At 42.9% G+C, this 144,179-nt stretch overlaps 1 protein-coding gene across 2 annotated transcripts; it reads right to left on the bottom strand.

Moving 5' to 3' along the window:
* Positions 1 to 44,031: 44,031 nt before the first annotated feature.
* Positions 44,032 to 122,838, bottom strand: SKI (SKI proto-oncogene). Of its 2 annotated transcripts, none has more exons than XM_073656896.1 (7): positions 121,558 to 122,838; positions 57,443 to 57,562; positions 56,261 to 56,364; positions 55,859 to 56,130; positions 54,658 to 54,959; positions 52,587 to 52,817; positions 44,032 to 50,784 (listed from the first exon to the last, which is right to left on the bottom strand). In XM_073656896.1, the coding sequence occupies exons 1-7, from the start codon at positions 122,467 to 122,469 to the stop codon at positions 50,596 to 50,598; spliced, it is 2,130 nt and encodes a 709-aa protein (XP_073512997.1). In that variant the 5' UTR covers positions 122,470 to 122,838; the 3' UTR covers positions 44,032 to 50,595. The 2 variants fall into 2 exon arrangements, with proteins under 2 accessions (XP_073512997.1, XP_073512998.1); XM_073656897.1 differs by having other exon boundaries at positions 55,865 to 56,130.
* Positions 122,839 to 144,179: the final 21,341 nt, after the last annotated feature.

The raw sequence follows: 144,179 nt of genomic DNA, 5'->3' as shown, positions 1-144,179 counted from the left end.
AGAGACTGGGGTATCACCCCCGACTGTGAGCAACAATAGAAGACACTTGTCGAAGATGCCGGAGCTGTGAGCTGGTTAAGCCCCTGGAGCAGCGGGTCCCCATACAAACCATTGTGACTTCCGCCTCCTTGGAGGTGCTGATGATCGACTATTTGACTGTTGGACCGGCTTATCTCGGGTATAACCATTGCCTGGTAATGACAGACCACTTCACAAAGTTTGTGGTGGTGACTCCGACCAGAGATCAGACTGCCGAATCAGCTGGGCAGGTCATCTGCCGAGACTTCTTTCGGGTGTACGGCTGTCCAAAGAGGATCCATTCCAATCAAGGCGACTGCTTCCAGGGCCGGGTGATGGAAGAGCTGCACCGGTTGTACAGGATTGAGAAGTCACGGACTACTCCTTATCACCCTCAATGAAATGGGGCCTGTGAACGCTTTAATCGGACACTGATCCAAATGCTCCGCACGTTGGAGGAAGATCGGAAGGTGCGATGGCCTGAGTTTGTAGCCGAGCTGGTGTGGGTCTACAACAACCGAGTGAATAGTACGACCGGGTTCACTCCTTATACCTTACTGTTCAGGAGAAGAAGGCGAGAGATTACCGAGTTAGAGCTGGACCCCGAGGAGGACTACCCACGGACGGGGATGTTTTCCTGGGTCCGAGAACACTGGCATCGACTGCAGACCCTCCGACAGTTGGTACAACAAAAGTTTCGGGAGCTCAAACATCATGAGACATTGCCTCTTCGAGGGACAGCTCTGAGGCCCGGGGAGTGAGTGTTGGTTCGAGACAGGCGGCCCCGTGGCAAATTGAATAGGCGGTGGGAACGGACCCCGCACCAAGTGAAGCGCAGGTTTGGCGCTGAAGGACCTGTGTATGAAGTTCAACCCGAGGGGGCTGAAGGAGCCCCTATCAGAGTGGTTCATTGTAGTATGCCCTGTCTGTCTAAAGATGACGAGGATGAAGAAGAATCACCTGCTTCTAGAGAGGGTCCTGTCACAGTTGCTCCAAGCCACGATGTGGATGAAGAAGAATTGTTGATTCTACCTCCGAGCAACAGCACTCGATTACCTGCAGTCCCCAGGGCAGGCAGCGAGGGAACACCATCGGTTGAGGCCACCGGGCAGGCGGAGATTGGGAATCCAAGTGACCCTACACCCCCCATCGGTCAAACTGAGTTACGCCGGTCAGAACGGACAACAGCAGGAGTGCCTCCTCACCGTTACGAGCAAGATCAATTTATATGGCAACGTATCGTCCAGGAAGTCCAAGAATGTGAACATTTGGTGAAGGAACTCTCGCCCGTGGAATGGCGAGTTAAAGGAGAGCGGAAGTGAAAGGGGGAAGACCGGGGTGTAAGTACTTTCAGAACAAGGGATCCGGAACTTACGGGGCCGTGCCTCTTGTTGCAGGGGGAAGACAGACTGCGAGACAGGAGTCAGGTGACCGGGAAGCTGGGGTGTGTCCAGAGAGAGAGCTGAGGAGTCAGGTAACCAGGGAGCTGAGCTTGTGTCTAGGAAAAGAGTGGAAAAGGAGTTTTTGAGCGGGAAAAGCGGCAGTGGACAGTGGGAGTCAAGCCCGACTAGAGTGAGAAGAGAAGCAGGATCCCTGGAGCCGAGCAAGTGAGGTGTACTGTTATGGACTAGGGGCTCAGCGGGTCAAACTGGAGACCGCCCGCTGCCGCCAGAAGACGGAGCATTGTTTAGGCGGGGAAGCCGGAAGAAAGCAACAACGGCACCAGCTGGCAACTGGCTTGTGAGGAGCAAGAGTCAGCTAAGTGTAAAACTGCCGAATACAACCGTGTCGACTCTGCTACATCTAGCCCAACTGTGGATTGTCAGTTATAGCATATTACCTGCTACTTCCTTGTTGTCCTCATATTTCCCCTGTTACTCCCTGCGCGGAGATTGACCCTGCTACAGTAAATCCCCCTTGTTTATTAACCCTGTACTGGCTGCTCTGTGTTTCTGTGTCACTGCATCTAAAGTACCTGTGTTACACATACATCCCCTGGCAAAAATTATGGAATCACCGGGCTCGGAGGATGTTCATTCAGTTGTTTAATGTTGTTGAAAAAAAGCAGATCACAGACATGGCACAAAACTAAATTCATTTCAAATGGCAACTTTAGGGCTTTAAGAAACACTAAAAGAAATCAAGATTAAAAATGTGGTACTCAGTAAAGGTAATTTTTTTCAGACCAAGCAGAGGGAAAAAATTATGAAATCACTCAATTCTGAGGAAAAAATTATGGAATCATGAAAAACAAACACACAAAAGAACACTCCAATACATCACTCGTATTTTGTTGCACCACCTCTGGCTTTAATAACAGCTTGCAGTCTCTGAGGCATGGACTTAATGAGTGACAAACAGTACTCTTCATCAATCTGACTCCAACTTTCTCTGATTGCTGTTGCCAGATCAGCCTTGCAGGTTGGAGCCTTGTCATGGACCATTTTCCTCAACTTCCACCAAAGATTTTCAATTGGATTGAGATCCGGACTATTTGCAGGCCATGACATTGACCTTATGTGTCTTCTTTCAAGGAATGTTTTCACAGTTTTTGCTCTATGACAGGATGCATTATCATCTTGAAAAATTATGTCATCATCCCCAAACATCCTTTCAATTGATGGGATAAGAAAACTGTCCAAAATATCAATGTAAACTTGGGCATTTATTGAAGATGTAATGACAGCCATCTCCCTAGTGCCTTTACCTGACATGCAGCCCCATATCATCAATGACTGTGGAAATTTGCATGTTCTCTTCATGCAGTCATCTTTATAAATCTCATTGGAACGGCACCAAACAAAAGTTCCAGCATCATCACCTTGCCCAATGCAGATTCGCGATTCATCACTGAATATGACTTTCATCCAGTCATCCACAGTCCACGATTGCTTTTCCTTAGCCCATTGTAACCTTGTTTTTTTCTGTTTAGGTGTTAATGATGGCTTATGCTTAGCTTTTCAGTATGTAAATCCCATTTCCTTTAGGCGGTTTCTTACAGTTCGGTCACAGACATTGACTCCAGTTTCCTCCCATTCGTTCCTCATTTGTTTTGTTGTGCATTTCCTGTTTTGGAGACATATTGCTTTAAGTTTCCAGTCTTGACGCTTTGATGTCTTCCTTGGTCTACCAGTATGTTTGCCTTTAACAACCTTCCCATGTTGTTTGTATTTGGTCCAGATTTTAGACACAGCTGACTGTGAACAACCAACATCTTTTGCAACATTGCGTGATGATTTACCTTCTTTTAAGAGTTTGGATAATCCTCTCCTTTGTTTCAATTGACATCTGTCGTGTTGGACCCATGATTCATGTCAGTCCACTTGGTGCAACAGCTCTCCAAAGTGTGATCACTCCTTTTTAGATGCAGACTAACAAGCAGATCTAATTTGATGCAGGTGTTAGTTTTGGAAATGAAAATTTACAGGGTGATTCCATAATTTTTTCCTCAGAATTGAGTGATTCCATAATTTTTTCTCTCTGCTTGGTCTGAAAAAAATTACCCTTACTGAGTACCACATTTTTAATCTTGATTTATTATAGTGTTTCTTAAAGCCCAAAAGTTGCCATTTGAAATGACTTTAGTTTTGTGCCATGTCTGTGATCTGCTTTTTTTCAACAACATTAAACAACTGAATGAACATCCACCGAGCCCGGTGATTCCATCATTTTTGCCAGGGGTTGTATATGCATGTTCATGTGTATACACCAGTGGGGCATGACAGAGGGGACCCAGATACAAGCCGTGGATAGGGGCTGTCAATGCCCGCCCCTGTGTATACATTCTATTTGTAGTCTAGAGAGACTTATACAGTTATTCCAGCCAGAAGCATTTACCACCTAACCACTGGGACACCAATGGATTGCCAAAATGGCAGACTCCAGAATCCCTTTCCCCATCTGCACATTTTAATGGAGCAGCAGTCGAGTATGTGATCTGCTCTTCCATTCAAAATCTATGACACTGATGGAACAAACCATGGTGATAGGTGATAAATACTTCTGGCCGGAATACCCCTTTAATCCATTTGTACATATTTTCTATGATGTCATAATCTATGCACAACCCATACAACATATTATGACTTAATCAGATCTGTAAATACAGTTCTCACTTTCTTAAAGCTGTCTTGCTGACATACTTGTTGGTAGGTGGGTGTCCAACAACTGGGTGAGGGTCCCAGTGGTCAGATCCCCAACGATTACCCCATGGCTAGGTGATAACTTGTTTGTAATTTGCAGCATGCCTTTTCACAAAAAAAAAACAACTAAAAACAAGTGATAAATGTGGCCAGGGTCAAGTTTTAAATGTATTTTTAGGGTATGTCCTCACGGGATATATACTGCAGATTTAACTCTTTGCATTGAAACCTGTGGTGAAAATCTGCATCTTAAATTGAAAATTGACCGCAGCAACGCTCAATTTACACTATGGATTGTTTATGCAGCATGTGGATGACAGTTTATTAAATTGCATCCAGAATTCTGCTACGGTAATATGCAGCAGATTTTTTTCTTCAAAAAATGTAAAAGAATATTTATCATTCTGAAGAAATAGAAGAAATTCTAATTTATCCTGAAAAAAAAATAATAATTTCATTGAAAATATTAATAATATTAATAGTAATAAAAATATTATAAACCAAAATTAGTCAGGGGTTAATTACTCCAAGATATTGAACCAGGTTGGTATAAAAATGGGCATCTGTAAAACCTTCATACTTACTCGGGAACTGAACAAAACTGTCACTTTGTCTCAAAAGCATGGACAGATGGTGGCTTGTCTAGCAGCTTTTGTTAAGATAAATTGGAAATGTAGACATCTGAAATAACATGTAGAAGAAATAAAGTTTGGTGCAGTTATTCTAGACTGTGTTAAGTTGGATATGCAAATAACAAGTCAGGGGGGCGTAGTTTTCCACATGGGCATTTCAAATAAACAGGATCTGTCGTTTCTCCGGACTTGTCTGGTTTAGAATATGCTTCTATTTTCCATTAGGTTACAATTCCAAAGCACATTTTCTTAGTTCTTCCTCCTGGAAATGCATAAGTCAGTTATAAACTTGGCATTATTACTTTCCTCCTCTCCAGGTTGTGTCCCTACTAAATCTAACACTGTCAAATCAATATCCACTATTTTGAAAAAAGTATTGGGACATAAAAGCATTGCACCTGCAGGAACATTTATGACTTCCCATACTAAATCCATTGCAGTAATGTGGATTTGTTTCCTCCTTTGCAGCTATAACAGCTTACACTATTCTGGGAAGACTTTCTACAGGATTTTGGAGGTGTCTGTAAGACGTTTTACCCATTAATCCAGAAGAGCATTTGTGATGTTGGAGGAGAGGGCCAGGTTTGCAGTCTATGTTCTAATTCATCCCAATCATGTCGCAAGGGGTTGCAATCAGGGCATTGTACGGCCGGTCACCAAACTCCCCAACCATTTCTTTATGGACCTTGTGCGCTGGGCACAGTCATGGGGAACAGAAAAGGGCGTCCACAAAGCTGAAAGCTCCAATTGTCCAAAATGTCTTGTGCTGAATAGTGATGAGTGAGCATGCTCATTACTCGAGATTTACGAGCATGCTCGGGTGTTTTCCAAGTATCTTCAGCGTGCTCGGGTGTTATGTTTCAGTCACTCCCTGTGCATGATTTGCGACTGTTTGACCGCTTTAATACATGTGAGGAATGCTTGTTTCTTAGGTATTCCTCACATGTATTAAAGCTGTCAAACAGTCGCAAATCATGCACACGGAGTAACTCAAACATAACACCCGAGCACGCTGAAGATACTCGGCGAGCAAATGAGCATGGTTGCCGAAAGGGTTAACAGAACATACTCGCTCATCACTAGTGCTGAAGCATTAAGAGTTCTCTTCACTGGAATTAAAGGGTCAAGGTCGATCAGTGAAGAACAAGCCATAGCATTATCACTCCTCCACCAATCTTTACAGCTGGCACAATGCAGACAGGCAGGTAACGTTCTCCTGACATTCACCAAACCCAGACTCGTCCATCAGATGCTAGAGACGTGTGATCCATCACTGCACAGAACACGTTTCCTCCAGAGTCCAGTGGTGGCTGCTTTACACCACTCCGTCCGACGCTCGGCATTGTGCTTGGTGATGTAAGGCTACATACAGCTGTTCAGCTATGAAGCTCCTGGCGGGGGTGCAGTGTTTGTGCTGATGTTGTCTGGACTCTGCAGTTATGGAGTCAGCAGTACTTTGGTGATTCTTCTGCCATCTGTTCCTCAGTACTCTGTGACCCTGCTCCATAACTTTACATGGTCTCCAATTTGTGGTTGAGTTGCTGTTATTCATAAACGCTTCCACTTTTCAATAATATCACTCACAGTTGAACTCTAAAACATTATAGCAAAATAGTTAAATGCTTCATTTATTTATACTTTCTTACCACCATATGCCAAGTACTTTGGAACATGTCAACGCTGATATGTGAATTATAAAGTTTCAGTAAAGATTCAGATTTACCATATGGCTGTCAAATAAAACAGGTCACTTTTGCTATAATATTATGCATTTATCATAAGCATCTTATTTTGAGGTCGGGGTAAATTTGACTTTAGAAGAGCAAGTAGCAGATTTATAGGCAGATGGTAGTAGAAGATTGTGTAAAGATGTTACAGCGTTATCTGTAGGTGCATTGCTTGGCCATACCTCCATAATGTATACTTTCAATATTCTGTACAGGTAACGTGCTCTGGTCTCTGTTATGCTACATTCAGATGGTGACAAATTTTTGGGCCGAATCTGCACTAAAATCCACAAGGCCACATTTCCCTGTTTTTCAGGTTTTAAGCTCAATGCATAGGCCTCCATGTCTGAATTTAGATCCTAAAAAAAAGACGCCCTTTGGCATGAATAGGGCCTTTAGAGCCCTATGAATATGTTTGGCACATGTGAAGTCGTGCCTGACCGGCTAATCAAAAGAAGATCCACCGATGCCGTGAAAAGGCCATAGGTTACTGACGTGGCCACAGCACCGGGTCCTGAGAACCAATTTGCACCAACACTATTCCTAACGATGGATATTAGTTGACTGCGCTGATAATTTAAAGGGATAGTCCCATCTCCAAGATCCTATCCCAATATGTTGTAGGTGTTATAATAATATTAGCAAATACCTAGTATAGTTCTTCTGATTAGCAAATGTCACTTACTCCATGTGCAGGGCATTACACTAGCTTAGATATCCATGGTTAAGACCTCTCTCTCTCTCTACCTATCTATATACAGTGGTGGCCAAAAGTATTGGCACCCCTGCAATTCTGTCAGATAATACTCAGTTTCTTCCTGAAAATGATTGCAATCACAAATTCTTTGGTATTATTATCTTCATTTAATTTGTCTTCAATGAAAAAACACAAAAAGAATTGTCCTAAAGCCAAATTGGATATAATTCCACACCAAACCTAAAAAAGGGGGTGGACAAAAGTATTGGCACTGTTTGAAAAATCATGTGATACTTCTCTAATTCGTGTAATTAACAGCACCTGTAACTTACCTGTGGCACCTAACAGGTGTTGGCAATAACTAAATCACACTTGCAGCCAGTTAACATGGATTAAAGTTGACTCAACCTCTGTCCTGTGTCCTTGTGTGTACCACATTGAGCATGGAGAAAAGAAAGAAGACCAAAGAACTGTCTGAGGACTTGAGAAACCAAATTGTGAGGAAGCATGAGCAATCTCAAGGCTACAAGTCCATCTCCAAAGACCTGAATGTTCCTGTGTCTTCCGTGCGCAGTGTCATCAAGAAGTTTAAAGCCCATGGCACTGTGGCTAACCTCCCTAGATGTGGATGGAAAAGAAAAATTAACGAGAGATTTCAACGCAAGATTGTGCAGATGGTGGATAAAGAACCTCGACTACCATCCAAACAAGTTCAAGCTGCCCTGCAGTCCGAGGGTACAACAGTGTCAACCCGTACTATCCGTCAGCGTCTCAATGAAAAGGGACTGTATGGTAGGATACCCAGGAAGACACCACTTCTTACCCCGAGATATAAAAAAGCCAGGCTGGAGTTTGCCAAAACTTACCTGAGAAAGCCTAAAACGTTTTGGAAGAATGTTCTCTGGTCAGATGAGACTAAAGTAGAGCTTTTTGGGAAAAAGCATCAACATAGAGTGTACAGGAAAAAAAAGAGGCATTCAAAGAAAAGAACACGGTCCCTACAGTCAAACATGGCGGAGGTTCCCTGATGCTTTGGGGTTTCTTTGCTGCCTCTGGTACTGGACTGCTTGACTGTGTGCATGGCATTATGAAGTCTGAAGACTACCAACAAATTTTGCAGCAAAATGTAGGGCCCAGTGTGAGAAAGCTGGGTTTCCCTCAGAGGTCATGGGTGTTCCAGCAGGACAATGACCCAAAACACACTTCCAAAAGCACTATAAAATGGTTTGAGAGAAAGCATTGGAGACTTCTAAGGTGGCCAGCAATGAGTCCAGACCTGAATCCCATAGAACACCTGTGGAGAGATCTCAAAATGGCAGTTTGGAGAAGGCACCCTTCAAATATCAGGGACCTGGAGCAGTTTGCCAAAGAAGAATGGTCTACAATTCCAGTAGAGCATTGTAAGAAACTCATTAATGGTTACCGGAAGTGGTTGTTCGCAGTTATTTTGGCTAAAGGTTGTGCAACCAAGTATTAGGCTGAGGGTGCCAATACTTTTGTCTGGCCCATTTTTAGAGTTTTGTGTGAAATGATTTGATTTTTGCTTCATTCTCTTTTGTGTTTTTTCCTTGCAAGCAAATTAAATGAAGATAATAATACCAAAGAATTTGTGATTGCAATCATTTTCAGGAAGAAACTGAGTATTATCTGACAGAATTGCAGGGGTGCCATTACTTTTGGCCACCACTGTATATATATATATATATACAGTACAGACCAAAAGTTTGGACACACCTTCTCATTTAAAGATTTTTCTGTATTTTCATGACTATGAAAATTGTACATTCACACTGAAGGCATCAAAACTATGAATTAACACATGTGGAATTATATACTTAACAAAAAAGTGTGAAACAACTGAAAATATGTCTTATATTCTAGGTTCTTCAAAGTAGCCACCTTTTGGTTTGATGACTGCTTTGCACACTCTTGGCATTCTCTTGATGAGCTTCAAGAGGTAGTCACCGGAAATGGTCTTCCAACAATCTTGAAGGAGTTCCCAGAGATGCTTAGCACTTGTTGGCCCTTTTGTCTTCACTCTGCGGTCCAGGTCACCCCAAACCATCTCGATTGGTTTCAGGTCTGGTGACTGTGGAGGCCAGGTCATCTGGCGTAGCACCCCATCACTCTCCTTCTTGGTCAAATAGCCCTTACACAGCCTGGAGGTGTGTTTGGGGTCATTGTCCTGTTGAAAAATAAATGATGGTCCAACTAAATGCAAACCGGATGGAATAGCATGCCGCTGCAAGATGCTGTGGTAGCCATGTTGGTTCAGTACGCCTTCAATTTTGAAAAAATCCCTAACAGTGTCACCAGCAAAGCACCCCCACACCATCACACCTCCTCCTCCATGCTTCACGGTGGGAACCAGGCATGTAGAGTCCATCCGTTCACCTTTTCTGCGTCGCACAAAGACATTGTGGTTGGAACCAAAGATCTCAAATTTGGACTCATCAGACCAAAGCACAGATTTCCACTGGTCTAATGGCCATTCCTTGTGTTCTTTAGCCCAAACAAGTCTCTTCAGCTTGTTGTCTGTCCTTAGCAGTGGTTTCCTAGCAGCTATTTTACCATGAAGGCCTGCTGCACAAAGTCTCCTCTTAACAGTTGTTGTAGAGATGTGTCTGCTGCTAGAACTCTGTGCGGCATTGACCTGGTCTCTAATCTGAGCTGCTGTTAACCTGCGATTTCTGAGGCTGGTGACTCGAATAAACTTATCCTCAGAAGCAGAGGTGACTCTTGGTCTTCCTTTCCTGGGGCGGTCCTCATGTGAGCCAGTTTCTTTGTAGCGCTTGATGATTTTTGCAACTGCACTTGGGGACACATTCAAAGTTTGCCCAATTTTTCGACTGACTGACCTTCATTTCTTAAAGTAATGATGGCCACTCGTTTTTCTTTACTTAGCTGCTTTTTTCTTGCCATAATACAAATTCTAACAGTCTATTCAGTAGGACTATCAGCTGTGTATCCACCTGATTTCTGCACAACACAACTGATGGTCCCAACCCCATTTATAAGGCAAGAAATCCCACTTATTAAACCTGACAGGGCACACCTGTGAAGTGAAAACCATTTCTGGTGACTACCTCTTGAAGCTCATCAAGTGAATGCCAAGAACACAAGGAATGGACATTAGACCTGTGGAAATCTGTGCTTTGGTCTGATGTGTCCAAATTTGAGATCTTTGGTTCTAACCACCGTGTCTTTGTGCGACGCAGAAAAGGTGACCGGATGGACTCTACATGCCTGGTTCCCACCGTGAAGCATGGAGGAGGAGGTGTGATGGTGTGGGGGTGATTTGCTGGTGACACTGTTGGGTATTTATTCCAAATTGAAGGCATACTGTACCAGCATGGCTACCACAGCATCTTGCAGCGGCATGCTATTCCATCCAGTTTGCATTTAGTTGGACCATCATTTATTTTTCAACAGAACAATGACCCCAAACACACCTTCAGGCTGTGTAAGGGCTATTTGACCAAGAAGAAGAGTGATGGGGTGCTACGCCAGATGACCTGGCCTCCACAGTCACCAGATCTGAACCCAATCGAGATGGTTTGGGGTGAGCTGGACCGCAGAGTGAAGGCAAAAGGGTCAACAAGTGCTAAGCATCTCTGGGATCTCCTTCAAGATTGTTGGAAGACCATTTCCGGTGACTACCTCTTGAAGCTCATCAAGAGAATGCAAAGAGTGTGCAAAGCAGTCATCAAAGCAAAAGGTGGCTACTTTGAAGAACCTAGAATATAAGACATATTTTCAGTTGTTTCACACTTTTTTGTTAAGTATATAATTCCACATGTGTTAATTCATAGTTTAATGCCTTCAGTGTGAATGTACAATTTTCAAAGCCATGAAAATACAGAAAAATCTTTAAATGAGAAGGTGTGTCCAAACTTTTGGTCTGTACTGTATATATATATATATATATATATATATATATATATATATATATATATATATACACTGCTCAAAAAAATAAAAGGAACACTCAAATAACACATCCTAGATCTGAATGAATGAAATATTCTCATTGAATACTTTGTTCTGTACAAAGTTGAATGTGCTGACAACAAAATCACACAAAAATCATCAATGGAAATCAAATTTATTAACCAATGGAGGCCTGGATTTGGAGTCACCCCCAAAATTAAAGTGGAAAAACACACTGCAGGCTGATCCAACTTTGATGTAATGTCCTTAAAACAAGTCAAGATGAGGCTCAGTATTGTGTGTGGCCTCCACGAGTCTGTATGACCTCCCTACAACGCCTGGGCATGCTCCTGATGAGGTTGCGGATGGTCTCCTGTGGGATCTCCTCCCAGACCTGGACTAAAGCATCCGCTAACTCCTGGACAGTCTGTGGTGCAACGTGACGTTGGTGGATGGAGCGAGACATGATGTCCCAGATGTGCTCAATCGGATTCAGTTCTGGGGAACGGGCAGGCCAATCCATAGCTTCAATATGTAAAGAGAGGAGAGAACAAGGCGCAATGGGTGACTCAGTATTGCAATTGTTAGAAGGGTGTGGGAATGGCTACTAACCTTATGAAGTTGTGCACCTCTGCACAACCCCAGTGTAAAGCTCCACAAGCTCCGCTCTGTTGGTGGCTGTCATCTATTTCCAGCGGCGTTCACAGATACTGATCTCTCGGTGGTGGATCACGTGGTCAGGTTAGTTGCATGTAACGCCGAGATGGATGCCCAGCTTCACCAACACCCCCGGCAGCGCTCCGGAGGGGTTAGGGCAGCGCAGCTTGGAAAACCAGGGTAGTAATTCTAATAAGTAATTCTAATTCTAATTTGCCCGCAGTTATGCAAATCTATATATGGGGGCATTCGAGTCTATCCACATCGCGCAATCCCTCGGCGCCGATAAACCCATCGTTATGTACCGCCGCTTTATAGATGATCTGTTTATCATATGGAGGGGAAATACTGTGGAGGCTGCCAAATGTATTAATGAACTAAATTCTAACGACTGGGGTGTTTCCTTTACCTCTACCATATCTGAGAGTAATATTCAATATCTTGACCTTCAGATAAATATAGACAATTCGGGCAAAATATCCACATCTACCCACTTTAAGGAAGTGGATGTAAATAGCTATCTTGAATTTGACAGTGGCCATCTACCCAGCTGGATTAGAAATATTCCATACGGTCAATATTGGCGTGTCAGAAAAAATTGTACACATGATTCGGATTTTTTTCTGGAATCTAAGGTTTTACAAAAACGTTTTAGAGCTAAGGGATACCCCCAGAAATGATTAAAGGATGCGTTCTCCAAAACTAGATCCCTATCACAGAACTTGTGTATCAACAATCCCAAGAATACCAGCCAAGAGGCAAACAACGATTTCAGTTTAAATCTGATTACTACCTATGGTAAACCTGCGCAAATGTTATCCAGTTTATTAAAAAAATACTGGTTCATTTTAAGGAACGATCCAATATTAACTGGTCATTTACCGGAATTTCCTCATGTCGTATATTGGAGGAGTAAAAATCTAGGAAACTATATAGCCCCTAGCAATACAACAATTAGTAGAAGACCGAACCATTTAAATTCAGCTCCTATCAGCAATAAAGGATGTTATAAATGCAACGTCCCTAAATGCTTATGCTGTCAATCCATTGATAACGGAGCTAAAACATTCGTCTCTGTGGTCACTGGAGAGATATATCCCATTCGCTTTAGACTTACATGTCAGTCCTCATATGTGATATATTTGCTCCAGTGCACCTGCGGCCTGCAATACATTGGCCGCACTATCCAGGAGATGCACTCCAGATTAAATAAACATCGCCAAAATATTAGAAACGGCTTTCCCCTACATAGTGTTTCTAATCATTTCTTAAAAGAACATAAAAAAAATCCTAATAACCTAAAACTAACTATCATTGATCATATAGTTGATACACATCATGATAGACTAAATCGTCTTATTACACGTGAAAATTATTGGATTATCAAAATGGGAACCTTGTCTCCTGAAGGTTTGAACCTTAATATAGAGAAGACAACTTTTTAAATAATTGTTTTTATATTTTAGCAAATTTATTATATATATCTTTTATATGGGGGAGGAGGGGGTAGGAGAGAGAGAAGGAGGGAAGAGGGGAAAGGAGAGAGGGAGGGGAGGAGGGAGGAGAGAAAGAAAAGAGAAAAAAATTATAATTTTTTTTGGGGGGGGGGGATTTTTTTTTTATTTTTTTGGGAAATTTTTTTTTAATTTGTTTTTATTTTATTTTTTTTTCTTCTCTTTCCTTTCTTAATCTACTATATTTCCCTAATTATAAAGATAGAAACTGATTGTAATTTTATAACTTTATATTTATACATTGTTTTATGTTGTATGTAAAAATTATCATTATTTTTTTTTTATAATATAAAATATAGGGTAGTAGATAACAATATATCCTATTAAGTATTATGATTATAGGATTCACAAGTTTTTATACTGCAAATCCTTTTTATAAGAACCCTATATGTTTCATTAGGTATTCATTTATAACAATCCTTTTTACTCTATTGAGCATATATGAACTCAAGGGGTTAATATAGAGGTATTACTCTGTATCTGGCCCCGCCCCTTTGAAGTAATTGTATACCTAGTCAAATGTATATAAGGATCAATTGTTTGCTGCTTGTCACACCTGATGAAGGTGGCTGTGTCCACCGAAACGCGTTGTGTGTATTAATAAATCAGTCCTTTTAATATTTTTGCCCTGTTATTGGCGCTCTGGTACCGCTATTCACATTCACTGATAATCCATAGCTTCAATGCCTTCATCTTGCAGGAACTGCTGACACACTCCAGCCACATGAGGTCTGGCATTGTCCTGCATTAGGAGAACCCAGGGCCAACCGCACCAGCATATGGTCTCACAAGGGGTCTAAGAATCTCATCTCGGTACCTAATGGCAGTCAGGCTACCTCTGGCGAGCACATGGAGGGCTGTGCGGCCCTCCAAAGAAATGCCACCCCACACCATTACTGACCCACTGCCAAACCGGTCATGTTGAAGGATGTTGCAGGCAGCAGATCGCTCTCCACGGCGTCTCCAGACTCTGTCACGTCTGTCACATGTGCTCAATGTGAACCTGCTTTCATCTGTGAAGAGCACAGGGTGCCAGTAGCGACTTTGCCAATCATGGTGTTCTGTGGCAAATGCCAAGCGTCTTGCACGGTGTTAGGCTGTGAGCACAACCCCCATCTGTGGACGTCGGGCCCTCATACTACCCTCATGGAGTCGGTTTCTAACCGTTTGTGCAGAAACATGCACATGTGTGGCCTGCTGGAGGTCATTTTGCAGGGCTCTGGCAGTGCTCCTCCTTTTCCTCCTTGCACAAAGGCGGAGGTAGCGGTCCTGCAACTGGGTTGTTGCCCTCCTACGGCCTCCTCCATGTGTCCTGGTGTACTGGCCTATCTCCTGGTAGAGCCTCCAGCCTCTGGAAATTATGCTGACAGACACAGCAAACCTTCTTGCCACAGCTCGCATTGATGTGCCATCCTGGATGAGCTGCACTACCTGAGCAACTTCTGTGGGTTGTAGAGTCCGTCTTATGCTACCAACGAGTGTGAAAGCACAACCAACATTTAAAAGTGACCAAAACATCAGCCAGAAAGCATTGGTACTGAGATGTGGTCTGTGGTCCCCACTTGCAGAACCACTCCTTTATTGAGTGTGTCTTGATAATTGCCAATCATTTCCATCTATTGTCTATTCCATTTGCACAACAGCATGTGAAATTGATTGTCAATCAGTGTTGCTTCCTAAGTGGACAGTTTGATTTCACAAAAGTTTGATCTACTTGGAGTTATATTCTGTTGTTTAAGTGTTCCCTTTATTTTTTTGAGCAGCGTATATTGTAGTAAAGCGACTTGCTCGGCTCTCCGGAGGCAGATACAGGACAAACGGTTCGGGTAAAACTTCCTGCGGGTTTATTATGCAGCATAAACTCCAGCAGCGTCCCATAAAAAATAAACAGGCTCTCTTGGGGTTAACAACGGAAAAACAAAAGAGACCACCTACTCACTGAGGAAGCGGATAAGACGTCTGTGAAAAGCGTTTGAATGTGGCTTATATTTAATAAAATTTTTACATCTATCCATCGGACACGAGATCATCATTGTATGCGTAGGAGCGCGGACATTTAGACACCTTTCTTCTCCTACATCGGTTCGTTGATACAAGCCACACACTACACAGAGCAAACTACTGACTGAGTATTTAACCCTGCTCAGCCACACCCTGAGTGGAGGTAGGGGGAATGTCCTCCCACCCTCTGCCATTCCCATAAAACCACAAGTGAGTTAACCCCCAGCATATAACATGCTGGCAGAAAATGTATTGGTTTCAGTTCACACAGACTAGCAACCTGTGTGACACATACCTCCCCTCATATATCATACCAGTGACTCTGTCACAATATATATATTAGTACTAGCTATTGAACCCGTTCTAAGCCCGGGTGGCGAGCATTTTTATTGGTATATGGTTTCCCATGCTGGCATGTGCTGCCCCCCTCCTGGTATTTCTGCTGCCCCCATCCTGTCCCCACCATCCTATCCTGGTATGCATGGCATCCCTCACCCCCAATCCTGGTATGCATGGCACCCCTCATCCCTATCTTGGTATGCATGGCACCCCTCATCCCTATCCTGGAATGCATGGTACCCCTCATTCCCATCCTGGTAAGCATGGCACCCCTCATCCCTATCCTGGTATGCATGGCACCCCTCATCCCCAATCCTGGTATGCATGGCACCCTTCACCCCCAATCCTGGAATGCATGTCACTCCTCACCCCCAATCCTGGTATGCATGGCACCCCTCACTCCCAATCCTGGTATGCATGGCACCCCTCAACCCCAATCTTGGTAAGCATGGAACCCCTCACCCCCAATCCTGGTATTCATGGCACCCCTCATCCCTCATCCTGGTATGCATGGGCCCCTCACCCCTATCCTGGTATGCATGGCACTCCTCATCCCTATCCTGGTATGCATGGTACACCATCCGTCATCCCTATCCTGGTATGTATGGTACCCCTTATCCTGGTATGGATGGTACCCCTCATACCTATCCTGATATGCATGGCACCCCATCCCTCATCCTGGTATACATGGTACCACTCATCCCCAATCTTGGTATGCATGGCTCCCTCATACCCAATCCTGGTATGCATGGGCCCCTCACCCCCATCCTGGTATGCATGGCACTCCTCATCCCTATCCTGGTATGCATGGTACCCCATCGCTCATCCCTATTCTGGTATGGATGGTACCCCTCATCCTGGTTTGGATGGTACCCCTCATACCTATCCTGGTATGCATGGCACCCCATCCCTCATCCTGGTATACATGGTACCCCTCATCCCCAATCCTGGTATGCATGGGGCACCCCTCATCCCCAATCCTGGTATGCATAGCACCCCTCATCCCCAATCCTGGTATGCATGGCCCCTCATCCGAATCCTGGTATGCATGCCCCCCACATCTCTATCCTGGTATGTATGGCACCCCTCACCCCCAATCCTGGTATGCATGGCACCCCTCATCCCCAATCCTGGTATGCATGGCACCCCTCATCCCCAATCCTGGTATGCATGGGGCACCCCTCATCCCCAACCCTGGTATGCATAGCACCCCTCATCCCCAATCCTGGTATGCATGGCACCCCTCATCCCCAATCCTGGTATGCATGGCACCCCTCATCCCCAATCCTGGTATGCATGGCACCCCTTATCCCCAATCCTGGTATGCATGGTCCCCTCACCCCCCAATCCTGGTATGCATGGTCCCCTCACTCCCCAATCCTGGTATGTGTGGTACCCCTAATCCTGGTATGTATGGTCCCATCACCCCCCCAATCCTGGTATGTGTGGTACCCCTCATCCTGGTATGCATGGTCCCCTCACCCCCCAATCCTGGTATGCATGGTCCCCTCACCTCCCAATCCTGGTATGTGTGGTACACCTCATTCTGGTATGCATGGTCCCCTAACCCCCCAATCCTGGTATGTGTGGTATCCCTCATCCTGGTATGCATGGCACCCCATTCCTCATCCTGGTATGCATGGTCCCCTCACCCCCAATCCTGATATGCATGGTCCCCTCACCCCACAATCCTGGTATGCATGGTACCTCTAATCTCCCCAATCCTGGTATACTTGGTACCCCTCATCCCCCAATCCTAGTATGTATGGTACCCCTTACCCCCCATTCCTGGTATGCATGGCACCCCTCATCCCTCATTCCGGGTATGTATGGCACCCCTCATCCCTTTCACGCAGCACACATACACAAAAATAAACACTTATACTCACCTTTCTTCCCTGTGCTCCAGCGCTGCTGTGTCCTGTTCTGCCGGCGAAGAGGTGCGGCGCCAGAGTATGCGCATGCCTATACTGCGCTGTCCGGCACCATTTTGCTGAAGACACACTGCAAATGTGTCTTCAGTAAAATGGCGCCGGATAGCGCTATGCGCATGCGCCAATTCCGACGCCTTCACTCCTGCCCCGGTCTCTGGCGAAGAGAGGCGCCGTGGCAACGCTCCTCCTGGTCAGGTAAGTATGGCGCCGGAGATCGCGGTATGCATTCAGTGTCTACGTATACCGCGATCTCTGGTGCCATACACTCCTCTTACCTGTAACGGCTCCATGCGTACTTCTGTCTGGAGCCAGACTGCGCAGGCGTGTCGCGCTTGAGCAGTCTATAGAGGCTTCAGACAGAGACACGCATCCCCGGTTATATTATAGATATCTATAGGAACAGTTAGTTAGTTGTTAGTGGTCTTAAACATGGAGATCTAAGCTACTGCAATGTCCTGCACATGGGGTAAGCAACATTGTGAATCAGAAGAACTATACTACATTTCTAATTGGACGTATTTGCTATTATTATTACACCTATTAAATATTCGGATATTATATTGGCGATGGGATATCCCTTTAATGTATGAAGTTTGTGTTAAAAACTTTTTTTTTCATGCTACTTTTTTCTTTTCTAAGCACAGATCATGACATAGTGATGGTATACTGACACATTCTGTGTGCTAAAATAATTGATGTTCCTGTGCACTGAATGGAGGAGCTTTATGAACTGTATTTGTAGCCCATAGCAGCCAATCACAGCGCAGCTTTCATGTTTTATTCTGCTCTTGAAATATAAAAGGTGTGATGTGATTGGTTGCTATGGGCAGCAAAGACAGTTCTTTCTTTTAAACAGTTTTGGCAATTCTGCCCATTTATCTATATTTTTGACTACAAGTTATTACTACTAGGTGAAAATTACTGAAACTGTCTAAAAGAAAATGTGCCTTTGTTGCCCATAGCAACCAATTAAAGACCAGCTTTCATGTCTCATTCTGCTCTTGAAAAATGAAAGCTGCACTGTGATTGGTTGATATCGGTAATAAAAGCAAGATTTTCTTTGACATTTTTATCAATTTTCGTAGTAGTAGTAGTACCTAGTAGTCCAAGATAAATGGGAAGATTAGTCAAAACTGTGTAAAAGAAAGAACTGACTTTGTTGCCTATAGCAACCAATCACAGTGCAGCTTTCATTCTAAGAGAGATGTGCAAAAAATGAAAGCTGCTCTTTGATTGGTTGCTATGGACAATAAAGACAAAGATTGATAAATGAGACCCATAATGATAGGTGTCATGTCACTGGCTGCAACTAATGGTTGTGATATAATGGTTGTTCTTTTGTAACCTTGGCCATAATTCTGTCTCTGAGCTCCTTGGGCAGTTCCTTTGAGCTCATGATTCTCATTTGGTCTGACATGCATTGTGAGCTGTGAGGTCTTATATAGACAGGTGTGTGCCTTTCCAAATCAAGTCCTATCAGTTTAATTAAACACAGCTGGACTCCAATGAAGGAGTAGAACCATCTCAAGGAGGATCACAAGGAAATGGACAGCATGTGACTTAAATATGAGTGTCTGAGCAAAGGGTCTGAATACTTATGACCATGTGATATTTCAGTTTTTCTTTTTTTAATAAATTTGCAAAAATTTCTACATTTGTTTTTTTTTCAGTCAAGATGGGGTGCAGAGTGTACTTTAATGAGAAAAAAATGTACCTTTTAGAATTCACCAATGGCTGCAATGAAACAAAGAGTGAAAATTTTAAAGGGGTCTGAATATTTTCCGTACCCAATTTATAAAAACATGGCCACTAAAGGCCCCCAAACACATTAAATAACTATTACCTGTACGTTCACTCGGCCAACAGCAATCTCTCCCAGTGGCATAAATAAAGTCTGATGGGCCCCTGTGCAAAATTTGGACCTGGGCTTCCATCTGCATGTTGGTCAGATGTATGGGCCCTTGTAGCATTCTAGATCCTATAGGGACATGCGTGTTTGCCACCCATGTAATAATGTCTCCCTTCCTGGCTCCTTCCTGTAATAATCTCCCCAATACTAAGCCTTGTCCCCCATCCGGAACTCCTTCCAGTTATAATGCTTCTCGTCCTGGGCCCTTGCAGTAATAAAATAATGTTCTCCATCCTGGGTCCCATGCTATAACAAGGTCCCCTATCCTGGGCCTCTTCCTGGTATAATGTCCCCCATCAGGGCCCATTATCTTCCTGCTATAATGTTCTCCATCATGTAATAACGTCTTCCGTCCTGTGCCCTTTATTTAATAATGTCCCCCGTCCTGGACCCCTTCCAGTAATAATGCCTCTCGTCCTGGGCCCTTCCAGTAATAATGCCCCCAATCCTGTGCCCCTTACTGATATAATGTCCCTCATCAGGGCCCATCCTCTTCCCCTATCCTGGGCCTCTTCCTGGTATAATGTCCCCCATCAGGGCCCATTATCTTCCTGCTATAATGTTCTCCATCATGTAATAATGTCTCCCGTCCTGGGCCCTTTATTTAATAATGTCCCCCATCCTGGGCCCCTTCCAGTAATAATACCTTTCATCCTGGACCCTTCCAGTAATAATGCCCCCTATCCTGGGCCCCATGCTATAACAATCTCCTCCATCCAGGGCCCCTTCCAGTAATAATGCCCCCAATCCTGGGCCCCATGCTATAACAATGTCCCCATCCTGGGCCCCTTTCTGGTATAATGTCCCCCATCAGGTCCCATCCTCTTCTTTGTATAATGTTCTTCATCATGTAATAATGTCCCCATCCTGGACCCTTTATTTAATAATATCCTCCATCCTGGGAAACTTCCAGTAATAATGTCCCCCGTCCTGGCCTCTTCCAAGCAATTATTCTTGCCTTCTCCCACTCCCATGACGTGCGGCGTCCTCCTCTGATGTCATGTGGTGTTTTGGCACAGGCAGTGCATGATGTCACTGCCATATGTCACCCATCATGGGCAAGACGATATTTGCATCTGATTGGTTGGCAGCGTGTATTGCAGTGAAGAGCCGGCGGGTCTCTGCACCGCAATACATTTCAGCTGAATGTGCTTCTGAAGACGCACATCCATATGAAATTGGTGCTGGCATCAGCGGGTCTCCCCTACCGCATGGACCTGGTCACAGTCACACCCTCTGCGATCGCGATTGTTACGCCCATGATCACTCCTATAAACAGGAACTCCTTGCTCCACTGGGATCTGATGTGTTCTCTATGTCAGGGCCACTATCAGACTGTTCTGCCAGATGGTTATCTTATTGGAAATCCAGCAGACCTGATTCTTCTCTCTCCTGATATCATATTTCAGGAAAAAGTTGGAAATCCCCCATACACATTGGATTGTCGGATGATCCTTCGGTTATTGGTGTGTTCGGCCAACTTTAGTCTAATGTGTATGGTGACCTTTATGAGTTACGACAAAAGAAAACACTAAAAGGGGTTGTTCGGCACCACTTCCGAATCAGAAGGTCAGTGATGTCAATGATGTCACGTCAACACATACCTGTTGGGATGAGTGCACAATTGTCAGGTATTATACACCTGTCCTATTCACTACAACAGGACATGCGCACGATATCTGCCGATCAACGGAGTCGCTCAACTCCAGATGCAGAAGTGAGTGGTGCTGGACAACCCCACAAAGAAGGCCATAGACATTATGTATCTAATGCCCGATGATCTATATGGGTCTAGTGTTCCAGTGACTACATGTCCTAGAGTAAAGGAGAATTGGAAATTTTGGATTTTAACAAAGTTAAAGTGGCTGCCATGGAGTGCACATTCATGGTGGAGTCTGGAGAGATAGCCATTTAGCTGAACAGGCTTTTGACCAGCCTCACAGACATGCATATGTCTCACTCAGGGGGATATAGAAGACTCGGTACCCGGGCCTTTTACCTTGTTTAGGATGTCACGGCAGTCGGCTCCCGGGCCCGTACTCTGTGGTCTCTCTTGAAAAAGGGGTTTTTAGTGTACAGTTTGTCTCGTGACGCCACCTGTGGTTTCCGGTAATGGTTACCGGCGCTGCTGCAGACCTCCGGGGGTGATGGGATGGCAGCTGGGATGTTTCTGCTCCCCACAGGCGGAGCGAGCCCCCGGGGCAGTGTAGGTGCAGATGGTGATGCTGGGCATTGTAGTGCAGAAGAGAGAGATGGCGCAGCGGAAATAACTGACGGAGGCAGGGGAGTGCAGTCATCCGAGTTTACTCACAATTCTGTTCAAGTTTTTCAGGTACACTGTACGGGTGTCAGCCTCCCACGTTGCACTGCGTCTACCAGACAAGGGGTTCAGCACTTTCTCAAGTATATCAGGGGCGCTTGACGGAAACCCGCTTTCTTTATGTTCCTTACTAGGCCGCCTTCTCGCGCCGGGTCTTCTCCCTCCTGCCCTGCGCTTCCCCACACAAAGTCCCGATTGGGTACTCTGAAGTCCCTCTGTGTAACGTGGAGTTCCCGGACCTATTTGGTGCCCTTCACGGCGGCTAGGGTGAGGTTGTGGCAGCTGCACCATGGAAGTGCAGAAGCCTCCGGTTTTTCCAGCCGAGACCTGGAGTAACACGGCTGGACCAGGGACCAGTTCCCTTCTTGCGGCCTGATCCCTCTGACACTTGGCAGACTCGGGCGTACGGGTGGCTTCCTGCTCCTTCCGTACCCCTGGGATCCCTTATGTTACCAGAGCCTTTCTCCTCTGCTCCCCTCCTGGGCCTGTCTTACTAGGCTCCAGTCAAGGAGCAGAGCTCCTGAAGAGACTCTGCTCCCCTCCTCTCCTTACTACTCACCGACTGAACTAAAACTCCCTCTAACTAAGATGGCTTCCCTATATATATACCTCCTATAAAAGTGCTCCCATGTTCTGCGTCCTCCACCCACACCCACTACTGGTTCCCCCTCTCTTTGGTTCCCCCCAATCCAGCCAGGGACAGGGCAGCAGAAGAAGTGCATAATGCCCTTCCAGCCGGCCTGGAATAGTGTAGTATTGAATGTGGATGTTGGGGTTCCGGGCAGCACTCCTTCCTTACCTGAGAGAAGGAGACACCACACCTCTGGGTGAGGTGCAGTACCTCTGTGGAGACTGAACCCCAGGGGCACCACACATACTTTTTACCATCAGATACTGAAGCTATTATGATTTTGTATCCCTCTATAATGTGCTAAAATGATGGATTTTCCAGATGGTAACATTGCACTTTTCAGGAGTTCAGAATGTCTTGAGATGAATTAATAAAGTATTATGTTTCCATTACGAGACACCCACTATAAATCAGATTTTTCTCTTTAACCTGTTCATTGTAAAGCTGAGGCCCGACTTACATGTAATAAATTACAGATTCCACTGGCAGCTAAGGATTTAGTAAAAAAAAAAAATGTGTCTGGTAACAAGCAGTGTAACATCTCAGGTATTCGGAACTGACCCCTCGGTGACTTTATTAAGGATGTGTTGCTATGGGAATGCTCAGAAAAACACTCATATATACTGTATATTTTTTGCATGTTCTTTATGCAATCCTTAGATTCATCCACAGATATGACATATTAGAAGGCTGGCCTTATTAACCTGTGATTTCAGGAGGTCTTTACTGCCTCACTTGAAACATGAGCATCAACACTGAAAGAAAAATAAGCAGAGTTGGAGAGAATATGCTCCAATTAGTGCATGAATCAATGCACATTTCTGTAAGGTATACACGTTTGTGCAACATGGGGTTACCTGTGGTTTAGTGCCTTAACATTTATCCAGAAGATAGAGGATAAGTGCATGATCACGAGAACCAGGATCCTGTGTCACCTCCTTAAATGGAGCAAGGTCCGTGCATAGAGTTGCTGTGAATTGATTCGCAATGTCTGGTCCATTGGCCGAATCATTAATCTGTGGACGCTAGATGGGAGCCCTGAGAACTGCCTCCTACGTCCGAGCATCTGTGACTCTTCTTTGGATTGGCGCAACGTCATCATTGTGGAGTGACACACATTTGACGTCGCATCAGGAAGGGCTGCGGGTGCCAGCAGATAAGAGGTGGTTCTCAGAGCTTGAGTCCAGTGGCCACAGGTTATCCAGGTCCTGCGAATCAATATGCATCATCTAGTTGTCTATGCACGTTACCTGTGGATAGGTGATTAATGTTTTTTTTGGGGGGCCAACTCCTTTCACTCCATTGCCATGTGAAGGAAAGCAGGGAAACTGGAGATGATTAGTGATGATTGAGAACCCCATCAATCATAAGAACATGTGTTCCACAGTTCCCTTTGAAAAGGGAGCAGTATTCAGCATTTGCAACAACTGCTCCATTCATAGGGGCAGTGATTGCACATGCTCACTAACACTCCAGATCCATCTATACAGGGTCTTTTGGCTCCATGTTCTAAGGATCCTGGGAGACTCAGCAGTCAGACTCTCAGGGATTATACACTTATAATTTATCCTGAGAATAAGTGAGAAGTGTTGTTTATAATCATGACGCGCCCCCTGGGCCGTGGGGTACTCGGTAGCCGGGCCAGTCGGTGCTGGGGATGTCACGGTGGCAGCAGTGACCCAGTCCATGACCCATGGCGGTCAATTAAAGGAAAAGGTAAAAGGGGAATAAAGTTTTTATAGAGATAAAGTTCGTGACGCCACCTGTGGTATGCGGATATATGGTGCAGATCCTCTGGAGCTGATAGTGACGCAGCAGAGTTGGTTCAGCTCTCCACAGGCAGAGCTTAGCTCCAGGGCCAAATATAGTGATGCTATGGGGTAGATGTTGTTGGTGCGGTGTAGAGCAGGTGATGGTGCAAATAATGACCTGTCCACAGCTTAATGGCGGTTTCCTCTTATCTTTACTTGCAGTTTGTTAAGCAGACCAGGGCACAGGTACTAGCTGGTAGTATAGGTCCGGGCGGCCTGGAAGCAAGTTGGGAATCCACTTCACCAGGTGAAGTTGTAGGCCTTCCCTCTGCGCTAATCTCTTTGGCCCTGCTGCTTGTAGCTATGCTGCGGCCCTCGTCCCTGAGTACAACGTCTTTGTTCCCACCGGTATGGCAGGCAGGTCGGGCCTTCCTGGAGTGTCGCTCCCACGTGGCGGTGCTGGGCCCTATGTGCTGCTGAGCCTCCGGCCGTCTGATGAGGCCAAGAGACCTGTAGTCTCCTGCCCTCCGGTTTCTACTGCTGGGTCTTCAGTGCCCCACAACCACGGACTCCAGTGTCCGGTTCTTCTGCGCCCCTCTCTGGGGTGAGCTGGCTTACAACTCCACTCACCAAGTCCGTCCTCGTTGCTGTCCTGTCTTCAACTCCTCTCAACTAACTCTAAATAACCCCGCCTCCAGATTCCAGTTTCTAAGGGAAGGAGCTCCCCTTTCTGGTCTGGAGCCAGGAAAGTGTATGCTGGTAAACCTGATTAGGGGACCCCTCCTTGCAGGGGTGGATTAAGAGTAGCAAGGGCCCCGGGCAGTTTAGAAGGCGCGGGCCCCCCCCCACACACCTGATTTATCACTTGACATGTCACATGATCCCCTGTGATAGATCATGTGATAGTTCACGTGAAATTAATTAGGCACAATATTAATTATAATATTTTTTTTTAGGCTGTGTGCCCACTATGCGTTTTTTAAGCGTTTCCGCAGCGACAATTCCGCTGCAGAAACGCTTAAAAAACGCTTGGTAGAAGGTCTGCCATGTTCCCCAATGATAATCCCCATGTGCTGTGTACATGCTGCGGAAATTTCCGCTGCGGAAAAATCCGCAGCATTACCAATTATTTTGCGGAAGCGCAGCGTTTTCGCCGCCATTGACTTGCATTAGAACGCATGGAATCCGCATCCCTGCATCTGTAGTTGCGGAATCCATGCGTTTCAATGTGCGGATGGTACCCAGGTCTAGAGGAGAGGAGACTCTCCTCCGGACCCGGGTACCATAGAACCTGTGAAAAAAGAATAAAATAAAAAATATACATTATACTTACCTTCTGATGGCCCCCGGTGTCTTTATCCGATGTGTCCTGGCTTGCCGGCAGCTCGCGATGGTCTGAAAAGGACCTGCCGTGACGTCATTTAGTCATGTGACGGGTCACGTGACCGCTGACGTCGGTAGGCCATCAGAAGGTAAGTATATATTTATTTTTTTTTTACCATTCTTTTACGGTCACACTATATAAATCCATGCCTGCTGCATGGATTTATATAGTGTAACCAAGTTGTCAAGCAGTTTCCAAGTGATGCTAAAATCGCTTGGAAAGCGCTTGTCAACCCGCATGCGGAAATGCAAGTAAAGAATGCTTCACATTCGCATGTCCCTGGCAGGAAAACACATGTAAAATCCGCATGTACAATCCGCATGTAAAATCCACATGCGTTCTTTCTGCCAGGGAGATGCAGAAACGCTAAAAAAAAATCCGGAACATTTCTGTATCGTGGGCACATAGCCTTACATTAATTGTATGACTCAATTAATTGTATTGTATTAATTGTATGACTCAATATTGAGCACACGTAGCCATCTATACACAGCGGGAGGCTGCACGGTGCCATCTATACACAGCGGGAGGCTGCACGCAGCCATCTATACACAGTGGGAGGCCGCACGTAGCCATCTATACACAACGGGAGGCCGCACGTAGCCATCTATACACAGCGGGAGGCCGCACGGCGCCATCTATACACAGCGGGAGGCCGCAGGGCGCCCCCCCAGAGTCAGCAGGAGGCCGCACGGTGCCATCTATACTCAGCAGGAGGCCGCACGTAGCCATCTATACACAGCAGGAGGCCGCACGGCGCCATCTATACACAGCGGGAGGCCGCACGGCACCCCCCCAGAGACAGCAGGAGGCCGCACGGCGCCATCTATACTCAGCAGGAGGCCGCACGTAGCCATCTATACACAGCAGGAGGCCGCACGGCGCCATCTATACACAGCGGGAGGCCGCACAGCGCCCCCCCAGAGACAGCAGGAGGCCGCACGGCGCCATCTATACACAGCAGGAGGCCGCACGGCGCCATCTATACACAGCACGAGGACGCACGGCGCCATCTATACACAGCAGGAGGCCGCACGGCGCCATCTATACACAGCAGTAGGCCGCACGGCGCCATCTATACACAGCAGGAGGCCGCACGGCGCCATCTATACACAGCAGGAGGCCGCACGGCGCCATCAATACACAGCAGGAGGCCACACGGCGCAATCTATATACAGCAGAGGGCCGCATGGCGCCATCTATACATAGTGGGAGGCCGCATGGCGCCATCTATACATAGTGGGAGGCCGCACGGCGACCCCCCCCAGAGACAGCAGGAGGCCGCACGGCACCAACTATACTCAGCAGGAGGCCGCACGCAGTCACGCATGCAGTCACGCACACACACAAACATATACAGACATATACATACACGCATAAACACATTTGAAACACAAAAATACATATAAACAGACATCACACAATGATATCTGCCTGCACACACACACACACACACACACACATACAGTACAGACCAAAAGTTTGGACACACCTTCTCATTTAAAGATTTTTCTGTATTTTCATGACTATGACGATTGTACATTCACACTGAAGGCATCAAAACTATGAATTAACACATGTGGAATTATATACTTAACAAACAAGTGTGAAACAACTGAAAATATGTCTTATATTCTTGGTTCTTCAAAGTAGCCACCTTTTGCTTTGATGACTGCTTTGCACACTCTTGGCATTCTCTTGATGAGCTTCAAGAGGTCGTCACCAGAAATGGTCTTCCAACAATCTTGGATGAGTTCCCAGAGATACTTAGCACTTGTTGGCCCTTTTGCCTTCACTCTGCGGTCCAGCTCACCCCAAACCATCTCGATTGGGTTCAGGTCTGGTGACTGTGGAGGCCAGGTCATCTGGGTATCATAGAATCATAGAATGGTAGAGTTGGAAGGGACCTCCTGGGTCATCTGGTCCAACCCCCTGCTCAAAGCAGGATTCACTAGATCATCTCAGACAGATGTCTGTCCAGCCTCTGTTTGAAGACGTCCATTGAAGGGGAACTCACCACCTCTCGTGGCAGCCTGTTCCACTCATTAATCACCCTAACTGTCAAAAAGTTTTTTCTAATATCTAATCTGTGTCTCCTCCCATTTAGTTTCATCCCATTGCTTCTAGTCTTTACTTGTGCAAATGAGAATAAAGATGATCCTTCTACAATGTGACAGCTCTTGACATATTTGTAGACAGCTATTAAGTCTCCTCTCAGTCTTCTTTTTTGCAAGCTAAACATTCCCAAATCCTGCAACCGTTCCTCATAGGACATGGTTTGCAGACCAGTCACCATTCTGGTCGCTCTTCTCTGAACTTGCTCCAGTTTGTCTATGTCTTTTTTAAAATGTGGTGCCCAAAACTGTACACAGTATTCCAGATGAGGTCTGACCAAAGAGGAGTAAAGACCGATAATGACTTCACGTGATCTAGACTGTATGCTTCTGTTAATACATCCCAGAATTGTATTTGCCTTTTTTGCTGCTGCATCACACTGTTGACTCATGTTCAGTCTATGATCTATTAGTATACCTAAGTCTTTTTCACATGTACTGTTGCTTAGCTCTATTCCTCCCATTCTGTATATGCTTTTTTCATTTTTATTGCCCAGATGTAGTACTTTGCATTTTTCCCTGTTAAAAACCATTCTGTTGGTTGCTGCCCACTGCTCCAGTTTATTTAGGTCTTTTTGAATCCTCTCTCTCTCTTCTCTAGTATTAGCTATCCCTCCTAGCTTTGTGTCATCAGCAAATTTAATCAGTTTACCCTCAATTCCTTCATCTAAATCATTGATAAAGATGTTGAACAATACAGGTCCCAGGACGGAGCCCTGTGGTACCCCACTTGAGACATTCATCCAGCTGGATGTGAAGCCATTTACAACCACCCTTTGAGTCCGATCACTAAGCCAGTTATGAATCCACCTAACAGTTGCCTGGTCCATTGCATACTTGGTCATTTTTTCAATAAGGATGGTAGCACCCTATCACTCTCCTTCTTGGTCAAATAGCCCTTACACAGCCTGGAGGTGTGTTTGAGGTCATTGTCCTGCTGAAAAATAAATGATGGTCCAACTAAACGCAAACCGGATGGAATAGCATGCCGCTGCAAGATGCTGCGGTACCCATGCTGGTTCAGTATGCCTTCAATTTTGATTAAATCCCCAACAGTGTCACCAGCAAAGCACCCCCACACCATCACACCTCCTTCTCCATGCTTCACGGTGGGAACCAGGCATGTAGAGTCCATCCGTTCACCTTTTCTGCGTCGCACAAAGACACGGTGGTTGGAACCAAAGATCTCAAATTTGGACTCGTCAGACCAAAGCACAGATTTCCACTGGTCTAATGTCCATTCCTTGTTTTCTTTAGCCCAAACAAGTCTCTTCTGCTTGTTGCCTGACCTTAGCAGTGGTTTCCTAGCAGCTATTTTACCATGAAGGCCTGCTGCACAAAGTCTCCTCTTAACAGTTGTTGAAGAGATCTGTCTGCTGCTAGAACTCTGTGTGGCATTGACCTGGTCTCTAATCTGAGCTGCTGTTAACCTGCGATTTCTGAGGCTGGTGACTCGGATAAACTTATCCTCAGAAGCAGAGGTGACTCTTGGTCTTCCTTTCCAGGGGCGGTCCTCATGTGAGCCAGTTTCTTTGTAGCGCTTGATGGTTTTTGCAACTGCACTTGGGGACACTTTCAAAGTTTTCCCAATTTTTCGCACTGACTGACCTTCATTTCTTAAAGTAATGATGGCCACTCGTTTTTCTTTACTTAGCTGCTTTTTTCTTGCCATAATACAAATTCTAACAGTCTATTCAGTAGGACTATCAGCTGTGTATCCACCTGACTTCTGCACAACGCAACTGATGGTCCCAACCCCATTTATAAGGCAAGAAATCCCACTTATTAAACCTGACAGGGCACACCTGTGAAGTGAAGACCATTTCCGGTGACTACCTCTTGAAGCTCATCAAGAGAATGCCAAGAGTGTGCAAAGCAATCATCAAAGTAAAAGGTGGCTACTTTGAAGAACCTAGAATATAAGACATATTTTCAGTTGTTTCACACTTTTTTGTTAAGTATATAATTCCACATGTGTTACTTCATAGTTTTGATGCCTTCAGTGTGAATGTACAATTTTCATAGTCATGAAAATACAGAAAAATCTTTAAATGAGTAGGTGTGTCCAAACTTTTGGTCTGTACTGTACATACATACACACACATACATACACATACATACACATACATACACACACATACACCCACACACACATATACACACATATATGCTCTCTCTTCTCCGTTGCAGCAGTGCAGGCCGGGCGCGCACTGCGTGATGTCACAGCTAGGAGACACGGCCGCGCACAGGGCCGTGTCTCCTAGCAGTGACCAGGCCGGGCCAGCACAGGGAAGTTAACTGCTGCAGTGCTGGCCCGGCCGATGAAGAAGTAGCGGCGGCCGCTGCTGGGGGAGCGGTCCGGGCCCCCCCCCCTCCTGCCACTGCTACCAGTATGTGCCGCGGCGGCCCGCACATATAATGAGGGCAATCCGGCATTAGACACCCCGCCTGGAGCCGCGGGCCCCCTGTAGGCTCGGGGCCCCGGGCGGTAGCCCGGATTGCCCTCATTATAATCCGCATATGCCTCCTTGCTTCCAGTCATGGCATCACCCCTTGTGAGGGAGGCAATGTCACTGTGGCAACCAGACTCCTGGGGTGCCACATTTCCCCCTAGTTAAATTCAGTATTCCCGGACTGAGGATACCTTTTTGAATTACCAATTAACAACAATAACAATTCTCATTACAAATAGTTTACAAAGTCAAAAATTACAATAACCCAACAAAAATTGGTAGCAGTCACTGCGGCGCTTAGTCTTTACGCCGCTATCCAGGAATTGTCTTTTTCCGGATAACTGAAGTTTGGTTGGTGGGAATCGCCTCAACCCACTTTGTGTATCGTCCCTGGGCGTGACTTCAGGGCACTCTGTTGGTGGGCCTGGTTTTCGGCTACGCCTGCGGTTTATTTTCAAGGCCAATTATTAACTGTATTCAACATTGTCCTGACCATACCTAGTCCTGTGGTCCAATTATCCATAAATTTAACAACTATATATTTTACATTTTTATTCTCTTACACTATAGTTCCTCCAGCGGGCAGGGAGCTGACCTTTAGTACTACGGGTTGATCTACGCAGTACATTTGTTGCCAATGACCTACCCGGGTCTCTAGTGTCTACCGCTGGTGTGGTGGGCTCAGTGTGGACTACACTACGGCTAGTCTGAGGTAACACTGGTAGGCTTGGTAGTCTTCTACGAACTCTTTGACTCACCATGGGTATGACCGATTCACCGCTAGCAGAAGGTAAATTCTCCTGATCCGCTGCTGATGAAGCATCTGTGTCTGGTGAGTGCTAGACAGGAGCCCCTTAATAAACTGTTCAGTTAGCAATCTGAACCTGTTTAATGGCCCGCAGCGCCTCCTGCAGGTTTAGAGCATAGTCCCGCACACTGTCCTGCACCCTTATTTGCACCCGTAGAACGTCATCTTAATTTCTGCTGCTGTGCGGGTATCAAAGGTATCCTTCAACTGGGCCAGTATTTCCTTAACAGTGCCTTTGTCCCTGCCGGGCCAGGACTTCACCTCTCTCTAGGCTGCACCGATTAACTGGCCTATGAGGATTCTGACTTTTTGCTCCTCAGACAGGGGGTACACTTTAAACAAACTGCCCAGTCTCTCCTCAAAGTCATTCAGGGTGTGCGACTCCCCTGAGTACTGGGGCAAAAAAGCCGCCCCTGGTATATATGGCATTGATAACGGCATTACAGTGGCGGCGGCCGTGCCCACGGCTGAATCCTCTCCCAGGTTGGGCATCTTCCTCCCCCCTAGTGAACCTCAGCCAGGTCCTGGGTTCCTGCTGACGTACCAGTATGCTGCTCTGCCTGCGAGAGGGATCGCTTACCCAGCGGTTCCGGATTGGGGCCTCCTGCTTCCCCTCGGCTGACGGCAAATGACGTGAAGACACAGTTCAGTAAAGTCTATGGCACACAGTACCCGGTTATACAGAGCTTCGTGAATTCTGTTTGTGACGCCAAGTTCACGCGCCCCCTGGGCCAGGGGGTACTCGGTAGCTGGGCCGGTCGATGCTGGGGGATGTCACGGTGGCAGTGACCCGGTCCGTGACCCAGGGCGGTCAATTAAGGGAAAAGGTAAAAGGGGAATAAAATTTTTATAGAGATAAAGTTCATGACGCCACCTGTGGTATGTGGCTATATGGGGCCACCGTTGCGGTGCAGATCCTCTGGAGCTGATAGTGACGCAGCAGAGTTAGTTCAGTTCTTCACAGGCAGAGCTTAGTTCCAGGGCCGGATATAGTGATGCTATGGGGTAGATGTTGTTGGTGTGGTGTAGTGCAGGTGATGGCGCAGATAATGACCTGTCCACAGCTTAATGGCGGTTTCCTCTTATCTTTACTTGCGGTTTGTTAAGCAGACCGGGGACAGGTACTAGCTGGTAGTATAGGTCCGGGCGGCCTGGAAGCAAGTTGGGAATCCACCTCACCAGGTGAAGTTGTAGGCCTTCCCTCTGCGCTAATCTCTTTGGCCCTGCTGCTTATAGCTATGCTGCGGCCCTCGTCCCTGAGTACAACCTCTTTGTTCTCACCCGTATGGCAGGCAGCTCGGGCCTTCCTGGAGTGTCACTCCCACGTGGCGGTGTTGGGCCCTATGTGCTGCTGAGCCTCCGGGCATCTGGTGGGGCAAGGAGACCTGCAGTCTCCTGCCTTCCGGTTTCTGCTGCTGGTTCTTCAGTGTCCCACAGCCTCGGACTCCAGTGTCCAGTTTTTCTTCGCTCCTCTCTGGGTGAGCTGGCTTACAGCTCCACTCCCCAAGTCCATCCTCGTTGCTGTCCTGTCTTCAACTCCTCTCAACTAACTCTAACTAACCCCGCCTCCAGATTCCAGTTGTCAAGGGGAGGAGCTCCCCTTTTTTGTCTGGAACCAGGAAAGTGTTGCATGCTGGTAAACCTGATTAGGGGATCCGTCCTTGCTTCCAGGCATGGCATCACCCCATGTGAGGGAGGCAATGCCACTGTGGCAACCAGACCCCTGGGGTGCCACAATCAAATTTAGATAAACAGATAGACACACTTTAACATTCCATGAACTTCATTCATCCTAACTCACTGTGAATAATACATGTTAGCTTTTAACATATTAAACTTTAGGTATTACCCCCTGAACAATTTATCAGGATTACTATCACTAACTACTAAAAAAGCAAATGTAAAAATAAACATAGTCCATATAGAAAGTTAGTCTCGCAATAATCACCCAACTCACTTATAAACTTCCCCTTTAAAAATTATTTATTATTATAGCGCCATTTATTTCCATATGTGAAAAGGGGTATACATAATAAAAACAGTTACAATAATCTTTGAACAATACAAGTCACTGACTGGTACAAAAGGAGAGAGGACCCTGCCAGCGAGGGCTCACAATCTACAAGGGATGGGTGAGGATATACAGTAGGTGAGGGTAGAGCTGGTCGTGCAGCGGTGTGGTGGAGCGGTGGTTACTGCAGGTTGTAGGCTTGTCGGAAGAGATGGGTCTTCAGGCTCTTCTTGAAGGTTTCCATGGTAGGAGAGAGTCTGATATTTTGGGATAGAGAGTTCCAGAGTAGGGGGGATGCACGGGAGAAAATGTTGAATTTCCCCTTTACTTGTTTCCATTAGCCTATACAAGTGACGCGCCCCCTGGGCCATGTGTGGGGGGATTACCCGGAGCCGGGTCTCTGTGTAATGTCAGGGGTTGTAGTCTCCGTGGCGGCGACCCAGTACCGTGGCTCAGGGTGGTCAAACCAGTGGCGGATCTGTTTACTTGGTTTTTAATGTTGAAATGTCCGACTACGCCACCCGTGGATTGCGGTCACTGAGAACCGCCGCTGCGGGGCAGACCGCTGAGGCTGATGTTGTGTGCGCAGCAGAGGGTAGTATAACTCCCCACGGGAGGAGTATAGCCTCAGGGCAGTGAGTGCAGATGGTGGGGGTGATGGTGCGCGGGAGCAACAGTGCAGTCCAGGGTCTTTACTCACAGTTTTACACTCCAAGCCACTTCTGCAGGTAATGGCTGCCCACGTCGTACTGTGCTCACCAGGTGAGGGGCTCGGCCAACTCCCAGGTACCTTTGGAATGCTTTTCAGGACCCCCTTCGTGTGTCCTTTCTCTGGCCCGTCGTACCCCACAATTGGCCACGTTTCTGTCCAGCTGCCTCGGGCCTTGGCGGGCAAACGTATGTTCCGTTTCCCTGGGCTCTATATGGTGTCTTCCTAACGGGTGTAGTGAGGGGCCGTAACACGTGCAATGCCACGGCCTCCGGTTACTAGCTGAGGGTAGTTGCTCTCCTCCACTAGATGAGGGATCCGTTTCCCTTTCTTGGCCTGACCCCCCTACTCTGGTAGCGGCGGGCGTACGGTGGCGACTGGCCGGTCCGCACCCCTGGGGTACCTTCACTCCACTCCTGGAGCCTCCTCCGTTCCTCTCCTCTCTGACTGAACTCAGCAGTTCTTCTCTTCTCCAGGCTCAAGCCTAGAAACTTGGCCTCCCTACAGAGCAGAGCCCGTACCGAGCCCCTGCTCCCAGCCTCCTTCTGTCTCTGCTCTCTCACCTCTCTCTGACTCCAAGATGGTGCCCACCTTATATACTCCCCTTTTTCAGTGCACCCTGGATCTACTCTCCCCACCCAAACACTACCGGGTTCCCCCTTTCTAGGTGTTCCCTCCCCCCACTCCAGCCAGGGACAGGGGCAGTTGTGCTCACTCTTGGGAGCATTGTCGCCCTGCCCCCCGGAAATGTGGTGTAGTGCATGCGGGTGTTAGGGTTCTGAGGCACACTCCATCCTTACCTGGAAGTGAGATATCACACCTCTGGGTGAGATGCAATACCTCTGTAGCGACCGAACCCTCGGGATGCTACACAAGCAGGTGAGATTTGGATAAATCAGCTATGCCCTCCAAGGTGTGCCAGTGAGCAGAGTAGCCATGGTGCTATTTGTCACCATATTGTAACCGTGTTTCCCCTCTCTCCAACCAGGCAAGTGGTATACACAATGTCTGACGCTGTTGAGATTAGCTCCGTATATTCTAAAAGTGGACTAAACTTTTAAGTACATCAACACTTTATTGCACTCAGTTCCTTATGCTGGACATGAGATAAAGTAGGTCAAATCAGCCAAGAATAAGGGGATCCACCAAATGTCCCCCCGATAGTAGATTGGGGTTTAAAGGAGGGGAAATCGAACATATTGAAATCCATTCTTTGTGTTTATGTGTGGGGGTCCTTCTGTTGTAATTTTTTACATTTTTTTAAGGAGGAAGCATAAGCAAAACTTCTGCCTCTTATTCAAGCCTATACGTTGCGTCTACGTTGCAAAGAATATTCCTTTCAAAAATAAGATTCTCTTTTGGCTACATTTCTGACTAAAAGCTGCTTCAGACATCGGTGCAAATCGGTCAAAGCATGGACCGCAATGCATGGGTTGGCCGCAGGTTTCCCTACCTGAGCACAGGGTCGCTATCAGAGCATTACTGCCCTTATTGGCGTATGGGATCCGGTGAGCAAAGGGGTCCGGTCGGGCCCCCGTTCTTCTGCTCACCGGGCCCCAGCGGCAGGATTCTGCCGGGTCAATAACGGTGATCCTGCATCCTCGGACATAAGTTCACTTTAAATCTATTGCCGTGCGGGAACAGATTTAAACAGTCTCCAGCCAATCACAGGCCGGCAGCTGACGTCAGTGCACACGTCGCTGGCGTATGACGTCACTGTCATGCGCCAGCGACCGTGCTTCGGTGATGGGACAGCCCTGCGCCACTGGAGCGTGGCAAGGTAAGGAGAAAGTTTTTGGTTTTTTTTAACTTTTTGTTGTAAAGGAGCACCATGGGGGCAGGCTGGAGATACTATGGGGGCAGGCTGGAGACACTATGGTAGCAAGCTGGAGACACTATGGGGGCAGGCTGGAGACACTATGGGGGCAGTCTGGAGGCACAATGGAGACAGAATGGAGAGACATGGGAGGCAGAATGGAGAGACATAGGAGCAGAATGGAGACATGGGGGCAGAATGGAGATATTGGGGCAGAATGGAGACAAATGGAGACATGGGGCAGAATGGAGACATGGGACAGAATGGAGACAAATGGAGACATGGGGCAGAATGGACACAAATGGAGAAATGTGGGCAGAATGGAGACAAATGGGGACATGGTGCAGAATGGAGACAAATGGGGACATGGAGCAGAATGGAGACAAATGGAGACATGGGGGCAGAATGGAGACAAATGGAGACATGGGGGCAGAATGGAGACAAATGAAGACATGGGGCAGAATGGAGACAAATGGAGACAAGAGGGCAGAATGGAGACAAATGGAGACATGGGGCAGAATGGAGACAAATGGAGACATGGGGGCAGAATGGAGACAAATGGAGACATGGGGCAGAATGGAGACAAATGGAGACATGGGGGCAGAATGGAAACAAATTGAGACTTGGGGGAAGGATGGAGCCAATGGGGCAGAATAGATACATTGGGGGCAGAATTGATACATTGGGGGCAGAATAGAGAAACATGGGGTCAGGATAGAGAGACATGGAGGGCAGGATGGAGACATTGGGGGCAGGATGGAGACATGGGGGGCATTATGCAGACATTGGGGGAAGGATGGAGACATTGGGGCAGAATGGAGACAAATGGGGCAGGATGGAGACAAATGGAGACATGGGGGCAGATTGGAGACAAATGGTGACAAATGGAGACGTTGGGGGCAGCATGGAGACATTGGGGGCAGCATGAAGATATTGGGGGCAGGATGGAGACATTAGGGGCAGGATGTGTGATATTATTACTGAAGGGGCTAATTATGGAAACAATGGGGGGCAGGATGGAGACATTGGGGGCAGGATGTGGGACATTATTACTGAAGGGGCTAATTATGGATACAATGGGGGCAGGGTGGAGACATGGGGGCAGGATATTGGACGTGGGGCAGGACATTGGGAGCATCGGGACATTGGGAGCAGGATATGGGACATTATTACTGAAGGGGCTAATTATGGAGAAAATGGGGCAAAATGGAGACATGGGGGCAGGATGGAGACATTGGGCGCAAAATGGAGACGGAGGCAGGATGTGGGACATTATTACTGAAGGGGTTAATTATGGATACAATGGGGGGCAGGATGGAGACATGGGGGCAGGATGGAGACATTGGGGGCAAAATGGAGACATTGGGGACAGAATGGAGACATTGGGGGCAGAATGGAGATATTGGGGCAGAATGGAGACATTGGGGGCAGAATGGAAACATTGGGGGCAGAATAGAGACAATGGGGGCCGGATGGAGACATTGGGGGCATGATGGAGACATTGAGGGCAGAATAGAGACATTGGGGCAGGATGTGGGACATTATTACTGAAGAGGCTAATTATGGAGACAATGGGGGCAGGATGGAGATATGGGGGCAGAATGGAGACAATGGGGGCAGGATGTGGGACATTATTACTGTAGGGGCTAATTAAAGGATAGTATTACTTCTGTGATGTATTTTATTTTTGAGGATACTATTTTCAGTGAGTGGGGTCCTGTTACTGTGCAGGGCACCAATATGTCGCTTTTTTTTCTTCATCTGGTGTAATGTAGAAGTTGGGGAAAAATTGGGGAATGTGATCTGGAAGCGGTGCTCTAGATAACTGTGTTACTTTACGCAGAGACGAGTCCTGGCTGGAAGAAGTGATGGCGGTCTGCGCTGGATGAACTAGAAAAGAGAAGATGAAGGATTTCAACTAAAGACGTCACCGGTGAGTCAGGGTGTTATCTGTACACTGACATTATACACTGTATAGTATGTACAGAGCTCCTGTGTATAATGGCACTTATGGTAATATTAGTATTGTGTTTTTTTATTAATGATCAATATTGTAGTATTCGGTCACTATGTGGTAGTAATATGTGATCTGGTCACGGTGTGGTGGTATTTGTTCCTTGTATGTTGTATTATTTAGTCACTATGTAGTGGTAATATATGGTCTGGTCATGGTATGGCATTATTTGTCCCTTGTATGTGCTATTATTCGGTCACTATGTGGTGGAAATATGTGATCTGGTCATGGTATGGCATTATTTGTCCCTTGTATGTGGTATTATTCGGTCACTATGTAGTGGTAATATATGGTCTGGTCGTGGCGGTATTTGTCCCTTGTATGTGTTATTATTCAGTCACTATGCGGTGGTAATATGTGGTCTGGTCATGGTGTGGCGGTATTTGTCCCTTGTATGTGGTATTATTCGGTCACTAAGTGGTGGTAATATGTGGTCTGGTCATGGTGTGGCGGTATTTGTCCCTTGTATGTGTTTTATTCGGTCACTATCTGGTGGTAATATGTGGTCTGGTATGTGATATTATTGGTCATTTTAAAAAATGTATGTGACACATTCCCATAAATAAAAATATACCTAAAAAGAGTATTGGATATTATAAGAAATGTTTAATAGGTTAGAGTGGAGTAGGGCCCGGCCAGAAGAGTCTCCTTGTCGTGGTGGCGGCTTAAAAAATCTTTTGGTCAAAACAAAAGCTGCTGGCTATATATGTGATATGGTGTTCGATGGGAACTGTTAATGAGTGATTGGTGAGGACGTGGTGCAGAAAGTAGAGTTTTTCCAAGAGTGGGAGATGGAACTGTGGAAGGTTCAAGGGATAGAGGCGGAGCTGGGGTGGAGCCTGGGTGGAGTCTCAAGGGGGCCCGAAAATTTTGTCAGTATGGGGCCCCAAAATTCCTGTTGGCAGCCCTGCCTGAGCATGACAGCTTCATATATGTTTATGATGCTGAGACACTCGGGTCAGGAGAACCATGGTCAGTCTGTGCTCGGAACGATTTACATGGATGTCTGAAGCATCCTTAAGGCTAACTTCACACCTCTGAGATTCACGGTTCCCGTGGGTTCCTCCACTGAATTCAACAGTCTCATAGGCAGATATGCTGATATGCGGCTGTTGAGTGCGGGTCAGGAGACCAGCAGCCAGTCTGGAAGTTACCAAAACTGTCTGAATAGGTGTCCATACACTTAGATAGCAATTAGTCGACAGCTATCTTTCTTGACTCTACTATACACATGAATGCTCAGGTAAGCCAAACTTTCAAGTGTTTTTTTTTATGAGGAAAGGAGAGAAAGTGTGCATGCAGATACAACTTTAAAAGCAATCTGTCATGAGGTTTATGCTTCCCAATCTGAGGACACCAAAAAAAATAGGGACAGAGACTCTGTTTCTTGTTTCTGGCCATGTATCAGTTTATTTGATTTACCTGTGTGGCGCTGAGTCACTAATCAAGGACAAGCCGTGAGTCAGAATAGTCAAGGAGTCTAGGTCAAAAGCCAGGAGCGTACATCATAAATAGAGGGAAGAGACAAGGCATAGTTAGGTAACGGTCCAAGGTCAAAATACCAGGAGGATAGTGGATCAGAACAAAGGGGTTAAACAGACGGATGGTCAGAAAGAGGTCCAAGGTCAGGCAACAAAAGATCATCAAGCAAAACACTAGGCACAAAGAAAACAAACCACACTTAGCTGAAGCGATGTCTGGCAGAGGTCTAAAGCCCCCATCTCACATAGCGAGATCGCTAGCGAGATCGCTGCTGTGTCACGGTTTTGGTGACGCAACTGCGACCTCACCAGCGATGTCGCTATGTGTGACACTTTGCAGCGATCAGGCCCCTGCTGTGAGGTCGCTGATCGCTGCAAAGTGTCCTGGACCATTTTTTGGTCGTTGCCCTGCCGCTGCTCAGCACACATCGCTGTGTGTGTGACCAGCGGGAGCAGCGATCAGGCTGGTAACCATGATAAACATCGGCTTACTAGGGGCACACGCGCACTTAGTAACCCGCTGTTTATCATGGTTACGAGCCTGCCAAAGTGAGCGGTAACCTCCCGCTCACGGTAGCAGAATGGTAACCATGATAAACAACGGGTTACTAGGTGCGCGTGTGCCCCTAGTAACCCGATGTTTATCATGGTTACCAGCCTGCTCCGGCTTCAGCAGGCTGGTAATCAGGAGCAGGACATCGTGGAAAGATTCTTTCCACGATGTCGCTGCTCCCGATCGTTGGTGAGCCTGCCTGTTTGACAGCTCACCAGCGACCACATAGCGACGCAGCAACGATCCCTGACAGGTCATATTGTTGTCGGGATCGTTGCAGCGTCGCTAAGTGTGACGGGGCCTTAAGACTAACAGCCCAGCTAAGTAGCCAGGCAATCACCTGGGATAATTAACACCTGGAGACAGCCTAGAACCTCCCTGTCTCAAATGGGACAGCCGAGCTGTCAATCAAAACACTGACAGCTCAGCACTCCTCTGTACCAGATTGGACGGCGGAATTTTTAGGAACTGCATCCGAGACACGCGCAGGGGTGTAATCGTTACAACCTGTTAAAGCATTGCTAGTCTTCTCAGTAATGAGCTGTCACTGATAGTGATGGACAGCTTTCAGCCTGCCAATCAGTACTGGTGTGCAGGGATAACCATAGCTCATAAATATTGAGGACTACAGTCATGGCCAAAAGTTTTGAGAATGACACCAAAATTATATTTTCACATGATCTGCTGGCCTCTGGTTTTTATTAGTGTTTGTCTGATGTTTATATCACATACAGAAATATAATTGCAATCATATTATGAGTACCAATAGGTTATATTGACAGTTAGAATGAGTTAATGCAGCAAGTCAATATTTGCAGTGTTGCCCCTTCTTCTTCAAGACCTCTGTAATTCTCCCTGGCATGCTCTCAATCAACTTTTGTACCAAATCCTGACTGATAGCAGTCCATTCTTGCATAATCAATGCTTGCATTTTGCCAGAATTTGTTGGTTTTTGTTTGTCCACCGTCTCTTGATGATTGACCACAAGTTCTCAATGGGATTAAGATCTGGGGAGTTTCCAGGCCATGGACCCAAAATCTCTATGTTTTGTTCCATGAGCCATTTAGTTATCACCTTTGCTTTATGGCAAGGTGCTCCATCATGCTGGAAAAGGCATTGTTGGGCGCCAAACTGCTCTTGGACGGTTGGGAGAAGTTGCTCTTGGAGGACATTATGGTACCATTCTTTATTCATGGTTGTGTTTTTAGGCAAGACTGTGAGTGAGCCAATTCCCTTGGCTGAGAAGCAACCCCACACATGAATGATTTCAGGATGCTTTACAGTTGGCATGAGACAAGACTGGTGGTAGCGCTCACCTCTTCTTCTCCGAATAAGCTGTTTTCCAGATGTCCCAAACAATCGAAAAGGGGATTCATCAGAGAAAATGACTTTGCCCCAGTCCTCAGCAGTCCACTCCCTGTACCTTTTGCAGAATATCAGTCGGTCCCTGATGTTTTTTCTGGAGAGAAGTGGCTTCTTTGCTGCCCTCCTTGAAACCAGCCCTTGCTCAAAGAGTCTCCGCCTCACAGTGCGTGCAGAAGCACTCACACCAGCCTGCTGCCATTCCTGAGCAAGCTCGGCACTGCTGGTAGTCCGATCCCGCAGCTGAAACAGTTTTAAGATACGGTCCTGGCGCTTGCTGGTCTTTCTTGGGCGCCCTGGAGCCTTTTTGACAACAATTGAAGCTCTCTCCTTGAAGTTCTTGATGATGCGATAGATTGTTGACTGAGGTGCAATCTTTGTAGCTGCGATACTCTTCCCTGTTAGGCCATTTTTGTGCAGTGCAATGATGGCTGCACGTGTTTCTTTAGAGATAACCATGGTTAACTGAAGAGAAACAATGATACCAAGAACCAGCCTCCTTTTAAAGTGTCCAGTGATGTCATTCTTACTTAATCATGACTGATTGATCGCCAGCCCTGTCCTCATCAACACCCACACCTGTGTTAATGGATCAATCACTAAAACGATGTTAGCTGCTCCTTTTAAGGCAGGACTGCAATGATGTTGAAATGTGTTTAGGGGGTTAAAGTTAATTTTCTGGGCAAATATTGACTTTGCAAGTACAGTAATTGCTGTTAAGCTGATCACTCTTTGACATTCAGGAGTATATGCAAATTGCCATTACAAAAAATGAAGCAGTAAACTTTGGAAAAATTACTATTTGTCTCATTCTCAATACTTTTGGCCATGACTGTACATAGAAGGAGCTCATCATTGAGAGGACTAGCAGATCTGCTGCAGATAGAAGTGTTTCATCAAAACTAAAGCAAGAATGCCAGTGAAATCCACTTATTAGAATCAGGATCTCTTCCACTACTTTATGCTACTTTCAGATGGGCCAGCAGAGAGCTTTGAACGGATTCCCATTGATGGTCACTTTTGACCTCCTAAAACTGAACTGCACCTTGCAAATGTTTGCTTTGCTTCAATGAATGTTGCAAATGCATTAATAAAACTCAAGTCTTCTCAAACCCTAGGTGAGCATTGTCCCCGCAGGACAACAGTTACATACAGATGTGCAGTACGGCCGGTAAACTTTGAATAACCATTGTGAAGACGGCGGCCTCACACATCGGCGTTACGCTACGTATCAATCACTTGAAGAACATAACTTCATTTTAAGCAGTGCAATGAATGCAAACGAATATATGTAACGTTCGAGAAATGTCACGTCGCTTTGAAAAGAAACTCTACTGCTTAAAGGAATTCTTTATTCTTGTGTTTTGTCTTGCTTTCCCCCCCCCCCCCCCCCAACTAGCATTCATCATGAAATGTTGAACATAAGGCAATGTGCCATGCGGGGTTGCTCAACTGCCAGTGTCTAGGAGTCCAAAGAAGTTGTGAGGCCTCAGAGTATCTTATGTGTACACACCAGGCTTATCCCGCTTTGTGTTCAATGCATCGATAAAGACGACGAATGCGGGGGGCACACTGAATGATGAAGTAAGATCCATGGAGATTAACCTCTATCATTTAATAGGTCAAGAAGGAATTCACGTTTCCCAGCTGTGTAACAGAGTGAGTGATTTTTTTGCCACACTTCTTTATTTCCATAAACGCCTGGTCTTCGTTACTCGTTCTTCAGCTGTTGTATAACCGCAACTGATCAAGGACAACAGGGTGACTAAAGAGTATGGTTTCAGCAAGCCGAAGTCCGACAAGTTTTAGAAAACAAAAGCCTAACAAGAAAAGCTTAACAAAGAATGACCTTGCCTTTTCAACCGTTCTTCCCCTTAAATTAATACAAAACACGGGCGACTTTTTTTTTTTTTTTTTTTTCTGGACAAACATTTTATTTTAGGTAATGCGTCTATACACTGTACATTCAGTCACTGTGGTATATAAGCATAGCTATTTTCATACATAATCTCATAAAGTCCTTTATTTTACAATATTAACTGTGTGAGGGTAAAGAATCTGGGGGGGGGGGGGGACCGACGGTACACAGCGAAATAGATAAATATGCTAAGCTTTTTTCTTACTTTTTTTTTTTTTTTTAAATCAGGCATTTATAAACAAGAAAGCATACATTAATTACATAAAAATAGTTCTAGAATAGTAAGTTTAATATTGTCATTAGCAGCAGCATAGGATAAAAAAAAAAAAAGACGGAAAAAAAAAGGAATAAAATACGTTGAAATGATATTGGCTATAACATATGTAGAGGTTTGGTTTTTGTTTTTTTGTTTCTTTATCAAATGAAAGAATGTAATTCATCTGATATTTTTATCTGAGAAAAGATGAGGCAAAAAAAAAAAAAAACTATTTGTTTTATAATAAAAAAAATACTTTACAATGAAAATATGGACAAAGTGTGATGGGGAGAGAAAAAAAAAAGTTAAAACTACATTTAAAAATTGCAAAAAAAAAATAAATTATATATATATTTTTTTTTTTTTTTTTTTTTTTTTCTAACAGATTCTTCATAGTTAAAAACACAACCAATTCAACCAGACAAATTAGCAGGTAATAAAGAGCATTGAAGAAAAAAAAAAAAAAAAAAGTAAAAAAAAAACAAAAAAAAACAAAACACCATATACATGTATAATACAAGTGTAAAAAGAAAATGATAAAACAAAAATATTTACAAATAGAGTTTCTTTGTACAATTGGCTAGTTTGACTTTTAAAAGAAGAATATTATGCTTAAGAGTAATCTGCTGAATAGATATTAATGTTATTGCTGTTGAGTTTATGTTTCCCTTTAGAGATTTATTTTTTCGGAACAGAAACATTGTTATTAAAATTGAACGCACGTTTATCAAAGTAATGCTTTAGAAGCAGAAGGGAGAGTCACAGCTTTAGCATGAACAGGCAAAGCAGTCACATCCAGAAAAAGAAACACTAACGCAGCAAACTGTACATACGAATTACATAGAGAACCCCTGTGCTGATAAAAACATCATCCCTCGAGACTGGGATTCATAGCTAAACTGAAATGGTAGCATGTTTAGGAGTGAAGTTTTGTTTTTGTTTTTTTAAAAAAAAAAAAAAAAAAAGGTACAGACCATTTTTTGTTGTTTTTTTACAGTATGTACCTACAGGGTTAGAGTTTAGAAGATCACTTCGATCTGAAACGGAAACTCCCAAACAGTTGAAAAGCTATAAGCAAGTGTAACATTGTAAACAACATACGCTCCGAGGACCTAATAACTTACAATGTTGGTAGCAGCAAACGTTAGTAAGGCAAACAAGAGTATATGGTATTTTATTTTATTTTTTTATTACAAATTTACTCTTTAAAAATGGCTTTACCTATTATATGTAGATCAGATCATGTAAAAGTCATTTGCAAAGTCCCTTAAAAAAAAATATCAAGGCATTGCCTATAAATTGCAGATGTAGAACAGTGTCCCAAAAAAAAAATAGAGAGGCTGCACTATTACTGATGGAAAAAAAAAAAAGAAACCTTGGTTTATGGTGACCGGGGGGACCAAACACTCAAGCACTGATTTTGCAGAATATACCGTATAGAAGAGCTAGACTATAGAGGGGAGGCGAGAATTGAGGGTCGTAATACCGGGCAAAAAAATTATGGCAGACAAGGATGCGACTAATTTCTAAGAACATGCAGATTATTTCCAAATGTATATACTTGAGTAATTCAAGCGGTTTACATGCCGCATTTGATGCAGCAGGTTATGGCTTTTAATTTATTTTTTTCCTAAAAAATGAGTTCCACACTCATAGCTAAAAAAAAAATTGAAATATTCCAGAATACCCCATCCGACAGACAAGGCATGTTCTACATGTCTCTTTTGGGGGGTAGGGAGCCCTGATAATCATGGGGAAACCTAAATTTTAAAAAGGCACAAGCATCCATTAGGAAGGAAGGCACAGTAAAGAGTGACCTGTGTATATGGACAACTGGTGTATAAAACATAGCGGCTTGTAGAAACGATATGCAAATAAAAAAATGGAGACAAAAAAAAATGATATCCTAAATTGCCAACGATAAATGTAGAGTTGGGAGCAATAGTCATTTACTTACTTCTATAAATTTTTGACTGCTAAGAGCACCAATCCTACAACTTTGAACATGGCTTTTAGCTAGGATACATGTGCATTTATTAAACTATAAAATGCGGATGTGTATTTTTTACGTTTTGAGGGTAAAAGCTTTCCACCACCGATGTATCCAACATTAAGTTAGCCCTATATGTACGGTAATTTTTGTCACTCCCATTTCCTCAACAGGTTTTGATTCCTTTTAAAAACAGAGCCTGATTACAAAACTTCCCCCTTCTAGAAAGCTAAAAATCAGTGCTAGAGACTAGTTCAGATGACAAAGCAAAAAAAAAAGGTACAACTATCTTAAAAATAAAAAAAAGTTGATCGGATTGACAGTGTTTTGCAGCATTTTTCTCAGCGTTTTAGAAAATTTAAAAGGTGTGCCTACACAATTTTTTTTTAAGTTTTTGCTGTTTTTAATACATAGCATACTTTAAGTATGGCTTTTTTTTCCTGCATTTTTTTTTTCCATAGTTTTCTCAATGGGACTTCAAAAACACCATTAAAAATGCACGTCACAAAACAAAATATTTGAACTTCCACTTATTTTTTTATATTAATGCTAAAGTGAAGGAACCTTAATGATCATGTTGTGTTATCCATGTGTCAGATGTGTTGTGGGATTTGGTTTAAAAAAAAAATTATATTATAATATATATATATATATATATATATATATATATATATATATATATATATATATGTTGAGAAAATATACACGACACCAGCTCTGATATTTTTTGCATTGTACGATGTAACAACTTTTAAAAACAGAAAAAAAAACATGAAACAGCTGCAGAACTTAATACATGCAAATGTGATGCAGGACCCTCCAGTACCAGCAGCATTAGGAAAGCTGCTCAGAGGACTGTACAATGAACCTTATTGTAAGGAGGTTACTTACTGGGGAAATATGACCTGTAGCACAGTCTTTATGTAAATACATTCTATACGAGTTGTGGAACCCACTAGCAGCGAAAGAGTGGCTCCCCAAGAGACATATTGAAAGCAGATTGGGAAATGTAAAAAAATAAAAATGACACTTGAGACACCGCTTCATTGCATTGTGTGTGCAGAAACAAAATTAAAAAAAATGTCACCAGCTCAAGAATAGGTTATAAAGCAGTGACGTCAGAGGCGTACATCGTACATAGACATGTTAGTGTACTATTAAGTTTACAAAGGTCTAATTGCTCTGAACATGTACGCCTCAAAATAGATGATTAGAACACTGAGTATCAGGAGACATTGTGCTGCTTTCACCAAGACAAGTAGAGTAGCCATGCTTGGTACCCCTTTGGAAATAATTGCATTAAAATTGTTGCCTCAAATCGAAACAAGACCCTGCGTTTGTCTCGTCACCTATGATATTTCCAATTTTAAAGGGAAACTGAGTAGGTTTTTGCTACCTCATCTGAGAGCAGCGCAATGTAGGTAAAGAGAAGCTGAATCCAACAATGTATCACTTAGATTACTGGGTGCAGCCGTTCTGACACAATCAGAGCTTTTAGAATTAGAATGCAGCAGAGCTGAGAAAGCTAATCCCACCCACACCATGCTCTCTGAGGTGCTTATCACAGGAGGGGGCGTTGCCAGACTAGTCCAGCAATGTTAATTTCTTAGTGATAGATCCTTCACAGTTCGGAAACAACAGAACACACTTTGACAAGTGACACATCCCTGAACTCTGTGTTTCAGCCTCTATCTCCTGCTGTCTTCAGATTACACAGCAAAAACCTGCTGACAGATCCCCTTTAAGTGTTGCTTAACCGATTCTAAATTTTTTTTCCGAAGAAGCTTTCCGACAAGACTGCAACGCTAAAAGTGGCATCATAAGGGAGATGTTCTGACTTTGGAGTGGCACTGCACCCTTGAGGTGGGTCACTTGTATACAAACAAGGAGCAAAAATGCTCTCCATGATTATTTACAAAAAAAATATATATATATAATAAAAGTATTTTGTTGGATTAAGACCAGACTTTTGCAGTCCCATAAGCAATGCATCAGTTACCAAAGTTATTATTATTTTTTTTTTATTATTAGTTCTATGTATTTATTTCATTATTCTGACATCTTTCCATTATAGAATATTTTTACACATCTTTTAAAAGAGCAGTTAGTAAACTTTACAATAGAGTATAAATATTTCCTGTACATACGTAGCATGAAAGCCCATTTAAAAAGTATTTAGACATAACTGATAAAGAATGAAGACTGAGCACATAAAATGGAAGAAAAAAAAAAACCGCTCAAGTAACAGAAAGGAAAAGAACAAATGTTTCTGCATTCGGACTTAGAACTCATCTCCTTTTCACAAAGGGATGGATCGTTTAGAGCAACTGATGATTCTTCAGCTCCTATGGAGCCATCAAAAAGTTTCCCCTCCTGGATCATTCTAAGTAAACAGGACTTTGCAGTTCCGACACAGCGGAGGGAGTCATGGGTTGCTACCACCGATTGGAAGTAAAATGGCCAAGCATGCCAACCATCGTTAGCCTACAAACCCTTGCATGATTGAATGAAGCTGTAGTCCAGAGTCTACTATGACACAGCCTGGCCATCTTCTCTAGGTTATAAATTTGCATACACAGATGTAATATTGGGTCCATCAGACTGTATTTCTTTACAACACACCTATGAGTAAGACCAGTTCACTCCTAATACCATCACTTGCCAGTCACCACCAAAATTAAATACAAGGATGTTTACCCCTTTCCACAATACAACTTTTAAAAACACCCCCACAAATACATCACGCAACCAGCAAAAATAGTTGGTCAAAGTCAGTACCTAAACTGTTAAACGGACTTTAGCATTAAGATCATTCAATACTTCCTAGCAGAATAGCTATAATTTGAGGATAGCTTTATTTGAAACTAAACATTTTTTTTTTGGGAGAATTCCAACACTGGATTTAATGTAGTCCCCCATTTCGTGGCTCCATAGGATTTCTACAGTCTTTTTGGATGATCTGTCTCTGCCCTACATGTTAAAACTTGTACTGCATTCATGGTGCTTTATATCCATCACGATATATAAAATAACATAAAATGCAGCCCAAAACATGCATCCTTAAAGGGAATCCGTCACCAGGTTTTTGCTACCCCATCTGAAATAGGAACAGAGACCCTGATCCCAGCAATGTATCACTTGCTTTACTGGGTGTTGCAGTTTTGATTATAAAACTGTTTTATCTTGTGTAGACCTAGCAGAGCTTTGAATGCTGAGCTCTGTATAACCCCGCCCACATCACTGATTGGTAGCTTTCAGTGTGTAATCTGCCAATCAGTGGTGGGGGAATGGTTGGACTACCTGACAGCAGGCCAAGTAGTCCTTTAGTGATACTGGTCTGCATAGTGTAGTTTTTATAAAATTACTGTATTATCAGCAGAAGATTAAAGAGGTTGTCCACTACTTTTACATTGATGACCTATCCTTCGGATCGATCAGACATCGATGACCTGCCGGGGTCCGACACCCAGCACCGCCGCCGATCAGCTGTTATTGGTGCCGGCTGGAAATACTCCCTTGCTGAGCTGCTTCGTCTACTTGTAGTGGCCGCTGCAAGGTACTACACACCGCCTCCTATTGATTTGAATAGGAGGCGGATTTGCAATACCAAGCCCTGGCCACTACAAATAGACGGAGCAGCTCGGCAAGCAAGTACTTCCGGCTGCCATAACAGCTGATCGGTGGGTGTAATGGGTGTCGGACCCCGGCCGATCAGACATTGATGACCTATCCTAAGGATAGGGCATCAATGTAAAAGTAGCGGACAACCTCTTTAAGTGATACATCGTTGGAATCCGGGTCTCTGCCCCTACATCATGCTGTTCATAGATTAGGTAGTAAACACCAGGTGACAGATTCAATTTAAAGGGGTTGCCATTTTTCCCTCCAGTAATAGTGCTGCTCCTGTACATGACCTTGTTCACTTTATAATACGAGTCACAGCCCATGGACGGATGTGGCACCATTTCTGGCAAAAAGGTTGACCAGCTTATCTAATCTTAAGACAACAGGACACCGCCTACTGCCTACAGATCGTTGTGCTTTGTTGGTTACATGTATTACTCCTTAGAATGAATAAATTACTACTTGTAAGCAAAAATTAAAAATAAAAAAAAAAACTATCCCCAAATTGGAGCCATCTGTATAGGATATTTATTATTTCAAGCAGCAAGATAAGTGTTTGCATCTCTGTTTAAGCATTCAGCATTGCACTGTGTGAACACAGTCGTAAAAGATGAAATACTGAATTAATGCAAAGAATAAAAATGTAACAAAAGCAAACTTTTAGATTTTTTTTTTTTTTTTTTTAACAGGTTATATAGACTTCCAAATACTTGCTGTTCTTTTCACAAACATTTTACAGTCTGTTTGTATGCTTTGTTCCCATCTGATCTCTCCCCTTTATAAAAACTATTAGTAAAGAAGGTCTTCGGTTCATCCTATACCCAAAGACCTCTTTCCAATATGGCGGGATTTAAAAAACACTGGTCAATACGGACAGTTCCATTTCCTTTTTATTTGCTGTTTGGATTTTTTTTTTTTCTAGTCTTTCACCCCTCCCCCCCTTTTTATGTGCACAGATAAAAACTTGTCGAAACAAAAATAAATTTAAAAAATAAAAGTAAAAATAAAATATATATATTAAGAGAGGGTAAGATACAAAAACACAAAAAAAAAAAAAAAAGGTGGAGCATTTTGATAATTCCCAGGCAACAAAATCTGATGGAGAAGCCACTAATGTAGTAGAGTCTCTAATTAACAGGGTTCAAAATTGATGGCTTGCTACCAATACATTGCACAGTCGACATGAAATATGGCGTTAAGAGGAAGGGTGGATTCTAGAGTAGCAAGGAAGGGTTGATGTTTTTATAATAAACCCCCCCGTCCCCCACGAAAAAAAAAGCCTGTAACAAGTCAGTTAAAATTGTGCATCAAAGTTTCAGTTCTGTTATACAAAATTTTTTCGTTTCCCCGTTTTAATATGGAGTCTTTACAATGTCCTCATCATTTTTAATATATTTTTATATTAAATAGCTTATAAGAAAATGTAAATCTCAAAGTGATCCAGGCAAGCGTAAGAATGAATTTTTTTTTTTCTTCTTTTTTCATTTTTTATTTTAAAAGGACCGATCATGCTTGCTTTCCTTAAATCTTTGACTTGAATGCTGCGTTATCTTGTAGTTGACACGTAGAAAAAAAAAAAAGTCATTTTTATTGAGCCGAAACGGCTCCTTTTATAAACACTCTGTCTGAGGCACAGTAAGATGTTGTGCTGTGTGGGTTCAAACGAGGCATAGTTCAGTGCTTCTGTTGTAAGGGATCTCTCATTTTCCACTCTTGTAAAATGTTCAGATTTATTAGTGCATGCTCAATGCACACACTCCATACACTCACACGTGCACCTATTCATGCATACATCGGACAACCTCCCCCTTCCTGTGCATATACGTAGAATTTTGTTTATGGATAGATACTTTTTTTTTTTGCTTCAAAAGGAATTTTTTTTGTGTGTTTTTATTTTGCATTAGTTCTCAATGTCTTTTCGTGTGTGTTCACTGCTGGAAAGATTGGTGGGCTTGGCCCAAAGCTGTTCCTGTAGATCTTTGACAACTTTTTCCAAGTGTTCTCTGGCTTCTTGTTCCTGTACAAGATCTGTCCGAAGTTTCTCTCTGTCACAGTCTGCGTGCTGGAGTTTTGCTTGCAGTTCCTCTATCTGCAAAAAGTCATTTAGAAATAAAAATTAGAACTAAGTCAAGGATTCTTTAAAATCTCACTTTCATTTTAAAAAAATATATATACAATATAATATATCTCTATATATCTGTATATCTATATAGATATACAGATATACATCATAGATAGGGATAGATAGATATAGTAAGTCAAGAGTAAAACAATTTAATAACCATTTTTTAAATAATTTAAGGAAAAAAAAATTTTTCAATAAAAACAGCTCTGCGCTTAATGGCAACTAATTCACAGATGACCTTTATTGCAAAGGAAGTAAAGTCGAGGATGTGATGCTGTAACAAATACAGCGTGTTTATCTTTGACATCTCTCGGTATCGGCTATAGAAGGATGCTGGTTAAGTGACCCTGTTCTGACCTTGACAGAGGAAGCTGCATGCCCCTGACTGCTGGCTGTGAAGAAACACGCTGCTAATTATTTCACAAAAAAAGACGGCACTAGAATAGATCCCTTTTTCCTTTTCTGCGCCCGCCCCCCCCTTTCTTTTTTTCACCCCCTCCTATATTATAGCCTGTAGAACTTGCCACTTAACTACGAGAGCCTCAAAAGTAGAGGGGTGCAGGTAGCATTGCAGGTTCTATGATTGATCTGTTAAAGGGGTTATCAAAGACTTTTTTTTACATTTTCCTATGGGGCTAAGCACTTATCGGCAAGTAGTGTTTAAACTACCTGCTTCTGCTGCCCTGCCATGATCTCTACTGGCTCAGAGGGGTCATGAACCGCTCCTGCCGGCGAATCTTTTGCTCCCTGCTACTAGCTCTCCTGGCTCATGGTGGTTATTGATCGCTCCTGCCGGCAATTCTTTTGCTTCCTGTGACTATATCTCCCAGCTCATACCGGGTCATGGATCGCTCTTGCCAGCGATTCATTTTGCTTCTGACAGTCTCTCCCGGCTCATAGCGGTCATGGATCGCTCTTGCCAGCGATTCTTCTGCTACCTGCAACTATCTCTCCCGGCTCAGAGGGGTCACGTACTGCTCCTGCCTGCGATTCTCCTGCTTTCTGTGATGTCATATCAAAAACAAAGCAGTTCCTTCTCTTCTGCTGACGCGGAGTCACTGCCGATGTCATTTTGATTGACAGCTGACACTCAGCTTCGTAAGACTAAGCAGTCTGTCAATCAACGCGACATCACAGGAATCAGGAGAATTGCCGTGACTGCTCTTACTCAAGAGATCATCGTAGGGCGGAACAGTCAGGTAGCACCTACATACCGATAAGTGCGAAAAAAAAGGAAAAGTCCCAGATAACCCCTTGAAACTGGAATAATCTATTCTGTATTCAACCACACAGAAAAAAAGGGTAATGCACTCAACTAACTAAACCTTTTTTACATTCAGTAGAAAACTTGAGTTCCCCAGAATACCTCTGCAGCAGGTTTTCTTATGGGCACACCGCTGCAGCTTGGCACTACGCATGGTGGAAGTAAGCTGTAGGTAACACCCATTGCAGAGTTCTCACTTTGGTAATGTTTAGTCTGGAGGCCTCTTATCAGCTTGAAGCTGGGGAGGAAGTTCACATCATTTCCTGGTTTGGCATGTCTCACATCAGTAGAATCAGTCTACTCCCCTTCCCGTTATTGACTGAGTAGTTTCAAAGAAGCATAAATTGTTTTCTCTTTCTGTCGACAGGCTCACATGCAAGCTTATATTCACTACTGGAATGAGACAGCAAAGTCGCCAACGAAAAAAGAACCCTTTAACCCTGCAGCTTTACATGCCATACTTCAAAAATATATATAGAAAGAAAGAAATAAAAAAAGTTACCTGAGCAGAGTACTTTGCCCGTATCCGGCCGGCCTCACAGCCCTTGTCGCAAACTCTAACTTGCCTAGCTTGTTCTAATTCTCGCTTCAGACGTAACCGCGATTCGTTAGCCTCCTTCATTTTCTTCTCGTTTTCTGCTCGGAGACGTTCAATTTCTTTTCTTAAGTTGCGCTTTGCCTCTGTTGCTTCTCTCAACTTCTCTTTCTTGGCCACACGGAGAAATTCGAGCTCCTAATGAGAACCACAAAAAAATATACATATAAAAATACTTTGCCTAAATCATGTTGAAAAGTATAAAATAGAGAAAATCTGCCTCCTCTTAGTGCCATTCCTTTCCAACCTGACCAATAAAATCACAAATGCTGAACCAGGGCCTTTGCATAGAAATAAGTAACCTTTTTTAGTCTTGTGGTATTTGTTGAAAGTTTTTTTGCACCAAGTGGTTCATTAATTTGGTGTAAAAAATGCTTTACATTTTTGTCTAATAGCTTTCTGCGATTTTTTTTTTTATTGTGCCAAAATTGCAAAAGCTTTAAAATGGCATACATTTGTCTAAAAATGCGTCAAATTAAATATTCTACTAGTAACCCAAGGACTGGAGTGAGACGCACCCAAAAACAAAAATTGTAAAAAAAATTAAAAAAGTCGTATTTCATTAATCTGATATATATGTATAAGTAATGTTGTTAAAGTAAAAATAATAAAAAAAAAAAAAGACTTAAAAAGGAACCCATCACCAGGTTTTTGCCACCTGAGAGCAGCATAAATGTAGAGATAGAGACCCGGATATCAACTATGTATCACTTACTGGGCCGCTTGCTGTAGTTTTGATAATCTGCTGATAAAACAAGGATTTTATCAATAGAACTAGTACACCTGCTACCATGTACTCCTCCATATTCATGAGCTCTGTATAACTCAGCCTCTACCAATGATTTGCAGTTTTCTGCCTATGCAGAGTGTACACAGAAGGCGGCCACTCAAGTGTTGTGGGTGGGGTTATACAGAGCTCAGCATTCAGAGCACTGCTAGACTTGTAGCAGAGCAAATAGGGATTTTATTACAACTGCAGCAAGCAGCCCAGTAAGTGACATCACTAGAATCAGGATCTGCTCTCAGATGGGGTAGCAAAAACTTGATGACAGATTTCAATTTAAAAAAAAAAAAAAAGAAACTTTAAAAAGGTCACAAAACTTCTAGAGAAAAAGGTGCATGTAGTAAAATCACCATAAGGAGCAAATTATTCTAGAAAACTGGAAAAACACCAAATGGTGAAACGGAGCCAAAGTCTTCAATGATGTGGGGTGGAATGGAGAAGATATTCTAATGAGATTCAGATGTTGAAACGAGTATTGGTGTAATCACGGTAACCAATCAAAAAACAGTGCAAATCATTAAATTAAATCATTATGCTTGTGAAAGGATAAGTCATGGGGTTGGGAGGACGAAAGACAAAAACAGGACCAGAAAAGAGACTTCCTCTTGCTCTTCGATACGGACATGTACAACAACATATTTCTGTTAAGCAACACCCTGCAGCTAGGTCATGGGAAATCCTTTTCCCTTTACAATAATATGACATCCCAGCCAAGCCATTGTTAACTGCACTGCACTCCTGACTTTCTCTCCACCAAAATTAGGAACTCCATAGAGCAGGAGGGAAGGAAGTTGACACGATTCATCTCGTAGACTGCAAGGAGAACTGCTGCTGTCTCCTGTCTGGGGCGCCATCATCTCACAGGTGGAAAATCTAGGTTTTCCATTAGGAACATGTAATCACTGATTCACATTTAAAAAGCTACGATTTCCGAAAAAGGTGTGTCCATCTCCAACTTATCCTTCTTTGGAAACATGGTTCTTTCCTTCCTTTTTGTATTGGAATTTACTAACCTAACTTTCAGATGTTTGCCAGGGATGAAAGTGTTATCAAAGTAGCAGGTCTACCAGAAAGCTGGTTGCAGCCACCACTTATCGTACCATGTGCCCCATACCAGTTATTGATCACCTAATGACACAACAGGGGCTCACTGTACTAATTGACCTTTACGTAGACAAGTAATGAAAATATTACCTGCTGGAGACTCCGTTTGGCCTGTAAAGCGGCGTTCAGTTTCTCTTCTTGCTTCACTCTCATTTTAACGACTTCATGGAGGAACTTTTCTTTGGCTTCCTTGGAATCTAGACCACTGTCCAGGGCTTGCCTTAGGTGCTCCAATTCTGCCTCAAGTCCGCTGCTGTGAGAGTCACCATGATGCGCCCCTTCAAAGGAAGGGTTGATTATTGTCGGGGCCAACATGCCCGGAGAACTTAACTCCTTGGCCGAGCTTGAGGATGTGAAGGAAGGAGAGGAGAGCGAAGACAGCGAAGACGTAACTAAAAAAAAAAAAAAAAAGACAGGAAAAACCAAGATAATAAGAACGGATATAACCAATTGATTCTTGCTTACTCAAAGTCTAAACAAGTGAATAGGTCAAGTACACCTTTTAAACCATGAGGGCTTCAAATCATAAACAGTGGAAGGAAATCAAGCAGACAAAATTTAATACTTCATCCTGCATTTAAGAGGCTCGTTAAGATTCAAGAACACAACTGAAATGGGTACATTGCCTTTGTCATTGGCACAAGAAAGGTCTCCAAGAATAGGTTTTCTTAGAAATTGAAAAAAAATGCTTCAGGGACTTCAACAATGACATCGAGTGACGATTTAAGTTGAAGGCCACATTTAAACCTTTCACACGATACCGTAAGATTAATGAACATCTGAATTCAATTAGAAGTGTGACAATTTGGAATCTTGTGTAATGTACAAACGAGCTCCTAAAATGTCAGCAATAAAAATTCCTGCCCAAAGTTCCTGTGTACGGCACAGGAAAGTATCACAGGAGAAGTACAACAAGGAGCGTGATGACCTGAGTGTGACCCAACTGATTCATCCACCAGGCAAGGTGATACCCAGCTTCAGAAGAACAGCACAGCTTAACTACTGGAACTTGACTCGTAAACATAATCTGTTTAATCTTTGATCTGTAATTTCAATTTCATCACCGCCCTTCGAGCTGTATAAAGCAAACATTATTTACAAGCAACATCATTATTTTTATGAAGGTCCCACAAAAAAATGCTTGTATAGCAAACTGCTTTATTTAGCACAGAGGTTGAAGAGATCACCCACCCACTCTCCAACCCATAGGTTGGAGAGATCTCATTCCCAGAGGAGTTTGGTGCACCATTACTCATTTTATAAATTTGGAAAGTAAAAAAATTCAACTCACACTTACATTCTTCTCTACTTTCCACCTCAATTTCTGTTTCGGATTCCTTTTCTTCTTCCCGGGCTGGGATGGGAGCAGCTGGTGCCTCGGGTACTGAAGGCATTTCAGCCGTCGGCCTTCGTTTTCGTGACTGTGCAGGACTACTCGATGATTGAATGCTTCTCGGCACAGTCGGGGCACACAAAGGGCTCGTCATCACTTTCTGTGGGGCAGGTGGTGCCAAAGCGACATTGGGGGCAACCAGATGTTCAAAGCTCTTGTAATTATAAAAACTGGTCATAGGAAAAATAAAAAGTTAAAAAAATATATAAAAACGTAAATAAAATAAAAAAAAATGCTTCTGTTTAAAAGTATTAATATAGTTAAACATGTTATGGTTTCATGATAACATTAATGGCTTACCTATCTCTGATCAGGGCAGGTAACTCCTTCTCACTTGCTGAAATGGCGGGGGACCAGGGCCGGAAAGCTGACAGGCGCTGGCGAGGGTGACTATATGCTGAATTCTGTGTCAAGAAAAAAAACAAGGGTTAAAAACCATAAATACCAATGTAAAAAAAAATATGAAGCATGCAAGAAATCTTTCATTACATCCAAGAGCATGTGTACCCTTTATGTGTCTCCCAAGGATAATTAGCAAAAACTAGCTGCCCCCTACTGGACAACACTTGGAACGGCAATACAACTAGGTTTTTTTTTTATTTAGTTTTTTTTTTTACATTGTTGGCCAGATTAGGTTTTTGAAGATAATGGTCTACTTTTATTTATGAAAAAAAAACAAATTCTTTAACAATACACCGTGATCACAAATTTGAACTCAAACTGCAAAAAAATAATAATTCAAGGATAATCCAGGGCTGTGGAGTCGGTAAGCCAAACCTCCGACTCCAACTCCTCAATTTCCATGACACCGACTCCCTCATACATGGCTCATGTTTAAGTGATAAATTTACAGTAGCACAGAATCATCTCAGCTAAAAGTCTAGACCCTTAGATCAGGAATAGGACAGACATTTATAGGACAGTTCATAACTTTCCAAAATTATTATGAAAAAAATATTTCCCACAAACTACATCGAACTACTGTACCCAATTTATTATCTATTTTAGGAGTTGGAGTCGGTCCATTTTATTCCGACTCCGATTCAGACTCCGCCAAAATGGACTCCAACGCCATAGGATTATCTATAACTTGGCCACGTATCTTCATCACCTGTGCTGTATACCCGACATCTGGCATTTTTGGCCTTTAAGGGTGTTCACTGCTGTCCCTCGATCCCTTCCTTAGTTTGTGATGTTGACCCTAATTGCTTAGCAAATCAAAATGAACCGGATTAGATTTGGCTGCCAATAAATAATATGAAGATCCTGCTGATTTTATGGGACAAGGGAGGAACTTTGCAGCTTGTGGAGTCTCTAAGGCACTAATAAGCAACTTACCTCATCTTCTACATTAGCCAAAACACTGAATGAGAAAGACGCTACCGAAAGTTGCATAGGCAGTGCAAAAAAGAGTCACGCTAATACGTCAAGACCGCTAACGCTAAATTCCTCAGTCCATCCGTAATACAATATGAAACTTACCTTACTGGAGTTTGACAAATTCCGTAACCAACTTGAGGACTTGTCTTTTTCTGATGAGCTTGGGGAGTGGATGATGCAGTCGTCATTTTTTGACTTTTTAGGTGGAGGTTCGGAAGAAATCTACAAAGAAAAAAAATACATAAAGTTTACTTTGGTTTTGATCAGGAACTTCAATCCATATACACATATTAAATTTCATTCTGCTACATCCTTTGGTATGTGCCACCAAAAACTCCACATAGTGAAACAAGCGGCTTAAGTGACGTCACATCTATTGATATCAAGCACAGGTACGTGATATCTCCTGTTCATTTACCCGAGCCAACTGATATCTGTATATTACTTCATCATTCGTCTCAAGATGTGGAAGTGTGCGAAGCAGATTTAAAACTTAAGCTAGATCATGTGTGTACTTTGGTAACCCAGTTTACCTTTGAAAAACAGAATTTAGCACTTACTGACATTGTGCCAAGTTGTGCGAAACTCCTCTCCTACACCTTTATGTACGAACATAACTAGTGTAGTGTGAATAAATGTGATGTCCTCACAACATTATGTAAGATAATTTGCGACTTCTCAACTGGCCAAGTGAAAGGCATGTACCACAGGAGATTAGACAAGGAACTACAAATTAGGGGAAGTCTTTCTCCTAGTCTTAAGTTCCTCAAGAAGTATTTTCGCAGCGCAACTGAAAATAACTTTTGCCATGTCTCTGGAGTCATGTGGTGTGCCATTTGTGACTATAAAGGGTAAACCCATTCCTGGCCCTAAAGTGTTCCTCACCCCCACACAACTCTTTTTTTCGAAGGACCAATAACGTTACGAGAGGCCAAAAATGACCTCACGGAGCTACCGATTTTAGCAATGACAGAAATGGAACTGGTCAGAATGAATGCCCCCCTTCAAACCCGCCCCGAAAAATGACAAATGTCTGCTTTTTTTTGCCTGAACATAGAAGGAATATTTTATGCGGTGTGAATCAGGAACAGGGTGAACAGCACAGACTGTGTTTATTTGTCATGGTTGTTATGAAGATGACTTCACTCTGCCACAGCTGCACTGGATTCTGGAGAAGATGCCAAATCTTGCTTTGACTTTTCCACAAGTGGTTTGATGCTTGGACTGTAAATCATCCTAGAGCATAGAAGAGACCTATTGGCAAGAGCTACGTTTCTTTCAACACACACACCCAGAGGTAAAACGACTGGGTGACTTATGAACAGGTGCGGTAAAAGTCTACTAGAATAAACTACAATGCTGACGTCCTAAAAGGAAGGGAAACCTAACCCAAGTATTCTCACGATCGTACTAAGCAGCTTTGGGGGTTGCAAAGGAAGCAGTTGCATCCCATGCCAGAAGGGGCCTAAGCATCCATTTGTTACATAACTTACTTAGATGGGAATTTCTCTTTATCGCCTATCCCGTGGATAGGTTACAACTTCCCAATCACTTGGGAAGTCACCAGTGAGATATCCACAAATTTAGAGAACAGGCCTTCAAAATGTCATGCTGGGATGAAGCAGCAGTGCAGATACTACCCTACATCCCATACATAGTGCAAGAAGTCTGTGGTGGTGTGTGCGACCATCACTCCATTCTAATGGAGCATGTCTATGTCCCAATCTCGGGAATAGCAAGTTATCAACCATCTTGTGGATGATGCTTATAAATGGCACATAGTAGGTGGAAAGCCCTTTCACAGATTTGGCATCAGGGTCCAGAAGTTTTTAGGTCCGGTCCCTGCTCTAACCTAAAGTGACAAATTCTTGAACTATACATAGTCCTAGATTTAAAAAACAGGAAGCTAATACTTGAGACACAAATATAATGAAAGAAAAGAATGTACGAGAAGGTGGGACGTTTTGTTAGGCATACGCATGACAAGGCAAGCATAATGAAGATCATGCAGGCCACTTCGTGGAAATACCAATGAAGTGTTTGAGCTTTAAAAGAACAAGCTATAACAAGCCAACGCTCCGAGTGTAGTTACAAGCCTAAACAAGTTTTACACCAAAAAGAAACCGGAAAAAGGTCAACAAAACAAATTCTACAAAGCATTGGCCTTTAGCGTCAAGATTTGAACTACTAGAGGTGGAAATTCCTACATTTCTATGTACAGACCCCTCAAGGAATTCAGTCTTGGCATTTGACAAATTCTTTAATGCCACTGGGAAAATAGTATCAAATCAACAGAGATTAAAGAATTATGAATATTCATACACACTAGGCCAATCTCAACCTCCTAAAAAAAACTAAAGTGTCATCCTTCTGACACACTGATATAATTTATCACAAGTCACTCTATTATTGCACTTGCTAAATGCAGAAAGTAGAGCTAGTGTTCTGAGCAGAGTTAGGGTGAGGTCTTCCTGTTTCGCTACAATCTCTTGAGAGCAGCGAAAAACTAAAGAGGTTCTCACCAACAGCAAAACCACAACACCAGGCGCCGGTCTGATCGTTCTTATTTATTTGTTTAATGCAAACCTCAAAAGTTGTAGATCTCTCTCTCTTCTCCTCGAAGTGCTAGACAGGAGATCACAGTTTTTGATGTGAGCTTTTCAACCAAGAAGCCCAATTGGTATAATTTATGGGTTGAAGCTATTGTTACACCCATGTTGCCCGTACAGCGCTGTCTGCGGTAACCAAGATGCACGTGAAATTTCAAAGCAAGTTTGCCAGGGCACTCACTATCCAATTAAATTATTATGGAGTAAAGCCAGCTATACATCTTAGACAGCTGTCGGACAATTGCTTGGCCAGCAGACTCTCCCATACACAGGCCAAGCACTCCTGTCTTCTATAAAGAGATGATCGCCGGCTAACGTGGTGGTCTACCTCCAGCAGAACAACGCGATAGGCAGTCCGACAACAGACGTGCCAAATCGACATCTACCCACCCCGACAGTTGGCCGAACCTATCGATATTGGCGGGTTCACCCGTCTAACAGGGCCTTAACAAAATTACCCTTTAGAATGTACTTTATGCCCTCGAAGCATTGAATGGCGAGCCCCGTGGCAAGTAAGGACAAGTAATCAAATGTTACATTGTGGCATCTAAAAGAGAAAGAAAAAAAAAAAGCAAATCCAGGAATCCGCCTTTCAGAAGAAGACACAACATACTATGCAGCTGCTTCCAGGCAAGCAGTGTCTGGATACCATTGTCCTAGCCAAAACAGACTTTGCCACTACACTTGGAGAGGCAGTATGTGTAATCAGAGACACCCAGTGTCTGAAGTGTGGATGAGACCGTGAATAAGAACAATTGTCCCATTTAATGCGCTTTCCTGGCCTGAAGATCCTCCCTCCCATTGTGCTTTAATATGAGCTCTTCAGTACAGACATAGGATACGTGTACTATTGCTATAGATTAAGCCTTACAATAACACTTGTGGGAAATTTCCATTTAAGGCAGAACAACGGCTACATCAGAATTGGAATTTATTTATTGTAAATACAATCTTCAAAATTTTTCCATTATCTAAGAGGTCAAAATATCAGCGGCAAATCGTTACCGTCTACAAAACTATAAAAGAAGCTAATAACTGCCCAGATACCGATAGAAACTTCTTCTCTGCTTAATATGACCGCCCTGCCGGAAATAAAATATCTTCGGAAGGTCGAATATAAAATCACAACAAGAAACGATTCCAATGAACTAACTATGAAGAACAGTTGAGACTATGTGAATACTTCTTGCACTACCGAAGAAAGCAACACATTTTCGAAGCTGCCCAGCCCAAAAATCTAAATGGTTTGTATAGAAAGAGAATGCCGCATACCTAAACTTATTGCAAACTGTTCTGCGAAGGCTCTAAATCTTCTGAAGCAAATAAAATGACTGGAATAGTTTATGTCTTCTAGGAAAAGGCCAGGCGATAAAAGCTTGTAAAATACAAGATTCCCTCGTTTATGCAGTTTTTACTACAGCAAGAGGCTACAAGATGCACATTGTGATTCTAGACATGTCTAAGGTTATAAGAAAACAAAATGGCATATCTTAAAACTAGAGGAAAGGTTTATGCACATCAGATGAATCCAGCTAGGACGCCCTGGTTATGTAACCTACAAAATCATACTCGAGTTTGCACATTTTCTTTGCAATGCAAGAAGGTTGCGTGTTCTCTCCGTGATTGCATGTGTTTTTGTTTTGTTTGTTTTTTTGCGTTTTCAGGTTTTCTTCCACATTCCAAAAACAGTGATCGGAATTTAGATTCTGATCAGAATAGGAATACGGATAAAAAAATGTCTGTAAAGTGCTTCGGACTATGGTGGCGCCACATAAGCAAGCAGAAAAAAAGAAAAATGTAACCTCAATTGATGACAAGACCATGATTTACCCAAGTTCCTTGGGAATTCTTAAGCCAACAAGATGATTTTTAAAAGTAGGCTTTGTGTTACGAATGCTTCGTTTTTCTTTATAAAAAGTCTATAAATGAGGTGTAGTGAAAATAATGGGAGCTCTGTCCACAAGGAAGACCGTTAGAAGAGTACAGTTCTTGTATCAATTATGGAGAAATGGAAAAGTTGAGATTAACCGGTGCGATCCACCCCTTCCAGACTTGAAAGGGGTTTGTTTTTTTCATGAAGTCGCCCATTCCCATCAAAAGGGAGATCATCTGGAGACATCGAAAAGAAGAAGTGAGAATAGACAGGGAAGCGCTCCCAAGAGATGGCCAGACTTGTTATTGTCACTTGGTGTCTTCGGTAAATGGTTATCTACTGGGAAATCTGTATAAACTTTTTTTTTTTTTTCCTTTACAGAGTTTCACCATCTTTTAAATGAGAATGATCGAAAATATTCTATGAGAGAATTGTGTTTACATTGTTCTAAGAATAAGGATTATGTTTGCAGGACTTTAATATGGTAACGATTAAGCTGCACCCTTATTCAGGAGCAAAAACTGACTCATCAACACAAATATGTGCTGCACTCTGCATCATGCACACTCCCTGGCCAACTATCGAGTGAATCTCTACAATAGTTTTTCTTCTTTTATAAAGGAAAGGAAATGGCAGTCTCTGAATAAGCTGGGGGAATATGTGCTCGGCTTGTTGTTAAAGTTGAGTCATCAATGATAAATCATAGCTCCGTCAGTCGAGTCGACCACCAAACAATTCGGTCCATGGTAGAATTTGTTGGCATCTGCACTGGTATCAGCCCACGTAACAAGGCTGGAATTTCAGATAAGCAATGTCACACCATCCTGTACATACTTTCCCTTTGCGTCTAACAGTGATTTGTAAAACACACACCTACTGGCAATAAAATGATTAGTTCTCCAAGAAGGAATTTTTTAGTTTTATTTATTTAAGGAACGCCAATTGTGAGAAGGGTGGACCAAAAAAACGGTGGCACGCTGCCAACGTATAAAGCAGGTCAAGAGACGGCAGTAAAAGGGATAGTGTAAGGGAAGTGCACTTTCCTTTGGTGCTTTGTTTGGCAAGAATTGCGTGGGAACGGTGTGTTCTAGGTTGACTACGGCGGAGTCGTAGGTGTTCAAGAGGTTCTGAAGTACAGGAATCTTAGGGATTGTCAAAGCCAGTGATTTTCCCTGATTAAATGATACATTGAAGGATCTAGGAACGAACGTGCAGCATATAAAATTGTTCAATGCATGTTATCTAGCAGTCGGAAAGTTAGTATAGTCAACTCCACCGATGCATCATTACCTTTTTGGCATCCAATGACAACTGGCTGCATCAATGTAATCACAGAACTCCATAAAAGAGGGCAAAAACTGTATATAGAACTAATTTACTACAGTCAATGTCTTATTATTAGACCTGGCACAATCTTTGTTGGGGTATTAAAATTCGATACAATCATTCTGTCCTGCAGTCTGGGGGAAATATAATATATATATATATAGATAGATAGATAGAGATATATATATATATATATATATATATATATAGATAGATAGATAGATAGATAGATAGATAGATAGATAGATAGATAGATAGATAGATAGATAGATAGATAGATATACATCTCTCCAAACATGCTCTGCTGAAAAGCTTAGGATATTCTTTTTTTTTTTTACCTGGATGCACAGCTAATGGACATTAAAATGTATTGATTTGGGATCAGCAGAAGCCGGTTCAACCTGCATTACAATCCTGTGCTTTCCCGAAAGCATTAACAAATTACACACTAAACGACACGCTTTATATATTAACTCTTCGTCTTCTCTGCCAGGGCCAAATCAATACATTTCCACAATGCAAAGCAAGTCAGCAGGCTCTCTTATTTGTGTGAAATACCCCTTACGGTATGTTCAGGAGGGGGATTGCGGGAGCCATGAGAGAGGCGTAAGCCTTAAAAAGAAAGTCAAAAACTTGTTCGATATTGGACTGGATAGTAAAGTCATATAGTATATTAAAATGTAGATACTAAAAGCAGTTTAGCAGATGCGTCAAGACGTCTTAGAGCACGAAAATCTCCGCTAGCTTAATTACTTTAAATAATTGTCATGACTTTGGAGACATCCACGCGGCTTTGAGGACAAAGCTAGTCAACCAATTACAGACTTAGACTTTGAAAGCTCCTTTGGCTGCCTTTAGGTACATCACGTGTTCGATGTGCAAGATGTTGCACCCAGGGGGAGCCAGAAAAAGCCTACCTGCTAGTCTCTATGCAATTATCCGGTGCAGCATGGAAGCATCTGATTTTGCCCTTATGCTTAGTGGGATGGAACTTGTTTTACAGAGCAGAGGAGAAGCATTTAGATGCTCAGTGCATGTGCTCAGACAGAGAACAGCTTCTCAAAAATATACAGCATGTCAAGACTCGTGGGAGATTTAAATGGCAGCCTTGCAGGCGCCTAGATAGACTAAGGACTTAACAAGTCTATTTCAGATTGGGTTATTTAACCAAATAATTGCCAGTAAGAATTCTCATGTAAACCGGATACAAAAATCACAAAAGTCCACAAAGACAAATTCCCATTTACTGTTATATAACTATATCACTTGAGCTGCACCAGAAGGTGCCGATATGATTGCACGCACCCTAGGTAGGCACCCTAGGTAGTTTGCACGATCTGTGTTACTTTTATGGTGGCAATTAACATGCAGGAATGTCATTCCTAGGTTCAAGGGGAGACACGATAGTTAAGGAGATTTCTCTGTGATGAAGGGATTTACCCAGGTCAATATAGTGATCAAATCCCAGACAGATCACTCAGTCCTCGCAGGTCAGCCTGTCCTATTAAGCCTCTCTTTTCAAGACCAATTAAATTTAATGTCTACTTCCGGGGCTAGAAGAAGGGGGTGGATAATGCCAAGGAGGGGATTTTTTAGCCCCTTCTTCTACACATGCTTACAGAAAAAGAGATCCATAAAATACAGTGACAACTGGAGGCTTTTCCTGACATCCCAACTGTTCCCAGATAGGATCGGCACTCTATTCTTGGAGTTGCAAACAGTGCTCTTGTGCTGTCATAGGAACTGCAGTTAATATTCCCTCTGGAGCGTAGACTTCAGCTCTGTGAAGATTCCTTTTGTCTACCATAATTACAGAGGGTGATGTCTTGATAAGTGTATTTTTTTTTTTACGTGCAACTCAAGTACCAGATTTCCAATTGGCATTTTGGTACGAAAAAAATCCGTTTTCAAAACATATCAACTATTTTGTGACCGATCCATAATGTGGATAATACACTAGACCACAAATAATGATCAGTCAATGGAATACCACCACCATTATTTGGTATCTGCAGAAATCAAGAATGGCAGGCATGCAATAATGCACTTGGAACGCAGTCAAGTCTGGATACTTGTACAAATATTACATCTTGGTTATAGGTGTTTAGCCTGGAATGTGTTCACAGAGTACAGTAGTTTATAGTAGAGCAGATAACTTCTGCAAGTGCAAACTCCAAGAGAACCATGCAAGTGTGTGTTTACATAGCAGCACCTTGAACTTGGATCATATTCCACTCAACGGTAGACCCAGCCTACTCGCCTACGGTACAACAGGGTATTGAGAGGCCTGTGTAAGCTTCAACAAATAGGGCAAAAAGTATCGATGTAACTTATCAGATGTGGCGTGCCCCAAAAAAACATAAGGGGTATTACCGTCTTACACATTTAGGGCACGTACGAGATGTGAATCCCACCAACAGGACCCGCATCTATCTTGAGAAAGGGGCCGCTTTCAGTGCCGTAATGGTTTGCGTTCTCGTAATAATCAATGGGAATTCCAACTACTTTAACAGTATGAGATGTGGCGTGCTCCAAAACAATGTAAAAAAAGAAGCAAAAAAGAAGAAAAAGGGGTAATGCAATCTCATCATAATGTATACTACGTGTGGATCTCATCAATAGGACCCACATCTATCTTGATAAAGGGGCTGCTTTCATTGGCATGGTGGTTGGCGCTCATAGAAATAAATGGGAATTCCAACCAGCTCTCTACTAACAGTTGAGCTCCCTTCCCGAGATAGATGATGTCCTCACTGTATAGTGGACGTGAATCCTATTTAGATCATATCCTGTGACTATTCCATAAACGTACAAGATGGAAATATCCAATTAAATTCCAAAAAAGAAAAAAAAAAAACAGGTAAAAGAAATGATCTAGAAGCAAAATCTGGGAGAGCAAACCCCAGACATCTACATGTCCCCAGCAATACAATCCTGCCCAACATCAGCAAGCCTGGAGGTTTACTTGTGCAACGCTGTTAATAAGGGCCGATTGTAATAGACCAGCATTTAAAACATGTTGTCCAATGTGTGATCTCAACACAATCTGTTCTAGTTAGTAATGGGGGGACTTCTCAATAAACCCACAGTGTCTCCTAGACTACAGAGGCACCATTCATCCAAATATTACTGGAGGTTCCTCTGACCCCCTTTTCGGTAAGGGCTGTGTAAAAACTAACTTCCTGAGTAGAAACGGGGCGGCCATAAATTCTTTCACATCAATGCCGCCCTGCTAATGCAGTGCTGAGGTTGTAGCTTTTCCCTGTCCTCTCTTTCCACTTTGCCTTATGTCAAATCAAATTACATGAACAATCAATTTTTCTGTCTAGCCATTTTTTCCGTACGCTCGCGCCTTGCAGGGGGTGGAGGAGGAGGGAACTGGGTGCCTGGCCTCTTGCCAGAGATTCATCAATAGGCAGTCTCCACGTGTGGTGGAACTGCATGGCGACAATCTGTCCTCTCTCTCTACTTACTCTCTGGCTGCCATCCAAGCCTCACACCTGCTCGGTAACAGTGGAGCCCACTCAAAAATTTTTAGCAAGGGGTGTGAAATAAAATTAGGCAGAGGTGCACAGAACAAGCGAAGGACTCCAGCAGTCAAGAAGAACGTTATGCAGAGAAATCGCAGGCGCTGTGTCCTTTGCAAAACATCAAGCTTCTTGTGCTTCAATTAAGCCACAGGGAAAGTACAATCTGGAAAATCTATAATTATGTGGGTGTTTTCCAGGCAGTCAAATAACTACAGTAAATCAGAAAAAAAGCAAAACAAATGTTGAAAAGGGAAAAAAGAAAAAAAAATGCATTTCAATATCCTCCATGTAAGAGACTAAAAATGCAAACCTACAAAAAGAAAATTGGGTTAGCACAAAAGCAAATAAAAAGACATGCATTTAACTAATGGCGATACACAGGACATGAATGGGGAAGGGGGAAAAAAAAAAAACGTAAGAACATGTCCCTAGGGTGACAGCAACCATAAAGAAAAATTCTGACTTGGAGAGAAACACGAGCTCCATGGAGACCAAGAGGGGTGAGAAAGGGTCACTGCCTTTCAGGAGCATTCCAGTGGGTGTGCAAGGGCCTACAGAGAACGTTCAAGCCCCCCGTAAGGGTCACCACAACCCTGTTTTCTGGGCTGGAGTTCAACCCGAGGTAAATGGCTAGACAAGGGCCAATAAAAACAGTGGCTCTTTTACTAAAAGGAGGACACTGATTCGTAAACTCTTTGTTCAAGTTGATGACCAGACAATAAATGTTTGGTGGCTAAACCAAGCTTCACAAAAAAAGAAAAAAGGCACAATTGTAGGATTAGTGCAGATTGCACATTCACCGAATATCTATCCAGCCGGTTAGAGAAGGTGTTACAAGAGACCGATAATTCCACCTACCCCCATCCAGGGCTATAGGATTTCAGGTTTAGCCCAAAAATATACTTTTTCTTTAAAATATGGTATCAGAGTTAATAAATCTTTGATCTGTAAACATTACTAAGATTGTCCAACTTTGGGGACCATTTTCATTCACTCAGCTGATTTATCACCATAGACCACATCAAAGTTGAATGTGCAGGAAAACAAGGCCTGTAAAAGCCAAACTGAGCAAAACTTAATAAAACCCAATTGTAAAAAGGATATTCAGCCTCAAATACACTTATTTAATAAAAATAAATAGGTGGACAACCCCTTTAATATTTTTTTGCTAATCTAGCGGAGAACAAGAATCCTTTTGCTAAGTGTTAGAGCAATGTTGTGCACACAGTTATGTTAAAAAAAAATAAAAGAAATAAGCCACAACAAAATGCAACGCTTTATTCTCAGCACTCCCAGTGGAGCTGATGGCTGTTCTTTCAAGCATCTGAGGCTGTTTCACATCAGACATTCCAGCGACATTACTTGCCAAAGTTGTGGGGTGTACAAGTTAATGGAGTTCTGGCACTGCGCCCTTCCTCACTAAAAAGGATCAATATGCAACAAGCAAACTTTTCCATTCAGGATTAAAGGAAATGTTGCCTAAGATGAGAAAGGCAGAATGAAATACAGGATGTTGTGGTCACAGCACTTGGAAGGTTTATACGCTAGGAATCCAAGTTAATTAAAAGAGAATGTTTTAATATGAACATCAAGGAAGCAAGACTTTTTTTTGTTTATGGCTGTGTTGCTTAAAATATATATTTTCTTAGCCAAAGAAAAAAAAAAACTCGCCACAAGGTCTTCAGACTGGTTGATCGGTACAACTCACAAATGGCCACCAAACCAATAAGGTCAGATATCAACTTGATTGATGTTCACCAATTTGTTCAACTTTATTTATGGGCAGCCCGGTGGCTCAGTGGTTAGCACTGTAGCTTTGCTGCACTGGTGTCCTGGGTTCAAATCCTTCAAAGGAAAACATCGGCAAGGAGTTTGTAGGTTCTCCCCATGGTTGCGTGGGCTTCCTCTGGGTTCTCCGGTTTCCTTCCATGCTCCAAAGACATACTGATTGGGAATTTAGATTCTGAGCCCCAATGGGAACAGTGATGACTGTAAAGCATTTATTTCTTATAACAAAAGATTTGAAAAGTTATGAAAACTCAAGCAGTGGTTACTCAAAACTTTTTGTTCTCCACCCAGACGGAAGAGACATCAAAATTCCTCACCCAGTTTGAAAACTTTAAATAAAAGATTTATTTAGTTAAAAAAAAAAATCTCCTAAAAATTCAACTCAACTTTCCTGTCCTGACTTATTCAGTGGAACAGAAGACTTTGCACGACTTCAGACTCCAGGGTGTCTACATACCTGCACATATAACCCTACACATATTAAAAAAAAAAAAAGCCAGGTGTTTAAGAGACTATGAATTCTAGACAAAACACGCAGCTGTGTGCTAGACACCGGTTGTAGGACATGTCAAGGTAGAAAATATGACCACATATTTCTTCATGTGGGAGCAGAAAACAGTAAATTCTTACCAAAAGCCTAGCTGCGCAGCTCCTCACTTACACTTAAAATGTTACAGACAAAAATAAAAAAAAATAAAAAATAACCCAGACATGTCCACTACACTGTCATCTCTGAACTTACATTCTTCAAAGATTTATCACCTATCTTTTTTTTTGTAAGCGTTTTCAATTTCCTAATCTGATTTTTTTTCCCCCCTGAAACATTCCTTTAACAGATGTTTTTTTTTCCCTTTACGTTAAGGGAAAACAATCCGTACTTTACGGAATGAGTATTTTTTCCCGCAATATTATCCAATGAGTGATCACTTTCGGTGATACTCTGGTAAAACAAAAATGTCCATCTTGGAAATTTTTTTGCACATTTATGTTTCAGGATCTAGTGTAATACTGTCAAGACACTTAAAAGGGGGCTGGATTGGTTCAGAAAAGCAATAGCACCACACATGCCCACAGGTTGTGTGTGGGATTACAACTTAGATCCGTTTAAAGCTAAGCCACCATGATTTTCTTATCGCGCAGAACTCCTCTAATGAAGGTCGCTCAAGACCAACAAGCATCCTCCATATTGTTAAATATCTACAAAAAAAATAAATAAGAAGAGGACACCACTTGGTTGTGAATGAATTAAAAGGGAAAAGTAAAACAGTGGTCATTCAAAAAAAAATAAAAATTAAGAAAAAAAAAACAAAAAAAAAACACCACACTATGATGGCTTGTCTTATTTTCGAAAGCAGGAGCTCACGTTCCCCAGCCTTCCGCTAGCCAGAGATCACTGTGCTCCTGCTTGATTGAGAGTTCAGACCAGCAGCATTATTTTGCCACTAGCCCAAATTATGTGTTCTCCATTGCTGCAGACAGAGCCGCTTTACCTCTTTAGCATTGGAGGAGCACAGTTGAACGAATACTAGCCAAGATGGAGGTTAACAGCATGCTCCAGCCAGCAGCGGCTTAAAAACTATTCGATATGGCTTGTAATCCCTGAGCATGGTCGACCACCTCTTTAAGATCACAGTGGCGGCCAGTAACCTAGTAACGAGCCGTAAACCAAATGAAAAATATCTGTGTTCTTGAGAAAGTGCTCATTTTCATAAGCACTTTGATTCATTTAGAGGCTGTTTCTGGTTAAAATTACAATGGTCCATGGATACAATAAGTAAACAGATTTAAAATGAGAGAATTCTAAAAATCAATTGGGGAAAAAAACAAAACTAAAGCAGCAACCAGCGAACAGCTATGGCCTCACGCACACAGGCAACTTCAAAACAACAGCAAAAAATGTTTCAGAGTCTGCAAAATATTTGAAAGCGTATAAATCAATGCAAAGAAAATCAGTTATGCAATAAATATAAAATTCAATGCTAAAAGATGATAAAAAGGACCTTGACTGTGTAAGGGATTTCTGAGGGTTTTTTCCCCCTCTGCAAGCCTTTCAAGTTTTCCACACAAAAAGAAAGCATTTTTATTAGCTCAACATTTTTGATTGGAGAAAAAGAAATGTTCATAGTTCAGTGAGAATTGATGAATGATATATTTTTGAGTCATATCTACTTGAATATTAGCATTTTTTTCCAAAAAGGCATCCATAAAAGTAATGTCATCTACATATCTCCATCAGTTCTAGCCATCTTGATTTGTAAGGATTTTACAAAGGAAACTAGAGTGGAATGCAAAAAGCACAGGAAACACATTTGTTGAGCTGCGATTGGAGCAGATTTCCATTCATGATAATAGATTAGGATTAGCACATTAAAATATCTAAATTAGAAGTGTGTACGGTCAACAATATACACATTAAACATACTGTATAAAACAGATATTTGCATACCTAGAAAGCTACAGTTTATGGAAGATGCTAAAGAAAAAGTTCTTGACGTGGTGGCTAGTGGCCAAGGGAACACGGCAAGTCGATATGAAGACCAAATTAGATATATTGGCCTACGAGAACACAACAAATGGTTCATTTTATTGGTTAATTTGTGTTAAGAAGAGTGAAAAACTCGAGGACAAAATGGACAAGTTGTCAAGAACTAAAATAAATGAGTAACCCAATGGTAGTACTTTGATAAAGAATCGTTTCTACCACAAGTACCATGCAAAGAACAAGATTAATTTCTAGGGCAAAGACCAAGATGCCAACTCAATGCATCAAAACATCCTACAGGAGGATGTTTTCAGAAACGTTAAAAATAAAAGCTTTCAAGCAGACGTACAGAAAAGGGAGAACATTTTCACTTCATTACCTTGCTTAATGCAGGACCTGCAAGGAAATTTAATGTTCACCATCAGGTTTTGTCAGGAGGTGGTTAGCATGGACTATGCTTTCATGTGACACTTCCCTAATGGGCACTCAAGGAAATCTCAGCAGCATTCATCAGACTTCCTTGAGCAGCTTTTACACTTGAGAAGGCTTTCTGTCTGCTATACAACACAAGAGACCATCCCCCAGCTTCATTCTCATCACCTATAAACTCATGTGGATTGAGAACTACTAAAGATCCATAGGTAGGAAATACACATTGAGCCTAGTAGGACATTGTATGGAAGAGTGCACCAATTTTGTAAATGGGGATAAAGATACAAAATGGGCACTTCTATATACTTATTTATAATACAAAATATGGGACCATATTAAACCATGGTATGAGAAACTATTACTGCAAAATCATCCAACACAAGTAGTCCAACTCTTTTACAAAAACCGGGAACCCAGCCTACATGGCCGGAAATTTAAAGGCTTCAGAGGAGTTTTTTAGATTTGATGCATAGATCTAAGAAATGATCCACCCGTAAATACCCATTGGTTCTTACTTTACATCTACATGCCTCCAATTTTATGCAGAGGTATACCAAAGTTAATCCTCATGCATTCATCTTTCCTATCGCATGTTATGTTATTGAGATATTTTGCCCTCGAAGTCTTGCTTGAGTAGACTGGACTAGAGTTGAGCAAAATATCTGCAGGACCCTGGTCCAGTGGCCACAACGGTCCATGGCTGCCGAACCAGAGCCTTGAGAACATCCTTTTAAACTGCTGGCTTTCCAGATGCCTTTTCTGTTTAGTAGGCACAGTGTGATGTCATCGTTATTGAGTCATGTATGCATGATGTCACCTTTGGCCAATTTACCATAAGAGGCGCCAGGGATGCCAGCAGGCTCACAAAGCTCTTGTCCGGTGTCCATGGACTACCAAAGTGGCCATTGGAGCAAGGTCCTGCAAATCTTTTTACTCAACTCTACATGGTACCCAATGTACTGACGTAGCAGTTCAACACACAGGAGTTTGCCATAGCCAATGGTCCTTATGCTAATAAAGTGGTAAAAAGACAATTATACATGTACAAACAATAAAACATTATGCTACGTAGCTGCTTCTATTAGGTTTTCTGGGTATTCTTTATAGTCTAGCAATACTTTGTGGCTGCCCTTGACTTTGAAATGTATAATGAGTGATGATAAAATGCGGGTATTTGACTCAATGGTTCCTACTTGATAGACATTCCCTATAAGATTTTCCAAATAGCCCACAAAGTACAAAGTGGAGGCCTCCATCAGCTTGAAGTTTCTGAATAAAGCCAAAATGAAAGGAACAATTGAATAGTTGTTCAACCTGTCTGTCTGATTTTACGCTCCGTGTCAGATTTGTTAAAAAGAGGCGCTGGTCAGCTTTGCCTGGGGAGAAGTGAAGAAAAGACGGAGGCAGAGGTGAGGTGACAACAGGGGGATAAAAAAAAAGACCAAAAGGGCTAGAAGAGTATTTTTTTTTTTAAAGGAAGAAAAGAATATAAAAGTCTATAAATCAATCAGAATTTTCAGTTCTTCATAATCCCTTCTCTCGCTCCTCCACCTCCCCCATCCGTCTCTGCCTCCGCCACAGCAGAATGCTGATCTGTGCGTCTTTTGAAACATTAACATTTAACAGAGATTTTGTGTCTGCTGAATTCCAAGAAATCAAAATAAACTGCAGTCTCGCAAAGCCTGCCAGGCAGAGGCCTCTGTTTACCGAGGGGAATGTTTGCGCTCGCTCTCCAGCGACAGCCCACTCCTGGATCCTCAGTACACCTTGGTACATGACGCAGCTGCCTCAGATCACAGGGCGAGATGTAGATTTTCAACCCTTTAAAAAACGTAGCAAGACTACTGATTTGAAGAGAGGTCATCAAGTTTTTCGGGGGTTTTTGGAGGAACTATTTAAGTTACTCAATCCCCCCCCCCCCAAAAAAAGGGCTATGGTCAATTGTGTAATACATGAATTTGAAAACGATACAGGTTATATATGAAGGTGCTTTGTAAAGATGAAAGTTAATATTCTTCTTGTGTCTACATCATTGCCACAACACCCTGACGTTTCTACCAAACCAACCTTCCATCGCTACTAGGTTCTATGTTGGTCCAACTTCTGGTCAAGGGTTGTATGCGTTGAATCATACGACAGAGGTTATATATGAAGGTACAGGACTTTGGAAGGAAAGATATCCAGCTTCGTTGATATAAAATTATAAAGTCTTTATTGGAGCCATTAAGACAGAGGTAATTGTTGAGGTATGGAAGGAAAAAACTACGCGTTTCGAATATGTAGAGTGTCTTTCGATCACTACTATGTTCTAAGTTGGTCCAACTTATAATCGAAGGTTGTAATATTACCTCCATCTAAAAATTATGGTCATGCCTTCTACTTGGGAGGTGGAAGTAACCCCTATGAAATACTGTACTTTCTTTTCTCCTCCAATTGCATGAGAATGTCGACATCAAGTGCTACACATTATCTTAAATACTTTCAAAATCTCAATATCACACATCAACAATGGACAATATTTCTATAAAGAAAAAAAAACAAAACTATTTGGTGTTGCGAAAGTACCACTGTTTGATGGAAATCCATGTAATTTATCTACATTCACAGCCATAATACAAAAAATAAATAAATCAAAAAGGTCATTAGGATTTTCCAATCGCTCTTCCTCAAGATCTGTTTTACTGTTCTCCACCAGAAACAAGGAATTTTGAAGACAATTACACTTCACAGGAGACATTTGATCAAGAGGAGCATATGGGAACCATGTAGGAATCAGAGCTTGGCAAACCAGTAGTCTAAGAAGGATGTGGGGCACAGGAAGTGTTCTGGATAATTAGAATGATGTATATGAGATCTCCAAGAGCATCTGGCTCCAGGACCAGAAGAAGAATATTGAACACTACATTTGCTGCTAATCCATCAACTTTTTATGGCCAAAATAAATCCTCTCATCCCCCTGAAATGCTCAAAGACGCGCAACAGGAAAGCATTCGAGAGAATGAAAAATCATTTTATTGAGAAAAAACGAGTAATCAAAATCGAAGAGTAGGACACCGGGGTGAGGGTGAGAGGGAATTTTGGAAGTAGATCTAGGCAAATTATTTCCTACATGCTGTTTGATTATCCTGGCCTTGAAAAACTAATGAATCCTGTATAAGAACAGCAGTAAAAATTGATTTGACAGAAACAGATTATTACTTGCAACGATCCAATCTTTATCCAAAAACAGCGCCACTTTTGTCTGTAGGCTGTATTTGGTATTGCAATCCAGCCTCATTTATTTCAAGACTAAAATACTAAGCTACAGTTCTGAACGTCCAATTCGGATGGAGGGTGGGTGGGAGAAACTTTTCTGTAACTCTGGATAACTTCTTTAACAGCACACATCCCGGACTATATTCCACTCGTCAAACATCACTGGCCTGAGGACAAGGGAAGCAGCAGCTAAACAACATGCATTACAGAAATTATATCTTGACTTCGAGAACTGGGCGGCTCATCGCAGGGATGTTAGTGCCTCCTGAGTGCTGCCGGCTTCTGCAACGTGATGCAAGCTTTGCAGAGAAATCTACAATTAGACTAAAAAGAAAAAAAAAAAAAGAATAAAAGCCTTTGAACCTGGATCATCAAGCAAAGCAAGTCTCGAACAAATAAAAAAATTTTTTGCGCTAACTAAGTCAACAGCATTACGCAGCTTAGCTTTAGATTTTTTCCTTCCCCCTTGCAATCCTCCCAAGTCTGGCAGCCGGGAGTGTTTTTTTTCTCTCCATAGAAACAGACATAACAGAGAGCTTGAGACAACATCTCAAAAAAAAATGAAAAAAATTTTTATTACAGCAGGTCCAGCAAAACCGCCCAGGATTATGACAATTTGCCAACACACGTGACTTGCAGAGGTATGCTCCAATTGTTTCCTTTTATTTTTCAGTAAAGTAACACACTGTACTAGCCTTTCTCCCATTTCATTATAACCTCATGCACTTATTTTTCTTCTTTGCGTAAAATACACTGTACTTCACTCGTGTGTTTTTGTAACCACCAATTTTGAGTGTTAAAGAAGGGAAAAAAAAAAACAAAAGAGGGAACAAAAACACAAGATATCCAAATAAAAGGGACTAAAAAAAAAAAAAGAATTCTTGGGAGCCACATATTCCAATGGCTCTCTAGTACGATGTTATGGAATATATATTCCTACATTTGCCATTTTTTTGGTATCCAGTCTAGTCCGGAAAGGCAAACGATAAAATACAACAACCCAACGAAGTCTCGGCAATAGATTTTGTGAAAGGAACGACTTCTAGAACAATAATTAAAGCTTGCATGAATAACTACAGCACCAATGAGATATTACATCCCAAACAAAGCTGTGGATAATTATAAAATTGCAGGTGTGAGGGAAAAAAAAAAAGTCATGCTACAAAAATTCCCAAGACTAACTAGCGACAAAGAAAAAAAAAAGAAAAAAAAAATTCTTTGGGTTCTCCAATTGCACACCTACAGATTCTCCGACTTGGTTTTCCGCACCATTTGCGTGTGCTTCTAGTTCTACCACACAGCTAGAAGACTCCTGCACCAGATATTGTGTAACCTACTAGATAAATTACAGTCAACTGCAGACCTATTACACACTGTAACAAGCACAAAAGGAGGGAGCTGTCTATTAACACACCCCTAATGCTTGCAAAATGTCCCTGCGCCTCGGGGGTAAAAGTACAAATCCCATTAACTGATTATTCTCCCTAAGACATCAGAGAAGGCCCTCCATCATGCCACAAAGAGGTTAGTGTTATATAAGAACACCTTAGAATAGCAGCACGCAGGGTCAACTGGCTCAGATGTTAATTTATTCCAATTGACCCAGGAGAGGATTAAATGCTTCACTGCACATTCCAGCATTGAAAGGGTTTACTGGAACATCCACTGAGGGTGGTTGACAATGTGTGTTCAGAATTAAATTGAAAATTAATAAATTAAAATCAAAAGGTCTTCTGCGTCAGGAAAATTAAGCCAAATTTTTGCACAGTCGAAATAGGACCAATCCCACCAAGAAGCTTCTAGAGCACATTAGGTCGCGCTATCTGCCTTGTAGTCAAAATTTTAGCACGGTACATATGCAAATGTTCTAACTTGCTATAATGTTGGACCCAAAGAGAATGACAAGTATAAAACCGCAGGCCCCAACATGGACAGAGCAGCCCGTAAAATGATCCTGGACATTTGATGTTTTATGACGAGAGCCGCCTGGTTGTGCGAAGTCGTGATTTGCCTCTTCCATGAAAGCCTGTGATTCAATTGCGTGGCGGATTTTACATGGCCGCTTCTAGGCTTCATTGTTAATGCAGCGTGGAAAGAAAATTTGTTATTTCCTTTTGGAAAAAGCTTTGAACCGAGACACCAGAGTTTACTACGTTCACCAGAAGTCGAGCAATCGTCAGCTGTCTAAATCGTCGTAAAGAAAAGGCCATTCTTTGAGTGACTAGGACTTATTTTACATTTTTATAAATGGATGATAGGCCATGTAATGCAACTAGTCCCTTTAGGCCCAACCACTTCTCAATGGAGACCAACAATCGACTTTCCTATGATGGTTGATCATCAAAGTCAATTCTAATAAGGTACATTTACTTTTCGTTTCCCTCCTGGTATAAGAAGCTTCTTCTCTGCTGCATCAATCAGCTATTTAGGTTTTCTCCCTTGTGCTTCAGACGGGACATTCTTGACTGAAGTCCATTAAACTGCGGAAAGCCATAAACAAATGTCTGTTTTTACTTGTTCGGCCTGGTTTGTCTAGAACACAGAAATCAAAAACTCCAGACTGAAATATTACTGCTTCTTGAAGTTTTTGTTTGCCTTACGGAGATAAAAATAGGTTTCTCACTGCTTAGGTATTTATAGAGAAGAGGAAGAATACGAGAGAGAAGATAGATGGTGTTAAAGACCAAGCAAAAGTATAAAACAACTGTCTAATACCAAAGTAGAGTACAGGAGCTATAATTTTGGCAAAAATGGGAAGTTTCGAAGAGAAACATGCAAATAAAAAAATATAAGTCTCGAAACTTTGGATGGACCAGTATAAATTGGCAAAGCCACAAGTTTCCACCAATTGGACTCCTCCTACACAGCTATTCTCTCATCCTCTAGCAGCTGGGGATGTCATTAGCGAAAAAGAGGCATTTCCTGCATTTTTTTTCTTTATTTTATTTTCCCACATTCTTGGCAATCATTAAGGGAGAAAGAGCAAGAGGATAGATAAAGAACGAAGTTTGGCCGTGCACCAGCAACACTGTAAGGGGCCCTGATACCGCTGTTGAGGGACAAATTAGAACACAATGCATACTTATATTAATGGGGCTTGGCATTTGGCATAAATTGAGAAGTCAGAAGCTGTGATTTTTACATAGGACTGCAGAGAAATCTACAGTCCCAGATTAAGCATCGGGAGTCGAATCTCACCACGTAATTTTGACATGGACTACATGTGTAGGATATGGCCAAGTCTAAACTCAATCATTTTAAAACCATATTTAAAAAAAAAAAAAAAGCCAAAAAGCAAAAAAACGTAGGTTGCTTAATTTCTATTAAAAAAAAAATTCTACATTGAGATCACATTTGTAAAATGAAGGAAGAGGACCGCCGCACTCTGGGAAGATATATAATCTAACATTCTCAATGACACTGGAGACTAAACAAATTCCTGCGGTAAGGAGGCTTTCTCTCTCACAAGCAACATTCCTCTTTCCCTCCTAGACTATATTTATATTACTGCTTTTTTCCCCCTCTTTCTTTCCCCTTGCTCTCAAGAAGAATACCTTTAATCATGTTTAACATGACAGCAGATATGGACCTCTTAACATCTTGTCTTAATACTGCTTGTGTAAACAGTAGATACGACATAAGAAGCTGGATGTGAAGACACTTTTGTTGCCATAAGAATCCACGGCTAGGATAGAGATGGATGCACACATATACTTACTGAGTGAAATGAATATGGAAACATAGCACTTCCATAAGAATATTTTCATCATTGGGAGTAGTCGAGATGGTAGTCTAGGACATAGCACTTCCATAAGAATATCTTCATCATTGGGAGTGGTCGAGATGGTAGTCTAGGACATAGCACTTCCATAAGAATATCTTCATCATTGGGAGTAGTCGAGTTGGTAGTCTAGGACACAGCACTTCCATTAGAATATCTTCATCATTGGGAGTAGTCGAGTTGGTAGTCTAGGACATAGCACTTCCATAAGAATATCTTCATCATTGGGAGTTGAGTTGGTAGTCTTAAAAGAGTAGGTCAATGAATTATTGACATCAACTGTTAACGCTTGGCCAACGCTTTTTGTATTAGCGTAACAGAAAAAAAACTTAAAATGTAAAAGATTTTATCAATTTAAACAAATAAAGGAGAACATTTTTTTGGTAGGGCTTCAGCTGCGGAAAGGTGGGGGCGGTGACTACACACAGGAAGTGACATTCCACGTCCTAGCAAAGAATAAGTTACACTCTGTATATATGAATGGGGAGGACAGGCTATCCAGATCTTGTATTGATTTCTCTTTGCTAAATTGCTATTGACACCTCCAATCAAACCTGGTTGTTCCTTTGAGGAAACTAATCTATCATGATCTTTAAATGGCCTCTGTTCTTGAAGGAAGAGGGGGGAGGCAATGATTACATTGATTTGGCAGGAATATGATGGCTTAATGCAATGCGATTTGACAAGTGAAGCCACTGTTCCTGCAAATACTAATTAAGACAATTCCAAACAACCTGTTAGGGAGGCATAGTGGCTCAGTAGTTAGCACCGCAGCCTTGCAGTGCTGGGGTCCTGGGTTCAAATCCCACCAAGAACATCTGCAAGAAGTTTGCAGGTTCTCCTTGTGTTTGTGTGGGCTTCGCCGTTTTCCTCCAACACTCCAATGGGGACAGTGATGGGACAGTGATGAGGTCTGTAAAGCGCTGTCGAATTTTAAGCAAGCTATATAAGCCAGTAAAATATCTAAAATCAGGTCCGTATATATCCTCTTATATAAACTAGACTTGATATTAAATGGTAATACAAATATATGAAGTGTGGGTCTCAAAACTGACACTTTACATGCCAGAGTAAAAGGGCCAAAATGTCAGAATGCCCCATCGACAATATAGGAAATTGACTGTCATGCATTTTATATGAATGTGCAAACTACATGGGGACGAACTATCATTATTGCGGGCAAAGATAAAGAACGAGTACTCTGTTTAAAGTGTCATCTGCTGCTAATCCGCCCGCGTGTTTTGACAAAATTCTGGCTCTTCAATTCAGAAAGGAGTAAACTTTTAAAAAAAAGTAATCCTAAATGTACGAGCACTGCACGCGTAGAGACACGTTCTCACTCTTATAAGTTCCAGCCTGCAGAAATGCATTATTCATTTGACTTTTCTTTGTGAAGGAATTCTGCCCTTGCCGTGTGCCTTGCCAAGGAAACTCAGTAGACAAGCCAATTTTAGTGGCGGAGCAGGTGGCAGTCAGGTGGAATCGGAGGGGGGAATGGATCTGAGACTTCCTCTTTTGCCTGTCTCGAGCCACTGATGTACTGCTCCCGCACAGAGCTTTTAAAACAGGTGCTGGGTTACCATATGTTCTAGGGTAAGCAACACTGCTCGACTCCGCTTCAGCAGAATGCTATGCTAAAAAAAAAAAAGTAAGAAAAACAGACATTTTCTAATACCTGGCTTCCTACAGTGGAATGACACATTTTGCATTTATTAAAACCTTATCAACAAAGTTGACTATTGCAAAGAGACTCAAATAAAAAAAAAATTGCATTGAGACAGCAGGGTATAGATCTAGGCCTACAATAGTTCACCAACAATGCACCCATTCTTAGACATATGCAATATTGACTTACACTTTTGTTAGTACGCTCTCCATAACAACTGCATTCCTTCTCTTTCGACAGTGCACGTCTTGGCAAAATTATTATTTACCTTCCCTTCTGACACAATAAATTAGAGCGACAGCAGCGGGCTGGAGACCAGGCTTCCACACTCAGGACATGTGGGCAGACCAGAAATTCTAGTTCCCCACAAAGACCCATCTCTCCAAGTGAGTCACCCATGTCTACCTGGCGTACAGTATGTCTGTGTTCAAAACCACAATGGATGTGGCCAAGACATATCCTGGATACTCATTATTCTGGTCTACAGACACCTATAATTCCTAATGAAGAAAGAAATTCTAAAAAAAAAAATTTTTGTGCAAGATTAGAGAACGTCAGGCAACTATAACAAGTAAAAGTATGAAATAAAAAAAATGTTTTATAATACGTGCACTTAAAAAGAACGAGGCACAGGTATACCCTCCTGCCATTCCTGCCAACTCTTGAAACACTTCTTTTCACCCAAGTGCACAGTGACTGTAAAAATTCCTGCCTGCTATTTGCAGGCAAGGTCACTGTGAAAGGGCATGGCTGGGAGCCAGAGTGTTTTTCAGCTGAGCTGCAGGGAGGGGAGGAACAGCTCAGGAACTCAATTATAAGTTTCTGCAGTCTAGCCAGGAGGCTGGGAGCCCAGACTGTGGCTGTTCTGTCCTCCGCGCCCCCTCCTTCCTCTTCCTCCTCCTCCCCGCCACCAACCTCTATACGCCTCCTCCCTCTTCTCTCTCCACAGTCTGCCAGAGTTGTCTGCCGCCTCGAGCTGACGCATGCTGCACAAATACTTAAAGCTGTACTACAGCCTTGCTGACAAAAACTGCGGAAAGTGCCCCCCAACAGCGGAGTTTTGAAACGCGCCAAGTGCCCACATGCGCGTGCACATACAGAAGATTGGATATCATATAGTGTTAAACATACAAAATCCCACACGACGGCTTAGAGTGTCCTTTTAATCCTTTCCTCCAAGCAGTGAAGGAGCCATTTATGCACATCCAGAAAGCAGCTGGATGTGAAAAGCGAAAAAAAGGCATAGACACGAAAGTGGCCGACGCAATGAAAAGCAGACTTTCATTAAAAGGACGGATTCATATGCATCGTTGTCAATGCAATGTAACCTGCTACAAGGTCACGTTTCATCACAATGCGCCTTTATAGAGATTCCGCTCAAGCAGACCGAATGCCACAGGAAATTTTTCTGGGTCAGCCTCATGTCCTGCTATTGTGAAATCCTGCAGATCACTGTAAGCACCCAAGGGTGTTATGAGGTCAGGGACAGAATGTATTCAGTTAGGTAAAAAAAAAAAAAAAATGTCTGACAGCGTACAACCAGGGCGCCACTCTTAAACACACAGCAATTGTTCTTCCTGAGCCTTTTAAATCCTCCAGTTGCGTAAGGTGCGGGCTACTTTTAGAATTCAAAGCAAGCACATCAGTACTCGGTGCCGGCCAACAACATACGGCAGGAAGCATAAATATACTGCAGTGAAATCTGGCTCGAGTAGTAAGGCGTGTTGCCCTGCTTTAGAACACAAACCTCAAGACTACCGCAGCTGTGTCTTAGAATCACACACACACACAATTCCCTTAATAACATTTCCAAGACAGCCAGATCTTCTGGGAACAAAGGGTCTACTGAAACTGCAAAGGAGGCAGCGAAAAATATACCTTTGAGGTAAGGCAGATCTCACGCAAGCCTTGTGATGGAGAGCCGGGGACAGGCAATGGGAGGAACTCCAGTTTTAAACTACAAAAGACTAAATCTTTGTTCAACTCTAGCATAATAAGTTCATAACATTTTCTAATAAATTTCTTAATAAATAATAATCTTTACTTTTATATAGCGCCAGCATATTCCACAGCGCTTTACATACATTATCATGGCAGTCCCCATTGGGTCTCACAATTCCCTATCAGTATGTCTTTGGAGTCTGGGAGGAAACCGGAGAACCTGGAGGAAACCCACACAAACACGGGGAGAACATACAAACTCTTTGCAGATGTCGTCCTTGGTTGGATTTGAACCCAGGACCCCAGCGCTGCAAGCTGCAGTTCTAACCACTGAGCCACTGTGCTGCCCTATAAAGAAACTATCTTAACATGATTAGAAGATGGCACAAGTGGGTTCCAACTGATCAGTTACTAGCCTCCAGAAGATCATGTTGGCCATAGGGATCGATATGACCGCTTACGATCAATGACACGTCTTGCAAGAATTTCCCGAGAAGTAGCTCTACTTTAAAAAATAAAAAATATATCTCATGTACCTTGTATTAAGGAACATTTTCAACCATCAAATTGGGAAAAGCTGCAATACTATAATTTACTTGCAAGTATCCAAGGCCAGTGTGTCCTCCTAAATGATGTGATGCACATGTGCAATTTTACTCCGGTCCTGCCAATGTAAGCTTTTAAAAACAGGCTGAAATTTTTGAAACATACACAGATTGTATTTTAATAGACCCAACAAGTTCTCTCCCCCATCCTTTTTAAGCCCTTAGTAAGCATTTAGCAGCCCAAAAAAAGCAGAACTGTTCTGGTAAATGTTATATAATTGACATAGCCAGGTGACCAGATGGCTGTGGATTACAAGGAATATTTCCAGCCGGTCCTGTCTTGCACTTATCCGCTACCTAATACAGCTGCACAGCAGTAAGCTGCTCTACACAAGCATGCAACTAGATAGATATGAAACCGATATATCTGAATATTCTCTTGCAGTCATGTGTGTAGAATTATTAGGCACCGCCATGGGTGAAACGCTCGCTCCCTACTAAGGGTAAACTTGACCCAGCAAGTTCGTCTAAGCATCGCTTAGGTTTTTTTTTTTTGTTTGTGTTTTTTACTTCTCCCCTTTCTTAACCGACACCAACTTCATGGGACGTGGTTAGGGCATGAACTCAGAAAATGAATACAAAGCAACACAGGAAGCCTTTTTTTTCTCTTGATGGGTGGTAAAAACTAGCAGAAACTGTGGGTGGACTGCACTGCAGCAGTAGTGGATGTAGCCAACTTCTGCTTTCCATTTAAGTATGGGATGCAAGGGACCGATGAAGAATCACCAAATTTGCATACTGTGAAACAGTTCTCACGGTAATCATACCTAAATAACCCAATGAAATTTTTTTTCTTTAAATCACAAGACAGTGCAGCTACTCCAAAAACAATATTGTAACACTATATATTTAGTATTAAAATAACAACCACTTCTCTGTTGTAATAAATTTTTCCATGGGAAAATGAAAAAGTGAAAAAAAAAGAAGAAAATCAATGCTCTATATTATGTAATTTTAGCTATCAAGACTACTGCTCACTCTGTAAGCGTGGGATATAAGTCTATCTCCAGACATAAGCCGGTTGTCTGACTTGCTTCTGGACAATCAGAGCAGAGTTGACCTTTAGCCTTTGGCCTCTATATGCTCCCTGACTTTCCAGGCACCCTGGGACATTAGTTTTATAGCTGTAATTACTGCTTTTACTGATAAATCAAAGAGTTGAAAAGTACAAGACCTGGTCAGATGATTCCACTAACCCCCAGACACAAAACAAGACTGGGAAGCCATATCGGGAGAAGAACTAAACCCCTTTCGGCGAAGACGTCAACATTCCTCCTTAGGACAATTTTCTAAAATAGGTTTCATGCAATTCACCATCTTGAGCAAACAATGCTCGGACCGTAGTCAACTGTAAAGAGTTGTTTCCAGCGAGAATACTCCTAACAAGAAACGGCTGCTACGTCACTAGGACTCTCATTGTGAAAAATCACAGCACACTCCAAAATAGGTCTGTGTACCATTGGCCAGAGCAAAGGGACTAGTGTTGCCTCCAGCAGGATATAAAATGGTTTCATATGTGAGCCTGTCTCCAGCGTTCCTTTACCATTGTATCATTTTGGAGCCATCTGGTTGAAAATTCTCTAGTTGTCATGGCAGCCCGGGGAGGTTATCCAATGTGTCTTCTACATTTCACAACCTAAAAAGGGGAATTTTTTTTTTTTTTTAAATATGAATCACTCAATGAATGAATGTTCGAGAGAACAGCAGGGTGGGGGTAGCACAAAAGTAGGAAGTTCCAGCAGAACAGAGATGTATCAGAGGAAATACTTGGGACTGAAAAAAAAAAAAAAAATTTTAGAGACAGGACACGGCTCATTGCTACGTAGGCAATTCAGTTTGTCTCTCCATAACCCCATCAGTAAAAGGGGACGTGCGATTTGATCTTAACCAAAAACATCTTCCATCCTTTACAAACCACTTTATGTTAAGCCAACACACTTAGGGATCAAAAAATCTTTCAGTCTACGGACTATTGTCACTGCTCGGGAACTGTATTACAGCTTATTTAAATACACAGTTGATGTCTACATTATATTCCATGAACTTGTCAAGTTTTTGGCATCAAAAAAGGTCACAATTTTTGTTTGAAAATCCATGAAATAGAAGGGAGACCTTCGGTATTCACAAAGTTCTAGCTAACAGAAATGACTTTACTACGATGGATCATCACAAGAAGTACAGCCAACAAGAAAGATCTGCAGACATTGTGGCTCTAAGAAACACTTCGAAACCCCCAGAAAGTATGCCAGTATAATTATTGTGGGACAAAGTTTACACTGGTGGTAAAATAAATAAGAGAAAATGAGACTAAACACTGTAGACATTTAGTATGCCGTAGACCTTCATGGAAAATACACATCTGGTTCATCCAACCTCTTTTGAAGTCTACCATGATCCACAACAGCACGGTTTTTAAGTTCTTCTTTTATCTATACATCCTACATGGAGAAGATACTTCTATTGACTAGTGTTTCCTAACCAGTGGGTCATTGTAACTTGACCAGAGGTTGCCCAGTTGGACTAATTTCATCTTGCTTGAAGATTCTTGGCAAAGCCATCAAACACATCTATGCAAGAATCAAAGAATTGGTCACCTCTCTACCAAGAGCTTCTTTTTCAGGATTGAAAAAAACAGTTTCAGAGACCCTACTCTATGAAAGTTAGGAAATTCTGCTGTAGATTCATGAAGACGGATTTTCACAAAACTGCTTTGGTCCACCAACAATCCAATGCGCAATATTTACTAACTGTTACAAACTAGCAGTACTAAATAAAGATGGTGCAAATCGGTTTGCAAGACCCGGTCCATCGGTCACATCCGTAATCTGTGGCCACTGGACAGGAGTCACTAAAACTGCCTCCTATCTTACTCCTTCTCCATCTACGGTTCCACTTTTAGTTAGCCAGCCTGACAGTTCCCTTCCATAGAGAACCGAGGTGTCCGAATGACACAGTCACGCGAACCGATCTGTACCAACTCTACTACTAAACCTTCTATAAAAAATGGAACTAGACGGTTCAGAAATCTGAATGGTTTCTATACAAAATCAGTAATACTTCAAGTTTACTTCTTAAAGCTTACCAGAAGTGTGATTATTGCCTTGCTTCATCTTTCCACACCAAGACTAAACTATATAAATGGTTAGTTCAATATTTGGTCAACTTTCAACATTCCAATAATTTACAGACTTCTCTCGCCTTTCAGAGAAATAAGGCAAGTCAAGATTGTTGACATACCCCGCTACTATTCATAACGTGTTGCACATCACAATGTCAGATTTAGTATTGGTATCTCAAAATAAATTTTTCACTTCAGGCATACTTTCAGAACATATTTCAGAACCTTAAACTACAATACAAGGTAGAAAAATAAAGAGATTCCTCCACGTTTTTTCAAAGTGAGCCACAGCCCATTGGTTTCTAGGAATATGAACTTGAAGGTGTCGGTTTGTGACCTAGATATTAGCTTTAGTACCTGTAGGGTCCATGGAGTCTTTAAAAGCAAAACCATGCCATCCAAAATTGGACTATACATATATGATATTCAGTTGTAAGGCAATAAAAACCAAGGATTAGAAAGTTTTTGGACAACCATGAATTTAATGAAAAATGTATTATTAGTTACTATAATTTCTTCAAAGGATTATAAAAATTATAACCCAATTATGTGTTATTAAACTATGGCTGAGGGTTTTGAAATAAAACAATATTACTGAAATATAAAAGCTTTTCTAGATTTTATTTTCTCCCAGAGAACTAAAATGCTGAGGATCAGGTGTTGAACACATGATTATTTTTCTCACTTTCGCCACATTTTCTCTCTTATTACAGCAGAGGCTGGGAGTCCCTGTCAACTCCCAGGAGGGATAAGGCAAGGCCGACATGCCTGAATACATATTGAAGGCACTGTGCTCAGGGTGAAATGCCGCATAGCCCGATAGTAAGGTTTTTTTCCAAGAAAAGATCATCTACAAATACTGGGGGGTAGCCAGAAGCGTAATTCTCTAGTGTATGGGAGAGGTTAACTATGTACCCGAGTTCATGTGCAGGTGTGAGCGTACGTATGAGTGATAGACAACATAAATCAAGTCTTACCTGTTTGACCACATCCAGCCCAAGACGAAAAGGAGAACATGAAAGAGAAGGGAAAGAAGCTTTGTTAGAACATGTAACAACATCAAAATACTACTACTATCAAATTAATGTCAGTCATACAAAACTGAAGAATATGATAGGGAGAAAATCGGATAAACCGTAGGAACCTACGCAAACACGGGGAGAACATACAAACTCCTTGCAGATATAGTCCTTGGTGGGATTTCAACCCAGGACCCCCATTGCTGCAAAACTGCAGTGCAAAGAGCCATCGTGTCGCCCAAATAAGCTGTAGACCATTTTTTAATTATTTTTTTATGGTTGAACAGTCTCTGGTATGATCTGCCCAACTTCTACAATTTTTTTTTTACTATGCCTGCGGCTTGGACATCATGAAGAGACCATTCTTTTTTTTCGGCATAGAAGGGCCCAGAAATACACATCAGTGTATTGACCATCTCTATAGTACCCTTGTATTTCATTAATATGGAAAACTAAAAACTTTTAGTATAAAAAAAAGACATAAAAAAGAACATGTGTATAAATAGTCTAAAAAAGGATATACTTAAATGCATTCACATTAGACTCATTGTGACAGCTCCATACAGCCTGCCCTTCTTTTAGCCTTTGTAGTCCTGTCTAGGTTATTTGTGGATTGGACAGAAGTATTTTATGGGCTTCTTGAAAGGATAGGTAGTAAAAAAAAAAAAATAAGTAGATGGCTGCTCTTTGGGCAGACGTTGCTGTAAAACAGATAACGCCGCAGACCTGTCTGATGCCCTCCGGCCAGGTCACCTCAAGAACACAAAATGACAGATAATAAAAACAAAACAAGAGAAGGAGGCTGTGAACTTTTCAACTTTATCCTTTAGAGGACAATTTAAAAAACAGGAAAGAAATGGGAACTGGGTAAATGTAGGATCTGCTATCAGCTGTGGTCACAAATGGATATTAGTAGCTTTCACGCCACCATTGATTTGGGTTTCAGTCACTTGCTCCAGCTATCTAGAAGATCTTGGCTTGTAAACTCATTGAGTAATCAGGATAAGATGTCCTATTCCAGACTGGAAGTGAACATCATTAAGCAATTCCAAATTGAGGGAAATATTACAAATCGCCACGTTTGTACAATTTTGGTCAATATGGGGTTTTCGTAAAAAAAAAAAAAAAAGGAAATAAAAACAAAAAGCCATAAAAGAGATAGGAGATAGAGGGCAAACATTTGAGCTTGGGCAGTACAATGGCTCAATGGTTAGCACTGTAGCCTTGCAGCGCTGGAGTCCAAGGTTCAAATCCCACCATGGACAACATTCGCAAAGAGTTTGTATGTTCTGCGTGGGTTTCCTTCTGTTTTATCCCATGCTCCAAAGACATCCTGATAGGGAATTTTTTATTGTGAGCCTCAACAAATATCTGTTAAGCGCTGTGGAATATGCTGGTGCTATATAAGCGAACTGAATAAAACCAGAGCAAAGATTGCTGTTCACACCAAACCAGCTGAAGATTTTAGGAGTTTCTTTTTAAACATAAACCCACCACTTTGCCATCACAACTAGGCACATCTTTCAAAACCTAGAATTGAAACCTTGAAGTCATCCACTTTCTCAGCATTTTGGCTCATCAAGCAGCGCACACCCAGGAAATGACTAGATACTTCAAGTACCTAAACCATGGAACTTCCCCGGCATGTACATTTTTCCCTCACACTTTCCATTTCCAAGCGTCACAAGGTCCCTCTGTTCAATCCAAAAATTTACAAACAGGTAGGTCATGCTTCAAAACAAACACTTTAAAAATCAAAAAAAGTAAGTTTCAAAGGAAGGATGTACCTAAAAAGTGGTCTTTTTTGAAATGAAACATCAATAAGGTATAATAAGCAACACGTGATGGTTACACAGAGGGGCTTGATTGTCACTTTCAAAAAGTTTGCAATTTAAAACCCTTAATTACATCTATAGCCCCTACAAGCACCCAGCAGGGATCTCACCACCCAGTTTAGTGAGAACTTAAGCTTATGGCCTGTGCAGTCATGAAGTGTTAATTTACTCATCAAAAAAAAAAAAAAGAGGTAATTCTCCAGAACCTGCTGGTGAGGAGTTTGAGTGGCAATAGATACCATAACCACTAACACTTTCCAAGATAACAAATTCTGGCACAAGTAAAGAAAAGAAATCATAGCGCAGTAAGTAAAATCTCATGCATTTGGAATTCATGCATTCTAATTAGCAAAATTTGCCAAAAATTGGGAAGATCACAACAAGGAATGATTAAGACTTTGTTTTCTTTGTTGGGCGTCTTGGTAGTAAGCATAGGGATGGGAAAAATACTAAAGAATATAGGTGTCCATCTGGGATGTGATGCCCTAAACAAGATGGACTCCAGTTTTACCATTCAATGCCCCCGTGGACTTATATATGAAGAAAAATGTAAACGTTACCGATAGATTGAGAATTTGATGGTACAATACAGAGCTAGCCAAATTACAATCACAATCAATTCTACTATCAAAAAAGGACAAAACTAGGTGGCTCAGTGGTTAAGCTTTACGGTACTGGAGTCCTGGGTTCAAATCCCACCAAGTTTGTATGTTCTAACCATGTTTTTTCGGTTTCCTCTGGGTTCTCCGGTTTCCTCTCACACTCCAAAGGTATAGAGGATTTATATTGTGAGCCACAATGGGGACAGAGATGATGTAGTCTAAAGAACTGTGGAAATTAATGGCGCCAAGTAAAATTACAGGCAAAGGAGAAGGAAGTTTTAACTAATTCTTTGTCAGTAGCTCAGCCCCTTGGCACAACCACTGTGTAAATGCTACAAAATAAGCCAAGGAAGACTTGGGGACAACCCTGCCATAATGATATGTTGCTGTGATTACAATGTCATTAAGCTTATGAAGCAGTGCCCTTGCCATGCCAGTAATGGCATATATAAGTCTAGAGTTTAAAGGTGCCAAAACAAGAGGCCCAAAAGCATGGCAGGCTGCCAGGGCTGCTACTAGTACTACGGAAAGATCGACCATAGGTCACATACGTGCCAGTGTACACGCAAGAAGCAGAGCATGACATGAGCAGGACAGACTTACAGAGGGTAGCTTTAAAAATAAACATACAAGGAACCAAAATGAAGAAGTGGTTGTAGATGGCAACGTTAAAAAGTTATGAAATTTTTAAAGAAGAGAAAAAAAAAAAGTTACAGGGGAGACCAATTAAATTTTTTTTTATATAATATGGATCTGAATCATACTCCAAGAAATTGCCAGTATAAAAGAGGTTTCAAAATGTCAAATTAATTCCTAAATACATTTAATCAGCAAATCACAATTGCCTAAAAATAGACAAACTAGTCTAAAAAAAATTTTGGCCACCAAAATGGCTTAGAAGGTGAAAAAAAAAAAAAAAAAAAAAAAAAGGCCACTACATAAACAACCGTATCACTTCCAAGAATGTCTACAGCACATAATTTGAAGAAAAATCAGAAGAATATTTAAGTGGTGACTGCACTAATACTAGTCAGATCACATCATCTTTATGAAAGTGTGTCAAGCATGCATGTAAGGACACATTACATAACAGTACAGACCAAAACGCGCTGTGCCCTATAGGGATCATGGAAATATTTGCTTCCAATGACCACTGCTAAGATCATTTATAAGCCCCCTATTACAGGTAACCTACACCTTGAAATTTTTCTGACACTTTACTAAAAAGGACAGTCCCAAAAGAGGTAAAGAAAAAAAATACATTTCCCGCGGCCCAGGGCAAGAAGGGCGTTACATAATTGAAGCTTTTTTTTTTTTTACACTGTAGAAGTAAAAAAACAAAACAAAAAAAAAACAGTGCCGAGTGATATTGGCAGGCGCTTCGGTTGCACAATAACACAGAACAGATGTAGCTTTCGAATTCCAAAATTTTTGTTCATTTAAACAGTTTTGTAATCAGAATGCAAAAAGAAAAAAGAGTGAATAAAAAAATAAATAAAAATAAGTTGCAGACAACCCTACTGATATACGAATTACAAATATCTGGCAGAAAATAGAATTGCTTCCAAACGCGGTGTCGGATTGACACCTGCTAACGATGGAGGTTAGTCAAAAATCGAGGTTAGTCAAAAATTGCAACAAACTAGTCTATTCAAGTGGTTTTAACAATCAATCTGTATTGTCCAGTCTGAACCCAGAGTTCGTCTGGATGAAGGAAAGCTGGGAGGGGTGGCAGAATCCAGCCATTTGCAGTCTTCGCATTCCAGCCCCCTACTTGGCCTTCTATCTCAAGAGGGCAAGGGAATGGACAGTCTGAACTTTTGACCTACCCAGTTCAGCACCCAAGAGTTAAATAAGGTCCATAAAATGGTGTCTGCTAGTGACAACAGTCAGCTGTATGCATCAATTCCATCACCTCTCCCAGCATCCATAGGCTTCGGCATGGTGGAAGAAAAAAAAAATGTGTATTGGCTTGTTATTTTACGATTGCCAGATGGCAGGGCCTGCCCCCTATAACCCGGTGACTGTCTGACCTCCCATAAAACTGAAAACTACAACAGTGGTCCAGATCTATAACAGGCACCACCATGTGCATAGGATGACCCGGGAAAAAAAGTGCAGCTTTTATCCTAAATAAAGTCACCATATATGAGCTATAAGGCCACGTTCAGGATTAGGTCAGTAATTTACATCAGTATTTGGTCAGTATTTTACATCCGTATTTGTAAGCCAAAACTAGGAGTGGAACATCAGAAGAAAACTATAATAGAAAATAAGAAACTTTATAAAAATCTCTTATCAGAGAAATGTGTTTCTTTCTCCTCCTGGACCAATCGTTCATTCTTAATTCATGGGTAAAATGTGTCTTCGGTGAATACAAACCTTCCCATTGCTGAAATAAGAGACGACGATTGGTGCTCATGAAGTTCTATGGAGAACTGCAGCACATCCATAGAATTTTACAAGCGCCAACTGTCATCTAAGTAATGGGAAAATCTGTCTTCACCAATTTTACCAATAAAATGAGAGTAAGAGATCAATCCAGGAGGAGAAAGAATCAAATAGAAATAAAGTTTCTTATTTTCATGCGTACTTTAAGAAAAATTAAAACAGTTCTAATGGAAATGTGAATTATTATACTAGAAATCTTGTTCACTAGTTATTACGGCTATAACTAAAAAGTAAATTTAAATGGGAACATTTTTTGAATTTGCGGACAACTTTATTTTGTTTTCATCACCGTAAGTTTCAAATGTTCAGAAATATTTTTTTAAAAAAATGCAAGCGGTCCCAAGACATTGGAGCAAGCACGAGAAAGATTTTACAAAAGAACGCCATCAAACTGTTCCACCTCTTTGGTAGTTGTGACGGGCGAAGGTCAACACGAAGCAGCGGTTGTGCGCTCCACAATTTATCGCACCATCTAATTCTGCGTAATATAATAAAAATGGGAAATAAATTCCCCTTGAAGGACAGTTTAGGACACCAGGGTTTCGAATTAATCAGGCCATCATAACTCTAAAAACTACACAACTTTATTTATTTTTTTCTCATTCTTTTCTAGAGGTGAAATGTTCGCACAAGACAACTTTGACCAGCCCTGCGCAGAAATCCAGTGCGGATATGGTAAAGCTCAAGGATACAAATTTCATCCAGAAGAAAACCCATGCTCTAGAGAGAAGAAGAAAATTATTTATATATATATATATATATATATATATATATATATATATATATATATATATATATATATATATATATATATATATATATTTTTTTTTTTTTTTTTTTAACTGGAGCGACAGCAAAGAGGATAAATGGCATGAATTCACACGACTGCTAATAAACCATTCCATATGCTGTTAGGTTATTACCACCCTGGTGTCCAACATCAATTAAGACCTAGTAAGTGATGGACCACCGTCCTTCCAAGAAGAGTGATGCATAGTTAATGAATATGAGATTTCCGAAACATCTCCTTGTGTTAATTATCAAGCACTTCCAACCACAGAAGTGTGTCCAACTGGACAACTTAACAGGAAGGATCAATGAAGGCCATCTAAAAATCAGATTATCTTTTGGCCACCAAAACAAAAACAAGAACAAATAAGTGTACAAAGAAAAATATCAAAATTCAGGAAACTTTTCAAAAGCATTAATGAAATCTTCTTTCATTAGCCATCATCTTGTCTCTGTAGACCTCGCCATTAAGTTTGCATTTTGATCACATCCTTGCATTACCCATTCGTATGCAGGGTTTACATTAGGAGCAATATAAAACAGGAACAACAAAAGATAATGCATGACTCCTTCAGAGACCTCTGCTCAGGAACTCGCTTTATAAATCATCTCCAGACTATCTAATCTAACCTGAGGTTTCCCTGGGATGTGGAGAATGATTAATGGCAGGCTAGGCCTGCTGTTCTCATCTGACTTTTCTACGTAAAACACACTCGTTAGTCTGCCCTCTGTAACAATTCAGGCTTCCAGAAGAAGACCTTTTTTTGGCATCTCGCTCACCTTCAATCGCATTACTACAGCCCTAAATGTGCATGCAAAAATAATGCAGCTCTCTCCACCCACAGCCTCCTCTCCCTTGGGCAGCCCTTCCTTCTTTCCTAATCTTGCTCACTTATGTTCTCTCCTATCTAGTCCTATGTGAGGCCCCACCTAGTAAAGAGAGGCCCAAATGAGGTTGCACCCGTTTCATTCTAGCTCTTCACGGCTATTTCGGTCTAGCTAAAGGTGTAAAAGTAAAAAAAAAACCACTGCAAAATCAAAAACTTCCTCCAAAAGAAATATTGTTACTAGTTTTAGTAAACAAAACTAAATTTTTAATTTTTAAAGTCCGTTTATGTGAATACTTTCTAAAGCCTCATTGTCATTTTTTTTTATATATAGGAAGAAAATCAAAAATGTTGTGTTATTTTTACATCAGTTTAAATAAAAATAAAAAATCGATATGCCTCTATTTCGCAGATGAATTGGTCCAAAAAAAAAACAAAAAACACAAAGACATGAGAACATGCGCAGACTAATGGGTGAGAAGAACAGATAGAATATATAAGCGAAACATCTGAATGAGGCTGAAGACCTCATTTTTAATTTACAACCGGCTTAAAGGGAATCTGTCAGTAGGATGAACATTCCTAAGCAGTCTCTAAGGCATGTAAGTCAAAGAAAGTTTTAATAAAATGATTCATAGGATTGTAGATATCAAACTCTTATTCCAAAGAAATCTATGTTTTTCTTAATATGTAAATGAGCTGTTAAGATCTATGGGCGGGACATAAATCTCCCTGAGAATCTGCCTTCAGACCTTATTTTCAATGAAAGGTGGCGTTATCAGTGTGACACATGTAGATCAGGAGAGCAGATTGTCAGTCATTACATGTCTCACACTGGTAATGCCTCCTCTAAGCTCTGGAGACAGATTCTCAGGGAGATCTATGTCCGGCCCGTAGATCTTAACAGCTCATTTACATATTAAGAAAAACTTAAGATTTCTCTGGAATAAAACATTGGATCTCAGATATCAAGGTATCATTTTATTCAACTTCCTTTGACCTGCATGGCCATATAGAGGTCTTAGGAGTTGATCCTACTAACAGATTCTTCTTAAAAGCGGTGATCAAGAATTAGAAAAGAGAATTTACTACTTATCTCCAGAATTAGCGCCACTCATGGTTTGTGTATTGTGTTGCCATTTTTGGGGCTACAGGATTGGAACCAGCTGCTATTCCAGACACAACCAAAGAACAAGAGTGCTTGAGAGATTAATCGATTTGCAGGACGTCAGTCCATTGGCCACGTCAATGCTCCGTGACCCCGGCAAAACGAAACGCCTCTTACCCAACGGCATCCTCCTTTTTTGGTTGGCGTAACGTCATGTGTGCGGCACGCCCCAATGATGGCATTACACTAGCCCAGCTAATAAAAAGAGGAGCCACAGATGCTGACAGGTAAGAGGCGACTCACGGGGCCTCCTGTCCAGTGGTCCCGGAATGGACTGGGGTCCTGCGAATAGATTCTTTAATCTCTAAAAGAGATAGTTATTTTCTAATTTTGGCCAGTCTTTCTGGAGACTAATGGATCAGTATCTGACCCTATCCACTTTTGGGGTGGCCTAAAGTCGCCCTGTATGTGGAACTACTGGGGGCAGAGGAAAATCAACGACTTTTAAAAAGGTTTACAATTTGCACCAGTTCCCAGTTTAAAATTTTTCTTCAATCTGCCTAAAATTATTTTCGAAGCCTTTGCTGCACTTTTTCATAATTGAATTAATTATTTTTTTTTTGTGTTTCCGGACTAAAATCCCAGAAAAAGCATGCGTGTTCCCGGTATTTTTTTATTTATTTTTTTAGCTATTCAGCAGGCCTGGGCCTTGTCACCATAATAAACGCTTCTACCAGTCTGCTTAAAATGTGCTCCAGGCGCTGCTGTAAATCCTCTGCACAAATGGCCCTTTTTCTAGAGTTTTTTTTTTCCCCCCTTGCCTGATCTATCCCTCCAACATCTGGCCAGCAGAAGGGACGATATATCCGCTTATATATTACGCTGATGTAATTTACATCCTAATACTAAACAAAAACCATATGAATGAAATGACTGGAGCGAAGGCGACTGCGGGATTAACCTCTTCATTCCTGCCAGAAACTGGTAACAGGAAAAAAAAAAAAAAAACACAACACAAAACTTGGGTCTAATAACAGGAGACTTTACCCCTTGTTCAGAACACCACCGGAAATAAAAGCACCATTGAAAACAGGCCACTGATTAAAAAAAAAACAGAGCCACAGGAAAGAACGCCTTATATGAAGGAGTTAAATCCCCCCCATATTGCAAAAAGCACAAGGTCATTTACTGAACATGTACATCCCCCTATAAATAACTCAGCACCAGTAAAATAAGGTAAAAACCCTCGTAATTGTCCAAGGAAAGGAAAGTCCTCCAAGAATTTATATTACAACCTGTGAAGAAGAGAAAATGTAAATAATTGAAAATCTGTAAAAAAGGATTTACAAGGAAACACCCCGGGGCATTTTTTTTTTAAATTTCACAGGCAGACATTGAGAAGTTGAAAACATAAAAGGCAATCATGTAGGATTCTAGGTCGTGTTGGTAAGTAAGACCATATGGCCAATGTTTGTAGGTTATTTTAAAAAATAATTTTTGGAGATCAGAAACTTAGTATTTATTTTCTGCTCAAGAAATTGCCCCACCACCATTGTCCACGGGTGGCATTTGGCATTGAAACCTATGGACGAGAGGGTCGCCGATCTTGAAGAAAAAATAAACACATTTTTTTCCTATTTCTTGATGACGTTTTATCAATTTTTGTTAAAATTTCTTGTCTTTCTAGCAGGTTTGAGCTTAAAGAGGTTTGACGCTTTTGATCTCCCTTGGATTATAATGGTATTTTGCATTAATAATGAGGTTCGGTCCCAGTTTAAGACCTCAAATTATAGAAGCAAGGTGCTACAAAAGAGTATTTAGCTTAAAGGGATTGTCCGGTCCAAACCGATAAGTCTGCAGTCACTCTGTGTGACTGCAGACTTATGAATCCCCCCCAACACATGTACTTACTCCATACACTTGTATTGAGCCAAGGCCACGCCCCATCTAGTGTTGACGCTGTATAGTGGGTGTGGCCAACTAGAGGGTGTGGCCTCGCTCCTTACAAGTGTATGGAGAGTGAGGCCGCACCCAGTGGCCGGGAGTATGTATAACTCAGACATACCCTCTGTTCCCGGGTGTGAAACCGGCGAATCCTCGCAGCGCACAGTGCACAGTGCATACACTTGGGGGGGGGGTTTCATTAATCTGCAGTCACACAGAGTGACTGCAGACTTATCAGTTTGGACCGGACAACTCCTTCAAGGACTTCAAATAGCCATGAATAGCACTCTAATCTAAATAGGAAATGTTCAATGCTTCATTTTCAATTTTTTGCGCTGTTAGCAGAATTAGAGTGAAACCTTTTTATTTATATCAGGTTTTTGTCATTTTTAAAAATGACTTTTTTATAATGTTTATTAAATAAAATTAATAATCTTGCAATTGTTACACTGGCCAGTGGGACTATTTTAGATTCATACTTGCTGTCCTTTTAGAAAGTTTTCAGTAATTTCCATATCAGAGGTACAATGACCGACTGCAAAGGATTCGCCAATCAATGCCACTTCACAGCCTAACTTACGCCTCCTCCCTTCAAAATAACCTTTGCACACGCTCATTAGATGCTTCAACACAAAAGGGTTGGAGTCTGATCGTTGTGGCTAATGTACAGTACATGTGTTGCTACCTGAAACAGATTTATTTTTTAAAACCCAAATTTAAACATGCGGTCATTTTCTGATAATAGCTTGCCTTTAACCACAAGCTGCCATGATCTCCCACAAGTTACAGCAGGAAGGTCACCAAGCAGATAGAATGTATATACCTAGAAGAGAGTGTAAAGTTACACTATACTATATAAAAAAAAATACTCCAGATCATAATAGAAAAATTCTGGGGTAGACTCATTGAGAAGCAAATGTACAACTTTCCGCCACCTACAAGTCAATTGCACCACTGGGCTGTCATGTGACAGGCCATTCCGCAAATCACCATAATCATAGGTTGCAATTCCTAGAGGGCCGGCAATGCTCTTAGCACAGCAACAAAGAAATTAGATCAAACGCTGACGGTCCTGCAGGGCTAAATGTCTATTATTACTCCATTTACAGATGACAAAGTGCAAGACGGGCCGTAATTTTATATTATTTTTTTATCCCCCTTGCATTTTTTTTTTTGGGGGGGGGGGGTTGTACGGTACAGATGCAAAGTTATCCAGCCTTTCCTGCTGTTTATGCTACAGCTCTGCCAAAATACGAGCAAGTTTCCCTGTGGCAGAGGAAGTGATGGTTACCTGGGTGGACCTGTTAATCCCTAAAGCAGCTTTAGATTTAATTATACGCCACAAAACCTTCCTGTCTACCGTGTGAGGCCTCTTTGCTTTGAGTTTTAATAAAGTGTTGAATGATGGAGCGGCTGGGTTGGGGTGCAGCCAGAGTGGAAGTTGATAGTATATGTGGGTGTGGATGCTGGGTGGGAGGCGCATCGTAAATTGCACTGATGTAGTAGCCATGACAGGGAGTGTTTCGAGAAGACACAGCACATGCCAAGTATAAAACTTTTTACCCCCTATAAAATATAAGGAATTTCAGTGCAAAGATGAATGCAGATCTTTACAGATTGAAAGAAAGGAGGGGAAAAGATTAAAAACAAAACCCAATGCAGAGCGTTCCAATTTGCTATTGAAATGAGAAGGTCTTACAGCAAAAGCCAAGGCCAAGAGAGGAAGGGGAGAAAAAAAGAAAAACGATGAAACGAACTTTTGTTTTAACTCTAATCCTCATAACTGCCTCAATGTGCCCCTTGGAGAAAAAAAAAAAAAAAAAAAAACCCGAAACAGAACAAATCCTCCCAGACAGCCTCGGAGAGGAGATGAGAAAGCTGCCAGATTGAGACAGCTGCCTCAAATGACCCCTTCCTGCTCAGAAGACAGTTGCATAAGCCGATGCTGAAGACTTATAAAACTACTGGGCGTCGGAGGCATAAGAGAACCCGGGCACGGCTTTTTTTTTTTTTTTTTTTTTTTTTTTTTAATTGTGCCAAAAGGTCATGTTGCAAAGGAGGAGCGCCATCCAACAACCCAACGACACAGCCGCCCCCACATAATCTAACTAGATCTACAAGATGTGAGTGGAGGAATATTCGAAAGAAACATATTGCTTTAATAAAACTGCACTAAACTCAATCTTTCGTTTTGATTTTGTAAAAAAAAAAAAAAAAAAAAAAAAAAAAAAAAAAAAAAAAAAAAAAGCAGCCATTATTAGGTTGGAAAGAGATTTGTCAATAGTGCTCTTCCAAAGAAAAAAATCCATCCAACCCCTTAGCCATCAGTTTAGGTCATACCTCCAAGTTCGGAGATGCTCCAAAAATATATTTACATACCTACGTATGAATGATACTCTCAGCTACTTTAAATGCAATCCTAGAATCGAGAACTTAATGAACCGAGACAGGAAGAAACTTCTTCTGAGAAGTATGCAAAGTTATTGTTAAGACACTTGATGTCATGCTATTAAAAGACTTCACCTCCAGATGCTAGGCTGCTGACAGAATAGCTCAATACTTTCGTGGACCTTGAGCAATGTGCTGTTGGTAATTTAATTAACAGTTCGCCATCTGACACACGTCTGTTAGGAAGGGGGTAGAAGAAAACTCATGTTTTGGAGGAGCTGAATCCCTAAGGGGAGGAAAAAAAAAAAAAAAGGGGGGCCAAAGATTGGACAGAGGTGTCCCCCTCAGCCGGCAACTTGGAAGTACAGATTCAACTTTGCTTTACTTTAAAGAAGCATCCAAAAAAGCAAAGTGGTCATTAATCATCTCCAGCTTACCACAAGCACACATGTTCTGTCTGATGTTCTCGTCTCGACACACATTTTCTCAGCTGGAAATTTCCATTTGAGGAGACCAAGTAAGTGCAGGAACGTCATCCAGAATATACATATGCAACGATTACCGCAGACTTCTATACATTTATTATTCTTCTGACTCATCAAATGTTTAATTATGTTAAGGTGCAACCATACTGACAAGTCGATGAACCCAGAATGGAAGATTAAATGGTGACCAACTTTTTGAAAACCATATGACATTTCTATAAGCAAAGTCTATACCATTGACCGAAACAATGAGAGAAGCTTTATATAACACTTTGTCTTGCTTTAAGTGGAATTGTTTCCACTTTTTTTGCTGTATTTCCATCTCGCTGATGCTGCATTACCATCACAACCTCCTCCAGCTGGATCCTAAAGCATTGTCTTGTACGATTTGTTCCAGTATAAGTGAACCCTTGGAAAGGCCAAGCCATAAGCACAAGTCACTTCCAGGCAGCTACAGGCAGGATCCTGTGTTCTGTGACCATCATCTGAGCTTCAGGGAGATGGAGGAGACGTGACAGTTGCTGCGTGGGTTTTGTTAAAAAAAACAAAGAAAAGAGCCATCTACAACCATTGTGCTCCAAGGAGGGGGAAGATGTGAACAAGTCACAGCCCAAAACAAAAAGTAGGAGATCTGCAGCAAAACATTCTCAAACCAAAGTGCGTCAAGAACTTTTATACAAGATCAGTTTGGAGAAAAATTTTCACTCAAATTTTTGAGTAGTATGGAGCCGTAACGAGGCTCCTTAGAAGCCTTATAACACCTTGGATTACATGCAATGACTTAAGGGAAGAATATATCTATAAAAAAGCCAGTATTTGGTTCCAACGGAGACAATGTGTTACCATACACCCTCACAAGGCAGAGGTTACTTGGCCAATCGATGTGACAACTTTCGGTGCTACGCGACCTAGTAACATCTGAAGCCTTGCAATAAATAGATGCCGAATGCACAAATCAAGTTGTCTTCAGGTTTTAAGACCCCATAGCAAGACCTTCAAATATTAAATTTTTATTTTATTTTTTTACAAAGCTAAACGGCTAGCACATTTTACAAGGACGGGCAGGAAGAGTGTGTCATAGACAGCGAGCACTCGTTATTATGTTATGAAACATAAGCTTGCTATTTTATACACAATGATGTGTTTTATGACACCTTTAAAAAAAAAAAAACCACACAAGAACAAGCTAGGATTAGATCAGAGACGGCGAGACGTTCAGGAAGGACTGTGTGTGGCAATGAAAAGTTTCAGACAAGTTACAACGTCAAAGGCGAAAAAAAACATTAAAAAAAGAAGAAACTCAATAACTTCAAGGTAGACGGCAATGACAAGCAAAAAGTAATTTCCTCCATATCAACTAGGCTGCAACTTAGATGTTTCATTTCCACCATTGCTCGCTTGGGAAGAAATCAGAGTAATGTGGGCTCTGTCACACTGAACTGCCCACAGTTGGCAGGTCAAGCCCCGCACCTCATGTGATGTGCAGACAGCTACAGTCTGTCACAATTCCAACTCAACACAAGAGACTCAACAAACAATAGTTCCCCTGAACTCGGCAGGCCGCAGCCAACTCAGTCAACAGCTGTAACCTGGCCTGATCGTGCCCCAGCTATTTCTTTTGTGTGACCACTTCACACAGTCAGCTCACTGCCTAAAGTCTACCTATCGAACACCCACCCCTCCGATAGAGGAGTAGTAATCCATGCCTTTGCTTTGGAAGCGTCTAGATCACCAACAATGTGAAAAAGTCCTGTGTCACCACAACAGTCACAACACAAATTTAGGTGTGTCCATAGTTTACAAGCGCTTCATGGAAGAAGGGAAAAAAAGTAGCAAGTAGACAAAAACAAATTCACTTCTAAGCTTTTTACAAGTCACAGATAGTTGGTCACATAACTTGCACAACTTCAGTTGAGTTTTCTGACCAAATATACACAAACATATTTTAGTCCTTCACCTTAACCACCGGTCTCTACTGCACACAAACATGACTGCAAGTTATCTCCCGTTAGTGGAAGATAATTGGGAAAATCACCCAAAATGTCATGCGTTGAATGCTTAATATTGTAAGAGGGCAATGGTAATGAGCTACTGTGATTTTTACCTTTAGGGAACGCGCAGACGGACGTAGATGCTCTCATTCAAGAGAATCGGCCGAACAGAGCTTGAACAGAGCTTGAACAGAGCTTGAACAGAGCTTGAACAGAGCTTGAACAGAGCTTGAACAGAGCTTGAACAGAGCTTGAACAGAGCTTGAACAGAGCTTGAACAGAGCTTGAACAGAGCTTGAACAGAGCTTGAACAGAGCTTGAACAGAGCTTGAACAGAGCTTGAACAGAACTTGAACAGAACTTGAACAGAACTTGAACAGAGCGTTCTCCGATTCTCTCGGATGAGGAGAAAAAATACATCTCTCCATCTTTTCCATTCTGTCAGTGCATGGAAATCGGATAGCACTCAGATGTCATTCAAGTGCAGTCCGATGTTTTCCACAGACTTACATGTTCAAATTCAATCCAAATATTCGATCAAACTCGGGCATGCAGCGTTTTTTTTCTTGGACAGTCTCAGTACTCGAGGAAAATAGAATTAGAAATGTGCATGGCCTCATAGTCTAATATTGGTCCAAGTGCAATCTAACGTTTTGCCGGATCGCACTTGGACCAAAAATATGGCTGATGGAGAGGTCTGTGGATTTCTGTCCGATCTTGGTCCACAATGCACGAACAAGCCATGGGTCTCCCGACCAGAGCATGACAGCTTCATGTATTTCTAGGGGTCGTCACAATTGGGTCAGGAGAGTCGCAACCAGTCAGTGCATTGCAGTCTGAGATAGGACCAAAATCCCAGGTCGTCGGCATGAACCCATATTCAGATGTCAGTGATTTTTCACATACGCCAAAAGCGTATAGAAAAATTCCAAAGCTTCTCCAATCCTTTGAAATGTTAATCGCGGACAACACTCTGATGCCATCTGTGTGCTGTCCATGTTTTTCACAGACCCATATACTTGGGTAGGAGATCACCATCCATGATGCTGCTGAAAAAAAAAAAAAAATCATGTTCCCGTGTGGACACACGATCTGAAAAATATAAAAATGTGAGCAGCCCCATAGTCTAGAATAGGTACGTGTTCTCTCCGCTCCGTGAAAACCAGGTAGAACACGTACGTGAAAAACGGATGTCTGAATGAGCCCTTATATAGGCTATATGTTCTAGAGATACGCAACTATGCAGATGACAGACACAATATCCATAAATGCATCAGCTAGGACCAAAGATCCATTGAGGTCACAGATAAGAGCGGGTTATAGTTAAAGTTTAATCTGTACACTAAGCACCCGTACAGCGTAGGAAGCTCACAATCGTACAGAATGTCCAATCTCACTTTACAACACAGCAATATTTGCTCGATAGGACTAGGTTAAGTGGAGACAAACACAACAGATGTATCTAAAAATAACTCAACGTAACTTGATGCATTTGGCTTTACTAGCACACGGAAGGCAGATACGCTGGTGATTAAAGAGAAAAATGACTGGTTCGGAAAAAAAAAAAAAAAAAAAAAAAAAAAGAGACAAATGATATTTCATGATACTGTCGGCTTGCGAAATGATATTTTGGTACAGAGAACCAACATGAACATTACAATGTTGCACTGTGACACTGACAACCGTTTGGTGCAATGTAGACGTGTTGAGAGTGAATGGGGTTTGGACTGTTTCGCAACGTACATAATCTGCCACAGATTTGTGCCATGCTGGGGATTTTGAAGTCTACAGCCTGCCCTATCTTTTGTGAAAAATTTGCATAGCGCATTTATTTTGAGAAAAATCAGAGGACACATTTGTCCGAACATGCAGATTTTGCTATGGATTTTCAGGGCAGTTTGCTAGTCGGCCAAGTGGGTTGCAAAACAACTAATGTGGAGTTCTGGTATTAACAAAAAAGAAAGTAAGAAATCATGGTTAAATTAAATTAAAAATGGTTTACGCCATTGTGCAACCTGACATTATGGGAGGAGGATTTCTAAAAGCAACAAATCAACAACTCTAATTTTACATTCGCCAAGTATTCTCAGCTCCAAAAAAAAAAAAAATTAACTTTGGCGCCCAAGACCAAAAATGCTCTAATTATAAAGACTGTTTGTTCTTCTCCCCCCCCCCCCCCCTCAACTTTTATTTTTTTACTTACAAGAAATCCAGTATACCAAAAACTTGAGCTCAGTGTTGGCACCGCTGATACAAGCAACATTAATAAAAAGAGGAAGTTAGAGGAGACGCTGTATGGAGACAGCTTGCTGCCTTGTTATCAAAGAACATCCGTCAGATGTCGGATTTGCAGGCCAGATGAGTATTACTCTCTGCAGCTCAGCTGAAGCAACTTTGGAATATCAAGTGGTTTTACAGCAAGCTAAATATGAGATTGTCTCGTCTCCCTAGATATTGTGTCGAGTTCATAATCCAAGGCCCAGGAGGACTTTTGACTCCAAATGCACAAATGTAGTCACTGCTTAATAAACGAGAGAGTTTTACAGACAAATGAAACCTTATTTAACTAATGGATAGATTTATACTTTGGCGTCAACCCATATGGTGCGATTCAGTTGTCATACATCTCTAACATAAAAGTTTTTCAAGCCAGGTGCACCAAAAAATGCTGAAGAAAAGGCAATGAGGTCTGAAGAAGTTAGGAGATACCCAAGAGACCATGTGAATGAAGGACATGCTGCCGACTTCATGAAAAGTTCTTTAAAAACTTTGACAAACGAGGACCAGCTAGATCTCCACTGCGTATTAGATGAGAGGAAGGATGGATTACCAAGACAACAGTTAAGTTTTGGTTACTATGCTCGCTTTATTTCCAGACATTCTAGGAAGTTTGAAGGATGAAGGTTTCTTACAGGAGAGCATTTTCTTCCCCCTCCAGGCTGATTTATTCTGGTCCAAAGTCACTGAGATCTTCCTTCAACTAGATGTGTACTAAAAAGACAAAATACAGGCCGGAATTCCTGTAGCAAGAATAGTCAAAAAGAAGAACAAGGGTAGACTCTTATTCGCCTATTTTGGTTGTGGGTTAGACACAATCTGCTTATCGGAATATACATTTTTTTTTTTATGGCAGCCAGATTCCAGGTAATAAAAAAAAGTGAAAAACACGTTTCAAGTCAAAAAGACTATATATTGAATGCAACGAGAACATTCTTCCATGACCAGACGTAGAGGCTCTAGGCCTTGGAACAAGCTAATGCCTCAAATAACCTGGATTTCATTTGAACTCTAACCATTTTAGAGTTGTAAACTATTTGACTTTCAACATCGAAGAATTTCGATATCTTCGGTAGACAAAAATTGTAGTCAATAGATTCACTCAGTCAAAAACACCAATTCTTCTATGTCTTGAGGACATAAGGCATCGAGTTATGGTGCCAAGTGGTATTGTCATAGCCAAGAAGAAAAATCTTAAAGACATAGAACTAGTAGCTTTTATGTGTAGAATAGTAATATAGATGCTATAGGGTGAGTTTTAAGCCATAACCAAACTGCTAAAAGGTAAGCTACTCAGCTTTATAGAATTTTAGAGAAGGCAACATGGTCTTTGTTAGGTGTTTTTTTCTCAAGTCATCCTCAACAAGAAGAAAAGTCCCCAGGAGCTTCTCGAACATAAGTGGAGAGTAGGAGGAAAGGGAGGACTTCCTTAACAAAGGAACAGTGTCTTCTATTCATACATAGCAGGCAGATCCAAGTTACAAATGAAGCTTAAAGCTGTGGTTTTGCAAGATAAAAGTTTGACAAAGGGAAGGAACTGAACACACAGAAGGAATAAACCAAGTTCCAAAAACTGCACACAGGCAGGTAATTATATTCCCCCTACCACGTCAATAAGTCCCGTCTACCTCAATTAAATACAATAAGCAAAGATGAAAACACATTAAGTGTAAGAAGGCAAAATCCAAATTAACCAACTTCTATTATTAACAAAGATAGATTAAAAGGTACCTATAACAGTAGATTGGGTTTAGATGGGAAAAGAAATAAAAAAAACAGCCAACACAGCTGCTCTGGTTATCGCATGTACGAAGAAGAATGAAATCTGACAGCCACATAGGTTTTCATCAATGCCAATATTTGCAAAACAAAACCAAAAAAAGAAAAAAAGAAGAAGGACTAGAGAGAAAAGTGGCCCCTTCCCCCTTCACCTTTTGAAGCACCAGCGACTTGTAACCAGGCCTTGCACCCCCTTTTCATTAATATTCAACAGTGTAAAACAAAAGAAGACAAAAGGGATGGTCACCCTTGCACCCGGGGAATTCATTAATCCATTCTATTTTTCAATTCACCAAGCACTCAGATTCAATCGCATGAAGCTGGAAAGAAAAGGAGTGACCAGCGTTTGGCATCACTCCGGGTCATGGAAGGGTAGCGAAAATCCCACCATAAATCCAACATGCTATGACAACTAGGGTCCCCTAATACCTGGGGGACATTCTGAGGGCAGCAGCGATAAAGGGGCCTCAGACCACAGGGGGAAAAGAAAAAAAAAAAATGTAATCATGACCGAGGTCTGAAAACAAAACAAAAGCAAAATAAGTCTCAAAATGCCCCGGAAAAAGAAATACATAGATAATTTCAGCAAAATAAGTTCAAGTTTTGGGTCATTTAATGGTTAAAAGGGAAAAAAAAAAAGTTATAGAAACCGGACCTGGACTTTGTGTCTTTAATAGGATCTGCTTTAATTCAACATAAGTACACAGACTCCAAAAAAATAATTCTCGTGAACAGAAAACAAGCAATTTTAGCATAAAATACGGAACACATTGCACAGCTGAAAAATGCTACTCGAAAGTTGGCACAATGAGTTTAATCCAGGTTTTCTGGAGTGTGGTAGATTCACTTAACGTAGTCAATATCCCCCCTTCCCACCCCAACTTCCAAATAGACAGCCTAATTTGATCATTTAGAGAAAGAGTTAGGAGCAGAAGAAAAGGAACTGGAAAAGAGAGATGGACAGACAGTGAGGGACTTAAATTAGGCATAAGAAAAGGGACAATGCTGTCCCTTCTATCTCCTGCTGTTATTTACCATCTAGGATGTTAAAGAGAAGGGTGATGGTTGTGTGCGGCTGACAAGTTTGAAACAGGGCAACGATGTTCGGGATCTATTCAAGACTGAGAGTAGGCCATGTGTCAGTGGCCTTCTAGCACATTAAAAAAAAAAAACTCCAAAGAGCTGTGGATAACAGAAGCCATTACTGGACAAGGCCCATGCAGGATGGCTCTTTTATATACGGCTACTGAAATGGTCAATTATACTTTTGTTTTTTTAGGATAGATGTTGAGCAAAATTTATGGAACTCATTTCCAAGTCTGATATAATGAAGTTCAACGGGCAAACCTGGTGGTATAGCTCGGTTAAACTGATGGTTATTGGTCTACTATGGCCACTGGATAGGCTTAGAGACAACTTGCGACGAGCGCTTGAACCAGTCGACGAGCGCATGGACCGAGCGCTTGAACCAGTCGACGAGCGCATGGACCGAGCGCTTGAACCAGTCGACGAGCGCATGGACAGAGCGCTTGAACCAGTCGACGAGCGCATGGACAGAGCGCTTGAACCAGTCGACGAGCGCATGGACAGAGCGCTTGAACCAGTCGACGAGCGCATGGACAGAGCGCTTGAACCAGTCGACGAGCGCATGGACAGAGCGCTTGAACCAGTCGACGAGCGCATGGACAGAGCGCTTGAACCAGTCGACGAGCGCATGGACAGAGCGCTTGAACCAGTCGACGAGCGCATGGACAGAGCGCTTGAACCAGTCGACGAGCGCATGGACAGAGCACTTGGCCTGCATTTCTCATCAATGGAACGAGACCAAAGCTGGGCTTTACCATAGCTAAACCCACTGACCCATGAAAAGACCATCCCTTTTCAGTTCTACAATTACACACTAAGTGTTTCGCCAGAGATGAAGGGATCTACAGCTGTGTTTCGGGCTTCCAGGCTTCCGCCCACGGTCTCGCGCTGCAACGGTTAACAGCAAGATGATGATGGAATATTGACTAAGTGTCCTCACTGCCTGCCCAGACTAGCTGTCTGCTGACTAGAGAATTTCTAACAGTGTGGCTACGCTAGACAACCCTGCCTGCACTTGTTAAATTATTCACCATCTCCGTCCTATGAGAGATACTCAGACGTGAGAATAAGACCTCAGAATCCGTACACACATAAAAAGAACATTCAGGTCTACAAACACCTTCTTATCCTCAGCCTATGTAAATGATGTTTTAATACTTGAGGCATTTAAGAAGGGAAAAAAAAAAATCACGTCCGTTCCCAAGAAGAAAAAAAAAAAAGCCGCAAAAACTTGGATTAAAAACTCGAGCGGTGTAATTTGATGTCTGTCCAGGAAGTGTTCCCCAGACACAGCAAACACAACAGATCCTGTTTCTAAAAGGTAAATGTCCTTGTCTGCAAAGTGAACCAAACTAGTGGGGGCTCTCTCTACCCAGGCACACAAAAAAGGCAAAGATATAAAAGCAGAAAGGTCATAAACAAGATATTTCCACATACATAAAAATATATTTTGCCCCAGGAAATCCCAGTCTAATAAAAAAAAGATACGACTAGACAACAGTTGTTCTGACAATGCATAAAGAAAAAATACAAAGACTGCATCAAAATCTAAAATACATTCACCTCTGCCACAAAAATGGTTCCCAGTCGCTACATAATAGTAACTACCGCAACTGAGCGCTACGAGGAAACGTCCAGAGGCTCACTGAGCGCAGCACGGTTAGTATGAATGCCTCGGCTGTAGACGCTAATGGGTAATTCACAGCCACTCTAAGAGCCCTTAAATATATATTTAGCTTGGATGGCTCAGCCCTTAGGTTCTTGTACTTTATGTTTACATTGGGAACGGTTACACGTATGTAAGTGTCATAATGTGAAGGAGCAGTAGCGAAGTGGGAACAGCGATCCTGTAAACAGGAAGTGGGAGAGACGAGGAGTCAAACACCATCATAATGTGTTATTATACATCCACGGCTGATAAGAGCGTGCGTTGTGCTCACGTCTTCATTATGGAGGTTCGGCTCCATTCAGTGCCTATAGGTTAAAATTTTTCAAGCAGAATTGAGAACCCATCTCGATTTTGGAGTGAGCAACCAACAATCTAAAGTGTATAGAGGCCTCCAGACAGATGACGCCATGGGGAAAGATTAAAATTGTAGTGCCCGATTGTTTTTTTTCTGGAAAGGATCTCATTTTCCTCTCCCCATTAAAAATACATGCACATTTATGAAAACAGTGTGTATTTATATGGGAGAGGGTTTTAGGATTGGCCTACAGCCAAAAGATGTCAATATTTCTCAAAGTCTCCATTACAGAAGAGCAACAAAAGATTCAGAATACCCTTATTCGGCATCCAGTTTGGTCCTACTACAGCAGAAATTCACATTTTGGTGTTTTGGGCACCTCTGCTGCTTACTAGGTCCCCCACTATGCCAAAACGTTGCGTGAGACCTTAAGTAGCATTACGACGTATGCCTCGGGTAGAGGGTTGCCCGCACACAAGTGAGCACTGCCCTGGTCTGACGGTAACAGAGCATTGATCTGTTTGCCGGATTAGGGTAGTTTGAAGATTTCTGCTCATCTCTTACCTCTATATGTCGCAATATCAGGACGTTGGGCGTTAGAGATATTTTCAAGAATGAAAATTTCCCACATCTTACTACTGGGACCTTTGTAGGCCAAGTTCAGATGATGGGGTCAGTCCTAGCCACACATTAGGGATCTGACGAAGTCGGTACGCAGCTGTGTACACTCATGGCATCATGGACGGGTGCAAGAGCACTGTTTTCAACCGTAAAACGGATAAGAGTAGGGCATGCTGAACTTGCACTTTGACTACCATTGGTTAGTATTTGATCTGTTTTCCGCACAGTCCAAAAAATATGCATTTTATACCAATTCTGCCCAAGGACTAATTTTTTATAGGAAGAACTGTTGCAGCACCGTAGACCTAAAGAGTCACAATGGTGCATTGATATTGGTTATCGCCTAGTCTGTTGTCCTCAACATCTTTCCATTCTTTGTATGCATTGTTGGTAAAGGTTTTAGCCAACGCTCTAAAAGGGCTTTATGTATACGACAAAATATGTTGGCACTATATAAAGGAGGTATTCTCATAGGGATAAGATCTCCTCCGCCAGGCAGGTCATGATCTAGCTACAAGGCCCCACTCCACTAAGCCTTTCAAGGGACACTCAAGGAGGCACAAAATAGCATTCCAGAAAGTAAGCCCAAGACTGTTTTGTCTTGTGGCTCTGCTCTCCGTGGCCAGACAAAGAATACTTGAACTTCAAAACGCACTAAGCATCAGCCTGTTGCTGCAGCTCTTAATAGCCGCGAGAGATACCAAGCTCGTCTGCTTGAATGGTGCTAATACAGACAGGAGAACCAACTTCACAGTGTATTATTTAAAGAGTCTTTCATCTGGCGGGAACAAAAACTAATTAAATTGCAGGTACCGATCTGGAAATTTGCACTAGTCGTAGCAAAAATACTACAACTCAAGGATGGACAGAGAACATAACCACTCATTGCGTCTGCTAACACCTTGAATTCTATGGAGACATTGTAACCCCGGCACAATGATTCATTCTCAAAGTTTGCTGGCACCCCTTCTCACAGGAGAGGCATTTATGCATCTGTACCAATCCATCATCAGATAGTATTAACCATTACTGGTCATCTGGGTTGTACTTTCACTCGATATGCATTCCAACCAACCGCACTGTGGAAGAAAAAAAGAAAAATTGCAGACATACAAAACAGGAAATTCACAGCTTTCCCAGACATTAAGAAACACCAAAAACTTCACAAATTAACAACAAAACTGTGAAAAGTGATTAAGTCGAGGCACTTCACACATGAACTTACATCTGCTAATTAAAAACCTCCCACTTAATTGACTATATTTGCATACCACTCAGCCTAAAACTGATAATTAAAATGGGGGAGACTGCCATGTAGCATAAAAAAAAAAAAAAAGTGGGGATCCCCCCACTCACACACACTTTTGAAACCAAAGTTAACTAAAGTTTGCAAATCAAAAGGACTAAACGGAATAAATTTAAAAAAATTGCTAGGAGTATATATATATATTTCAATTAAGTTTGGGAAAATAAAATAAAAAAAAAAAAGGGGGGGGTCTTAGCAACTTCAAAAGTTCCACATTAAATGCCCGTCCTGTGGATTGTTCGGGACTGAAGGGAATTTGAAAGCTGCACATTTCCAAATGTTTTCAGAGATTCTTTTGAAAGGAGCCACCGTTTGTTTTTTTTTAACCAAATGTCTTTCACCGGGCAGCACTGAAGACCTCTTAACTCCTGGCTTCTTTGAGGACCCCTGCAGATCCACTATTAATAAGAGCAAGCCAAGAGTGTATCCTATTAAACCCAAGTTAAATGCCCCTTTTATTTGTTAAGTTCTGCTCGGTAACACAATGCATCATTAGCAGATAGGAAGCGAAGTACCAGCAGAAAATTTGTAGAATGGGGTCTCGGACAAATTTTATCTTGCAACTGCTCTTTAGGTGCAAGATACCCTTAGATCTGTGCCGGGAGATCCTCTCTTACCATTTTTTTTTTTTCTAAAATGCTTTGCTTTGCATATAAAACAGGACATCCCCCCCCCCCCTCTGCCGCTATCCTACAGGGAACTTACTTCCTCCCCTTAGACAAGCAGCCCATTCAGCAGAAATGGAAATCCCACGATGCACTGCAGCAGAACAGCAAGGAGAGATAAAAAAAAAAAAAAGAGAAAGTTACAATACTGCAGTGAGGCTGATACACTTACAGGAGGGCAACTTACAGCGCGCTGCTGCTGGTGCATCATAAAGATCCGCCCGATTAGGAAACCATCTTACCTGCTTATTCAAATAGGCAAATGACAGCCTATGGCAAACTGAATAATATGCATGCCTTATACTGTAAGGAGAGCTAGATGCAGCCCCCTTCCCCGCCCCCTGAAAGAACAGTTCAGACTTATAAGACCACCAGGTTGTACACTAGAGCAGTGGTCCCCAACCTTTTTTGCACCAGGGACCGGCTTGAAGCAAGATCATTTTTCCATGGCCCAGCAAGGAGGGGGTGGGGTGGGCGGGGCTTTGGTCATATGGGGGCGGGGTAATGGAGGGATTTGGAGTTTAGTGCATACTTATCATATAGTGTAGACCAGGTCCCCGCCAGGAGCTATGCCAGGAGCCCCACATAATGTGCTGTGCCAGGAGCCGCATCACTGAGGCCCCATCACACCCTGCAGCAGGACAGGGCAGCTGTCCTGACAGCTGCTGTTCAGCTGCATTTACTTCATCCCAGGGGTGGACACAGACTGTAGTGGGCCCCTGTGCAAGAAATTTTTGGGGGCCCCCCCCGCCCTTCATAAGGCAACAAAGTTATGTAAACATAACCCCCCATGTGCATCTCTCACCCCCCCATGTGCAGCTCACCCCCGTGCATCTCTCATCCCCCTCCGTGCATCTCTCATCCCCCCCGTGCATCTCTCACCCCCCCCCGTGCATCTCTCACCCCCCCCGTGCATCTCTCACCCCCCCCCGTGCATCTCTCACCCCCCCCGTGCATCTCTCACCCCCCCGTGCATCTCTCACCCCCCCCGTGCATCTCTCACCCCCCCCGTGCATCTCTCACCCCCCCCGTGCATCTCTCACACCCCCCCCGTGCATCTCTCACCCCCCCCGTGCATCTCTCACCCCCCCCGTGCATCTCTCACCCCCCCCGTGCATCTCTCACCCCCCCCGTGCATCTCTCACCCCCCCCGTGCATCTCTCACCCCCCCCGTGCATCTCTCACCCCCCCCCGTGCATCTCTCACCCCCCCCGTGCATCTCTCACCCCCCCCGTGCATCTCTCACCCCCCCCGTGCATCTCTCACCCCCCCCCGTGCATCTCTCACCCCCCCCCGTGCATCTCTCACCCCCCCCCGTGCATCTCTCACCCCCCCCGTGCATCTCTCACCCCCCCCCGTGCATCTCTCACCCCCCCCGTGCATCTCTCACCCCCCCCCGTGCATCTCTCACCCCCCCGTGCATCTCTCACCCCCCCGTGCATCTCTCCCCTCCCCCCATGTGCATCTCTCATCTCTCCCCTCCCTCCCATGTGCATCTCTCATCTCTCCCCTCCCCCCATGTGCATCTCCCATTCTCCCCACTCCTAGTTAATTGTATTTAAAAAAAAATAAAACTTGTTATACTTACCCCCATGCGATCCCTGCAGAATCCTAGCGCTTGTCCAAATCGCTGACACCAGGTTCTCCTGACTTCCGGCCATGTGACGGCGCCGTCACATGACCGGAAGTCAGGGGAATCATGAAGGTGCTGCCGCAGCAGCGCAGCGCTAAGATGTCCCGGACCCGGCGCTTAGCATGCGGCCGGGGGCCCCATGAGGAGAGAGACGCACAAGAGGGGGGCTCCGAGGGGGCTCCTACCGGCCGGGCCCCATACTGGAGTCAGGGCAGTCATGCCCTGATGGCGGCCCTGCTGGAGGCTGGAGGGGCCCCCTCTCCCCGCGGACCGGCTGAAAAACCCCAACGGCCCGGTCCTGGTCCGCGGACCGGCGGTTGGGGACCTCTGCACTAGAGGATGCAGAGTGGTAAGCTGGCCATCGACCGTAATGATCAAACACTTGATCAGATGAGTGATCCTATATGGATTCATTATAGGAAAACTTGTCCGGGAACTAGAACTTGATCCATGAAATCCATACTATTGAACTGTGCCGCAATACTACGGTAGGGGTTTTAATGCGGGTTATCCAATCACTCAAGTCTCAAAACAAACTACTGTTGTAACCTTTCAATTGGTCAGATCTTAAATTATTAATTTTGCTTTGCTTATATACCGCCTTCATATTCCATAGCGTTTTACAGACATCATCATCACTGTGCCCCAAATTTGTTTTTCTCCCACACTCCAAAACCGTAGTGGAAGGGAATTTAGAGAACCCGGAGAAAACTCACAAAAACACAGGGAGGTCATACAAACTCCTTGCAGATGTTGTCCTTGGTGGGATGCGAACCCAGAACTGCAAGGCTACAGTGAAAAACCACTGAGCCACCACAACATATTTATTATTCTGCTTCCTTATATAGCGCCGTAACGCTTTACAGACAGACATCACTGTCCCCATTGGAGCTCGCACTCTAAATTCCTTATCAGTATGTCTTTGGAGTGTGCAAGGAAATCTGAGAACCTGGAGGAAACCCACGCAAACACGGGGAGAACATACAATCTCCTTGCAGATGTTGTCCTTGGTGGGATATGAACCCAGGACCTCAGTGCTGCCCCATATTTATTATTATGCCATCATATTGTGCAGCACTTTAGACATCATCATCACTGTCCCCATTGGGGCTCACAATCCAAATTCTCGATAAGTATTCTTTGGAGTGTGGAAGGAAATCTGAGAAACTGGAGGAAACCCACAAATCCCTTGCAGATGGGGGTCCAGGGTTTAAATCCCACCAAGGACAATGGTGCCAACCACTGAGCCACCCATAACCAAATAAATTAAATTTCAAGAATAAAATTGCCCCGCTCTATAGGCAAACGCAATCAATTTGCTTTAGCTCCTCGTTGACAAGACTCCCCTATTCAATTACTAGTGAACTACAGGTGTCCTTCTCTTCAACCCTCCTGCCCCAGTTTACTTCCACTGTTAAATATAGGTAGGGTGCGACTTGTACCCCACCAAGTCTTTGATAACGGCTATGAGGTCCCATTGACACGTGAGGCGTCGCAAATGGCTGGGCCAGAGATAAGGCACTACAGCGTTTGCTTAGCATTCAACTTTGCCCTCCTGGCAAAAGCAAATGGCCTTTTCTAGGAATGCGGGAACACTCATGACCAAACTTTTTTTTTTTTTTTTCCATTTACAGTCACTGCCAGATCCTCCTCCTCCACTCCGCCCCAGAGACTGGACCGGGAGCCCACTTGGCAGAGAAGTAGGTTTGGGTTACATTGGTACAGCGCTGTTTAGTCTGTCAAGTTGGTCATGACCAGACACGAGTGCACATTCCACACACCTGTTTAATATTAAATCAATCATCCGCCGCGGCCGCAGCCTGAAATTCAAGTTGCTTCCGTCACTCTTCAAGTCTTTTGTTTGGCTGCTTTAAAAGAAAAAAAAAAAGTTTTAGAGGAGAGGGGGGATGTAAACAGCCTGCAGCAGAGGTATGGAGGGATGAATGGCTTAGAATGGCTGAAGGGAGGGGAGAATGGGTGCAGTTATATTTACCCAATCTTTGTTTGGTTTTCATAGGGGGATTTAGATTTTTTATTTTTTTTTATTTAATGCTTGTATTGATCTGCCAGATAAACCCCAAGATTAGGCAGAAATAATACACCTTGTCCGCATGTGATGAAGTGAATGGAGAACTGGATAGGTTGGCGGCATTGTTTTTGCTGGCATTCTTTGCAGGCGACATGAGCTAAATCTAAAAGGAGGAGGAAAAAGAACCCCACACTAAAACTATTGTACTCTCCTCATTAACCATTTATAGGGTTGAAGGTTGCCCGTCTGAATAAGAGGCATCTTACATGGAAAAGACGACTCTTAAAGTGTATAGATATGAATCTGGAAAAGTAGGTTTATTAGTATCGCAAATAATTATGTAAATGGACCTGGAAGTTCTCGGAATTGGAGAGATGAGAGATCAAGTAGTAATTCCGATCTTAATCGGCTTGTACCCATTTACAAGGGATAGTAAATTCCAACTTCCCACTAAGGGATGGGGTTGGGGGGGGGGGGGGGGGGTATATATTTAGTATAAGGGGAAGAATATCCCTTCATAGAAAACTGCTACCAGAACTGCGGATATTTCCCTCTCAAGGCCCCACATGCAAATTCTTCAATGACGTCTGTATGGACTTTAGAAGCACGTCCGCTCAATGTTCCAGGGCATGGAAGAAATATCTATCGGTACACAGGAGACTTCTAGGAAAGGATATCTACACCCTGACAGCAGATCCAGACACGAAGGCAAGAGCTGACGCCAATCAGAGCGGGACGTGAAGCCATTCATACAAAGCAAAGACCCCCAAGCTCTAAGGAGCGCTCCATTGGCACGTCAACGAGTGCCTATAATCAAATCGCCCGCACCACTCTTGAGCGGGAACGTTCCCCTCCGTCTGTCACATTAAAGAGTAATTGGTGGTTTCAGCCGCCTGTTAAAAATTATCCCTACTGTCGTAATCAGCGTGATTTCAATATAACTCATATTTTATTTAATATTCCAGCCTGTATAATTAAAGAAAATGGCAGGCGAGCTACTTTTATATCACGGTACGGGTAGAAATCTGATTAACACGGCATGTCTGACCAAAAAATAAATAAATAAAAGTCAGACTTGACAGGCTCCCGGATCTTAAATGTTCAATGGATGTCTCACTGATGCCAATCGATATTTGGATGGAGCTCGGATCGCCTTTCTGTTTGAAGGTGCGCTGCAGTAAGGGTTAAAGCTCTCTGTTATATGGAAGGAATTACAGAAAAAAAAAAAAATCTCAGTGTCTGACCCTATAAGTGATAACATCGTTCTCCGGGTATATACAGAATGTGCAGACTCGGCACAAGGCAGCTATTAGGACATTGCTAATACACATTTCTGATGAAATCGTTCTTAACCACTCGCCCCCCTCCTGTCCGTTTCACCCACCGATCATCCCCACAGCCCAAAAATGGGATGTCTGGCTTTCTACAGTTTCGAGACACCACTGGATTGAGAAATTCCTGTGGTTGACTAATACACGATAACATTTTAAGAAGAATTTTTTAGGGGAAGTAAAACTATTACTAATGGAGCGCACACCTGTACATAAAAAATCTCAAAATATTCCCTACAGTCCTTTGAGGGGGGTGTGTGCGTGTAAGGGAAGGGGGCGCACAGCTTTCCCAGCATATCCCTAAGCCACCCTAAGACTGAGTTCACACACTGCGCTTCTTTCATGCATATTAAAAGCTGCTTTTTATAGTACCAGCAAAAGCTGACATTTCAGAAATCTCACGCCTTTTTTTTTTTTAAATCTGTAGCGCGTCAATTCTTTGTAAATATGCTGAGTTTTTTTCACCATAGAGAACAAGTACAAAAACACAACAATGAATTTTTTTGGTAAACAAAAACTAAAACCTGTACTGTAAGACCAAACATGTAATCTGCACCAAAAAAAGGCAGCAAGAAAGCACCAAAAGCAATGAGAATGTGCACTAACGTTGCAAAAAAAAAGGCAACCATGCATTTTTCATGAATAAAGCCAACTTTATTAAGCACGTGCTGTACACAAATGACACAATCTGCACCAAGAAAACAGCAAAAATGCAGTCAAACTTGTTTTTTCTAAGTAGCTTCTTTACTGCCAAGAGAGCAGGAAAAAAAAAAAACAGCAAAAAACGCAAGGTGTGAACATGGCCTGAGTTATCTTGTTTAGAAGCATCAAGCCACAACTAGGCAGACAAGCCTGGAAATGCTGGGTGATACATTGCAATGACTGGGGCCATAGTGATGATCACCCCACTTTCCCAGGAACTACTTTTTTTTTAATAAGAAAAAAAAGAAAGTTAAAAAAAGTCTATTTCCATGTGAACTGCCAACAATGCTAAACGGCTGAGCCCGATATAGCAGCCATGATTGGAGGAGGCTGCTCGTCTGCCCAGCTCAGTAGTCTATGCCCTACTTAACCCAGACTTCCTAACACTTGATATCCTGTCTGCTGTATCAGGGCCCTTTCTCAACGCTCCAGCAGACACCACACAAAAGGATGTCTTTTTTTTTTTTTCTTAAGCTCTGCCAGGAGGTGACCTTATACAGGATGAACTAAAAGACCAGCCTAGCACCAACATCCATAATCTATCCTATTAATAAGTTACCCTTTAAACAATTAATGCCACTTTTTGCAAAAATCAATCAAATTGGATCATACACATAAGATATCTGTTGTCAGATTCCACCCAAGCCCAACATTTGTGCCCATTTTCTACCGATGCGCTCATTCAGGAGGCATCGCTTGCACCCCCATTTACTCCGCGGCATTGCTATTTGCCGGGCCAGCTGCTGCCAATCTGCTTTGTTTCTGATATTAGCTCTGAAGAGCTATTGAACGCGCGGTGCGAGCGGTACGTAGGGCTGGGTAAAGTGCTTCCATCTTATTTAATCTCAAGAGTGCCTCGCTAGCAACAACTAGTGCCATTTACAGGCAGAGACTTCCCTGATCCGGAGAGAAGAGGAAGAGATGGATAATGGGGAGGGGAGGATGCCCAAGGGGGAGAGAAAGGCCAAATGAGATTTAGATCTATTGAGATAAACAGAATGTTAAAAAGTGACACCAGGGCGGGAAAAGGAATCAAGACTTTATCCCTTAGATCAGTGGTGGGCAACGATAACTCCATGGCTGTAGTTTGTGTTACTCAAGTTGGACTTCTGCAGCAAAATGTATTTTTTGCTACAAAGTCAAGCCTGGATTTCTGCACTCACCTGTGAGATTAGACAGGTAGCCCCCGAGGGCTTAAATTGAACCTGTACCCTTCCCCCATACACACTCTTCCCCTATTGGAAAGCAGTCTAAAAGATATCATAATGAGGCAATTACTAGCTCTAATTTGCACTCTGTAGAGAATGCACACAGGATATCCAAGCGGGCAAGGTACAAAGTGAAGCCGTACACGTGCAACATTTATCACAATGCCTGGTGCACACAGAATAGGATCCGTGCACCCCACTATGTGTGGAAGGCGTGAGAGTAGATGGGGGTGAATACACACAAGTATCTATTGGACCTTCCAAAGCATCAGTCTATTGTGGGAGCAGAGTCTGCATTCACAAGATAGCAGCAGGCAAAAGTGCAGGCAAAGCAGGTTTGACAAGCGTGGAGTAGACAAGTTACATTAAAGGAGGCCCATTCAAAGGGTTAGGAGTTGGGTTATGCAATGTAGTTACCATCATATTGTCTACACTGTGACTAAAATGTATCTGCAATGCAAAAATGCAATAACAAAAAAAAAAAAAAAGAAAAGACATTCTATGTTACATGGTTTAGAATGTGTTTACTTTGGAGATTCCATACTAAAATATTTACAAATAAACATACAATAAACATATTAAAAGTAACAACAGACATACACATATGCAGGATAACTAGATAGAACTCAATAGGGACAGCAACAAACGGGTTAACGTTCCCCCACCCCTAAGCTAGTCGGTGCAAAAAAAAAAAAAGGCCCATCCTTTCAGACAAGACCATTCAAAGCTTCCAACCTCAATCCATGATTAGCCGGGGATAGACAAGCCATTAAAAACGCATCCACCTCCAACTATCACAGATAATGTGCCTCATTAATGTTAACATCGCCACAATGGCTCTGACACACAGTTGTAAGAAACTCCTAGGGAAATTGGGAAGGAGTCTATTCACTGATAATAGGGGAGGAATAAGGAGGGGGGGGGGGGGGGGAATAATGACGAAAAAAAAAAAAAAAAGGGGGGTTTAAGCCATAATGTGATTTAATTGGCCTCCCAAGTAGAGAGATTGGTAAATGCAACTTTTATTATCCGCTAGGAATAATCAGCCGGGAGAAAATCGAGAACGTCACACGCGTTTTTATTCCGACCAGCTATGAATAGCTATAGCAGACTGGGATGTAAAACTGTACAGTTGCTCAATGGCAGAGACCCCCACCCTCCAACCCATCCCCTCTTTTCTGTTCTAAAAAAAATTGTAAATCGCGTTTCCATCAATTTCAAATGGTTTCTTCACAATGAGAACAGAAGGGGTTAACGAAGAAGGGTCATAATGATTGAAAAAAAAAAAAAAACATTAGCAGTGATAAATTATATATAAAAAGCACTGGAAGGATTAAAAAAAAATATGGGATGAGCTTAGAGGACTTTGGAAGGAGCACGGTATGTCATCTTTCAAGACCATTAAGTGCTGCCCACTAAATCGGATCCATGCCAACTACCAACTTGCTTTACGCACACTGGCATCCACATACAGCGGAGTCCAGACGCCTAAAATAAACCGCTAGTGTCTGGACAGTCAGTCTGGGTGGCAGACCCTCCTCATTCAGCTTGCCCTAGCTATGTATACAACCACCTACACACAATGCAGCAGCCAGTCACCAGTCTGGTGCCAGGTGTCTCTTCAGGGGTGGACGGGCAATAAAATAAAACAGGCTGTCATTCCTAGAAAGAATTGATTGTAGCCTTTAAAAGGATATGGCGGCACATAAAGTAAGATCTCCAGTTTATTGTATGCCCAGGCGATTATACACAGCATTACCGGAATAGGAAACTGACATGTAGATGATAGGGGAAGGATGGCGTACATAGAGCCGTCTGTCTGCACCACTATCATGTCAGCACCTACAGTCACTAGGTTGGGGGATGGGAAGGAGAAGACTGTCTGCACCTGTCCTGACCATATAAATGACCACATCTGCATCCACTGCTCTGTAATCAAATCGCTTTAACCGCAGAGAATCCTGCCCAATTATTTATATCATCGAATGACATCACCCACACAGAATTTGAAGCAGGGTTGCCATCAGGTCACACTAAATGCTACTTAAAAAGGAACAAGTGTTTGTTGACTTGCAGCCCCAGCGACAACCTGGTCACCTTCCTAGCACCAATAGGTGACAGATCATCTCCCTTCCAAAGTTGTAAGAGGCAAAAAGCAAAGACTTGGGTTACCAGGAGGTCAGCTCTCCTTACATGTACACAGGGGACAGAACAGGGAGGAAGTCACCCTGATCACCCACAATCTGGACAAGTGCAAATTACACCTTTATGACCAGCAATAACTTCTGCTTCGCTGCCCCCAAACAAACTTGAACTGTAATTAACCCTTCAGTCTGTAAATAGGGAGGAAAAAAAGGGGGCCAAAGACATAGGAGCTCCCTATACATCACCCACTATAGAAAAGTCATTAACCCCTCACTGCCCAAACAAGGCTGACCAATACATCTATACATTACAGGTATAAGTATAAGATATTGATCATTCACCTTTCAGCTGTCAATTCCATATAGTTAATAAACCCGCTACCATGCCAACTTTTTCTACATTAGTCGCTCATCAGAATCTTTGATCTATTGTTACATTTTCTAGGACCAGTGTTCTACTTTTTTCAGTTAGATTGTAAACATTCTATACAAAAAAAAAAAAAAAGTTCTGCTATACATTAACCCCGCAGCTGCCATGAGTGTGAATGGTAATCTATAAAATGACAGCGGAAATATATTAAAATAATAAATAATTATCAGGGATGACCTGCTGATGTAGGTTCTGTACAGCACAGAACAAACTTCTAGAGCAGCATTGTTACATAGTATCCATTCTATACAACATAATATCCATTCTGATGTGATCAGCTAATTTCTGTATTAACCCCTTCTTTCACATCACCCATATGATTTCTGTACACCAGAATAAACTTCTGTATCTGCATTGTTACATTGTATCCCTTCTATAGAACACAGTATCCATGTGTTTTCACATCATTTATACAAAACATATCATGGATGACCTGATCTTATAGCTTTCTGTGCAGAACAGAATAAAAGTCTTTATCTGCATTGCTACATTGTATTCATTCAATAGAACACATAGTATCCATAATGATGTGATCGGCTAGTTACCGTATCACCTATATGGGTCCTGTGCAGCACAGAATAAACTTCTACATCTGCATTGTTGCATAGTATCCATAATGATCTGCAAGTTACTGTATCATTAACCCCTTCTTTCGCATCACTTATAGCTCCTGTGTAGCAGAATAAACTTCTATATCTGCGGTGTTACATAGTATCCCTTCTACAGAACACATAGTATCCATAAAGAGGTGATCAGCTAGTTACTGTATCACCTATATGGTTTTCGTGCAGTCAGAATAAACTTCTACATCTGCATATTGTTACATTGTACCCCTTCTATATAAGTGGATACTTTCTATATCACATTGTATACCTTCTATATCAGTGTATACCTTGCATATCACATTGTATCCCATATATAAGTGTATGCTTTCTATATAACATTGTATCCCTTATATATAATATTCCTTTATCTCATTCTATCCCTTCTATAGCACATTGTACCCATCTAAATAATATTATATCCCTTCTGCAGAAGTGTCCACAATGATGTGCTTTCACATTATTTCTATAAACAGTCTGATATTCCTCTTAAACAAGGGGTTAACCGACAAATTGTATCTCATCATGACCCGACACTAAATGCCTCTTCGCCATAATTCGTGTCCGACGCCAACTTTCCCGACCCGACACTCACCCTGGCCGCTTTCCTCTTGTACTTGTTGCTGTAGTCGAACTTGTCCTTCATCTCGTCCAGCAATCGGCCGATCCGTGCTTGCTCGTCGTCGCTGCCGTAGTCCTGTGCCAGGAGGATGTATGCCCTCCAGTTGGCAGAGTCGAAGCCCCAGTGGCAAGTCCGGTTCTCCAGCGCCTTGTGCGAGTGCACCACGAACTTGTGCGGCGCGTAGAGCAGCCGGCAGTCCAGGCACTGGATGCAGGGGGCGCTGGGGTTCCCGTACAGCTCCGGCACGAAGAGCCCCTTGCATTTGCCGAAGCACTCGTGGTAGACCCTGAAGCTCTTCTCGGTCACCTCCAGCTCCAGGCTGCCCCCGTCCTTCTTGTTGCAGCGCGGCGGGTAGCTGCCCCCGTACAGCAGGGCATTGCAGAGCCTCTCGGCGTCGGTCTTGGTGATGAGGCCGCAGGAGGGCGCAGAGAAGGGCAGGATGCCCATGACTTTCAGGATCTCCAGCTGATCGGCCGTGCATCGGGAGCAGTAGACGTGCAATTCGTCGCACACCGAGTTGATCTGCTGCAGGCTGAAGTCCCTCAGCACGGAGTTGAGGATCTGGGGGAGACACAGCCTCTTCTCCCCGCCGACCACGAAGCAGGAGATGGTTTCCCCTTCCAGGATGGTCTCGCACCTCTCAGTGGAGCGATCGGATGGGATGAAGAGGGGTCCACCGGGGATGACCGGCGGGGGCTGGACCGGCAGCTGCATTACCGGCTCCGGCTCCTTCCCACTGTCCTTCTTGTGGTACATATCCTGCGCCCACCGAGCTGAGAAGGCGGCCGGGCCCCCCAAGGAGCTCATGGAGCTCAGGTGGAACTGCTCCAGGGTCTTCTGCAGACCTGGATGAGGCTGGAAGCTCCTGCTCACAGTCTCCATCATCAGGGCCGGATACAATGTAACAAAACTGCAACAAACAATAACAAAATAAGCTTCTCAATAACTTCAGGAAGAAGAAGAATCACAGGAGCTCCATGCCTGAGAGTAGAGAAACTCTCCTAGTGTCCAAGGTAAGAAGACCCCCCCAAAAAAAATCCAATGTGTCACTCCAACAAAAGTGAAAAAGGTGACGTCAAACAACAAAAAAAAAACAAAAACAAATGTAGTTTTCAGGAGTTTGTCTTCATGTTCTTACATTGGAAGTTGTGTCAGGAGGAGCAGAGCTGCGCTCCCGAGCGTGCACCCAGCCCGACTGCTGAGCTGCTGCCCTGTGCGTCTGAGCCTGAGCTCCCTCCTCCCCCAGTGTGCTGTCTGTCCCCTCCCGCCCCTCTTTTCCTCTCCCTTCTCCACCCCCTTTCTCTCTCTCTGTTTGTTGGTGTCTGCCTCAGTCATTGAATCCCAGCCAAGAATGTGACCAACTCCCCAGGCTGGCTCTTCCAGGAACAACCTCTCCCCCCTCCCTCACTCTCTCCCTCCCTTCTGCTGCTGCTGCTGAAGTTTTTTTTTTTCTTGCTGCAAAATGGAAAAAAAAATGTCTGTGGAAAGGAAGGTAAATATTATGGTTAGCGGAGCAATAAAGGAAAGAAAAAGTGACGCGGGAGGGTTGGAAAAAAAAAGACGATGGAAGGGGGTTGGGACGGTTCAGGCAGGTAATCGGTCTCATCTGTGGCTTTTTGACCTCTGAAGGGTTTTGTTCTTGTGAGTTATTTTCAGTTTTCCCCCCTTTTTCTGGGAAAGATATTTAGGGTTGTTGTGTTTGTTTGATTTAGACCTCATTCAGATGAGAATTCTGGTCCGATTTTCCTATATGTGGAGAAATAAAAAAAATAAAATTCTCCATCTTGTCTATTCTGACAGTCCATGATGTCATCTGAATGCGATCAGTTTGTTTTCACGGACCCCTTAGGGTTGTATTGCTGATTTTAATCCGACCCTTGGATCAAAATCTGACACTTCCATTTTTTTCTCAGTTTGAGAAAAAAAATCGGACATGTTAATGACCCCATAGACTATCACAGGTACGAGCGCTATCCGTGAGAAACATGGCCAGCACTCGTACGTGAAAATCGGACGTGTGAACGAGGCCTTAGTGGTATGTATATTTCATGATATAATTGAATCACAGGATGTGGCTTTCAGATTATTTATGTGAACCAATTTTATTTTTCAGTTGTATAGGAAAATATATTGTTGCCTGATATTTGCAAATTTTCACTTTCTTTCCCCCCGACGCAAAGAATAAGTTTGCGCCTCATCTCTCCACTTAGTCATCATTCAGACTTCTGGGCTTTTTTTTAGATTTTCCATGTGTGAAAAAACTGCTTTATTTCTATCAGTGTTTTAGGATCAGATTTTCGTCAGTGTCACTACTTTTAGTTTTTCTCATAGAAAAGTAAACTGACGGAGGTCTCTCAAGCTTCTCCTACCAGTCAATGAAAAACGGACAGAAGATGGACAACATCACAGCGCTGTCCCGAGTTCTTCACAGAGCCATAGATTTATGATTCAAAAATAAATGTCTGTTTTAAAAAAAAAAAATAAAAAATTTGTGGACCCTTAGGGCCCAATTCATCTAGACCGGCATTGTTTCCGTCAGTCTTGATGAGGGGGTGCACTGGAGTCAGACGCTCCTGATTAATGAAGAGGTGCACGCCTCATCATGAATCTGGAGGGTCTGACGAGTGGCGTGCGCCTTTGTGCGCGACACCAGAAATCTTACTCCAGTCGGGGACTGGAGTAAAAAGTGAGATTGCTAGCATATGGAACCACCCGCCCATTTTGGCGTAGCTGGGAAAAAGCCAAAAGTTGCAAAATTTTTACACAACTCAAGCTGCGCCTAAATTTTGTGATTTTTCAAAGTGACTGCAGCCTTCTAAATCCTCACAGCTTGCGCCCGCACACTGTCAAGCTTCTCCAGTACTGGCAACGAGAGTGGGCGGTCATGTGACCACAAGTATGCGATTTACATACACGCGGTCACGTGCCGACTAGACACTGGTATTAAGTGAGGTCCGGCACATCTAGTGGGAATGTGGCTGGAAGTATGCAAATCGCATCCTTGCGGTCACATGAGCATCTGCTCTCGCCGCTGGCACTGGTGAATACTGACGGCATGCAGGGAGTAAGATGTGAGGATTTAGAAGGCTGCAGTCACATAGAGTGAATAGAGACTTTAATTCCAAACCTGGACAACCCCTTTAAAGGGAATCTGTCAGCAGATTTTTGCTATGCAATCTGAGGACAGCATGAGGTAGAGGCTGAGACACTGATTTGAGAGAGTTGTCACATATTAGGCTGTGTTATTGTTTCCATACAATGAAGGGTTTATCAGCAGGAGATTTTCACTGCCTGGACAACATGGCATGTGAGCCCTGGTCCGACCACGCCTCCTCCTGTGATAAGAATCTCACTATCAATAAACAATGTACATACAGAGCCTGGTGTGGGCGGTGTAAGCAGTGGTGGGGGCGGGGTTAGCTTCCTCAGCTCTGCTGCATTCTAAATCTAAAAGCTCTGATTGTGTCAGAACGACTGCACCCAGTAAACTAAGTGATACATCACTGGAATCGGGGTCTCTTCCCCAACACCATGCTGCTCTCAGATGAGGTAGCAAAAACATACTGACATATTCGCCTTAAAGTATTAAGAAATACGGCACAGCTACCGAGCTGAACTCACTAATTAGTTTCCATTAGCAAAGACACCCTAATGATCTAACAGTCATATCAGGTGAATAATCCAAAAGCTGTGATGCATCATCACGGGGAGCTGCCTCCCTCTCCCATGAGTGTCGCTGGTCCCAGCATCCTCCTCTTTGTGTCCTTCCATCCCTGTAGTATGCCCCCTACCAGTGATGCCCTGAGTCTTTTTTACCTGCATGACGAGTGAGTGTCTAAATTATGCGCCCTGGTCCAACCCCTTTACTTACTACACATGTATAGACAATATACAAGAAGTACCTGACCCTAGGAGCTGACAATCTACAGGAGCTCAGACAACCCCGATCCCTGAAACATGGGCAGTACCGCTGATGGGATTTTTGTGGCCAACATAGCAGCAAATGAGAATGGCGGAGCGGAGGTATCCCAATGTTCTTGCCCATCACTCCGGAATGTGAGTGTGCATACCGTCGGCCACGCTGTGCGGATATCAGCATAAACTCGTCTATATTAAGTCCGTTTTGTGTTCTATAATCACGGTCAAGTGCATTTCCCATTCTGTCTGCAAATCTTGGTTTCCCGTCGTTCTCCCTGGGAGAATAATCTATTTAAGAACAATCACTTATCATATGCTACATATTGTTTGGTCATAATGCCGTGAGATTCACCATCTGCTTTCTGATCAACAGTATTCAAATGAGACTTCCAACAACAGAGGGTCGTGTTTGAAGCTCCCAAAAACCCATTAACATACAGCTTATAAACATCCTATTTCCCGACGTGCCTGGTGTGTCAGACGCTACATTGGACACATATGGCTAGTCACAATCTACCTCCATATTTACCCAAGATGTAATATTAATGTACAATGTGGAAGACACTACATTGGCAGCTATCATTTCTTGCTCCGATATAGTCCCACCTTTAAAGAGTCTAAAAATTACAAAAAAATAAAAAATAATCCCATTTGGGTACACATTGATTTTTCTCCATGTTCTGTTTTTGGCACAGATTTGCCCCAACTGTTTGTCATATGCACCCTGGCATAGACCAATTTTACAAGACTCATTTGCATTTTCCTTTCCATCCAAATTGATTAGCCTAAACATTCATGTACCTAAGCTTCGTGCATCACAGCACATAGTGCCACCTGCTGGTGCTGATCAAAAAGTGCAGATGCATTCAAGTAGTCTAGATTCTGTACTGCCAGTAATATTTTATTCATGGCAAGTGGTAGCGGTTCTATATGGAATGATGGTTAAATCTTTTGTAATTGGATCCATCTCACCTTGTATAAAAATGTATAATTTTTCTTATTTTTCTTGCAGCACATTGAACGGGATCAGCAATTTTTAAAAAAGATCCCGGGCAAGCGTTTGAGGTCAGTTGTGCCTTTTGTTAAACCTGATACATCAATATTTACGCTTGAGAATTGTTACCTGGAAATGTATCAAAGTCATTTCTCAAAAATGATTCATTCTCTACGGCTAGGCTCACAAGTCGTGTATTTGGTGCGGATTTTTTACACCAAAGTTCTAAACTGAAATCCGCAGCGTTTCTGCATCTAAAATCCTTGCATATCTTCTGTACTTATTGATGTGGTTTTTGTTCCGGAAATACACAAAAAAAACATAAAACCACGACTGTAAGCTTAAGTTTTGAAATTATAGTCCCTATTTAAATGAATGGATAAAATCTGCATTAAAAGGTGTGTTTTCCCGCAACAGAAATTGACATACAAATATTAAATACACAAAAAACACCAATTTCCGCACTAAAAAAGAACGTAGTATGTTGATTGGATTAAGTTAAAACTCATCCACTTTGCTGATAGTGTAAAAAATGCTTCAGATTTTTCACACTAAATATGCAACATGTGAATTTAGCTTAAAGGGAATCTGTCACCTGGTGTTTGTCACCTTATCTGAGATCAGTATAAAGTAGAGACAGAGACCCTGATTCTAGCGATGTATCACTTAGTGGGCTCACTTGGTGTAGTTTTGATAAAATTACTGTTTAATCAGCAAGAGATTATCAATAGAGGACTAGTCACCTCTGATTGATAGCTTTTTGCCTTTGCACAGTTTCACAGAAAGCAGCCTATCAGTGGTGTGGGCGGGGTTATACAGAGCTCAGCATTCAGAGAACTGCTAGATCTGCAGCAGAGAAAGCAGTGATTGTATCAAAATTACAGCAAGCAGCCCAGTAAGTGACACATCACTGGAATCAGGGTCTCTGCCCCTACATCATTCTGCTCTCTGATGTGGGTGCAAAAACTTGGTGACGGATTCCCTTTAAGGGGCATTAAACAATGCATTCAGCCCCTTTGTTGCTAACTCCGTCACAAATTCTTTATAATGACACTAACGGAGTTCAAAGTTTGCAACTTTGGACTCCATTTGGGCTCCTTTCTGACAGTGTCCATCAGACGGGCACAAAAACTCGCCCCATTTAAAAATGAGCAAAATAAACAATAAGTGACCTCCTCAATCCCCGCAGATCCTTTCCAGCAATCACTTGGTCCCCGCTGGTTTATTCTTCCATTACCGTCTCTCTGCAGTGAATGCCCAGACCCTCCCCAATATCGTTATGTAAAAAAAAGTTTTTACTTTGGCTCAGTGGTTAGCACTGTACTATGTATAGGGTGGCAAGCACGGTGGCTCAGTGATTAGCACTGTACTATGTATAGGGTAGCAAGTACGGTGGCTCGGTGATTAGCACTGTACTATGTATAGGATAGCAAGCACGGTGGCTCGTGATTAGCACTGTACTATGTATAGGGTAGCAAGCACGGTGGCTCAGTGGTTAGCACTGTACTATGTATAGGGTAGCTAGCACGGTGGCTCAGTGATTAGCACTGTACTATTTATAGGATAGCAAGCACGTGTCTCAGTGGTTAGCACTGTACTATGTATAGGGTAGCAAGCACGGTGGCTCAGTGGTTAGCACTGTACTATGTATAGGATAGCAAGCACGTGTCTCAGTGGTTAGCACTGTACTATGTATAGAGTAGCAAGCACGGTGGCTCAGTGATTAGCACTGTACTATGTATAGGGTAGCAAGCACGGTGGCTCAGTGGTTAGCACTGCACTATGTATAGGATAGCAAGCACGTGTCTCAGTGGTTAGCACTGTACTATGTATAGGGTAGCAAGCACGGTGGCTCGGTGGTTCGCACTGTACTATGTATAGGATAGCAAGCACGTGTCTCCGTGATTAGCACTGTACTATGTATAGGGTAGCAAGCACGGTGGCTCAGTGGTTAGCACTTTACTATGTATAGGGTAGCTAGCACGGTGGCTCAGTGATTAGCACTGTACTATGTATAGGATAGCAAGCACGGTGGCTCAGTGGTTAGCACTGTACTATGTATAGGGTAGCTAGCACGGTGGCTAAGTGATTAGCACTGTACTATGTATAGGGTAGCAAGCACAGTGGCTCAGTGATTAGCGCTGTACTATTTATAGGATAGCAAGCACGTGTCTCAGTGGTTATCACTGTACTATGTATAGGGTAGCAAGCACGGTGGCTCAGTGGTTAGCACTGTACTATGTATAGGATAGCAAGCACGTGTCTCAGTGGTTAGCACTGTACTATGTATAGAGTAGCAAGCACGGTGGCTCAGTGATTAGCACTGTACTATGTATAGAGTAGCAAGCACAGTGGCTCAGTGATTAGCGCTGTACTATTTATAGGATAGCAAGCACGTGTCTCAGTGGTTAGCACTGTACTATGTATAGGGTAGCAAGCACAGTGGCTCAGTGATTAGCGCTGTACTATTTATAGGATAGCAAGCACGTGTCTCAGTGGTTATCACTGTACTATGTATAGGGTAGCAAGCACGGTGGCTCAGTGGTTAGCACTGTACTATGTATAGGATAGCAAGCACGTGTCTCAGTGGTTAGCACTGTACTATGTATAGAGTAGCAAGCACGGTGGCTCAGTGATTAGCACTGTACTATGTATAGGGTAGCAAGCACGGTGGCTCAGTGGTTAGCACTGTACTATGTATAGGATAGCAAGGACGGTGGCTCAGTGGTTAGCACTCTTGCTTGCAGCTCTGGGGTCCTGGGTTCAAATCCCACCAAGGACAACATATGCAAGGAGTTAAAAATAAAAGAGAAATAATAATTGGACTAAATTTAAAAATGCAAAAAGAGAAAATGATACTAATTTGCCGCTCAACTGTTCTGTTCTTTGCACGGATCTCACAGCCGCCGTGACCTCCGTGTCTAGTTCATATAAGAGCGCATACACAAGAAGCCGAGCTGTGTGACCCTGACTGCATCTTACCAGCAGCAGCACTGCGGGGCTTGTTCAGACAAACATTTTTTTTGCAGACATGCTTTTATATAATAGTATGCAGAATTTTCAAGCAGAGACTCACTCACTTGCACGGCACTCCTGGTTACCACCCACAGCCCCAAAACATAGTAGTCTTCTGATATGTTGTTCAATATGCTTTAGGGAGCTTGTGTCTCTATTTGCTGGTGTTGCAGAACTTTGGTTGCAAGCTCTGATGGTGCAGAGATAAAACTCACCTTCAAGAGCAGAATATGAGCAACCTATAAATAAATGTCTATAATGCAAATGTAAAACATGGTATCGATACAAGGGGCAATGCTAGACCTCTTGTGTGTCTGATGCATGGTCCGAGGGTTCATAAATCAGGCTGCCTTAAAGGCGTTTTTACAAGATTATATAGATAGAACCTAAATGCTTTCTGCATGTTCAGACAACTTCATCTCATCTTCTCATCTCAATTTGCAAATCACTTTAATTAAATGGGTTGTCCAAGACTTTTACATTGATGGCCATGGAGGTACAGCACCCCCACCGATCAACTGTTCCCATGGTCGGCAGTGGCCAGAACTGCTCAGTTGCGCAACTACACAGCACAGCTCCGTCAACTGTATAGTGGCCGCGAGTGGGTACTGCACATCCATCCCCCATTGATTTGAACAGGTGGTGGATGTGCAGTTCCTGGCCGCTGCCACTATACGGTTGACGGAGCTGTGTAATTCCAGCTGTCGACGACACTGGGAACAGCAGATCGGCGGGAGTGCCGGGTGTCGCACCCCCACTCATCAGACATTGATGACCTATCAGGATAGGTCATCAATGTTAAAGACCCAGCCAACCCCCCTTTAGGAATTGTTTTCTTACCCCTTAAAAAAAATCACTCCAAAGCGCTGGCCACTAGGTGTCTCACTTCTGTGTAATCCGTGCCTATCAGCAGACACACCAAGACAGATTACAAGTGGGAGCGACTCTTTGTTTCTCTGCTTCTACTCTCCTGTCTGTCAAACTACACACAGTCATAAGGGAGAGGGATGGGGGATTTCAGTTAAGGACAGGCTAGGCATTGAAGAAAGCATGCTTGAAAATGAGGGAAAGGAAGTTCCAGCTCTTACTGTACTGGTAGAATGCTGATGAAGAGAAACCACTCATGGAATGAGAATTAGAACAGTTCATAGGCATATTAGAATGATATGTAAAGCAAAAGCAGTTTTAACTATTCCCTCGAATAGGGTTGAATAGGTAAAGTTACTGAACAATGCACGCTGGGAAGTGAGGGAAAGGAAGTTCCAGCTGTTATAGTGCTGGTAGAATGTTGATGAAGAGCAACCACCCATGGAATGAGAATCAAGACAGTTCCTAGACATATTAGAATGATATGTAAAGGAAAAGCAGTTATAACTATTCGCTTGAATAAGGCGAGTCATTGAACAATGCATGCTGGGAAATGAGGGAAAGGAAGTTTCAGCTCTTACAGTGCTGGTAGAATGCTGATGAAGAGCAACCACTCATGGAATGAGAACCAGGACAGTTCCTAGACATATTAGAATGATATGTAAAGGAAAAGCAATTTTAATTATTCGCTTGAATAGGGCAAGTCATTGAACAATGCATGCTGGGAAGTGAGGGAAAGAAAGTTCCTGCTCTGATAGTGCTGGTAGAATACTGATAAAGAGAAACCACTCCTTGAAAAGCAGTGGACGGAATGAGAATCAGGACAGTTCTTAGACATAATAGACTAATAGTTGTAACTATTCACTCTAGTAGGGCTGAGCTGTAATACCAGACACAGCCTGTAGACTAGAGTGATGCTGTATCTGGAACGGTTAAAAAAGCAAAAAAAAAAATATATATGTTTTTACTAAATTCATAAGTTTCCTTAAGTACACTAATTCTCAGCATTGGGGTGTGTATCTCAATCCTTCTGCAGTAGGTACCCTATGTCCATCAGAACATGCAAGCAGCAGATTCTGCAAAATTGCTTGTGTGTATGATGTTTTACATTTGCCTGCTTTTTTTTTTTTCCGGCAGAATGAAATAAATCCATAATTAAAAATATTACCCCAGAGACTGCCTCTAGTATGAGATGCAAATCTTCCCGTGAAATCCAGACATCCCAGAAATGAGCTTGTGTTCATGGCTGTAGAGGACTGACGTAGGGTCTGCAGTACCGTTCACACACGCTGCATTAATTAAAATCCTATATTTAATAAAGCCCTAATGCTCCGACCATGTATCACTGCGCCATTATTATTGACATTGTGTTCACAACTGATACATTTTAATAGCTTATTATCTGGTAATGATGCTGCAACACTGTATCCCGAATCCCCTCGGTGCCTGTGAGGACGCAGAATTGCATAAACTCATTATTGAGCCATTTTTCTTGGAGTCGCAGCTAAGATTCGCTCCTCTGTGTCAGCACAGCAGCCTGTTGTCCCACATCCAGACTCCAGGTTCACTTATGACACTCTCTTCATTCACTTTGGTGAAGACCTGATTCTTTCAGAAGTAAATTTTCTGGTTTCTGTGTCTAGGAGCCCTCCCTCACTTGATTTGACAGGCGCTGTATGGAGCAGCTCTCTCCTGCTAGCATAGTAATTTCATTGGTCGAAGGTCCCTTGTGCCTTCTAATAAGTGAAGGGAAAGTCTTTCATGGCTTTATTAAAACAAACGGATTCTTGTCCTGGAAGTCGTAACTATAGGGCTTGATGGATACATACAATTACCCAACGTGCACCCTTAGTGCTATTTTCTGCACGGATCTATGGCGGTAGAGAATTTCAATAATGAAGGAAAATGTATGAGATAAGTCATAGGACAGTCATGATAGGCTGCTAGGATAAAGAAATACTGTTCGCATTGGGAACCTTTAAGAAATATTTATCGTGTTGGACATTTTCTTTGTTATACATGTTACTCTATGTCATACTCAGTTACTGTTCACTGCTAATTTGCAGTTTCCATATGGGCGGATACATTTACACTTACAATATTGTTTTTGTTTTATTGTTTATTTATTTGTTTTGTTTACTAATTTGTTTATTTTTTAATATATCCAAAACAATTGATACAATTTTTGAAATTTAAAAATAATTTTTGCCCGAGCATTTGTGACATTTTTAATAAAATGATACCCAATCATCGCTTTACCATATACTCTTGGCCACATAGTTATGCATTATTGGATTCTACTATATATAGTTTTTTTTTTTTTAAGAGTTATTCCCATCTTTTATATTTTAGAGGGTTATTCCCGTATTTTAAAAGTTATCACCCATTTGTGGGATCTCAAGGATGGGGCTCTGCAGAGCCCTATCCGAGTAGAGTTGTGGTCGGACATGCGTACCACTTGCTCCATTCACTCTCTATGGGATCTCGGCTGAACTCGGCTATCTCCAGTGTTATAGAGAATGGATTAAGTGGTGGTATGCATATCCGGCCACCACTACTCGGATGGGGCTCTGCAGAGTCCCATCCGAGTAGAGTTGTGACCGGACATGCGTACCACCACTCCACTCATTCTCTATAACACGATAGCGGAGTTCAACTCTCAGCTTTTTTTCCAGCTGTCACATAGCGGGTGAATAGAGCAAGTGGTACTCATGTCCGGCCACCGCTCCATGTGGATGGGGCTCTGCAGGATGGGTTCTGGTCCCAGCAGTCAGACTCGCCCTGATCAGCAAGAAATCACTTATCTAAAGAACAGGTAATAACTTTAAAAGATGGGAATAACCCTTTAACCCAATATCATGTCATCCGGCAATTTTGGAATTTTGACCTGGCACGAGTTCCTGTTGTATTAAAGTTCCTTTCTGCATCACTGGTGCCCACACCTATCGGCAGCCTAACCCCAGTGTTTACAATTGTTGCGTAGTAATCTGCCCATAGACATATAATAGAGCTTCATTGTTTACACTTGACGGCCTCCTCTTTTTATGCCAGAAGCCTTGTCCTGATATGACTCTTGGCTTCAGAAAGTGGATTTAAGTTGGTCCAGGAAAAGGAATGAACTTGAAATAAATCAAATCTAAATGGCAAGAAAAAAAGAGATGAATTCTTTATTAAATAAAACGCCCTCGCCGCCAATCGCTGGCCTCACTGGTACCTAGTGACTGGCAAAGTGGGCATTTCTGGGCATTTGCAGTGATATTTTTCAACTATTTTAGTTCTCAGATCCTCAGACAGTTCTTTTCTCCTTTCTGTTCTCCATGCTTAGTGTGGCACACACTGATACACAATGCAAAGATTGAGTCAACTAACTTCTCCCCTTTTTATCTTGTTTCAGGTGTGATTTTCATATTGCCCACACATGTTACTTGCCACAAGTGAGTTTGAACGAGCATCACATGCTTGAAACAAAGTTGTTTACCCACAATTTTGTCTGGCCTATTTTGGGGGTTTTGTGTGAAATTATGCCCAATTTGCCTTTTTTTTCTCTGTTTTTTGTGTTGTTCCAATACACACAAAGGAAATAAACATGTATAACAAAACGTGTAATTGCAATAATTTTATGGGAGAAATACTTAATTTTCTTGAGCAATGTCAAGGGTGACATGACTGTATATATTCTGATCATCCATAACTGTAAACCTCCTCCATTGCATTAGGTAATTGCCCCTCTTGCCTGCAAAACAACTTTGATTAATCGAGGTAACACCTCTGAAAGTTTCCTGGAGTTTCTGGCAAACAGTTGATTTTCGCACGTAATTCTGCCATAAGTGGGTGCAGCCATGCCGATGCCATGCATAAGTGTAAACTTTCTATACAATGTTTAAGTAGGTGCTATGTGTTAATATAACATCCACATGAATGCCAGAACCTAAGGTTTCCCAGCTGATCATCACCCAGAGCCACCAGACTTGACTTGTCTTCTTCCAATAGTGCATCCTTGTGCCATCTCTTCTCCAAGTAAGTGATGCACATACACTGGTTTTGGAGTCCTATAGCCATCACAAGTCAGCTCTTCTCATAGTCATTTGTCAAAGTTCCTTACATTACCCATTTTTATCTTTTTCCAGTACATCAGCTTTTATCACTGACTGTTCATGTGCAGCCTTAGACTGGGGTCACACACACCGCTAGGCGCCTATTTAGCACACGTCCGAGGTGCGTCTGCTTAGATATCGCAGCGGCCGCACCATTAGAAATTAATTACAAATGGCTTGTCTACTGTTAATGGCCTATACGTGACCCATGTGTGACCCCCATCATAATATATCCGTCCCTTGATCAGTGTCATTGTAATGAGATAATCAATATTATTCACTTCATCTGTCAGTTGTGTTAATGTATTGGCTATCTCATGTGTGTATTTATATGATTATATTTGCATGATGAGTGTGTATGTATGTATATATATATATAATATATATATATATATGTGTGTATATATATATATATATATATATATATATATATATATATATATATATATATACAGTATATATATAATGTATATACTGTATTTTTCGGACTATTAGGCTATGTGCCCACGTTGCATTTATGAAGCAGAAAATTTCTGCTGCATAAATGCAAGTCCTCTCCCGGAAAAACGCATGCGGAATTCCGCACGCGTTTATCGCGCTTTTTTCGCGCGTTTATCACGCGTTTTCCACATGCGGAATTGCCTTGCGTTTTTTATGCATTGGACAAAGGCAATTCCGCTTGCGGAAACGCAAAATTAAATGACATGCTGCGGATTTTTGAACGCGGCATAAACGCTGCGGAAAAATCCGCAGCATGTGCATAGAAGTTGCGGAAACCCATTGGGGATCATGGGTGCGGGTTACCAAGCATTTTACAAGCGTTTCCGCTGCGGAAATTCCGCATCAAAAACGCTTGTAAAACGCTACGTGGGCACACAGCCTAAGACGCATCGGACCATAAAACGCACACAGGTTTTAGAGGAGGAAAATAGAAAAAAAATGCAAGCAAAAAATGTGGTCATGATGCCCTGGTAAGGGGGAGCGGGTCTGCTGCTGACACTGGTATTGGGGTAATTGTCACGGGTGTGTCGCCACGAAGATCGTCACGATTACACAGCCTGACTTCTCGCAGCTGACTTTTTGGTGCTTTGTGTTTTCGGCAGTGAGGGAGTTAATTCTCTCTCTCTCTGTGCTAGACGAGGTCCAGCCTCGCCCAGCTGCAATCAATGTTGCTGTAGTGAGACTCCTTCAAATGCCTGCTGGTCTGTTTGGGAAGTGTCGGTGAAAGCATTTCATACAGACTAACAGAGCGGATCGTGGTATTTGGAGTTTCTGAGATAAGTGTATTTGGAGTGTTTTTTCCCTTCCTCGCTTTATCATTTATCTCCTTTCCCGTTGGTGTTCCCTCTGTTGTAGTTGTGTAGTTTTTGTATGCAAGGTGGTTTTGGTTTTTCACTTGTACTGTCTCGTTCGTCTAAGTACTGTGTGTGGGCATATTATTACTTGTCCTCTTTTGTTGTGATCGGGGTCCTTCTCAGGACTAGATTACTTAGGTGCAGGGATCCTCAGGAGGTAGGGGTTACGCTGGCGGCCTGGACCACTGTACCTTTAACAGTACCTCCAGGTTGAGGGATTAGTCAGGGCCCCAGCTTAGGGTCAGCTTAGGCCCCCTACCTCCAGTATACAGAGACAGCGTGACATTTTCACCGACCCACTTAGTTTTTCTCCAGCTACCATGGATCCAGTAGCCGGTCTAGCTCGGCAGTTGCAGAGTTTGTCCATGGAGCTGGCGGACGTTAGGTCCAAGGTTTTGCATCCTCAGGAGCAAGCCGGACCAGAACCTAAAGTAGCTCTCCCTGACAGGTTCACTGGGGGGCGGGACAAGTTTTTTGTTTTCCGGGAGGCATGCAAATTGTACTTTCGGCTGCGGCCTCGGTCATCGGGGAGTGAAGAACAAAGGGTGGGAATTGTCATCTCGCTCCTACAAGGGGACCCACAATCTTGGGCGTTCTCTCTTCCCCCGGGCTCCCCGGCTCTCCAGTCAGTGGATAGGTTTTTCGCTGCTCTGGGACTCGTATATGATGACCCAGATCGGATCTCCCTTGCTGAGTCTAAGTTACGTAGGATCCAGCAGGGAGATCGTCCGGCGGAGGAATTCTGTTCGGAGTTCCGTAGGTGGGCCACGGACACCCAGTGGAATGACCCGGCTCTTAGGAGCCAGTTTTGTCAAGGTTTATCCGACAAATTACAGGATGTGTTTGCACAGTATGACTCTCCCGCGTCACTGGAAGCCGCTATGGCCCTGGCTATTCGCGTTGACAGACGGCTTCGGGAGAGGTGCGGGATAACTCGACCCCCTGTGATGACTCCACCTCCTACAAGGTCCCCTCATATGGTGGTTCCCCTGGTCAGTCCAGAGGAGCCTATGCAATTAGGAGGGACATCATTTCGGGGGAGGGGACCGGTGGTGCGCCATAAGACAGGAAGGTGTTTCTTCTGCGGGAGAAAGGGACATTTTATTGGGGGGTGTCCATCCCGTCCCTTGCAGAGTGAAGAGTCGTCGGAAAACTGTTGATCCCAGGTTGTGTGGTGGACGGCAATCTGGGAGTAGGTATTTCGTCCCTAGGTTCGTCTCAGTTTCTCGTACCGGCGGAGGTGGTGGTGGGTACGAGAACTGAGAGGATATCTGTTCTTCTGGATAGTGGGGCCGGGGCTAATCTGGTTGATGCTCGGTTTGCCCGGGTTCAAGGTATGCGATTGAGTGAGTTGGCTAAACCCATCCCCATATTCTCGATCGATGCCAGGCCTCTCGGTCAGGGAAGTTTTTTGCAAGCTGTGCATGACGTAAAACTTCAAGTGGGGGCGATACATAAAGAACTGTTGTCTTGCTACGTGTTGGAGGGTCTTCCCACTCCTATAGTGTTGGGCCTTCCTTGGTTAACTAAGCATAACCCGGTTATTAATTGGCAAACCAGAGAGATAAGCCAATGGAGTAAATTCTGTAATAAAAACTGCATGAACACGGTCATCGGTGCGGTTACTCCTTGGGTCTTACCTCCATTTCTGGCGGACTTTGAGGATGTATTCTCGGAGAAAGGGTGTCAGGAACTACCTCCTCATCGCGAGTATGACTGTTCTGTAAAACTGCTCCCTGAGGCCAAGTTACCTAAAGCTAGGTTGTATAACCTTTCTGGTCCTGAGAGGCAGGCCATGATGGATTATATTTCAGAAAGTCTGGCTAAGGGGCATATTAGACCTTCATCTTCACCGGTGGCTGCGGGGTTCTTCTTTGTTAAGAAGAAAGATGGAGGCCTACGCCCTTGCCTGGATTTCCGTGAACTTAATCGGATTACGGTCCGAGATCCGTATCCACTCCCACTTATTCCCGATCTCTTTAATCAGATCGTGGGCGCCAAATGGTTCTCTAAGTTGGATCTCAGGGGGGCGTACAATCTGATTAGGATGAAGGAGGGGGATGAGTGGAAGACGGCGTTTAACACTCCGGAGGGGCATTATGAGAACCTTGTCATGCCATTCGGTCTGACTAATGCCCCGGCGGTGTTCCAACACTTTGTTAATGACATTTTTCGCCGCCTGGTGGGACAGTTTGTTGTCATATATCTGGATGATATCTTAATTTACTCGCCGGATCTGGTGTCTCATCAGGAGCACGTTAGGCAGGTGTTACAGATCTTGCGGGATAATAAACTGTATGCCAAATGGGAAAAGTGTGTGTTCACCGTACAGGAACTCCAGTTTTTAGGCTTCCTGGTTTCAGCGTCCGGTTTTCGTATGGACCCTGGGAAAGTGCGGGCAGTTCTTGAGTGGGATCGGCCAGAGAATCTTAAGGCACTACAACGTTTCCTGGGGTTTGCTAATTATTACCGGAAGTTCATTCGTAATTTCTCGTCCATGGTTAAGCCTCTCACAGACATGACTAAAAAGGGGACGGATTTTTCTAGGTGGTCTGACAAGGCTTGTCAAGCATTCTCCTCCTTGAAAAAATGTTTTGCCTCGGCACCCATACTCATTCAACCTGATGCGTCACAGCCATTCATTGTAGAGGTAGACGCTTCCGAGGTAGGGGTGGGAGCAGTATTGTCACAGGGTTCGTCCCCTGGTAAGTGGCATCCGTGCGCCTTTTTCTCTAAAAAATTGTCGTCCGCTGAGAGGAATTACGATGTCGGCAATAGGGAACTCTTGGCCATTAAGTTAGCTTTTGAGGAGTGGCACCATTTTTTGGAGGGGGCAGTCCATCCGGTCACCGTCATCACCGATCACAAGAACCTGCTATATCTGGAGTCCGCGAAACGTCTGAATCCCAGACAAGCTAGGTGGTCATTGTTTTTTACCAGGTTTAATTTTGTCGTTACATATCGTCCTGGGTCAAAAAATGTAAAGGCGGATGCCTTATCTCGTAGTTTCCCTGGGGCCGGGAATACGGACGACCCGATTCCTATCCTTCAGGAGGGGGTGGTGGTTTCGGCAGTATGCTCTGAGCTGGAGGAGGAGGTATTGGAGGCTCAGGGGAACGCCCCTGTTGGACCTCCGGGGAGACTGTTTGTTCCAGATCAGTTGCGACAAAAGGTGATCGAGGCACACCATAACTCAGTTTTGGCAGGACACCCGGGGAGTAAAGCAACTGTGGATCTCCTCTCGCGTCGGTTTTGGTGGCCTAACTTACATAAGGAGGTGGTAACTTTTGTCGCGTCCTGTGGGGTTTGTGCGCGCTCTAAGACCTCACATACCCGTCCGTCTGGGGCCCTCTTACCTTTGAAGATCCCGGAGCGTCCTTGGACTCATCTGTCTATGGACTTTATTACGGACCTCCCTCCGTCTTCGGGTAAAACGGTCATACTCGTTGTAGTGGACAGGTTCAGCAAGATGGCACATTTTATCGCTCTTCCGGCTCTCCCTAATGCTAAAACTCTTGCGCAGGTGTTCATTGGGGAGATTGTGAGGCTTCACGGGGTACCCTCCGATGTGGTGTCTGATCGGGGGTCTCAGTTTGTGTCCAAGTTCTGGAAGGCGTTTTGTGCACGGCGGGGGATGCATTTGTCATTCTCATCGGCTTTTCACCCTCAGACCAATGGTCAGACGGAACGTATGAACCAGAGCTTGGAGACATATTTCCGGTGTTTTGTGTCAGAGAACCAGGAGGACTGGGCTTCTTTCTTACCTCTGGCAGAGTTTGCTCTTAACAATAGGCGGAGCGAGTCCACTGGTAAGTCCCCGTTTTTTGGGGCATATGGTTTTCACCCCCAGTTTTGTACTTTCAGTAGGGGGGGCTCTTCGGGGGTTCCTGAGGAGGAACGATTTTCCTCATCACTCGCTTCAGTATGGAGAGGGGTGCTGAAGAATCTGAATACTATGGGGAACCGATACAAACGTATGGCTGATAGGAGGAGAGTGTCTGGTCCGGACCTAAGTGTGAACGATCGGGTATGGTCGTCTACCAGGAATATTAAACTTAAGGTTCCCTCCTGGAAACTGGGTCCCAGGTTCATCGGGCCATACAGAATCAGTTCTATTATTAATCCGGTGGCATTCCGTCTTGACCTCCCCCCTACGTTTAAAATTCACAACGTGTTCCACAGATCGTTGCTTAAGAGGTATGTGGCGCCGGTGGTACCGTCACCTTTACCTCCCCCTCCAGTGGTGGTCAATGGTAACTTGGAGTTCCAGGTATCAAGGGTCATCGATTCACGTTTTAATCACCGGTCCCTTCAGTACCTGGTTCATTGGAAAGGGTATGGTCCTGAGGAGAGGATGTGGGTTCCTGCGTCGGATATTAACGCAGACCGATTAGTTCGGGCCTTCCACACGACTCACCCGGATAAACCTGGCCCTGAGGGTCCGGAGGCCCCTCGTAGAAGGGGGGGGTACTGTCACGGGTGTGTCGCCACGAAGATCGTCACGATTACACAGCCTGACTTCTCGCAGCTGACTTTTTGGTGCTTTGTGTTTTCGGCAGTGAGGGAGTTAATTCTCTCTCTCTCTGTGCTAGACGAGGTCCAGCCTCGCCCAGCTGCAATCAATGTTGCTGTAGTGAGACTCCTTCAAATGCCTGCTGGTCTGTTTGGGAAGTGTCGGTGAAAGCATTTCATACAGACTAACAGAGCGGATCGTGGTATTTGGAGTTTCTGAGATAAGTGTATTTGGAGTGTTTTTTCCCTTCCTCGCTTTATCATTTATCTCCTTTCCCGTTGGTGTTCCCTCTGTTGTAGTTGTGTAGTTTTTGTATGCAAGGTGGTTTTGGTTTTTCCCTTGTACTGTCTCGTTCGTCTAAGTACTGTGTGTGGGCATATTATTACTTGTCCTCTTTTGTTGTGATCGGGGTCCTTCTCAGGACTAGATTACTTAGGTGCAGGGATCCTCAGGAGGTAGGGGTTACGCTGGCGGCCTGGACCTCTGTACCTTTAACAGTACCTCCAGGTTGAGGGATTAGTCAGGGCCCCAGCTTAGGGTCAGCTTAGGCCCCCTACCTCCAGTATACAGAGACAGTGTGACAGTAATGTTCCCCAATTCTGTTAATATCCCCCATCCTGGTATATATGCCCTCCCCCTTCCTATTATATGTGGCCCCCAGCCCCATCCTGGTATCCATGGCATCCCGCGTCCCCATCCTGGTATGCATGGCACCCCTCATCCTGGTATGCATGGCAACCCTCATCCTGGTATGCAAGGCACCCCTCATTCTGGTATGCAAGGCTTCCCTCCTCCTGGTATGCATGGCACCCCTCATCCTGGTATGCATGGCACCCCTCATCCTGATATGCATGGCACCCCCTCATTCTGGTAAGCAAGGCACCCCTCATCCTGGTATGCATGGCACCCCTCATCCCCATCCTGGTACGCATGGCACCCCAATCCCCTATCCTGGTATGTATGACACCCCTCATCCCCATCCTGGTATGCATGGCACCCCAAACCCTATCCTAGTATGCAGGCACCCCTCTTACTGGTATGCATGGCACCCCTCATCCCCAATCCTGGTATACATGGCACCCCTCATCCGCAATCCTGGTATGCATGGCATCCCTCATCCCCATCCTGGTACGCATGGCACCCCAATCCCCTATCCTGGTATGTATGACACCCCTCATCCCCATCCTGGTATGCATGGCACCCCAATCCCTATCCTAGTATGCAGGCACCCCTCTTACTGGTATGCATGGCACCCCTCATCCCCAATCCTGGTATACATGGCACCCCTCATCCGCAATCCTGGTATGCATGGCATCCCTCACCGCCAATCCTGGTATGCATGGCACCCCTCATCCCTCTTCATGGTATGCTTGGCACCCTTCATCCCTCATCCTGGTATGCATGGCACCGCTCATCCCTCTTTCTGGTATGCTTGGCCCCCTCATCCCTCTTCCTGGTATGCTTGGCACCCCAATCACCCGTCAAGCTGCACACAAAAAAAATAAACACTTCTACTCTCCTTTCTTCCCTCTGCTCCAGCACTGCGTCGTGCTCTACTGCCAGCACTTATCTCACAGTGTGAGCCGCGCATGATGTCATTGCCATGCGCCCTCACAAGGTGAGATGAGCTGCCGGAATAGTCACTGCTCCCCACGCCAGGACTGTGTGCGTGGGGAGCAGTTACTTCACTCACCTTAATAGCCGGCACACAATGTAGCCGCTCCACATGGGCATAGAAAGGGGGTGAATATTCATTCTCTTTAATAGCGGCCACACGCGATCACCCAGCCGCAGCAGGAAGCCAATGGGCTTGGGGTGCAGTGAATATTATTTTTTTGCTCCTTCCACAACCCCCACCAGCCACAGTGTGTGTGTGTGTGTGTGTGAGTAGCGTTCAAAAGTTTGGGGTCACCCAGAAAATTTTGTGTTTTCCATGAAAACTCCTACTTTTATTTATCAAATAAGTTGCAAAATGAATAGAAAATATAGTCCAGACATTGACAAAGTTAAAAATAATGATTTTTATTTGAAAGAATAATTTTCTCCTTCAAACTTTGCTTTCGTCACAGAATGCTCCCTTTGCAGCAATTACAGTATTGCAGACCTTTGGCATTCTAGCTGTTAATTTGCTGAGGTCATCTTGAGAAATTTCTCCCCATGCTTCCTGAAGCCCCTCCACAAGTTGGATTGGCTTGATGGGCACTTTCTGCGTACCGTATGGTCAAGCTGCTCCCACAACAGCTCAATGGGGTTGAGATCTGGTGAGTGCGCTGGCCACTCCATTACAGATAGAATACCAGCTGCCTGCTTCTTCCCTAAATAGTTCATGCATAATTTGGAGGTGTGCTTTGGGTCATTGTCCTGTTGTAGGATGAAATTGGCTCCAATCAAGCGCTGTCCACAGGGTATGGCATGGCATTGCAAAATGGAGTGATAGCCTTCCTTATTCAAAATCCCATTTACCTTTTACAAATCTCCCACTTTACCAGCACCAAAGCAACCCCAGACCATCACATTACCTCCACCATGCTTGCAGATGGCATCAGGCACTCTTCCAGCATCTTTTCAGTTGTTCTGCGTCTCACAAATGTTCTTCTGTGTGATCCAAACACCTCAAACTTTGATTCTTCCGTCCATAAAACTTTTTTCCAATCTTCCACTGTCCAATGTCTGTGTTCTTTTGCCCATATTAATCTTTTCCTTTTATTAGCCAGTCTCAGATATGGCTTTTCCTTTGCCACTTTGCCCTGAAGGCCAGCATCCCAGAGTCGCCTCTTCACTGTAGACGTTGACACTGGCGGTTTGCATGTACTATTTAAAGAAGCTGCCAGTTGAGGAGCTGTGAGGCATCGATTTTTCAAACTAGAGACTCTAATGAACTGGCCTTGTAGCTCAGTTGTGCAGCGGGGCCTCCCACTTCTCTTTCTACTCTGGTTAGAGCCTGTTTGTGCTCTCCTCTGAAGGGAGTAGTACACACCGTTGTAGGAAATCTTCAGTTTCTTGGCAATATCTCGCATGGAATAGCCTTCATTTCTAAGAACAAAAATAGACTGTCGAGTTTCGTATGAAAGTTCTCCTTTTCTGGCCATTTTGAGAGTTTCATAGAACAAACAAATGTAATGCTCCAGATTCTCAACTAACTCAAAGGAAGGTCAATTTTATAGCTTCTCAAATCAGCCAAACTGTTTTCAGCTGGGCTAACATACTTGTGCAAAGGATTTCTAAACATCGATTAGCCTTCTTACACAGTTAGCAAACACAATCTACCATTAAAACACTGGAGTGGTGGTTGTTGGAAATGGGCCTCTATAGACCTATGTAGATATTGCAATAAAAACAAGACGTTTGCAGCTAGAATAGTCATTTACCACATTAACAATGTATAGAGAGTATTTCTGATTCATTCAATGTTAGCTTCATTGAAAAATAATGTGCTTTTCTTTAAAAAATAATGAAATTTCTAAATGACCACAAACTTTTGAACGGTAGTGTGTGTGTATATATTGTGATGCAGCGGCTTGCGGCATTACTGTAATGGTCCAGGGTGTGTTCTGGCTGACCATGTACCTCTCCCTCAGGTGACTGATCACATTACTGTGACATCAGCACAGGTCCTGTGCACACAGAAGGACTGATCACATGACTGTGACATCAGCACAGGTCCTGTGTGCCCTGAAGGATATATAAATCTTGGTGCTTTTGAAACAGTGTAAAAGGCGTGAGGCCTGTTCCCTGTGTGTGGGACACCGTTAGCCTGGAGAGGCTTAGTGAGGCCTAGAGAGGCCTGGTGAAGCCTGAAAGGCAGAGGCTGGATCCTTGTGTGTAAGAGATGCCAGTAG

This window comes from Phyllobates terribilis, unplaced genomic scaffold (genome assembly GCF_046119375.1).
Source record: "Phyllobates terribilis strain yellow unplaced genomic scaffold, ASM4611937v1 Scaffold_12__6_contigs__length_324123572, whole genome shotgun sequence".
Taxonomy (NCBI): Eukaryota; Metazoa; Chordata; class Amphibia; order Anura; family Dendrobatidae; genus Phyllobates; species Phyllobates terribilis.
Note: the sequence above shows the minus strand (reverse complement) of the source record. Positions and strands in the feature narration are given on the sequence as shown.

Excerpts from the sequence above, each read along its gene's own strand:
- SKI (XM_073656896.1), bottom strand. The coding sequence starts at position 122,469 with ATGATGGAGACTGTGAGCAGGAGCTTCCAGCCTCATCCAGGTCTGCAG. Across the intron at positions 56,365-57,442 it reads ATTTGTCAAACTCCAGTAAG|AATTCAGCATATAGTCACCC; the intron begins GTAAGTTTCATA and ends TTCTTGACACAG. Across the intron at positions 52,818-54,657 it reads CCAAACGGAGTCTCCAGCAG|GAGCTCGAATTTCTCCGTGT; the intron begins GTAATATTTTCA and ends GGTTCTCATTAG.